This window comes from Pleurodeles waltl, chromosome 3_1 (assembly GCF_031143425.1).
Source record: "Pleurodeles waltl isolate 20211129_DDA chromosome 3_1, aPleWal1.hap1.20221129, whole genome shotgun sequence".
NCBI classification, from domain to species: domain Eukaryota; kingdom Metazoa; phylum Chordata; class Amphibia; order Caudata; family Salamandridae; genus Pleurodeles; species Pleurodeles waltl.
Window position 1 is genome coordinate 1766909306 of NC_090440.1, and position 144179 is coordinate 1767053484.

Consider the following 144179-nt stretch of genomic DNA (forward strand, 5'->3'; position numbering starts at 1 on the left):
ATTCAGCAGACGTACACCTCCTACAACCACTACCTCTTCCTCCACTCCCAAACCCCATCCATCTACCTGTCCCAGTGTGTCTAAAAAACCTTTCCTGGCTAACATTGACCTCTTCCCTACACCTCCTCCCTGTCCTTCCCCTAGGGCCAGGCTTTCCAGGTCCCAGCCCAGCACCTCAGCCACCACATCCCCAGGCACAGTGGTGCCAGCAACTGCGGGGTCATGGAGTGCACCAACCATCAGGGCTGCCAGTGTGCCACGTAGCGAGGGCAAGGACAATCTGCCACCTGCCAAGGTGAAAAAGGTGCCCACATCCCAGAGGTAGAAACCGAAACCATCAGCCACCAAGGGGTCAGCGAAAACAAAAAGGGATAGTGGCAAGACAACTGCGGCACCATCAACGGTGGGGAAGGGCCAAAAACAGAAGGGCAGGTCAGGAGAGGGCATGGTGGCACAGACTGAGAGACCAGTGTCACACCTTCTGTTCACGTCCACAGCAACCTGTGCGGCGGTGAACACCGCCACCTGCACCTCCTCCAGCATGTCTACAGCTGCTGCGACAGTCCCCAGCCTCTTCCCCTGTGGGCAGCCTTCCGAGGCTGCAGGAGACATCCTGCTTTCTCCCTCAGCAGGTGCTGACACATGCCCCGCCGCCAGCCCCGCCGCCACAGACCCCGCCGCCGCACGACCACCACAGACCCCGCAGCCAGCACTGCCATGACAGACATCGCCGCCAGCACCGCCACGACAGACACCGCCACCAGCGGCCCCACGACGTCCTCGGACAGTGGCACCACCATTGACATGCCTACCATCCCCAGTGGTCAGTCGTCCGAGGCTGGTGGTGAGTTCCAGGACCCTGGGCAGCTTTCATGAAGCATTACTGTCATCACTGTTGGTACCTGCAGTTGGAATGCGATGCTGCAGCAGTGTGGGGTATGTCGCTGCCTCCATGGCGTATCATGCTACCTGTACCTCGCCAATGTCGTGCCACGCACTCCCAGGTGAGTGAATTGTACAGGCCACACTGCACGTGGAGCACTCTGGGCACCAGGCCCCCTCCAGAACCAGTGGAGAATCACATCCACTACTTCAGTCCTTGGCAGGATGAAGCACTCTGGGCACCAGGCCCCTCCAGAACCAGTGGAGAGATACATTCACTACCTCAGTCGTTGGCAGGATGAAGCACTCTGGGCACCAGCCCACATCCAGAACCAGTGGAGAATCACATCCACTACCTCAGTCCTTGGCAGGATGAAGCACTCTGTGCACCAGGCCCCCTCCAGAACCAGTGGAGAGATACATCCACTATCTCAGTCCTTGGAAGGATGAAGCACTCTGGGCACCAGGCCCCCTCCAGAACCAGTGGAGAATGACATCCACTTGAGAGACTGTGGCTTTGCACTCCCCAGGATAAAGCAGTGGGCAAACCACCCACTAGAGAGACTTGAGAGACTGCGGCTTTGCACTCCCCAGGATAAAGCAGTGGGCAAACCACCCACTGGAGAGACTTGTGAGACTGTAGCTTTGCACTCCCCAGGATAAAGCAGTGGGCATGGAGCCCCCTCGTGCAGCAGTGGCATTGTGCGTTCATCTGGCTGAGGTGCCCCCCTCCCCTTCCCCCTGAGGTGCCTGTTTCATTTCGATCTGGTGCCCCTCCAGTGCTCTCTCTGTTTCCAGTCAGGTATCTAGTGTGGGCTTCGCCCATGCATTTTAGGCCCAGTGGCCCACGGGCAATGATTGGTACACTATCCGGACTTGTGTAGTTGGTGTACATAATTGTATTTACTGGATTTTGAACTTTGATAATGAGATTTCGCATGATTACATTAGTTCAAATCATTTCCTTTTGTCCTTGCGTTCGTCCAGGGGGTGTGTGGGGGGGTGTATGTGTACTGTTGCTGCATGTATGTGTGTGTATGGTGTTGTGGGTGAGGGTGGGGGTGGGGGTGTTGAGTGTTGCGTGTGTGTGTCACTCTCTTTTCCCTCCCCCCTCCCCTATGTGGTAGGTGCAGTACTCACCGTGGTCATCGCCGCCGTCTTTGGTGCTCCTGATAGAAAAAAAGGAAGACCAGCATCGGCAGTATCTGCAATTCGGGCTCCATGGCATCCTGGTTCCTCATGGGGTGTGGAGAGGTGAGTGTTTTCCCTTCTAGGTACTGTTTCCGTCGTGTTTTTGTTCCCATTGGTTCCGCCCCGGAAAAGGTGGCGGATAGGCCTTATGTGATATGGTTGATGGTACATTGTCTTCCGCCTGTCTGTTGGCTGTTACCGCCGTGGTGTTTGTTTCTACCGCCGTGGCGGTCGGAGTGTTAAAGTGGCTGTCTATGTTTGCGGTTTCCGCCATGGTCATGATTCCATTTTTTTTCCCGCCGGCCTGTTTGCGGTATTACTGCCACTTTAACACCGACCGCCAGGGTTGTAATGAGGGCCTCTGTGTTTGAGGTGATTCAAATGAACAAGAGCACGCCGACTACGAAATGAGTTCCGAGCTATGAGTTGATTCTTTCCAGTGTGTCGCTGAAGGTATACAGTGCCATCTAGTGAACCCAGCTACCTTCCTAGCCCACGAGGTTCAGGAGGGGGAGGAGATCCATGATTGTGCGACATACACCCTCAAGGGGATCAGCCAGGCAGGGAAGAACCCAATCCCAGACAATCAGGCAGTATTCATCGACGGCTCCTCCACGATTGATCAAAAGACAGTGGTGAGGCACACGTGGGCAGCAGTAGTCATAGCCCATAGGCACCTTCTGAAAAGCTGCAGGTCATCAAGCAGCTAACTTTCCTCCCCCACCTCTCAGCGCAGGTGGAAGAACTGACAACACTAATTTAGGCCCTCAGCCAAAGCACAGGTAAGACGGTAACAATATATTTCTACTCGGCCTATTCCACCACCAGGGTGCACACAAGCATAGGAAGGTGAAGGAGAGGGTTCATGAAGTCAAACACACACCCGTCACACACTGAGACCTCCTATAGTTACTGATCAATGCACTAACCATGCCCAAAAGCGGGACCATGGTGAAATGCACTGCTCATACTGTGGCCGAGGATTTTGTATCCCGGGGAAATGTGCTGGCTGACCAAACTCAAAGACAGCATATTGTGCCATTGAGGAGGCTCGGTATTCCGTGTACAACAGATTTTGGAGTTAGAATCCTCCTCTGATAAGCCTTACATGGAAACTGCAAGCTTGTACATGAGAGAGATGGAGGAGACTGTGTTGCATAAAAAAAGAGAACGATGAGCAGCCAGGGTGTGCACCAAAACAGCACACAACCTCATATACAGACACACACCAACTGGGAAGCCTGTTAAGCCACAGAACCTGGTCAACATAGCTCTGCACTAATTATACTTACCTACACACAGCCAAAAACAACATGATGGCAGAACTTCAAAGCAAATGGTTCATTCCTCACCTCTCCAAAACAATAACAATGTATTTGAGCAAATGCACCCTCTGCCAACTGTATTCCCCTAAAACTACTCTCAAGATCATATTGCAGTCATCCCACGGCCCCTTGGGCCTTTCAGGGCATTCTAAATCAACGTTATTGATATGATTGATTGATGTGCTACCAGTACCTGATCGTAGTGGTCTGCCCCTATTCCAGGTGGATCGAAGCCGGTCCCTGCATACGCTGCTATGCCTAGGCAACAGAAATGTTCCTGGTCAGAGAGGTAATACCAAGGTGGGGGTGCCAGATGTCATCCGGTTGAACAATGGAAGGCACTTTGTTAACTCCATGTTTGACCATGTCTGTACCCTATCAGGGATCACACATAAACTAGCCTCCATTTACCACCCCCAGAGCAACAGTATCGTTGAAAGGCTCAATGGTCTGTCGAAAAGCAAAATGAGTAAAATTAGCACCAGCCTCAACAAGAAATTGCTCCACTGCTTGCCCCTAGTCCCTAGTCTTAGTCACACTAAGAAACACACCCAACAATGATTATCACCTCTCACCAAACAGCAACTTGTAGACTGTTGAGGACACCTATCCAAAAAACGCAGTCCAAATTAAGTTCTGAGGATAGCTTTTAAGCCCTAGAGGACAAGATGCATCTGTAGCTCTCAGAACTAAAAAAACACAGCCATGTTCTTGTCCAAACAGGTCACTCATTGGAACGCCAGGTACACCACCATCAAGCTGCCGTACCAAATACCTCAACCTGGTCATGAAGTTTACATTCCAAACTTTGTCAGAAAGTGGAAGCAAGCCCAATTCAAAGGGCCCTACCTGGTAATATCTGGCATGCCTGCCACCCTCAAGGAGGAAGGGAGAGATGCATGGGTCCACCTTTCCAATTTGCAGCTGAAGTCTGCCATTACACAACCACCATAAGCTACACCACCCAAGTACAGACAGTAGTCAAGAGGTCTGGAAACACGCCCAAGAGCCTTACGAAGAAGTCCAAAACTAGCCTGAAGGAAACATTAAGAAAAGGGCGTACTCAAGAAACCTGGCACCACTTGGGAGGGTCATGTAGAGTGCTGCATGTGGGGACCAGAGAAGTGTGCACATGACCTCAGGGCCCATTGCAACTGCTGGTCTAAGCTCTGTACGTCACACCTCCCCTTTCACTTTCCTCTCACATGTGCAGGCCAGAGAGCCCTGCCCCAGTCTGATAACACCCCCATGCATCCACTAAGGTACAGAAGGGCTGGCAGCACCAGCAGAACCCCAATTAAGGTTAGAAACTACCCGATCACACATACCCCATTAAACCTGCACTTGGTTAGGCATGGAGAAAAGGGAAAGGAAACCTGACGATGTGAAGAGAAACAAAAAAAAAGAAAGATGTATAAAATAAAATGTACATAAAACACTATTTTCCTCCATAACAAAGTATCTCAAATGTGGCCATCCCCTCGAGCCTCACCAGGAACATGGGAAACATAGACATGCTCACAAATTAATTTGGCAATGCACAAAATGCAATGTTCTTTTCTCTAGTGACATCTTGCCAAACAGGTTTGCAGTTGAGCAGCTAAAAGTGCACTACTGCTACAGTGGACCAACATCTTCTAAGCAGTCGCACCACCAACAGGATAGAGCACAAAAGACTGGACACAAAACAAAATACTTTTTTGCAAGAAAACTCTCACATTAAGAGCTACAATACACTACAAGGACTTTCTGCATCCACATTACCAACGGGATCGCATACAACACCTTGCCCCAAAGACTTATTCAAACATTCCCCAAACTCTTTCACAAAGAAGACCAGCTGTCTCATCGCGAAGAAGAGGTTGCCTCTTCATTTGAAGCACTTGGAAAACCAAAGATGTTTCCTAAGTTATGTTCAATTCTGCATTTTTACCTTCTCACCATCTTTGAGGTGGTCCCGACCTGTAACCACCCAGAACCCGCAAGCAAGGCTTTTGTACCTCTGCCACCATACATAGGTGTTGTCTCTGATGCCTGCTATCCCAGCTGTTTTTGCCCTAGGTTACAGCAACTAACTGCTGGTTGTGGGACCCAGAGGGCTCCTTCCTGGGCAGCAAGCCGCAAGATCCAGGGCTGGGGAGTCACCAGACTGGCAGGCCCAGATGATTCCAGCCCCATCTCAGGTCGGTGCTAGGGTTCCCCAAGTTCGGCCACCCATCTGTCCCATTCAGATATTCAAACCCAGCAGCGCAGCGATCATATACTCCAACTTGTCCAATAGAGCGATAGCGTGCTCTTTGGTGACTGGGAGGTTCATAGTGGTCCTGGACAGGGACACCACCAGTAGGGGGAAGGAAAGAGTTTCTAGCCTTCCAGGTCCAATGTACAGGGCGGAGTCATGGTGTACACTCCCCCAAGGTATGCCCAGGCAACAGAAGAGATGAAAGAAAGCTCCCCAAGGAGAGTCACATACAGCACTGAGTGAAGGAGGCAGCCCAGGTGGGAGGTAAAAGAAAGGCGTAGGTTGAGGAGAGAGAGAGACAGAGAGAGAGAAAGAGAGAGAGAGAGAGAGTGAGAGAGTGAGAGATAGAGACAGACAGAGATAGAGAGAGCACTCGCCTGGGAAGCACAAAAGGAGAATAGACTAGCACACCCTCCCCCAAAGGAGAGAAAAGCTAGGCCCCGGGTTCCACGTGAAGAGGAATCAGAAGTAGATCCCAAAGGGAGGCCCCAAATCCCACCAGATAGTCAGCATAGGCAAGGGGAGAAACAAGAAATAAGAGATCAAAGTAGCCTAGTCAAAACCCAATTAAGACATAGAAAGATGCATAATGGCACTTTTAAGCATGCCCGAGGAGAGCTGAGGTGAAGACATCTGCAGATCACCCCAAACATACCGGTCAGACAAACTGACCTCTTGAAAGTGTCTAGAGAAGAAGGTGAGGCCCTTGTGTGACAATTTGCCACCTGCTGGCCCACTGGACCAAAAGGAAGGGTCAGGATGATAGACCCTGGCTGGAGGAAGTATCTTTCGAACCAGAGAACATGGCCATTGCAGAAGACTGCATCTGGCATGGAGGGGGAGATCCCAAATGGAACTTCCACTACATGCAGAAATGCCTGAGAAGAATGGGAGTGCTATGTTGAGGAAAAATCAGCAGAGCTGCTCCAAGCCAAAATATGCCAGTTATTACAGAAGGGCAATTTAGAGACCATTTATGTGCCATGGGCGCATATGGACAAAGAAGGGTTCAGGACCAAACTGCCTGCATTGATGGACGGGCAGAAAAATGGATCTCATGTTTTGGGAAAAACACTGTAGGAATAAATCTAGCAATAGGTGATGTCAAGAGTCTGCTCAGCAGCCTCGTTGGAGAGCAGACTAACACAGTGTTTTCCCAAGCCTGCATCCCAGCAGTCACGCTGACTAACATCAAGCATGAAGGGGCCACATTCAGTTCATTCAGACACCAGATGTGGACAGCCCTGAAGGAATGTTCCCTGACTGTCCAGATGTATGAGGATTGAAGGTGGAGAGAATGAAGCTTGGGGAAACCATGACTGACTTTCTAGACAGAATGAGGGAACAATGGGGACAAGAGACAGGGCAGCCATCAGCCGACACAGGCCTTTATAACATCCTCAAAAAAGGGGTGTCCACCGAACTACAGAGTGGACTGGACAGCATAGTAGGATTAGACTCCAAACTTTGGCAGGAAATACGGGCCTACATACTACACAACTACAGAAAGAAGCAGGAAAAGGACAGCAAAAAGCAGGAGAAAGCCCAGAGAGAAACCGCTACGATGGTCCAACATAAATCAAAAAAGACCACTCTCAAAGGAGCTGCATTGGCTACAAGCGTTCAAATGGGACCAGTCTTGAAGGGAGCTCCGCCTCAGAACCCCAGAGGGTTTCCACCCAGTCCTAACGGCAGAGGTCAAGAAGGCTGGCAGCAGCCAGACCTCAGAGAGTGCTACTATTGCCGCAGAATGGGCCATATGGACGACCGATGCTGCCTAGCGGCATATCATTAGCAAAGAGCGATAAGCCTATGCCATTCCCTGAAAAATCCCTGATCCACAAAACCAAGCCCAGTTAAACTGAAATGCATCCTATATTTAGCCACAGAGAAATAAGGCAGACAACCTACCACTACAGCATGGACCAGGTGGTTGGCCAAACACATGGCAAAAGCAGACTGGGAACCCAGTTCGGCAAGGACTGGGCCACAAACACGGCAGGGAGGGCAATGCCTTTACAGAATCACAAAATCCAAACATGCAGGTAGCCCGAAAAGAGTAGTGACAACATTAAGAGAAAACACATGCCTTTACTTGCATTCAAGAAGAACTCGGGCTGCTCTATGTTTTTTTCTGATCTGGAATCTGCACTAGAGTCCGCTACTTGGCTGTCTACAGGGGCCTAGGGCCACTCTGCTCTGGTCCCCCAGGGTGGGGTAGGCTGCCCATGTCCCGGTGGAAAAGGCAGTCTGATGTGGGGGCTGGGTGCCCCCCCTAACCAGCACATAAAAGCAAACATCCAAGTCCCTTTGTCCAAGTCCAATTGGGATGGTTCCAATAAACAGATCAAACCGTCCCCATTCAAGGACATGTAGCCAGGGACCAAAGTTCCCACATGGTGCGTGGTCCCAATTGCAGTACCTCCAAAACCAGTAGCCTGCAGCTAATGGAGATCCCCTTTTCAATTCCAAAATGAAGCAACGTTCATGTGTCAGGAGCCAGGTTTCCCACGCACTTGGGATAATGGTGTCCCCATAAAGCTCGGACGTCCACCCACAAATCCCATAGATCACAAAACAACAACATGGCACCAAATCAGCAGGAAAATTTACCAGTGCAATCAGCCGTCCCAGTTCATTACCCGTATCAGGCAAATTTAGAAGAGACCTGGCCACACACCTGACTCCCATCGTAAGAAATTGATCTGCCTCCACCTTTCCCCAAAAGTCTTCCAAATGTCCAAAGACTGCTTGTCAAATCATGTCCCTCCAAAACAACAAAAGTAGGGTATCACTGGGTAGATGTCCCTGGTCCCCGTTGGGTGGCAGACTCAAAAAATCCTGGATCCGAGAGAGAGGGGGGTAGCAGGAGGGGAAAGGATTCTGTAAATGACCATCACAGCACCATGCAAGGTGCATGAGTACGCTCACCGCCAAATCCGGCCTGTCAATCAGATCACACAAGTCCTCGCACATATCGTCCAAGGATGCAATAGGCCCAATTCCAGACATTGCTGCATAAAAATCACACAGGGGTCACAGAGCACCTTTCCGACCCCCTCCAGCACACTGCAATAAAAACAACATCACATGAAGATCCATGGAGGCGCTCAACAACACGCAAACTGTAGCCCAAGATGAAGTTTCCAGAAAAAGGGCATAGTCAAGATGCCGGATTCTACTAGGGGGACCCTCATTGCACGTCACGTGAAGGGACTAACGGAGCATACATCGGAGCACTTTCTGATCACCAGCAACCCCCGAATCGAGACAAGCCCCATTCTTTTCACATTGTTCCACGCACATGTAGGTCAAAAGGTTCCATCTGGTTGGGGAAAATAGTTGGGAAAAGGAATAATCTAAGGAAGATCACCCATAGAAACACTCTCCTCTGTCATGGTGAGAGGAGAGGACCAAAAGGCCCACAAAATAGAACTCATGTGATCCATAGCTAAAACACACACCGCTACCTAAAACAGTTGCCCCAACTGGAGTCACCTTCAAATTAAATGTACAGAACATACACAAAGAAGAAAGGCATAGGAATCTCCTGAGACTGAATACTAATGTATGTTTTTCTAAATCTAACCTACAACTCACAGCTGTTATCCAACAGGTCTGCAATCGAACCACAAGTGCACCACCTTTACAGCATCCTGCCATCTCTTTGGCAGCAACTTCCAGAGCCCCAAAAAACGCAAGTGTACAAGACAAAGACCACAGACTTTTTTGGACTATTTTTCATGGACATTCTTCTACAAACTTTTTTTCCAGAAGCAAAAGACACCTCCGATACTGCAGCACTTTACCATAGCCGAAAAATCCCAATCACCAGAAGGCTTCAGACGTTTCCCCAGGAAGCCATCCTGAGACCTGCAAAATTGCAAACGTTATGTATTTTTGCACCATTGTATGCCCCCTGTTTGCTGTGGGTGTGGCTGTATCTACCCATAGCCAGAAATCGACCTACTCACATGGAGCCTACCTTGACATTTCAACAGTGCTCGCATGGGGTCCTTTCCCACACCACTTGCAGTTACACTGAACCTAACGTTAGTATTCCACATGAACTACGCAGCACACTCTTACACAGCACATATTGTCAGCATTTAGCCGCCATGAGCACCCACATATCAGCCAGACTGTGCTACACCTGTTCACTGATATCACACGCCATATGCACAGGTAGGCTTTATTTATCCCAAGAGATAGCCCCCAAGAAAGCAAAATGTCTCATCCATGGAGCTATGGTGGAGAATTGTGGACAGGGTTAACGCCGTGGGACAGCACCCAAGAACAAGGGACAAAATCAGGAAGAGGTGGAACGACTTTGTGGGAAGGTACGTTCCACAGCAGCAAGACACCAATTAGCTGTACCGAGGGCTGGCGGTGGACCCCCCACCTCCTCCCCCCCAACTAACAACATGGGAGGAGCAAGTCTTGTCAATCATGCATCCTGAGGGCCTGGCAGGAGTAGGAGGAGGACTGGACTCTGGCAAGTCAAATCTCTATTACTATCACCGCCCCCCCACCTGCATGCCATCACAAATCCCCACCCTTTTCCTCACTCCATCACTTCACCACCTCCCACATACCCCACCATCACAACCCACTCATCCCAATACCAAGCCCTGCATGTAAACCAATGCATGGACACCCCTCACAGACCTGCTTGGACACCTATCACTACTGCATGCACACTGGAGAGAATCACCTAGATTTATCAGGGCAGACAACACTCTGGTCAGCACTATTGAGAACATTGGCTGAGACATTCCTGCTGCCAAGCCCACTGTCACTTGGAAGGAACCAGTTGCCAGGAAATGGAGCACTGATAGCACTTGCACATGCGGGGGGATCTCGGTGGGGTGACGGATTAGGTCAGGCTCCAAATTGGGCACACAGCTCTGTGATTGTGGCCCTGTCCAGTCTATATGTGAGGATAATGTGCCTGTCCTCCGATGTTGCCAAGTCCACCAGGGGTCTGTACATGGGGGATGTCTCCATCACCTATTCATCCGCAGCGGTTGCAATCTATGGGGCAAAATGGTGAGCAGCTGGTCAGTATCTCTTATTTCCAACCACTGCACTTCAATGTATGTTGTGATTGTAACAGTATTTTGTTGGAAAGGTCCAAATGGTGCATATGTGTACTGTGACGCAGTTAGAAGCCACGGCCTACACCCCCCCCGAAATGGCGTCCGTTTGTCCTGTTTGGAGGGACAGGTGGAAATGAGGAAATGGCGCTGACGTTGTGTGCTGTTGCGGGAGGCGGTCGAAAACCGCCGTGCAATTCTTAATTGGTTAACATTGGGCACTATGGGGTACAGTGGCCAATGGTGATGGCTAAGGACTTGCGGACCCTGAGGGTCTACGGCAGGCAGAGCACCCACTGTCGGAAACGGTGGGAGGACCTGAGACGCTGAGCATGGAAGGTGGCGGAGGCCCAGCTGGGGATGGCCTCCCAACGAAGAAGGGGTGCCTGTCGAACCCTGACCCCGCTGATGGCCCGCATACTTGTGGTGGCCTATCCAGTGCTGGATGGGCACTTGGGGGCATCACAGGAGCCACAAGGGGGTGAGTACTGTGCCCCAATATAGAACTTGCACCTGGTGGGGTGGTATCTGGGTGGGGGACGTGGGCCTGTGGGTGCCCCTAGGCCAGGCCTGACATTGCAGAGTAGGTCCCATGTTCAGCAGGGTTCTGATGTAAAATACCTCCAACCAAGCTAGTAGGCATCCACTACTGGGCAGGGGCCTGTGGGTCTCAAGTATGCTGCAAATGGCATTAGGTGTCCCTATCCATGGCCTGGTGACTAGCATTGTGAATGGTAATGCATTGCCTAGTGCGTAGGGCTGTTCCCTGTGTGTGCGTGTTGTGTACGCCAACGGTGGTGTTGTTGCCGCCATTGACCAAGTGTATCCTTTGTCTCTCCCCCCTTTTTGTTTTGTCACCCTGTCCTTATGTCCATTAGCATCATCTGGTGGAGGAGCAGAGGCACTGGCGACGGAGGGAGCTGCATTCTACAGGACCCAGGAAGCCGAATCCACTTCCTGAGGGTATCAGTGGGACAGAGGGCGTGGGGAGCACCATGGCGGACACTGGAGGTGACAGTTCAGACACGTATTCCTCCTCCGATGGAAGCTCTCTGGTGGTGGTGGACACCTCTGTGCCCAACCCAGCTACAGGTACAGTCGCTACCCCCGTTCCAGCACCGCCCTCCCAGCAGCCCCTCAGTGAGTTTCCTGACCTCCTCTCTGATGGCAGCCATTGTCCCTGTTTCTAGCCTCCCCATCCAACTTCCTCTACCCAATCCCATTCCCCTCAACCCCAACCTATCCCAAGTACACAGTCAGACAAGCATGCACCCAGGACAACACACAAGAGTGGACATGGCAAACACAAGCACCACACTTCATCACACAGGCACTCACACAAACACCATCCAGATGCAGACATACCAACATCCACTGCCTCCACTGTGGCCCCCTCCTCCTCATCCTCCGCCTCCCTCCGCCTCCCTCCCCATTGCATCTCCACTCACACCTGCATGCACTACATCCTCATCCACTACCCCCATCACCAACACACCTAACAGCACACGCCCCTCACTGGCAGTCACCACCCCCACTTCCATGCACTTGTCTCCTGTGTCCTCTCCCACTGTGTCTGTGTCCCCTCCTCCCAAAGTACACAAACACAAGCACTCACACACCAAACAGCCATCCACCTCAGAACAGCATCAAGCCCATGCACCTGCACCCAAACACAGCAGACTGACACCTCCTACAACCACTCCCTCTTCCTCCACTCCCAAACCATCTCCCTCTTCACGCCCCAATGCCCCTAAGAAGCTTTTCTTTGCCAACATTGACCTCTTCCCTAGCCCCGCCACCCCTCACATCAGGCCCGGGTGGTCAAAACTCATGCAAGCATCCTCAGCCACCCAGTCTAGGGGCACAGTAGTGTCCACAGCTACACCAGGTGGGAGAGGATCCCGAGCACTAGGCAACCACACTGATAGGGTGCCTCCACCAAGTGCTGCAAGGAAGGGCAAGAGAGCAAGGAGGCATCCCCAGCTGCAAAAAGGAAGGGCAAGGAGGCACACCCAGCTGGTAAAAGGAAGGGCAAGGAGTAATCCCAGGCTGCTGAGAGGGAGGGCAAGGAGCCAGCTGCATGCAGGAAGGGCAAGGGGCCTGCACCAGCAGGAAAAAAGGACAAGAGTTCTGGTGCTGGAACTCAGTTGGAGCCGCCATCACCAACCATGGTGGTGCAGCCGTCGGAGGCTGCAAGGGAAGGGCTGGAGCCTCCCCCCACCACTCAGCACTGCCACCAGCACCACTGCCAGCAGCAGCAGCCCCAGTGGGCAGCCGTCAGAGGCTGAAGGGAAAAGGCTGGAGCCTCCCCCCACCCCTGCCAGCACCGCCACCAGCACCACCACTGCCACCACTGAGCAGCCACCACCAACGGCGGACAGTGTGTAGTCCTGCGTCCATGGACTGTAGTGCAGCCTGACCCCAGCAAATCCTGTGGGTCTGACACCCAGGTAAGAGACTGTGACTATGCACTCCCCAAGATCTGCATCACAGGGCATGTTGCCCCCTCCAGAACCAGTGGAGATGCCATCCACCCACCCCATCCTTCTCAGGATGAAGCTCACTGGGCACAATGCCCCCTCCAGAACCAGTGGAGAAGCCATCCACTCATCCCATCCTTACCAGGATGAAGCTCACTGGGCTCAATGCCCCCTCCAGAACCAGTGGGCAAATCACCAACTTAAGAGGCTGTGGCCTTGCACTCCCCACGACCAAGCACAGGGCATGTTGGCCCCTCCAGGACCACTGGTGTTGTACCATCTTCTGGCTGAGGTGCCCCCCCCATTCCCCATTCCCTGAGGTGCCTGTCTATTTTTGACCTGATGCCCCTGCAGTGTTCTCTCCGTGTTGTTGAAGGAGTGAGGTTGGGCCTTGGATTTTGTAATGTGGCCCTGTGGGCCACAGACATTGAGGACTGGGCAGTGTCCCTTGCATTGTAAATATGCATATACTTTTTGATATGGATGCACGTATTTCACCTATTTTTATCTTATTACGCCCTTTTTACACTATAGTAGTTGACCTTGCATTATTCCTGAGGGGTACAGGATGTATATGTTATGTTACTGCATCTGGTTGTGTGTGGTGTTGGGGGTGTGGGTGTTGCATGTTGCGCGTGTGTGTCACTTTTTCCTCCCCCTCTGCCCTGTGTGCTAGGTGGCAGAACTCACTGTGGTTGTCTTCGCTGGCATTGGTGCTCGTAATGGAGCAGAAGGTAGAAGAGCATGGGAAGATGTGCAGCTCGGGCTCCATGGCGGCGTGGTTGTTCCCCGAGTCTCCAGAGGTGAGTTGTTTCCCTTCTGTGCAGTGTTTCCGCCAGGCTTTTGATGTTGTTGGTACCGCCCCGGAAAAGGTGGCAGATAGGTGTGCCATATTACTGTGGGTGGTACATTTTTTTCCTCCTGGCAGTTACTGCCGTGGTGCCTGTTGATTTCGCCCTGGCGGTCAGTGTGTTAACGTGTCTGTCTGTCTGAGCGGTTTCCGCCGTGGTCATAATTTAATATTGATTAGTGCCGGCTGCCAGGGTTGTAATGAGGGCCTTAAAGTTATAAGTATTTGTTTTAACACTTTTACAAGCTAGACTCATAATTAGCTCTGTATTGTGTGCATCCTACACTAGATGTGACTGTGAAGATTATTATAGTCCAGTGGGTATCTCTGGGCTTAGATATCATGTTGTTTATTGAGAAGTGGAACAACACAAAAGGATGATGGATGGAGTGCTTAACAATGCAAACACTCACCCCCAGTCACAGATCTGGGTTTAATCCATCGTTCTTTTGCTCACCATGCCACCCCAGTTTGAACCCAGCCATGTGAAAATCAGTCTTGACTCTGTTCCTCATGAGAACAGTCCACCCCGAACTGCCAAGCCAGGTCCTCTCTGGGCATGAAAGAAGCATCCTCGGACCAGTTTTAGGGTATCGCCCTTCATCAGCAAGGCTAGCTCGAATCCAGTGGCACAGTGAGCATGGGACCCACGTCTGTGCATACCCTTCCCACTTAGGGCAGCTTTAGCAACACAAAAGAATGATGGATGGAGTGCTGAACAATGCAAACACTCACCCCCAGTCACTGATCTGGGTTTAATCCATAATTCTTTTGCTCATCATGCCACTCCAGAACAATGGATTAAACCCAGATCTGTGACCGGGGGTGAGTGTTTGAAAAGTTTCAACACTCCATCCATCATTTTATTTTGTGATATTGCCTTTTGCGCCCTCTGTGGCTAGGGTATGCCCAGACGTGGGTCCCTTGCTTGCTGCGCCACTGGATTCAAGTTAACCTGGCTGATGAAGAGTGATACCCTGAAACCGGCCCTTGAATCCAGGAGGTCCTGGCTTGGCGGTTTGGGCTGGACTGCTCCCATAGGGAGCAGGGTCAAGACTGATTTGCATATAGCTGGGTCAAACTGGGGTAACATAGCAAGCAAAATAACAATGGATTAAACTCAGATCTGTGACTGAGGTGAGTGTTTGAAAAGTTTTAACACTCTGTCCATCATTTTAATTTGTGAAATTGCCTAGGTCATTGAGAAGTGATCAGGAAACATCACTCGTTGGTATTGAAATACAGTTAAAATATCATTTATATACAGTCTATTTCTTGCATGTGTATTTTATCTGAATCATGGATAAGGACATCTCTCTAGGGAATAGTGTCTAGACTTGCTTTTGGGTCCCTATTTCAATAATTGTCATAAGGTGCAGGGGCTTAGTTCCTGAACTTCTCACTTTCTATACATCTCTTAGTTTGATAGTTGAAAATGAACAGAATGCTTAATTTAGTCCACAACACTGTGCACAACTATTACGTATTGGATGGGCCAATTTTGATCAGTTAATATTAGATCAGTCAATTTTGTATTATTATATATATTATCATTTTTAAAAATGTGATAGAAAATTCCATCTATTTTAATTTCAGGTTTTTAGTTTGGGGGCATTTATGTATTTATCAGGAGTCTCAGGCAGAAAATACTCAATCGTCAGATTCATTTTCTTTAGGGTCTGAAGACTCTTGTGGGTCACAGTAGTGTTTTTTTATGCTATCAAGCAGTGTCATTCATTTAATTTATGTTAGTAGACCTCCCTAATTCTGACACATTGTCTTTTTAACTACCACTCCGGTTACTTTTTTTCTTTTTTAAAGTGTTTTGTTTTGTTTGAACCCTTCTCTCCCCATTTACCAGAACATTCCAGGTCCCCCTGTTGAGTTTGTCCTTTGTCCTACGTTTTTTCTCAGTAAAAAAGATCATCCCTGTGGAAGCCTGCTTAACTCCAAATTTTTCTAAGCATTTGTTATGTGCTTCTTCCTGTGAATAAGGGGAATAGTGACTTTCGTTATGGTTATAGCTTTCTAGTGGTTTTACTGTTTTGTCAACACCTAATCTATAACCCCTGCAGCGCTCTTACTCACATTGGCATTAGTATCTCCTACTGTAAGGAGCACCACTGTAACCTCCTGATTCTTTTAAGATTGTGTCTGCTTCAATGGAAGTAGGCACTTATCATAGAATTGTAAGCAACTTAATCCCCCTTTGTGCTTAAGGCACATCTGAGTCTCTTTACCTAGTGGCTCAGTTAATCTATTCTTTTTACAGATTACCCAATATTATTTCAGAAACTTGCTGCGGTTCATGATGAATTGACTCCCTAGATGACGGTTGACTGCTCTTGCTTGTCTTGAATTTTAGGCTTTTGTATTAGAGCATACCAACGAGCACATGTGGCAGTGTAATTTTTAACCAACAGACTAACACAGGTACAGCCAGTCAAAACTATTCCTATGGTAAGGAAAATGGTCAGAATTCTGTTTTCACAGGAGCTACTGTAGGATATACAGCATGTAACTGGTGAGCTCTCTGGGGGCCCAGAAGGGACTCCTACAATATACTTTGGCATTTTCCTATAATAGCTTTTATTGGTTTTAGGTTAATGGCCTATGTGAGTGCTCCCTGAGGAGCAAGCCTAAGATATTGTCTAGACTTTCTCTTGACAAAAGTTAATTTCTTTGAAATAACTTGAGTCACCTGGACGTATTATGTGTAAGAACTTAAACCTACTAAGACAACCCAAGATTTTCGTGGGAACATGAGCAAACCCATTATAAATGGGTCATTAGCATGTGGTAACTCTTTTCAAAACCACTGTAAATGTTCCTGATATGTTTTTGCTTAATTGAGGTGCTCCTTAAGAAGATAGATAGCACTTTGACGGATTTGCTGTATCAGGTATCCGACCCTCTAATAGTGCCAGCTGCAGCAAATTTTACCCATACATAAAAGGTTTCCGTCATATGTTGGGAAAGGAGTCTCACCTCAATCAAGACATACCTTTAGTGGGTTGCACATCTCAACCATTGGGTGGGCAATGAGTTCTTGACACATATATATGGATATGTGTGGAGGTGCAGCCCTGGTTTAGACTCAAGTGCTAGCTTATTAATACAACTTATTTTCTGTCTGTTAATATTAAGAAACATTTGGAACAAGTGTGGCAGATTTGCTATTCACAGAAGTGATTGTTTTAGTACCAAATTAACATTCCCACTTTTAATATGGGTTTGGACTGTTCTTAGACTTTGCCCCTTGGGACCACAAGCAGGGGCCTTACTTAGGACATTGTCTTTTTAGTGGTCACTGACCCAGACACAACTTGTGTGCCAGTGGAGCTTGGGAAACAGACAGGGGACATCCTATGGGCTATTTTACTGAAAAGGACTAGTCTGGAAATCTTCATCAGACCTTCCAAAGAGCCTCGATGTGTCCCTGTAAGTAGTTTTGAGCCTCACAAATGTGTATTTACAAATCTTTACTTTATGCTAAGCCTCTGAATAAAAAAGAGCAAGCTATTATTGTAGCCATTATTAGAGCATTTGCCAAGGCAAATAAAAGAAAACTGAATATAAAACAGATGATAAATATTATAGAAGCAACCCTCACAAACGGTCTGTCATCCAGAATTCCCATATACCTTAACTATGTGGCTGTGATACCTCAAAATCTCTAGCTATGGTCCACTACAAAAACATTAACTTGCTCCTGATAATGCATTGCTCAAGACCTAAAAACATGACATTGTTGCTGACACCTCAAGATGTAAGTTAAGAGAAGGTGAACAATCTAACGGCTGAAATTTCCCCCACTATACTATCCTTATGCTGAATAAAAGAAGTGAGTTGGTGTCCATTGCTTTGTATTGTAAGTTTCACCCACACACTGGAGAATTTTCAGATGTCTCCAAAGCCGAAAACAGGTGACTGACAAATACAGACTATGGACTATACTGAGGAGTATATTATTTCTTCCTTGACCCATATCATTAGTTCTAACTACATGATTAGCTTAAGCAATACCTTTAAGAGATTCAAAGATTCTTCGCAGCAAGTTGTCATAACCTTAAGCCACACAGGGTACTCAAGGTTATGAGTTTAGTGTGCTGGGGCGAACAGTTATGGTTTTTGTAGTGGACTGTTGAACTTGAGAGGTTTGTAGGTTTTGCTTTGGAACCATAGTATCATGCTACCAGTATTTTTCCATTAAATTTAGTTTACTACAGGAATGTGAATGTCATTGTTCTATATGAGCCAGAACTGGTATTTTTTAGTGCATTTCCGATATATATTTAAGAGAGTCAACACCTGTGTGTCCACCTCCCACTGTAGTAGAACTCTGCCATGCTGTGCACAGGGGATTGGAAATAGGGACTAACCTGCAGTGTATCCATTCATCCATAGTACAGCTCCAGCTGTCGAAAGCTTGGAAATTGGCATTGCTATTTTTGGACACAATTTTTTACTTGTGGCCCAACCCTGTGCCTAATAACAAGTGTCTCCTACTAAAAGATACGCCCAGCAAAGGCCCGATTACTTGACCTTTTTTTCTCATTTTGTTTGCATGAATTTCATAGCCTCACTCGAACTTGTGATCTCAGAAAAAATGGTGCTCTTTCTGAATACAAAGTGGTGGTCATGTGCTCTCAATTTGTATGGAATCCACAATTGTACAAACCTCTAAATTTGTTTTTCCACGTTTTTCATTGGTCTATTTATTTGCTATGGTATGAAACTCATAGGTTTGGTTGAATTTACATAGTATAAAACGGTTGGGTAAAAATATTTACGCCCTTCATTAGACAACACATTTTTACACTCTTATTAACCAATTACATTTCATGAACAAGTCAAACGTGACAAAACTCATAAATGTCACCCTTGTGAATTTACTATAAAGCACATAATTCAAGCATAAATATCTCAAAAATTGTTGCAAGGATTTAAAACAAGCCATAAAAAGAACCCTTTCTCAGTGAAGCTTACTTTCATGCCAAGTTTGGTGTTAATCAGTTCAGCTGTTTTTGCTGTAGTAGAGAGCAAAAATTCATATGGGACCTAAAATGAGAAATGCATTAGTTTTTGATTGCCATCCCTAACGTTAGTTCCCTTAGCAGATCCGCATGAAACTTGGCAAGCTAAAACTTTACTGGTTATGAGAGGCATGAGCCAAATTATGTGCGTGAAAGTAAAAAGCAAATAAAGTGCATTTCCAATCAAAAGACATAATGACTGGTGACGTTACATATCACATGAACATGGATATTATTTATGACATCACTGTGGATACAGTAACATTTTTTTATTTGCTGTTTTTTAATGATGCATTTTTAAATCCTGTTACTTGTTTGTATATATATATATATATATATATATATATATATATATGGAGAGGTCATGGGCATTGCATTTGGGATGTAGGTAACTGTTAGGATAGCAGGACATGCGTTATCATTTCTTCAGTTATCCATAACTGTCTAATTTCCTTTTCTTTCATTTTTGTTTAGTAATCATTACTTTGACTGCTTTTAGGGACATATCTACATTTTTAAAAGCATTCTTTATTCTCATTGGTGAAATTGAATATGTCATGAGAGATGTCATAAGTAAGGTCCCAAGCAGCGCATGATCGGGGCACGAGGAATGACTAGTTTACCCAGAGGCCCCCCCGCCCTCTGCTTTCCCGCCACCACCACCCGTTCGGCCTCAGCCCCCCCTGCTCCCATTCGTCGCCCCCCTCCCGCCCCCAGCTGACCCCTCCTTCCCACCTCCTCCCTCTTATGGCGGCCGCTGCGCGGCAGAGTCAGCGAACCTTGACCCTAAGGTAGGTCGCTTCCCCCGCCCCTGCAGCTCCACCAGCCCAGGCTCCTGCCACCTCCCAGCAAAACTGTAAGTACTCCCTGCACTCCCCCCGTCCAGCCCCTCGTTACTCACCTCTGTCTCTCTGTCTCCTGAACTCTCTCTCCTCCTACTTTCCTTCGTACCTCTGCTGTCCTCTCTCTGTCCATTTCCCTTTGCTTTCTGCTCTTCCCTCTGGAAGCCATTTTCCTCCGTTTTCTGCTCCTCATCTGTAGCCCACTTGCTGCATGTTCTGCTCTTCTCCTGTGTCCTTCTCTTCTTCCTCACCGCATTTTCTTCGTGCTCTGCTTCCTCTGTGTTCTTCTCTTCTTTCCTCCTCTTCCTCACCACATTTTCTTCGTGCTCTGCTCTTCCTCTGTGGTCTTCTCTTCTTTTCTCTTCTTCCTCACCGCATTTTCTTCGTGCTCAGCTCTTCCTCGGTGTTCTTCTCCTCCTCTGCACCCCATCCTTCGTGTTCTTTTCTTCTTCTGTGTTCTTCTCTTCTTCAATACTCTTCTCTTCTTCTGTAGTCCATTTCTTCCGTGTTCCTCTCCTCTTCTGTGTTCTTCTCTTCTTCTGTACTCTTCTCTTCCCTTCTTCTGTGTTCTTCTCTTCTTCTGTGTTCTTCTCTTCTTCTGTACTCTTCTCTTCCCTTCTTCTGTGGTCTTCTCTTCTTCTGTACTCGTCTCTTCCCTTCTTCTGTGGTCTTCTCTTCTTCTGTACTCTTCTCTTCTTCTGTGTTCTTCTCTTTTCTTCTATTCCTCTCTTCTTTTCTTCCGACTCCTCTCTTCTCTTCTTCCGACTCCTCTCTTCTTCTGTAATCCATCTCTTCCCTATCTTCTATCCCTTACCCTCTATCTGACCCCCCCGCCCTCTGCTTTCCCGCCACCACCACCAGTTCAGCCCCGCCCCCCCTGCTCCCATTCGTCGCCCCCCTCCTGCCTCCCGCCCCCAGCTGACCCCTCCTCCCCTCCTCCTCCCTCTTATGGCGGCCGCTGCACGGCAGAGTCAGCAACCCTTGACCCTAGGGTAGGTCGCTTCGCCCGCCACTGCAGCTCCACCAGCCCAGGCTCCTGCCACCTCCCAGCAAAACCGTAAGTACTCCCTGCGCTCCCTCCGTCCAGCCCCTCGTTACTCACCTCTGTCTCTCTGTCTCCTGAACTCTCTCTCCTCCAACTTTCCTTCGTACCTCTGCTGTCCTCTCTCTGTCCATTTCCCTTCGCTTTCTGCTCTTCCCTCTGGTAGCCATTTTCCTCCGTTTTCTGCTCCTCTTCTGTAGCCCACTTGCTGAGTGTTCTGCTCTTCTCCTGTGTCCTTCTCTTCTTCCTCACCGCATTTTCTTCGTGCTCTGCTTTCTCTGTGTTCTTCTCTTCTTTTCTCTTCTTCCTCACCACAGTTTCTTCGTGCTCGGCTCTTCCTCTGTGTTCTTCTCCTCCTCTGCACCCCATCCTTCGTGTTCTTTTCTTCTTCCGTGTTCTTCTGTGTTCTTCTCCTCCTCTGCACCCCATCCTTTGTGTTCTTTTCTTCTTCGGTGTTCTTCTGTGTTCTTCTCCTCCTCTGCACCCCATCCTTCATGTTCTTTTCTTCTTTTGTGTTCTTCTCTTCTTCTGCACTCTTCTCTTCCCTTCTTTTGTGGTCTTTTCTTCTGTAGTCTTCTCTTTTCTTCTGTGTTCTTCTCTTCTCTTCTTCTATTCCTCTCTTCTTTTCTTCCGACTCCTCTCTTCTGTTCTTCTGACTCCTCTCTTCTTCGGACTCCTCTCTTCTCTTCTTCTGACTCCTCTCTTCTCTTCTTCTGACATCCATCTCTTCCCCATCTTCTTTCCCTTCCCCTCTATCTGACCCCCCCACCCCGCCCTCTGCTTTCCCGCCACCACCACCCTTTCGGCCCTGCCCCCACACTCCCATTCGTCGCCCCCCTCCCGCCTCCCACCCCCAGCTGACCCCTCCTCACCCCCTCCCCCCTCTTATGGCGGCCGCGGCGTGGTGCGCAGCGGATGCGCCGATGGCGCGCCAAAGGCAAGCCCGTCTGCGCCTGGACCGCGCCCAGTGCCACGACCCCTGGCCCCCAGCACTCCCAAACCCCACAGCACCGCTACGACCCCCCCCTCCCTCCACGCACTCAACCCCGGATGCTCTAGAACCTGCTTCCAAGCCAACCCGAAACGCACTCATGGACCCTTCGCATGCCTTACCTGCAAGCACACCTTCCACCGCGCCTGCACCCCTCCCGCCAGCCCACGCGCCAATAACCATCTCAAATGCATCCTCATCAACGCACGCTCCGTCCACAAGCAGGCCATTGAACTATGGGACCTCCTGGACTCCGCCGCACCGGACGTCGCCTTCATCACTGAGACCTGGATGAACGCCTCCTCGGCCCCCGACATCGCCATCGCCATCGCCATAGCCATCCCCGACGGCTACAAGATATCCAGGAGAGACCGCACCAACCAAGTCAGAGGAGGAATCGCCATCATATTCAAGGACTCCATCAACGTCACCACTTCCACCGTAGACACCCCCCTCGCCGCCGAACACATGCACTTCCAAATCCACACCGACCCCAGGACCACCCTCAGAGGAACTCTCATCTACAGACCCCCTGGACCACGCGCCCTCTTCAGCGAATCCATTGCTGACTTCATCTCCCTGCATGCCCTAGCCTCGCCGGACTACATCCTCCTCGGAGACCTCAACTTCCACCTGGAGCAGAACAACGACCCCAACACCACCACCCTGCTCAACAACCTCGCCATCCTCGGTCTCAAGCAACTGGTGAACACCCCCACCCACATCGCCGGTCATACGCTCGACCCTATCTTCTCCGCCAGCAACCACGTATCCTTCAGCCACTCCTCCGTAGTACACTGGACCGACCACAGATGTGTCCACTTCACCTTCAGACGCAAGACTCTCCATCTCTGCACACAACCCATCCCACGCAGACATTGGAACAAAATCCCCACGGAACAGCTACTCTCCACTCTCAACCACAACCAACCCACCATCTCCACCGACCCCAACAACGCAGCCCTCAGCCTCACACATTGGATCACCAACTGAGCGGACAACCTCGCACCCCTCAGACGCCTCCCAAGACAGACCAACACCAGGAAACCTCAATGGTTCACAGACACCCTCAAGGAATCAAAAAAAACCTGCTGCACCCTCGAGAAAGCCTGGCGCAAAGACCACACCGTAGAAAACATGTCTGCCCTCAAAAATGCCACCCGCGAACACCATCAGCTGATCCGCACCACCAAAAGAACTTCCTTCAAAGACAGACTGGACAAGAAAACCCACAACAGCAAAGAACTCTTCAACATCGTCAGAGAGCTCTCCAATCCGAACGCCAACTCCAACTCCATCACGCCCTCACAAGATCTCTGCAACTCCCTCGCTACCTTCTTCCAGCGAAAGATCACCGACCTACACGACAGCTTCGGTCATCAGACCCAGCCTACCAACACAGAACCCACAACCCCAGCCATCACCCTCAACGCCTGGACTCACATCAGCGCGGAAGAGACCAAAGCTACCATGAACACCATCCACTCCGGTGCCCCCTCGGACCCCTGCCCCCACTTCATCTTCAACAAAGCCGACGACATCATCGCCCCCCATCTCCAGACCATCATCAACAGCTCATTTGCTTCTGCCATCTTCCCCGAGAGCTGGAAACATGCAGAAGTCAATGCTCTCCTGAAGAAACCTACGGCGGACCCCAGCGACCTGAAGAACTTCCGCCCCATCTCGCTCCTCCCCTTCCCTGCCAAAGTCATTGAGAAGACCGTCAACAAGCAACTGACCAAATTCCTTGAAGACAACAACCTACTCGACCCCTCCCAGTCCGGATTCCGAGCCAACCACAGCACAGAAACCGCCCTCATAGCAGTCACAGATGACATCAGAACTCTGATGGACAACGGAGAAACAGCCGCCCTCATCCTCCTCGACCTCTCGGCCGCCTTCGACACCGTCTGCCACCGAACCCTAATATCCCGCCTCCACTCCACTGGTATCCAAGGACAGGCCCTGGACTGGATCACCTCTTTCCTCTCTAACCGCTCCCAAAGAGTCTACCTCCTGCCGTTCCGCTCGGACCCCACCGAGATCATCTGCGGCACCCCACAGGGCTCCTCACTCAGCCCGACTCTCTTCAATGTCTACATGACCCCCCTCACCGACATCGTACGCAAACACAACATCAACATCAACATCATCTCCTACGCCGACGACACCCAGCTGATACTTTCCCTCACCAAGGACCCCACCAGCGCCAAGACCATCCTGCAGAATGGAATGAAAGACATCGCAGAATGGATGAAACTCAGCCGTCTGAAACTGAACTCAGACAAAACGGAAGTCCTCATCCTCGGAAACACCCCGTCCGCCTGGGACAACTCTTGGTGGCCCACGGCCCTAGGCACCGCACAAACCCCATCAAACCACGCACGCAACCTCGGATTCATCCTGGACCCGCTTCTCACCATGACCAAACAAGTCAACGCAGTATCGTCTTCCTGCTTCCTCACTCTCCGCATGCTCTGAAAGATCTTCCACTGGATCCCCGCCAACACCAGAAAAACGGTGACCCACGCCCTCGTCACAAGCCTCCTGTACTATGGAAACACCCTTTATGCAGGAACCACCACAAAACTCCAAAAACGTCTTCAGCGAATACAAAACGCCTCCACCCGCCTCATCCTCGACATTCCCCGCAACAGCCACATCTCTGCCCACCTGAGACACCGGCACTGGCTACCCATCAACAAAAGGATCACCTTCAGGCTCCTCACCCACGCACACAAAGCCCTCCACAATAAGGGACCTGAATACCTCAACCGTCGCCTCATTTTCTACACGCCCACTCGTCAACTTCGCTCCGCCATCCTCGCACTCGCCACCGTCCCTCGCATCCGCCGCACTACGGCAGGTGGGAAATCCTCCTACCTGGCGGCCAAGACATCAAACTCCCTCCCCGCCAACCTCAGGACCACCCAGGACCACCTCGCATTCCGGAAGCAGCTCAAAACCTGGCTCTTCGAGCAGCAGTAACCCCCCCCCCGCCTTGAGACCCTAACGGGTGAGTAGCGCGCTTTATAAATGTTATTGATTGAAATTCATTAGTCAATGCTCAATCAATCAATCATTTTTAGGTTTAGATTTGTTACAACAGCGGTGTTTTTAGTGTGCCTTTGTCAGTGAAGTTATGAGGGGTTTTAATTCCAAACTTAGGTTAAGTTCTTATAACTAAAGCTAACCATAACATCTCTTTAAACTTTGTTTTTTCAATACATTTCTGAGTCTTTTCTATCATATGTCACTTGCAACTGCATATTTCGCCTAACCTCACATTCACAGCCAACAACCATGTAGCATCAGATTCAATAGTTTAAGTGAAGTCCCTATGCTCACCTCTGCATCTAACCTGCCCCAGGACATCAACCCCTGCTCCTCCTGGGGCATTCAGTAGTGTGCAGAGAGGGTTGGGTGCAGAGCTTAGCCTGCAGTCAGATCCCCGAGTCCAACACTCCACAGCTGGCTAAGTCTCACCTTGCTTGACCATTGTCCAGTGACATGACCCTCGATTGCGTGCAGAGAGAGATGGCCTGGACTATGGTACAACCCTGTGGCCAAAACGCCATAGGCGGCAAGCTCCCACTGCACACAGGCTTTCTGTTGCAGGTTGGCCATACAACATGGCCTTCAGCCCGACCCTGTGCCCGACCTGCACCAGAAAGCCAATCTCTGAATGGGAGGTCAACTCCCCCTCCGCATGACCTTAAGCCAGGAGTTGACCTTTGGCCAGGTCATGTGTCGAATCCACTGCAGTCTTTGGGTTTGCCTCAGGTTCTGGTCTACAGCCAGGCCAGGCTCCTGAGCTGCCGCATGTGGCAGACAGTGCATGTGGCATTTCGCCAAGTGTGGTTGTAGTGCTGTGAATTCTTGTTTTTTTCTTTTATTTTTTATTTCAGGACTTGCAAAACCTTGGGTCAGATTTGTAACTTCGAAGGTCAAGGACGGTATGTAAGACTGAGGGTAGGCCAAGGACTCGCAAACTCAGTACAGGAATCATGAATACTGCAACACAACATATTTTTAGATATTTACTTTAGTGCTGGGGGGTGGTTACCTTGCGGCCTTCCGACATGGGATGGGGTCAGGGTACGTGGCTTCTTATGCCCTTTTTGTTTTTGTTTTTCCCAGCATGGTGCTTGGTGAACCATGTTGGGTAATGGCAGCCACAAACGAATTTGTTCTGTGATGGCCAGCCAATTAGTGTGGTGGATAATTTCCTGGATTTGAGAATCCACAGTATATAGCAGGATAAAATGCTCAATTATCCAATGTATCAGAGTGTTTCCAATGGGAATTATTATGGAAAAATCATATTTTTTCTTGGCTCCTGTTTGATGGTTCAGGTCAAAACATTCCAGGAAGGAACTAAGGATGATATAAAATTATCTTAACAAAGACTCAAATCACATTCTGCTATAACCCCAATAGGCAAGAGGCAAGGGAGAGGACCACTCTGGTGATGGATTAATGGAATGCAGAAATAGGCAATTTTCATTCACTTGGACTCCAGGTAATGCTGCTCTAATAGGAGATCTACACGCTCCCTGAGGCACATAGGGAAGTAAAGCATGGGTCAGCACAGCTAAGAAGTAGTACAAAAGGACACCTTATTAGTACATCTTCTAAATACAACTGATAGTCCCTCACAATTTCACACTTCATACAGAAAATAGAATTGCATTGCTCTCTCATTAAACTTCCGACACTGAGACAAGAGCAGCACATTGGGTTCTGTTTATCATTCTAGAGACTGAGCTAAGTTCGTCGATGCTATTGGGTGACTCTGTATCTACATAGTTTGAAACCTAGAATAAAATGCCCATGAAGCATATCCAGTTTTTACCTGTCCGCCAGTAATTTGTTATCAATAAATTGATCCATTTAGTCTGTTTACATTTATTTTTTAAATTAGTGAAGAGGGAAGCGTTCTCCTAATTGAAACTGCACGATATGACACTACAGGTTCGATTCACAACAATATACTTACACATGAGTAAATCTACTTATTTAAGTTTACTCTCACAGTGTAAAGATACTCAAAAGTGTAAAGTTACATGCCCCCATCTCTGAAATTCCGGGGGTGGAGCCTATTTGACAAGTTACTACTTGTAGTTTTTCACATGTAGGTAGAGCTATTCACCAGAGAGGCGGAGAAGTCCCATTGAAAAAGTATAGAGAAAAGATTGACAATTTATTAAACTGAAAAATAAATTAATTAAATTATTTTAATTTTAAATATTGTTGTAAATGAACTTCGAATATGTATTTTTAATGTGGAACAAAGCAACTGCTACAACATTATTAACTTCATTTGTAATTAAATATTCAATTATTTTAGTATGTTCAATTAAGTTAAAATTATTCTCCTTAAGATTTAAATTAAACAAATCCCACCTAAAGTATAAAACATATATTTATTTTGTGATGTAGTAAAAAAAAGTTTTAAATGTGCCTATAATTTAATTATTTAAAAAAGTTCCATTAATGGTTACGTTTAGAATATTTTATTCACCTATTTTATAACTAATAAATGAATATTTTAGATGCATTTATATTTTTTATGAATACATTAACTTCATTTATATATTTTTTTAGAAGCTAACACAAGTTAAATTAATTTAACAATATTTTCTATGGGCTTTTTTCATTAATTCCCTGCCTCCATTAGGTTCTTTGGAAGGGTGTTGCAGTACCAGTGGTTGGCTACATATGCTCCTGGACTTACTCTAGGTCTGGGCTTGAGTACATTTAGGACTGTTTTGATTCATTTTTTCGATGGACTAACTATAAAAGTGCAGCTTGTGTTGAGGAATAGCCTTACTGTTTTGTGAATAGGTTTATGTTCATCCCTTAAGGCCCGCTACACTCCATTAACCCCTCCCTAACCCTGACCAAACTCCTTCTATGTATTCATAAAATTCTGCATTTTTTCAGCCACTCCCCCGTCCCTCCCACATTTAATACTCAAACTTCTACCAGGAAATGTGAAGGCATAGATCTATATATGTATGTTCGTGGAACTACTTTAGTACAACTAAATGTACTTCAAAATGGAGTTTGTGAGAACACCCATACCTCTCCAAACCTCTTATAAAAACAGTCCTTCGGAACTGGCGTTCTGTTGCTGTCTAATGTATAGAGTAAATCTCTACCTTAGGAATAATCATGCTTCAATGGACCCTATTCCAAGTGTCCATTTGATTTAGATAGATGTTTGCAGCAATTATCTTGTTCTCGCAGAACAACGTTTACAGGATGGCTGGGACATGCCAGGAGATGAGTCATATTCCCAGGTGTGTGAGCGACATCTCTTGAATGAGATTTAGGGTATCTTTTCATATGTGTGTATGCATGTATGGGTGTGTGCATGTAGGTATGTGTTTGATAGAATCATGAGCTGTGAAAATAGGTGCCAAGAGACCATACTAATAGTCAGCACTGCAACACATTTTTTGAGTCTTTATGAATTAATTGCAAGAAAAAAAAACACTGTTTTTTTTACCAAGTGCTGCTACAACATCAAGGAAGGGAATTATTTGCTTAAACATATGTATGTTTATGTTTTTATACTAGCAACCTCTGGCAACCAAGTTGGCGCATCTTGTTAAGGAAAGACAGAAGTTAAAATAAAAAGCGTGGACACTAATTTTATTCGTAGGGAGAAATTATAAGTTAAGTATTCATGTTCAGATTTATTGTAGCTAATGTAGACCTAATTTTTTAAATGGCTAATGTTGGTTGCCATCTTTGCGACACACTACCATTTTAATGCTGCCAAGCACTGTGTTTTCCCTTTTTCCCCATGTGGAAACATGTTTTTTTTGTAATAATCACGGGATGCTTTAATGACTAACATATTTAAGAGAAACCTGTAGTGTGCAGACTATTTCAAGTACATTATCATGTTAAAAATGGTGTAAGCTTGAAGGACACGGAGAAAAGCGTGTATTGTGAGAAACATTGATAACCTGAATAGTATGGAGTTGCCTCAATTTGCTTTAACTTGTTTGGACAGTTTTTTTAAGAACTTCATATAATTGTGTAACATTGCAGAGTCCTGTGTGTCTCTTGGGCAGATTGAACAGACATTATAGCATTCTCTCTCATGGAGAGGAATGACTTTCCTTTATTATTTACGTTTGAGGCTGCCCCATAGTGGATCATCCTCTGATTTATAGGACTTTGACCTAATTTGAATTGCATATTATTTGAACTTACACATTCTGGTTATTATTTACAACTAATATGATTTCTGCCTTCTCTAAATGATTAATTTAATGATTTGATAATAAAATGTTTTCTGCCCTTTTTGTGGATCTTACTGCACTACACATAATATTGAATGCATTGATTTGTTGATGAGACTCAGTTGTAGAGCCTGGTCCGTCCAATAGTGCTTTAGGTTCCCAAAATTAGTACAGAGAAAAAAGTGCTAACAAACATGTAGCAGAGAACGGACCCCAATTGGGCCTTGATGATTTCAAATTTACTCTTAAACTTAAAATCCTGGCCGGATTTAATATATGTTCCCTGTCTCACATGGTCCCATTTCAATTTTTGACAGTTTTGTGAGGTTCTTGAAGCAGTTGCAGTGTCCTATGTCTGTGAATATAAGTAGGGCAGTGTGCCTTTGGTTATGAGGTTTTGATTGTGGGCTATTGAGAGCTGTGGAGTTTGTGATTTTGATCAATTGTGTCCTTTGAGAGTTGCACTGTCAAACTGTGACCAAGAGGACATCATGTCGAGTTTGAAAAATCTGTGTTCTTTTCATGTCTAGAGCGTGTATCTTTTGGGGCTAATGCACTTCTTGTTCAGAACTGAGGTTTAGATTATCTGATTTGTTGAAACAAAGATCCTGAGCTAGACATATCTAACTAGTATTTGCTTTCACTGTTAAGTTTAAGGTGTTGTACTGTGAGGGGTCATAGTTGCTCATGATAGGGACGTATTCAACTTATTTTCTGAGATTGTACTTAAATGTGATTGGTGTTTGGCTGATTCATTATGCACAGGAGTAGAACACACTATTCTGGTCGGGTTCCTGCTGATCCAAAATTTGCTTTGTATGTTTGGCAGTAGCACAGATCTAGAACTTGCTTTGTGTTTGGTAGCACCATGATTGCACCAGTCTCTATTTCCCTTAGATCAATTGCTGATTCTATTTTCCTTTACGTTAGCAGACAAGGACTGTTGTGATCTTTGGCACTGTCTATGCTAAGCAGATTGGAGTGAAGTGAAAACTACTGTGTGTTTTGAGCTACGTCATTAGGTACAGCGTGGATATTGGATGTTCAGCTTTGTGTGGCATACTAGGATTGGTTGTTTCATCATTTGGTTGTTACATTATTTGGTGTTGCACTGCAATTGGTTGGATTGACAGAGTTGTGCTGGGATTGGGTGTTTGTATCATTCAGTGCTGCATTATTATTTGCCCAGGAGTGCTGTTTATTTCATTGGGATTGACAAATTCTGTTTTTACATTTTGTGAGTTACGAAGCTGAAGTTCTGTAAACAAATAAGAGTTATGTTAACCAATCATCATTTACCTATTTGTTAAAGTAATAAGGTACCTCAAAAAGGCACCCCTCACACAACATTGCCATAAATGTGTTTGGGTTAAACTGTGGAATGAGATCACACCAAAGATGAGTGATTGCAATTTCCTCCACATGGTATGGTCAATTTGAGAACAATTGACAATTTGAAAAACAGCAGAGTGTTGAATGCATGGGAGCATGCCACAGACAAAAAAAGCAGAAATATGAAACTCAAACAAGAAATAAATGTTGAGTCAAAATGGAAAAATAGACTACAGGGGTGGCAAGAGAGTATATACTTGAATATGTGGTTCTTTTTCCTGCAATTTTAAAAGGTGACAGAAGTGGAAAAAGTCATAAGCAAGAGGTGGGGATAACAAGAGAGAGTTTGAGATGGACAGTGATACGGATGACAAGTTTGTTGATGGTTTGCTGGAATCCAGACCATCTCCATGCAATGTTGTCTCTCAGTCTGTAGTGCACAATCCACCACCAATGGGAACTGAGGAACAGGGGCAGACTTCATTTAAAGTGTATGTGTGCTTCCTTCTCAAAGCCCCCCAGAGAGAAGTTTACAACTTGTAACTTCTGGTCAAACTTTAGATGTCCCAAGTTCATCTGTCTTCACCACAATCTCAATCGGAAGAGGCTCCCTCCAAAGAGATTAATTTAGTAAAATTAAGAGCAGAATTCAAGGAGCTTGTAAAGGGGAACTCTTCATCTGGACTTCATAAACACGTTCAATGAGGCTGAGCATGTGTTTATTTTAGTAGAGAGGATGCAAGATAAGTCTGTGTGGTGTGTGCTAGATTAGAAGAGTTGGCTAAGGATTTTGGGTTGATCATAAAGAAAATAGAAACTTGCTAAAAAAAAATCAGGATGGTGATGAAGGATGATGAGTTGAATAAAATGAGGTTATCAAGTACGAAAGTGCATGTGAAAGGGTTGGTGGGCTGCAACATAGAGCAATAGAAGGTACAAAAGTATAAAGACTGAAGGCGAAATGTGAAGGAAATATGGGGAAAAAGAAAATGGGTGCAAAGGAATGAAAGGGAGAGCTAGTGTGAGGGACTCAGTGGCTGTAGAGTACCTGATGACAGAAGTGCATGAAGGTGGGCACTCTCATGTGCCTTGGGGTCACTCAGATCTATTTTCATTTACCAATCAGCTTCTGAGGCTAAGAGAGAATCCTGACAGATGGAATACTGAGGTGGAAAGGGTTGTGAACATTTTGAAAGTACTTTGAGTAAACTTGAATGCTATTTTGGAAGTTGTGGTACCCATGGATGTGTGGGCAGAATGCAAAGAGGTCATTGGTCAGCCCCTTGATGAACCACAGAGAGGCTAAGATGAATCTGCCCTCTCCTATTGTCATAGGTAAATATACCCAGGTGATTGCCCATTTTGAAACGAAGATCTAACAGAAGAAGGTGGATTGGCTTAAAATTACAAGGACAACACAGGAGTCCAAAGGTTCAGTGTATGCTTATTATGAGAGGTTGATGCAGATTTTCAGACAGCATATTATGAAGGAAACTCCCACCAAGGAGAATCTTAGTGGGTTCCTTTCTCAGTTCAAACCCATAAATTAGTTCTCAGATAGAGCACAGTGTGATTTGTTGGCAGTCAAAGTTATTAGACATGATTCGGAGGTATGCAGAATAGGCAGTGATCATTTGGAAGAAAAGCAGAAGATGTTCAAGAGAAATTTATATTTGTGTCTACTAGGTTGGCATGGAGAGGATATAAGAATGGTCATATTGAGGCAGATTCAGGGTTTAATTCTGTTCTCAGTGCTGATAAAGGAATTCAGTGAGTGGGTTTCAAAGGTGGTGCTCAACAAACGCAAGCAGGGAATTTTGGTCTGACAAGCAGAGGTCAAAGGAGGGCTGCTGACTCTAATGTAGGAATGGACATACGTGTGTTGAAGAAGACCACTGTTTGTTATAGGTGCACAATGTGGGAAACAAAAATGCAGATAGAATCCCAATAGAGTGCAAACGATGTTCAGATGTAAAATGTAAATGAGATGCCAAAGCAGAAAATGCAAAGATCAAATATTGCTTATGTGCTCCAAGACCCAATAATTCAACAAAACATTGTAAACAGTACAGTTGTTGACAGTTCCATTGGACTGGACCCTCATCAATCATAATGTCTGAGGGCGGAGGAGTACTGCATTACCTGCTTGGCATACTTCTAGAGGTAGACCGGCGTGGGCCATGTATGGAGGGAGAAGTGAATGGCTACTCAGTATCATTTCTAATCAATTCTGGAGATATCTACTCTATTATGAGAACAGCAGAGATCTCTATCCTACCCCTCTTGGGAAAACAAGTCCAAGTTGTAGGCATTTCCAACAAACAGAGTACAAGCCCAGTTTTGGCTGATGTCCCGCAAAAAACAGAGCCCACTGAAAATGACCATCAGTCTGTAAATATGTGACTCAAGTCCTGTCAATCTTTCGGGCAGGCATTTATTCCACAACATGAAGCCTGTGGTGCATTGTACATTGGATGGTGTGGAATGTCTGACATGATGAGGAGGTAGAATTTAAGTTGAAGTTACAAGAAGCAGCAGTTGAGCAGTTCTCAGTTCTAACGCAGGAATACTTATCTCCAGTCTTAAGATGTACAGTAAATGAGAAAGTCTAAGACTTTACTGGCAATTTATTGATAAAAAGTATTGAGCCAGTGAGAGTCATAGTGGACCTAATGCAGAGTATCCTGAAATTTGTATTGAGGGTATTGATCCCTTGATCTCTCAATTCAGCCTACCAGTTTCTCTAGAGTCAGATTGAGGCACTCGTTTTAATAATGAGATCATAGACTTGCTGTGTGTAGCTTTGGAAATCGACCAGAGATTCATTGAAGTCCCAGGCCACAAGCTTCAGGCACAATGCAACACATTTATGGCATTCTGAAATCCAAGATGGCAAAGGCATGTGCCTCCTCCTTCTCTTTGAAGTGGCCACATGCTCTTCTCTTGTTTTGATGATCCTTCAAAGTACTCCCAGTCGAAGGACTGGACTCATCTCCCATGAAGTGCTAATGGGGAGAGCCATGGAAATCCCATCTGTATCTGGGGTTGTGCTCATGAATATAACAGTTGAAATGGTACTTGCCTACTTTAAAGGACTGGCTGATGGGGTGTATTCTGTTTCACATCAGGTTAACTTGGCGACTACCTTAAATCAAATCAAATCAAATCATTAACATTTATAAAGCGCGCTACTCACCCGTGTGGGTCTCAAGGCGCTAGGGGAAAAGGGGGGGGTTATCGCTGCTCGAACAGCCAGGTCTTTAGGAGTCTCCGGAAAGCAGAGTGGTCCTGGGTGTTCCTGAGGCTGGTGGGGAGGGAGTTCCAGGTCTTGGCCGCCAGGAAGGAGAAAGATCTCCCACCCGCCGTGGAGCGGCGGATGCGAGGGACGGCAGCGAGTGCGAGGCCAGAGGAGCAGAGGAGGCGGGTGGGGACGTAGAAGCTGAGGCGTCTGTTGAGGTATTCCGGTCCCTTGTTGTGGAGGGCTTTGTGTGCGTGGGTGAGAAGTCGGAAGGTGATCCTTTTGCTGACTTGGAGCCAATGCAGGTGTCTCAGGTGTGCGGAGATATGGCTGTTGCGGGGTACGTCGAGGATGAGGGGGGCCGAGGCGTTTTGAATGCGTTGCAGGTGATTTTGGAGTTTGGCTGTGGTCCCGGCGTAGAGGGTTTTGCCGTAGTCCAGGCGGCTCGTGACGAGGGCGTGGGTCACGTTTTTTCTGGTGTCGGCGGGGATCCAGCGGAAGATCTTGCGGAGCATGCGGAGGGTGAGGAAGCAGGCGGAGGACACGGCGTTGACTTGCTTGGTCATGGTGAGAAGAGGGTCCAAGATGAAGCCGAGGTTGCGGGCGTGGTCTGTGGGGGTCGGTGCGGTGCAGAGGGCCGTGGGCCACCAGGAGTCGTCCCAGGCGGACGGGGTGTTGCCGAGGATGAGGACTTCCGTTTTTTCAGAGTTCAGCTTTAGGCGGCTGAGCCTCATCCAATCTGCGACGTCCTTCATACCCTCTTGTAGGTTGGTCTTGGCGCTGGCGGGGTCCTTGGTGAGGGAGAGTATAAGTTGGGTGTCGTCGGCGTAGGAGGTGATGATGATGTCGTGCTTGCGTACGATGTTGGCGAGGGGGCTCATGTAGACATTGAAGAGTGTCGGGCTGAGTGATGAGCCTTGAGGTACGCCGCAGATGATCTCGGTGGGTTCCGAGTGAAACGGAGGGAGGTAAACTCTTTGGGAACGGTTTGCAAGGAAGGAGGCGATCCAGTCCAGGGCCTAGCCTTGGATCCCGGTGGAGCGGAGGCGGGTGATTAGGGTGCGGTGACAGACGGTGTCAAAGGCAGCCGAGAGGTCGAGGAGAATGAGGGCGACTGTTTCACCGTTGTCCATCAGGGTTCTGATGTCGTCTGTGACTGAGATGAGGGCGGTTTCTGTGCTGTGGTTGGTTCGGAATCTGGTTTGTGAAGGGTCGAGCAGGTTGTTGTCTTCCAGGAAGGTGGTCAGCTGTTTGTTGACGGTCTTTTCTATTACCTTGGCTGGGAAAGGCAGAAGAGAGATGGGGCGGAAGTTTTTCAGGTCGCTCGGGTCAGCCGTAGGTTTCTTTAGTAGGGCCTTGACTTCAGCGTGTTTCCAGCATTCGGGGAAGGTAGCAGAAGAAAAAGAAGAGTTGATGACGGTCTGGAGGTGTGGGGCGATGATGTTGTCGGCTTTGTTAAAGATGAAGTGCGGGCAGGGGTCCAAAGGGGCGCCGGAGTGGATAGAGTTCATGATGGATTTGGTTTCTTCCGTGTTGATGTGGGTCCAGTTGTTGAGGGTGATGGCCGGGGATGCGGGTTCGGTGGTGTTTGGTTGGGTCTGGTGTCCGAAGCGGTCGTGGAGGTTGCTGATCTTGCGATGGAAGAAAGTGGCGAGGGATTCGCACAAATCCTGTGAGGGGTGACGGCGTTGGCGTTGGCGCTGGGGTTGGAGAACTCCTTGACGATGCTGAAGACAAAAGCTGTTCCATAATATTAATCTAGGCAACTGGTTTTTGGTGAAGAAACATGTCTGGAACACATGTCTTGAACTATGCTGGAAGGGACCTTTTTAAATAATCCTTGTGATAAAGGTTGCTTTTAAGTTTGGAGGATTGCCCCACTTGATAAATGCCAAACATATCAAGACGGTGGATCAGCCGGTGAAAAAGAACCACCACTGATTCACAGAATTAAATTCAAGATCATTGTGAACATTCAGAGGAAGAAGATGACAATATACAAAGGTCTCAAAGTAGAAATGTGACAATAACACAGAGTCTGCAGGGAATGAGCAGAGAATAACAATCAGTCAAGCAGCTGAGAATGAAAATGTGCACAATGAACTGAAGGGGAGTGCAAGTATTTAGGATGGAAAAGTGCAGCGGGGATTGCAGAGGGGAGAGATTTGTGCGACAGACTGAAAACCACTGTGACAGAAGAACAAATCATAGAACCTATTAGGGAAGAACAACAGCAACAGAACAGACTGCTAATGACAGTGAACAACCAGAGGTCAGAAGAACTAAGAGACAAAGAGTGCCAACGCACAGATCTTCAGCTCTGGAGTGGATCCAGATCTGAGAACCTATGAAACTGAAACGTTTTTGAGAAACCACCATGAACGATGTTACTACAGTTAAAATTAATAAAATTTCAAGTGACATACGTCCATACATTAGACAATTCACATTGTGGACCTCACTGACAAGGTAAAGTAAACTGACAAGGATATTAGGTTCCCATAGGTATCCAGCTGAAGAGTTAGTTTCCCTTAAGGTATCTAGTACAAATTGTAGGTTCCTCAATTGTAGAGTCTAATATTGACTAAACTAGTGAAAAGAACGGAAAGTTTTGCTGATTTGCACAGTAGCGTCAAACAGTAGATGTGTTTTTTTTTCCTTTTTTTTTATCTGGCTTGAGATAAATCATAGTGTCAACCACAGAAAAAGGCCTCAATTTTATATTTGTAGCTTGACATTAGCTGTAGCTATATTATTAGCGAATCTATTAGTGTTATGCTATGTTATGATGATTTTTATTGTGCACTTATCACCCAAGAGGGTATCCTGGAACTTGGGCAGGTGTGTGGTCCCAAAGATGCTTATATGAAGAACCATGTCTTCAGCTTCTTGTGAAACTCAAGAAGTGAGGAGACACGGATGTGTTGAGGAAGGACGTTTATGTCTTCGGTGCAATGTAAGATTGACTGACCTCCAGCATTGCTTTTGCAGGTACAGTGAATGTTCACAAGTGAGAGTGCAGCAGAGCATAGGTGTCTGGTAGGTTGGGGAAAGTGTATGCAGCTGTTCAGGTTTTTAGGTTCTTTGTTGTGTAGGGCTTTGTATGTGTGCATGAGGTGTATGAATTGCCTGTGCTTGTGAATGAGGACACAGTGAAGGTTACTGAAGTAGCGTGTGATGTGGTTGTGGCATGAGAGGTTGAGTATAAGTCTTGTGGTGGTGTTCTGGATAGCCTAAAGTCTATGTAGGAGTTGTTTGGAGATTCTGGAATGCAGAGTGTTGCCACAGACCTGCTTAGTGCGTCTTAACTCTCCTATCAAGCACTTTTCACCCTATGTTAGAGTTAAATATAGTTTATTGGATGAGAACTGCGCCTTTAGTATGACAATATTACACAAAGACGGGTCTGAAAGGAAGTTTTCAAACAACATTTATTTTAAATAGTTAAATGAGTTTTCCAAGTTAATGGAGATCACAATTGTTAATTGCTATCTTCCTGTTTCAACTGCAGCAGGTGTTACCATCATTTGACACTTTCTTATTCTCTTTCTTGTAGTGTGATAGTGAAAATCTTTTCGCATCAAGATAATTTTGAGTGATCCTTTGGATGATGTGCTTATGTTTAAAGTCTTTAAATCTGCAAGCATGGGGATAGCTCTAGATCACGTGTATTATTATATGAAGCATATCAAACAAATTAATTTGACTGATCATGCTATTGTTAAGGCTTCATGTGGGTTGAATTAGGCTGAGAATGATTTTATAGAGGAATCGAATGAACACAAAATCATAGGCTGACGAATGAGTAAAGAAAGGAAACTGAATAGTTGGGAAATGGAAGAAGATGAAGTGAGGGAGTTAGGAATAAATCTGAAAGAGCCTGGATTCACAAACAAGGAGAAATGAATTTGTGGTAAGAGAAAAAAAGAACAGGCTCAAAGGACCAAGGTGGAGTTTAGGGCTATTTGTGCTGTTTTATCAAGGGAAGAAGCTATTGGTAGAGGAGTTTTTATGTGTGTGTGAATAATGCCTTGTTTCAGCTTCTACCAAATTGGGTAGGAAGTTGCTATTTTGCTTTAGTAGTTTCTAAGGTATATAATTTTGAAGACATAGATGATAGGAGTGTAAACTCTCCTATGCGTAGTGCTCCATAAATGGTAGAGCTATGATACCTTCTCTAGGTGTAGATTTAAATGATTTGAAGATCAGAACGCAGTCCACTTTGATAGATTGTTTGGCTATTACTACGGCTGGGATTTTTACCACAGTGAATACAGAGTTTATTGTAATAATGGTTATGATACTGCAAACAGGATTTCCTTGGATACCAGATATCTCTTTTGAGGTTAAATATTTAGAGGAAACGTGCTTGTGAATCATAGGGAAAGGATTTAAAAAATTGGCGAGCTTGGTAATATTCAAAACTATAATAACCCCAATAACAGATCTTTAGATTTTTTTTTGTTGTAATAAGAATGATCAAAATTATTTTGAATAATGGTAGGTCATGTTGTAGAAGAGAAAAGACGCTGGCAGATATGAGAGGAAAAAAAGAGAAAGATATGAAACTGATATGGACGACATCCAAGACAAGATGTACTGTGAACCCTGGGGAAGTCGAGGCGCAGGCTGCAAGAATGTACGACTTCTGTGTAATGGGAGAAATAAATTGGAGAAAATGTGATTTTTGGTGATTCCAAGAATCATGGGAGGAAGTAATTTGAAACCTTTTTATATGAAATGTTTTGTATTATCACTACATTAATGCATAGCTGATGTTATTTATAGAGAGAAATTATGTTAATTCACATTTCAATTCATTATAGCTAATGTAGGTCTGATTTTTAAAATAACTAACATTGGTTGCCAACCTTGCTTTGTGGCATCTGAACATTTTATTCCTAGCAATTCTTTTGCTGCCGAAAGCAATGTTCTTTTCCTTCCTTCCCATGTGAGGAGATGTTTTCTTTTCTTTGTAATCTTGTTTTAATGACTAGTGATTTCAAGAGTCGCATGCAATGTGCAGAATATTCTATGTATCTTATCTCGTTACAAATAGTGTGCTTTTAAAGGACGCAGAGAGAAGCATGCATAGTGAGAAACCTTGAGAATCTAACTAGTATATAAATGCATCAACTTGCTTTAACCTAATTGGACAGTCTTTCTGAGAACTTCACATAGTTAAACATTAAGAGCTCTGTATGTCCTGAGAGAAGATTGACAAGACTTTAGAATGTGCTTTCTCAGAGACAGGACTGACCTTCTTTTGTTCTTTCCTTTTGAGGTGACCTCAACCTGGATTGTTCTCTGATTTATATGACTTAGATTACATTTGAATTCTAAATCCATTCTGATTATTAATTGCAACTAATCTGATCTTTGCCTTCTGAAACCATTAACTTTTGACAAACCTTCATGGTTTGATATTAAAATATTTTCTGTCCTTTTTGTGGAGCCTAATGTGCTGTACATAATAATGAATGTATTGATTTGTTGATCAGTCTCAGGTGTAGAGCTCAACCCATCTGATAGCACTCCAAAGTCACTAATATGAGCACATAGAAAGTTCTCACACCACATAGTGATCTGCTCTTAAGTGGGAAGTAAAATGACTAACAGATGTAGAGCTCAACCCATCTGATAGCACTCCAAAGTCACCAATATGAGCACATAGAAAGTTCTGACACCACATAGTGATCTATTCTTAAGTGGGAAGTAAAATGACTAACCCTGCACACACTGAAAATCAGTTTGCTTGGAGGAAGTGAGATCCAGTGATCAATTGTGCAGTGGCAGCAGGTGGTGACCACTGATGCGAGCAAGAGTGGTGAGATATGTTAGACAGGTCCTTGGGATAAGAGATGGGCATCTTTTAGAGTTGGATGCAAAGAGATATCTTAAATATAATCCAAATCTGCAAGGTATTCAAATTCCTACAGAGAAGACTAATACTAAAGACTTTTTTGTTCAGAATATATTCAAGCATAGCAGAGCACATTCACAGGTTCCTTCATACAGCTGAAACTGTCCCCAAACTGAACACTCCATTACACATAAATGAGATTCAGGTAAAACTCAATTTTTTCAGGAATGCATACCCAGAAAACAATGCCCAGCACTCTCCCCCACCCTACATGTTACAAAACACAAGTTAAATTTAACTTTTACCCTTTCAAATACATTGGTTTAGTTATTACTCTCTCAGAATGTTGCTGACAATTATTCCTCAATCGCACCAGCTCTTCAACATAAAACAAAGAGCATGTTTAAAAAACTGCACTTTGTAGTGCGTTTGGAACACTATTCACAAACTATGTGCAGAGTTTACACCTCTGCAATTAACTATACTTATGTGTATGGTGTCTGTACCCTGACTAAGAAGGCTCTGGAAACGTAAGTATACATTTTAGTAGCAAATACGGGTGGGACAAGGTGAAGTGGTTTTTCAAAAGGACAGACTTACTACAAAATGGGTGTGGAATCGGGGAGAAGTAAGAGGGGTTGGGGGAATCAAGGAGGGATATCACCCACCCACATAAAAGTAAGCCTATTACTATACTTCTGGGGTGAAGATAAAAGAGTAAGTTACCTTCGTGAATAAGGCCCTATGTCTCATCAGCCCAATTATTCATGCAACTCGCTTATTCTCCACAAAGAATAAAAACAATCAATCATTGCTCCACAATTTCACATCTTCCAACATTACTACTGCCTTTCTGACCATACCACTCTCTTGGGCTTGCAAACCTTAGACATACATTTGGGAATACACCCTCCCAGTTTCACTCTCACCAGGGCACCAACATTTACCTATAATATCCAGACATGCTGCATGGGTGGGAAGGATTTAAAACTATCTCCAAGTTATTCTACAAACCCCATCCTATCAGGTCAGAACTATACCTGTCAACATAAACTACACTCAGATGGAAATTCATTTGAAATGAAGATTAAGCACTATCACTACGCCATTGTATGGAGCACCAACTTGCATATCTAGAAAGTGATGGCTACTTTTGTTGCAGCGACTCAATGACTGCTAATTCAGTACTTATGTTTGTCCTTGTTTTAGATTTTGAACTAAAGTATTGAAGTACCTCCTCCGAAGGAACCACTGTTTTCTTGACTCTAATTGTTTACCCAGGTTCTCAGGTACAATGGGTTGTCCCTTATTATTTTCCCTTCGTAAGGAAAACTCTTGTATAAAAAGGTAAAATGCTCTTGCTTAGGACGATTAACATTCTAGTCCCAAAATGGACATCCTGATCCAAAAATGTGAATGACAATGCTGATAAAGCAATGGCTGAAGGGGAATGACCCATTGCCCAACAGCATGTTTGCTATCCTGTGGATCGATTACAATTTGGAATGCCCCTCCAACAAAGCAATAGCTGATAGTGTTGACCCAAAGACCCTCTATGTATCAATGTATCATTATGTTATCACCTTCCAGAAAACAAATACTGTCTGTGGGCAAGACACAAAAAAACACTATCAGTGGGTAAGCAGTGCACACCTAGTAAAGAGCAAGTCTATCTCTCTGCATCATAATATACGTTTATTCTAAGTAGTAGTCTAACTGTCCCATTTTTGTGTTTACAACCTACTCACAGTGTAGGGTGGAAACAGGTTGGAAACCATGGGTGAACTTAGAAAGCCAGAAATTTCCGAAAACTAGACAAAATATTAAATTGAGAAAAGGGTCATTTATGTAAATCATGCAAGGTTTATCTAAAGAAATAAAGAAAATCGTTAAATTCAAAATGAATGTAAACAAAATGGTTAAAAAAAACTGAAATAGCTAACAAAGATTTCCCTTGTAATTGTTTTGCCGCAATGGCCTATCTAGAAAAGTAATATACTGTTGTTTCCATCAGGCTCTTATGGTGCAAGTATATAGGACCTCATTATGACGTTGGCGGTAATAACCAGTTTTACAGTCTTGTTTTAATTTCTTCTACCGCACTGTTTAGCTTAGTTCAGCACTGTGTTCTCAAATAATGCATTCTTGATCGCCCTGTGCTTCAGTCAAAGTTACAGTCTGGTACATTGCTGGTAAACGTGGTAGAAGTTTAGTCTCCAGTATTCATAGAAAATGCACATCCTTATATAGGGACATTTTCTTAGAACATCTGCGTGTTAGTATAAAAACACTTCCTAGTCCTAGTACTCGTCAAGAGGGAGATTCTGGCCAGGAACCTACGACTAGATGCTGAATGCCCAGTTTCAGATGCTGATGCAGATTACAGGCCTTTGTTCAGGTATGAGGGTTGATGTCCTCCCGGGGGAACCTGAAAGGCAGGCTTAGAGCTTCACATGCTGTGCTCGAAATATAAGTTAGAGAGAAAATAATCGAGCGGCACTAGGATAGCCTTATTCTTGTGCTTCACTTTCATCGTTACTATTTACTGTGTTGTGTAGTTCTGGTTATTGCAGCTCATGCTTTGCTATCTAAAATGCAGTCGTTTTATTAAACCAATCTTTAAAACATAAACTGCCTTTGTCTTTTATATATGCGACCGTACTGTGTATGAGAGAACTGCGACTTCCGTGGGTAGTGCTAAGATGTCATGCGCTCGGCTGCCCAATTGTCTCTCCCATTTGGGAGAGATGAGATACTGCTAGTTGGCCGGAGCAAAACCCGGATTTAGAGTGACAAGGGTCCTTAACCGTGGGTCAGACTTAGTCCCCCACACTGTGAACGATCTTGCCGCTCAAAATCCAGTAGTCTCATTAGGATAATGAGAGCTTACGCGACACATGTGGGTGTCTGTGTTCGTGTATGTGGGGAGGGGAGTGTGGGGTGCTGTGACTAGTGGGGGAGGGGGGTGATGTGTGTTGCTGTGGAGTGTGGGGTCAGTTGTGTGGTGTGTGCATGTCTGCGGCTGTGTGTGTATGGGGGTTAGGGGTGTGTGTTTATGTATCTGGGTGGGGGTGAGTTTGTGTATCGGAGGGAGTGGGGGTTAAGGGAGTGGATCAGAGGGGGGGTTAGTTTGTGTATCGGTGGTTAGTGTGTGTAGGGGTGGGGGTTAGAGTTTGGATGGTGGAGGTGTGGGTGTGTTAGATGAGTGTTGGGGAGTCACCTACCAGCGACAGGGAAGGAATTCCCTGTCACCGGTAGGGCCTACCACCAGGGGTTTCCTGGCATTGCAAATTCCACAGAAACCATGGTGGTAGGCCAGCTCATAATGCCATGGGCGATACTATGTCAGCTGCCGTGCTGGAGATAGACATCTTCGGCCCAGCGGCTCATACCACCATAGCGGTATGAGTGGAGAAGTGGCGGGTTGGCTGCAGCCAACCCGCCAATCTCATAATATGGCGGAATGTACCACCAGCCTGTTGGCGGTATTACCTCCATATTAACTCAGACTACCAGGGTCATAATGATGGCCACAGTGTTTGTTGGCTGTCCAAAAATGTTTAGTACCACTAGACAAACGATTTGCAACTTATAATTACTTTTTATTGTATACCAAGTATGCTTCTAATAATGTAGTAACATCAAATGACAATAAAATGGACATTAAGGAAACCTATGCATTTATTTTAAATGTGCCAAAGATACTCGTTTAGGAACAGTGGTGATCTTAACAACTCTGAACTTGGGGTTACCCAATTTGTTATTCATAGGCAAAATGTGTTCTTTTTTGTATCTGCCTTGTAGATTGAATCCAAAATGGAGAGAGATTTGATTGCTAATAAAAAATCCTCTACTATTCTGTGTTTCCAGTATTTTTCAAAGAAAAACTGTATCCCACTTTTTTGGGTGGGCTTGGCACTCAAAACAGGAGAGGTCCCAAAATGTAACAAGGAAACCTCAAATATTCAACATTAAAATTCACCCATTTCAGGATTGGCTCAGTTGCTACCTAGGAAAACCCACTAAAATAAGACAATTCTAAAAATTAGACACAGAGGAGAGCCCAGGGTAATGTGATTTGTGAAGATCCCACTATAATTTCTTAGCAGGAATGCCTTGCAATTCCCACACTGTGGCTAAAATCACAAATGCACTTTCATTTGTGTGTTAATGGTCCCAAATTCAATAAGAATGGTGCCACACTTGTGCGGGTATGTCTAGCATCCATGACAGGAATAGATTAAACCACGGACAATGAGAACACCACATTGACTTCTATGGTCACAGTTTGCATCCGTGACATTGCCAGCTATGGAGAGAATAAGTAAAATCTGAAGTGTGGACTACCTGTAATAGGGATAGTACCAATGTATTCCATCACTAGTTCATCTTCAGATCCAGCAACATGATAGATTCCAATTTGCTGTGACCTGTGGATTCAGCAATATGTTATCATATGCACGGGCCTGCAGTGGTTAAGAAACAAAAAAAAAAATCTCTGCACTAAATAACTCTAGTGGCTTGGCCACAGCTTCCTATTTCCTTGCAGGGTGAATTATATTTTGTTCCAAAGCTAATTAACTGGGCTTTTGTAGAGTAAAAGGGGTATATTGCTGAAAAAGTGATTGACATAATTTTTATGAGGAGAAATGTTAAAATGCTATACCTCTAGAAGCCTAAGACGGAAACCCAGGGTGCAATAAATAAGCATGGGAAGAGTGGACTGTAGCATTTGGTACATGTCTGTCTCTGAATGTGATTGTGCATGTTTACACACGTTAGTGTGCATGAGTAAGAAAGTGTGTATACGTTATTTCTCTCCCCTGACCACTATAACTATGGATGGTCACTGAGGTGTACAATGCTTTTGTTTGTATGTCCTGCAAATCACCGTTGTGAGAAAAATATTTTGAATGCAGAGTGCCATGGTAAGATATTTGGTGTTTGCATCTGGTGCTCCTGCTGGGGTGTCTGCTTTTCATGATTTTGAAATATACTAGGTTAGTGAAGTTTGTAGTCTTGGTGTGGTGCTGTCAGTATCAGGAAGGATGGAATAGCAATATATCCATTAAATACACAGTAGATTAGTGGTCATTTCACCACTGTCAACATGATGCAACAAGTGGCAAGTTACACATCATAGACATTCCAATGCACATGTCAGGTAGACAGAACTACTGCACACACTTCCATTTTGATTAAGCAATAGATATTACTGAAAGGATAAAGCAGACAAACAAGTACATATGGAAATTGACATGAAAAGAGTAATGAAGAAAGGCCCTAAGTCCAAGCGTCATAGAGAAGGCTGACGTAACTTAGGAGAAATACAAAGGGTGCAAAGTTGAAATTCTCATCCCCTAATCCTCAATAAACTTTGACGGAGCTCTTTTCCTCTTCTGAGCCAGGAACAGGATTTTTCACAGGTAAATGGAAGCTACACATGTTAAGACCTGCACCCAGTTGCACCTAGCCCCTTCAGTCCTTGAAGCCCATACCAATGATGACCATCAAGTGAAGTGAAGCTAGCTAAAGAACAGCACACAGACCAGTCCCTGAAGCCCACCATGGTAGTGTCCCACCAAGTAGAGTAAACCTACACGCAGCTCCACGTGGAGCCCAATGTATCTGGGCCTTTTGTAAGTGCAACACACCCTTGTGGTAGCCCCCTAGGTGGAGGGAAGAATGATGTGCTACCACCCCCAGCCTGGCACAGCAGTGGCCCTCAGCTGACAAGGTTTTCCCTAGTAGTGGCCTCTAGATGAAGGGAAGCTATATGTGGTACTGCTCATGACCAGCTGCAGGAGGCCATTCAGTCTTTGACGCCTGTCCTGGTGGTGGCCCACCAGGTGGAGGGAAGCTGGACCCAGTTCCATCCGCGGCCTGAGACAAAGGGCCTTTCAGTCCATGAGGCTGGTTCTGATGGTGGTGCACCAATTGGAGGGAAGTTTGGCATAGTAGTGTCCATGGGTTGCCACAGCAGGGCCCTTCAGTTTGTGAGGCCCGCCCTGGGGATGGGCCACTGTGAGGCTGGAAGCTTGATGGGTATTACCTGTAGCCCGGTGCAGCTGGCCCTTCAGTTCATGAAGCTTGCCCTGGTACTGGACGTCTGAATTTTACAGCAGCCAAAATTCAGGATGCCCAGTACCATGGACCTTGCTGGGAGTTCTGTAAATCCCACACAAAAAAATGAGGGGATTCCCTTAAAACCCTCTTTCCAATTGGGCCTGGGGGTAAGGGTGTGCTCAATCGGCCTTCTTATGATATCTATTTATTTGATTTGTTAGGACATAGGGACTGAGTCCCGTGCCCTTTTCCCTAATGTTGCCACCAGCCAGTTGGATCATTCCAGTACTATTGTTGAATCATTGGGTTAGTGGTACAAAGTTGGTCTGCAGGATATTTTTTTTTTTTTAATTGCTGTATTTGAGGGCATCCAAGGAAGTCCTCCTGGTGGCCGACTAATCTGGGACCCATGCCTACTCCCGCTAACCATTCTAAAAACCTCTGCATCATCTTGGGAAACAGGATCACGCTGGTCAAACAAGTGAATGCAGTCACCTAATCTTGTTTCTTCAGCCTATGTATGCGCCCCAAGATAATCAAATGGCTCCTCACTGACACCAGATGCAAGGTCAGACCAAACTACAGCAAACATGCTCTACACTGGTATCATGAATCAACTCATACATAGATGCAACATCACCCAGAAGACTGTTGCCAGACACATCCTCCACAACCTCCACAGCTCATACATCATGCCTCACCTCAGAGAGCTACTCTGGCTACCTATTTAGAAGTACTGCCATTTCAAATTGCTCACCCACGCATACAAATCCCTCCACAGTGCAGGACCTGCCTACCTTAACAACTGGCTTAACTTTGACCACCCCACTAGGCAGCTGAGCTCAGCCACACTATCTCGCAGAGACAACCTGCATCCACAGAAGCAATTCAGGAGGATGCACTTTCTCCTAAATTGCCACCAAATCCTGGAATGACCTTTCATGTCACCTCAGGATCTCCCCATGTCTACTCGAGTTTTGCAAGAAATTAAAGATCTGACTGTTCAACTAGGAGCCCAATCGGCATACTCATCTACTCCTGGTAAGTGCTATTTACAAATCTGCCTAACATAACATTTATGGATCATTAATGGCCTCAATATACATATGTATAACTTTCTAAAATGTAAGCTCTTTATTCCCAACCTGAGAACTTTTTTAATACTGATTTCTCGAAAACTACTCAAAGGGTATAGACCAAACACACTAAGGCACTTCCCTGAATAAAGTTCTTCCTTCATGTCAAATTTATTTTAATTCTATCATGGCAGTTTTTTTGTGAAGAACTTTGATTGGTATTGCTAGTTATCTTGAACTTAGATCTAACTTCAATGGAAAGCCACAAGAATGGTAGAGGAACAGAAGCTATGTAGTTAGATTTCTCCAGTCAGAGACAAAATGGACTAGCATTTCTCTGAGAGAGGAAAGATGAGTTTAAAGTCATCATATGTGGAGTGAGTTATAATAATCAAGCCTAGAAAGAATGAGGATCTGAACTCGGAACCTCTGCTTGTGCTCAGGGATAAACTGGCTCATGTGCCAAAGTACTCTGATTTTAAATCAAACAGTCCTGGTCACAGCATTGATCTGATACTGCAGGTACATTGTGTGGTCGAGAATAACCCCTAAAGATTTGGATTTGTCATCAATAATGGGGAAGTGGGCAATCCAGAATATGCAGACATTTAATTGAATACAGAACACACAGCTTGTACTTCTTAAGTGAAATTAGCAGGGATTTGTGTTTCTAGGGGATGATTACCAGATGGAAGTGGACACCCATCATTGAATGGCCTTCAGTGCTTTGAAGATGAGAGAGAAATATCCCTCGGAGAGGAAACCATACTCACAGACAGTTCTCAAAGTTCTTTCCTCACCCATGTGACATATTTGTAAAATTAGCAGCATTAATGAAAGCAATTTGAATTTTAATGTACACAAAGAACAAACTTTCATGTACATATGTAATTTTCTTCAAGGAGCTAGCAGCAATATTCTAAGGCGATTACAGCTACAAAGTTTGCTCAGCAGCTAAAAACTCTCAAATTTGTTGGTATACACAAAATACGTGGAAATGATTAACCACCATAGATAGTCCTTCTCTATAGATTCGTTCCTTTTTGAGGCAGGAATAAATTTATTTTGAGAGAAGGAAAGAAATTACAGTAGAATAGGCAGCGGCGCATGACAGAACTAAGGGGGTTATTACAACTTTGGAGGAGGTGTTAATCCGTCCCAAATGTGACGGATATACCACCAGCCGTATTACGAGTTCCATAGGATATAATGGACTTGTAATACGGCTGGTGGTATATCCGTCACTTTACCTTCACTTTTGGGACGGATTAACACCTCCTCCAAAGTTGTAAAAAAACCCTAAATCTCCAAGTGAAAACATGGTTTACCCTTCGAGGAGAAAAAGGGAAAGTCTGTGAGTGAAAATTAACTTATGAATTGCATTTTCTTATTCAGAAATGTACATTTATTGTGTTTTATAAGTGAATTTCTATGCATGCGATTAAAGAGGGTAGCGGTGAGTACCCTTGGAATGCCTTTTTGGCTATTCTTTTTTTGTTTTGTAATTTTCTTTTTCCAAAAACTTTGTTTGGGAAGCTGGCAGGCCCCTATTAAATCTAAAAAACAACTTAGGCTAAACACAAAAGTGTTTTTCTACTATTCAAAAAGTACACATTACCATGGTACATTGATGGGAACTACCTTGTGCATGGATATACTCCTTGTGAAAGGGCTGCAAATTCAAAAACAACCAGGTGATGGATAGAACACTTGAATTAATCTCAGCCACTGGCAATTGCTCAGGCCGCATCCCAATCCATCATTTTTTGCCACTTTGCCACCTCAGTTTGGATCCTGCCATATGCAAATCAGCCTCGATCCTGCTCCTCGTGAGAATAGTCAAGCCTGAACTGCCAGGCCTGGTCCTCCGGTAACACAAGCAACCTAGGGAAAAAAAAGGCAAGAAGGAAGAAAGTAAAGAAGGCAAACAAGAAAGAAGAAAAGAAAAAAGAAAGAGGGCAAACAAGAGAGGAAGAAGGAAATTTAAAATTAAAGAAGACAAGGAAGAAAGAAGGCAAGGAGTAAGAAAGAAGGCAAAAAAGAAGGAAGGAAAAAAGCCACAGCAAAAAATAAAAAATAAAAAATGTAAAAGAAAGGAAAGAAAAGAAGGCAATTAGAAAAAAGAAAGAACAAAGGAGAGAAGGCTAAAAGAAAGAATGAAGAAAATAAGGCAAATAGGGAAAGCAAGAAGGAAACAGATTTAAAAAGCTAGAATTAAATACAAGAACGTAAAAAGAACGAAAGGCAAAAAAGAAAGAAGGATAGAAAATGTATTGTAGAAAAAAAAGCAAGAAATAAAGATGCAAAAAAGGAAAGAAAATAAAATGAATGAAGGGGAAAAGAAAAAGGAAAGAAGGCAAGAAAAGAAAAAGCAAGAAAGAAAGAAAGGAGAATGAAAGCAAAAACAAGCTGGAAAATTCACGGTTTGAATTAAAGAAGGCAAAAGGGAAAGAAAGAAGGAAGGGAGGAAGGAAGGAAAGAAAGAGAAAGAAAGAAAAAAGGAGAGCAGGAGAGAAATAGGAAAAAGACAACATGAAAGAAGAGGAAAGTAAGAGACAGAAGGTAACAATGAAAGAAAAGAAGAAAGAAAGAAGGAAAAAGGCAAGAAGGCAAAAAAGAAGAAAGGAAGAAGGGAAAAGTAGGCAAAAATGAAAGTAGGAAAGTAATAAGGAAAAATAAAAACAGAAAAGAAAAAAGAAAAAACAGAAGGAAAGTAAAGGAAAGAAGGATGGAAAAGAAAGAAGGAAAGAAAAAGGAAGAAAATAAAGGAGATGGAATAAAGCAAAGAAATAGTGTTCACAATATAAAATACTGGGTAGTCAAACCCAAATTACACCCCATGATATATATATATATATTTTTTTCCCTTTGGCAACGTTTCTGAAAGATTCACTGGTGAAACTGAGTTCAGGAACACAATATGGTATGCAGTGAAATAGCAGCTGTCTACTTCCAACGGAATTTCCAACAGTATTGGAAGGGGAAAGGAAATGACAAAGATGGAATGTGCCCTGTGCTAATTTCAAAAGCATCCCACCATCTCATCAGGCAACGCTGGCACTAAAGAGAACTCCTTGTGTGGAGACGTCCACCTTCTATAAAAGCAAAATTCCGTTGCTCATAGTGGAATTAACTATAAGCTGTAGTGGAAGAAAGTAAAATGGGAATGGCACAACAGACCATTAGATGAAGAGAGGTGGCTGAAAGCCCCTACGAGTATATTAGTAATGCCAGACCTAAAAAGACAGAGGTTGCAACAGGAGCCCCCAGGAGCAAATTTCTGATGTTCTCAGTGAATCAGACCAGTAGTCTGTAAATAATATCAGCTATTTTAAAAGCTATAAAGTTACTGGATTTACCAGACAGAGCACACACCACCTCTCAATGTTCATTCAATAACACAGCTTTGCATGAAAATGACATACCATAAAATTTTACATAACACTCTAACTGGCTTGTCATGCAACCCATGCACCTATATTGTATTTCTAGTCACTTATTTCAGCTTACACATGTACTCTTTTACATCCTATTATACATTTGACCCTCAATTCTCCATACACAAGTAGTAAACTCTCCAACAGATGTTTATTTATATACATGGTCCAGCAATATCTAAAAAGGTCTGCAATATGTTCCACTCACCACAGAGCTATGTAAGGAAGTTGTCATGAAAAATATGCAGAAAAATGTTCTTCAATGGGAGAAATCATTCGTATCCATTTTAACACTACGGACATAACCAAAACAGTCAATTACTTTCCACTAATATTTAATAATGGGTGAAAAAGATAAAGGAGAAAAGCCAATAATGAATAGCTAACACATAACAACCGGAATCATCTTAAGCAGCAAACATATCAGTCCAAATTCAATATAGTGTACCAAGATATGGCACAAACTTCATGGTTTCTGAAAAAGCCAATACATATATGATATAATCAAATTTCAATGAAAGGTGCATATGTTAGCCACTGGATTAGCCAATATGTACGAATTACCTCCTTACCCCTATTAAATCCTTTGGGATGTTTCGAGTCCAGCTGTAGAAGCCAACAGGATTCGAACCTCCGTAAGCCTCTTTCCTGGGCTCATCCTCATTTCTTTGGAAAAACCCAGTCAATGCCAAAACATTTAAGACATTTAATCCCACTTTTGTGTTATTCTGTAAAATGTCTTGCCACTGGATAGGAGAAATCATGGTTCTTAATGGTAGATATGTGCTACAGTATTCTCTTCCTTATAACACCTTTGGTACCCACTACATGATTCAATTGGCTGGGTCAGGGCAAGGCATAAACACAAAAATCTGGCCTGCATGTAAAAACTTGTTAATGCATTAAGCAGACCTGCGTGAATTGTAACAGAAGTGAAATTTTTGCTGATTTTCCAGAATATGCAATTATTCCACAAATCCTTTGGCTTCTCCTTAAAAGGGTGACTAATGTTAGAATGACTGGTCTTGCGGCCCCCTCCTCAAGTCATTAACAGGCCTCATGGGCCTCATCCCAAGGTGCTATGATACATTTTTAGGGGGGGGGGGGGGCCTGGGACGCCATTACGGTGTCCCAGGGATACCACTCACAGGACCACAAAACATTTACAAATTTCATTTATATATTATAAGAGTTTTGTGGGGTCTACCCAGGGTACCCACACCAGTTGCTAGCCATGGGATTGTGGTTGGAGCCCAAGGGCCCCTGTGGCCCCTGCCTACACCCATCATTTGGTAGGAGCCAGCAACATTGGTTAGCTTTTGCCAGTGGAAGCAGCTTTTTTCTGGTCCCATCAGCTGGACCAAACCTATATTTCCTGCCTACAAGAGCATGGTCAAGGAGTTGAAGTTTTCTATACCAGCACTCTTGAAGGCAGGTGTAGCAAGATGGTAGCATCATGTGGTATAACTGGGGAGTCTTACCATGTAATAATAGCACATTATCCAGTAGTGGAACTCGTGTTCACCCTTATAAACCTTAGCTCAGTCCTGGTAGTGTGGCAAACAGCAGTCAGCCTACTTAGAGGAACATGTGTAAAGCATTTCACAATACCAACATGGACAATAAGTATATGACACAACTCAAATTAAATTTGACACCAATTAAAAAAAATAAAGCTTATTTTTATATAAATGTAGACAACAAAATTAACTTTTTATCTTACTTGTAACCGGAGTTATGAAATTTGGCAGCTTTGGAAAATCACTATAAATGTTGCCATCAAATAATTACCATTGAAGTTAATGGGGAAAATCAAAGTGTGCACTTGGGCACTTGCAGGGTGAGTTTCTTGGAACCCATCTGGACTTAAGGATCTGCGGGGACCTAGACCAAGAGTCAACAGTCAGTTTCTTATTACTTTGCCCAGGGAGTCCAGGTGCAGAGGTCCTTTGGCTGTCCTTGGTGCAGATGTGATCCTTAGCTGTTGGCAAGATGCACCACTTGACCAATGGGTACTTGAAAGTGGAGACACACTCTACCCTTTGAATGTAGAGGTCTTTAGGGGACCAGAACCAGGAATCAACAGTTGGAACTTCACCACCACATCTGGTGCCTCCAGGTGCAGAGGTGGCTTCTAGCTGTCAATCGTTGGAGTTGGTCACACCAAAGGTGCTTTGCTGCTGCTCTCAAGGTCACTCTCATCCAGGATGCTGAACCACAGGAGAGGGGGCATTACTGACATTGGTATCTATGCTGGGGATCTGATCTGGAGTTGTGGATTTCCAAGTGGCCATTGATTTCCGGATTGGCGACAGACAAGCCTAACAGCTGCAAAGGTGGTCTGCTGGTACACCGATGACTGGAGGTCATCCGGAAGGGAGTAGAGGCTTGAAACTTTGCAGAGCCCTCTGTCCCACTCTTTGGATGCCAGATACTGAGTTTCTTTAGGCTCATACACATGGACACTGTTGGGTCACATTTCTTGGACTTGAGCCCAGGTCCTATTGTCGGTGACAATGTCTTCTTTGTGCCTCTTCTTCTTTTTAAGTAAGAACTGAGGGTCTAGTGTCAGGGGAGCCCCTTAAACCCTAGTTTAGGGGGTGCTAAGGGTGTGGGGGATCATGACCTATGGGCTACTGGTCCTCTCGGCTAGTCTACCCCTGCAGTGACAACTTCCTGTGGGGTGATGTCACTTTCTAACCAGAACCCACTATTCCTAAGGGCTGTCAAAATGGCAGAACCCTTCCTCAGCTGTACAGACCTCCTAGCCCACCCTAAATGTGGCTAGCCTTTTGAAGGTGTATATCTCTTGCATTGCTAATATTCCCACCTGTCGAGCTGGAAAGGGTGGGAAGGGCTTTGTCCTCCACTGGGGGACAAGACATTACTTATCAAGAGTGGTGGAAGCCTTAAAGGCTCACGCCTTGATTACCTAGACACACTAGACAGACTTGGAGGGAACATGTGTGACGTCCCGCCTGCCCAAGCTCTTTGTCTCTGTCCTGTGTAAGTGATAGTACAACCAGTAGGAGAGCAGTTTCTTGCCTGTGGTGGCAGAGTCTTGCAAGAGCCTGCCAAAACAGCAGAGAGCTTGGTAACTTGGTGGGCACACTATAAGTGTGCCACAAGGGAACATGCTAGTTAATCCTGGCCATGGGCATCATGCTCAGGGTCAAAAAGCAAGGTGTTTGATACCAAACAAGGGTGAGGGTAATCAGTCAGAAAATCACAGGCTGGACACCTGGGAACTGCCCAAGTGCCAGTCCACGTTATCATTTGGACCTCTGGTTACTCGTGGTAGCATTACATTTTAAATGCTATCACGGGGTCATATATCCTCATGCATATATGTCCACACTCATAGAACAGTGCATTCTGTCTTGTGGGCTATAGGAGGCCTGCCTTAGGGGTGACTGTCCTGTCTATGGACAGTAAAGGGACTCTGCCTACACTTGGTGTGGGCAGAATCGCACTCATACAGCAGGCTGCTCATGCAGGCTGACATGGAAGCTCTGCAGTCTTACTTTTACTTGGGTCACCCAGGGTGGCACAATCAGGGCTGCATTCCTGGTGATCCTTTTACCACCCTTGCCCTGGGTACCACTAGTACCAATTACTAGGGACTTACAGGGGTGGTAAAGTTCTTGCCATTTGGCCTATGCAATACGACATACAGTTTAAGAGAAGGAACATTGGTGCGGAGGTCTGGTTAGCAGGACTCAGCACATTGACAGGTCAAGAACAACAGCATCAAGCAGCACAAAGTGGGGTGGCTATCCAAAAAGGGCACTTTACAACAGCAAGGAACTGCTGTGTCCTGGGGGATGGGGTCCCTGGTAGAGTACTGCCATGGTCCTTTGGTGGATGGGGTCCCCATGACCAAAGGATGGCTGAGGCTCCCACCCCAAAAAACACAAATATAGCCTAAGGATGGGAGTCGACAGGGCCCTTAACCAATCGGGATGGGGCTCAATGCCCCCTTCCTTCCCAAAAACCTAAACCAGCCTTTGTGAAAAGGGTACCCTGGAGCCCTAAGTGGCTCTGGGAGTGGGGGGGTTAAACACTCCTCCCCTTTAAAAAAAAAAGCGTTCTGGGGATGGGGTCACCAAGGCCATTAAGTGGTTCAGTGAGACAGGCCTCAGGGCCCTTCCCCTTAAAAAAGTAATTGGCCTTAGGGGATGGGGTCTCCAAAGCCTATAGAAAGATCGGGAAGTGTGGCAGTATGCAACTCTCCCATAAAAATAAGGGATTGTCCCCAGAGGATGGGTCTCAGGGGGCCCTGGCTTTGCTTGTGGAGGGGGGACTACACACCCACCTCCCCATACTAAAAAATAAAATAAAAAGAAATGAATGTGAAATGAGAGGTGTAGTCACTCATTTCACATTCATTGCTCCAGCTGGTGGACACCCTATAATGACTTGCAAGGGATTTAAAAAATTAAAAAAAAAAAAAAAAAATCTGCTTCTTGGTGGGGCCCCTTGAAGATGCAGGAGCACCAACAAGCATTTTTTTAAAGTTGTGGTGGGTTGCAAGCAGTTCAGCAGCCACCAAGCAACATAGAAAAAAACAATACATCTCCTGGGTCATTGAATCCATGACTTCAGTAGACCTTACTATATTTGTTTAAAGCACTGCAACTTGAAACTATGTGCTTTTTAGCTGAAGTTTAGCTGCTTATTGTGTTTGCGTCTCGAGCTGCATTCCATGGCCCTAAATATTTTGAAAAGACTTCTGTACATGTTAATATTTTTTAAGAAAGGCATTATTATTTTTTATGACAAACAGTTTTAATAAACATTGCTATGTGTGAATTTATAAAATATACATTTAACTATGGTTGTTGGTGACTTTTTGAGAAAGACAGGATGCCTGCTTTATATGTTCTTGTGCTGACCCTTTGATAAAGCCAATGCGCCTGCTTGTTATATTCTGGTGTTCTAACCATTTGAAAAGGTCAAAGGGTCAGAACACCAGACCTAAATGACACCATTTATATTGTTACATCTGTGTGCACCTGCTGATGTTTGGTGAGACCCAGCTCTATCCTGCTTACCGCCAAAATCCACATGCAACAGGGGATTGGCCGCCTGTGGGAGGTTTGGGCAAAGTTGTGCACAAGGCCTGGTTGCACAGCAGGGTAGGGTGCCCATAGGGCATGGGCACAAGGACAGCCCTTAGGACATACATAAATGCCAACCAACTACTGGTCATGGGCTCTCATCCTCGTCCCATTAAACCAGGATGAGTTCGACCATATTTCAGGGAACACTTCAAATATTATCGGACAGGGATCATGAAAATAAAAATACCCTACTGTCCTTCTAATATTAGGTGTCCTAGTTGCAGTTAAAGGTTTTAGTGTGTGTTAATGGGAACTATCACCCTTACACCCTGATTAGTGTTGACATGTCTCAGCCTCTTAAAATGGCCTCTCTCAGGTTCAATGTATAACGTGGTTGTTGAATAATATACTCTTGACTACCAATGTGCTAATTTCTGCCAGATACCAATATGTGAATTGTATCCAAGGCAAATTAAGTCTGCATGTTTATTTGTTATGGCTTGTCTTTTTATATTTTGTGACTGATAGGGACAGGACACAGCAATATCTCACACTGGGGTGATTTAACAGTCTTGATGAAAGCCTGAGATCTAGTCCCACTTTGTGAGGATTTTGGCAGATATACTGTTCAGCACAGGCCAGCTGGAGGATATATACTTCCATAAAAATAGACTAAATCCTAAGGTAAAGCTTTTAACCAGGTCAGCGCTCTAAGCTTAGCCAGCCTCGAGCACTTTGTGGTCAGTCTGAACTTGGCCTAGGACCTGGTCTACCCCAGCAACAGATGCTATGCTGTTTCTTTGTGCTTTCTAACCTCAAAACCTAAAAAGTTCATATTACTGGTCTCCACATTGAATTTTAATAATGCTGTGACATTTTCCTTATTACTTTCTTCTTGATTTTAAAAAAATGGTTGTTGGGTTTTTATTCTGTTGATGGATTTTTTTTTTTTTACCTACAAATTGTTTTGCCACTGCTTTTCTGACAGCACTATTTTCTGCTATGTTTAAAATCATAAAAGATTCCTGATGATCAGTGGCTGCCGGCAGCTTTAGGAGGGAGGGTGCGGGTGACACACACACACATTCTTTCACACACAGACACACACGCACGCACATCCATTAACAATACTCATAACATTCAAACATGCACGCACCCACCAAACATTCAATTTAAAACATCACACACATACACACACACACACACTTACTTTCTGCCTCCAGGTCCCAGGAGGGTTGGGACTGCTGCGCCAATGAGGGAGGTCAGCAGTCCCAGCCTCGTCACAGAGTGGGATGGGGTGAGTAAGACTGCTGACCCCACCCCACTCTGTGACGAAGTGTCACTGATTGATACTCGCCCTGGGCACTTCAGGGCTTAAACTGAAGCGCCAAGGGAGAGTGTCAATTGGTGACGCTTTCCTCGTCACTCAGGGGAGGGCCTTGAGGCACCTTTCCTGAGCTGAGGAGGTCACGCCCATAGGAGATGTGACCTCCTCAGCCCAACAAAGTTCAGCTCAGGCAGCCAGGAGTCTGCACAAATCGCACGTTTGCTCCTGGCTGTCTGAGCTGAACATAGAGAGTGTCTGTCAGGCTGACCTTTGTTCAGCCTGACAGACAATCTTCATGAGGGGCAAAAGGTGGGGGGGCGTGGCCCCTCCGCCCTAAAGGAGGGGCCACCACTGCTGATGATCCTGATAACACATAGGAACTGTTGTACGAATTGGCATTGCCACAGCACTATACTCAATTTGTTTAGCATACATTTGAGAAAAGGGCTGTCCCTTGTAATGCTCCTTGTGTACTAACCTGCTGCCAAGCAATGGGGGTGTGTAGAATGAAGAGCATATGGTACATATCATCGAAAATCATGAGGAATGAATCATCTATGTGCCACACTGGTCGCAGTGACAAATACAGGAATGGAGGCCTGAAAGATAAAGCAGATGTTCTGCCGAGCATTCACATTTTCAATATTCTGCCACTGCAACTCTGTCCCTTAAAAGGCAATTAACATGTTAACTGCAGTGACGGTTTCCACGTTTTGCAAAGACAATCTCAAATTATATAAATGTTTCTTAGGTAAAAATGAAGGTTAAAGAACACAAACCAAATACACAATGTATATGGTAATACGGAGAAAGAGTACGGTAGTAAACCAAGGCATAGAAATAAATTCACCATATAACTTTCACATTCACTGAACGATTGCAAGCATTGCATTACAATTGAAAAAAAGGCAAATAAAACACATCATAGTCTCTGCTGAAAAGGTTATATGATTGAACACAATTGAGTTATATTGGCAAACAGATAGAGTTTGTGACACTGTTCAGCATCAAACAATATGCTGTAAAATGGTTGATCACAATTCTTCCGCTAAAACTTGTTACCTATAATCAAGTTTCATAAGCCTTTTACCTTTTGCAGTCCTCCAGATTGCAAACATCTGAAACTCACAAACGTAAAGAATACCGAGTTCGCTTCATAAAGGTAAATTTACCCTTTTGTGTAAGGTTACCCTTTTTAGGTGTTCGCAAACAAATGATTTCATAGTAAGTTTACAAATGCAGAGAGTCCACAGTTGGGGCAAAGAACTGTGCACGTAAAAAGAAAGGACTGGCCTAACTTTCTGGCCTAACTTTCCATGTGGGGACTTCTCCGCCCTGAAAGCGCAGCCTCTCCACAGTGATAAACTTACTATTAAATCATTTGTTTGTGAAGAGCAAAGAAGAGTAAACTTACATAACGGTGTAAGTTTATCTTTTTAAATCAGGATCACAGCCTCAAACTGCAGCTCCACAATAATGGAGAATTGACATCAAGGGGGAAAGGGATTTATGTCAAACCAAGGAGACAAACTGAGTGTCTGCTCAAGCAAGAGTGTAAACAATAGAGTCACTTACATTCTTATGATGGTCTTCTTAATCCAGTTAACCCACAGCCCAACCTGATACTGAAACAACGACATGAAAGTACAGGGTTAGGATAGACCATCACAATAAATGGATTTGCATGGAGGAAGTTTGCTCCTCTTGCAGAGACATCCCTCTGCTCATTTGCACTTGTAGATGGTGGTTTTTAATGCAGGACTCCTTTGGAGTCTGGCAAGGAAAAGAGAGGGGTTCTGGGTATTGTGTCTATGTCCCTGGCCTTCCTGGACTGACTGAGAGCTTTCATGAAGGAAGGTCAGCAGCAGTATAGGCAGCATAGATATAGCACAGGGATTAGGAAAAGTGGAGCTTTCAGTGCTATTTTATGGAAACTCCACATCATGGTCCACAAAGGTTTTGTTTTCAATGTTCTCTCTCAGGCTAGATTGGGGCTCCTGCTTAATTGTGCGTTCTTTAGCAGTTAGGTAACAGCTCGCAGGCTATCAGAGTCAGTACATCTCTTCAGACTGTAAATACAACCAATCAGATTGGGGCAAAGTCAATTTCCTCGGGAAAGAAGGGAAGCCTTGTGTCCCTTCTCTCAGGATGCACAGTGGGAGATAGTGCCAGTAGTTAAGTACCACAGGCCATATATAATATCTTATCTGACAGGAGGCTCTGTGAATTAGTCTGAAATAGTACAAGGAATTCAAGAAAGCAGAAGAGGGTGAAGAAGTGGGATTTTGGCAATCTGTGATATTTTTTTCTTTGGAAAGCAGCCATCTTCCTTCTTGCACCCACAGTTTCATACCAAATCATGTTCGTTCTCAATCCCAACAACTGGTGCACAGAAAATGATTGTCCTTGAACTCATGTTCTGATATTCACAATCATTTTGCTAGATCCACACACATAATACTTGCTAGCATTTCCATTCACTAAACAAATATGGGCCTTATTTGCTACACAAAACACAATATAGACATTCTTCTTAATCTTGGTAATACAGGAAAGTGCATTGTTTTGCATTGTTTCCTGTCTTTTGACAGTATGTAGTGCCAAACCTTTATTGTGGGAACTTTGACTGTGCTATACATTTTCCAGTGGTTGTGCTCCAACCCCCTTTCTTGATAAGTAATTGGTTAAACCTTTACGTGAAATGTGGCTGTCCGGTAAAGTCATAGTACAGCTTTTCAGAAACTTCACCAGTGGAGTAAAAGTTATGTCACATGTGGGCTGTAGTGTGCATCATCCGCCATGTGAGTGACTTTTGCAGCATGACCTTGATACTGGTAATTCAGCCCTGAACTGCTGTATCCAAAAGCAGCAGACAGATCATGTGACCTGCAGCCAGGAAATCTCTCTCGAGGCCTCAGAACAGGGACATCAACCAATATCTTCCATAAACAACTGTCAGGTGCCGATATAAAAGTATTGCTGAGATGCTTTAATGCTATTTGTGTTCAACCACCAGCGCCATCTTGACCACTGACTCCATTTTGTGTTTATCTTAGATTCATACACGGTCACTGTCAGGTATTTTTCCATGCACAACTTGTATAACATGTTTTCCCTTTCTTTCTCACCATGGCAGGGACATAACATGGAGTGAGGGAATGATAAGGATGTACCAGAAGAATGGTCATGGTATGGCAAGGAACAGTTTGGTCTTGGGAGTGCACCTTGGGATGTGGCCAATCTCTAACATGCTCTTTCAACACAGATTGGTACAGCCAGCTTTTGAACAACAACTCACAATATGGAAGGGGGAGTTTCTAGAATTCCCCTCTCTTGCTTGTTTAAGGTATTTAAGAGGGAAACTTGATGACTGGGGTTAGACAGAACTTATTCCAGGAAAGGGATGCCTTTGCCCAGTTCCCATTGAGGGTCGTTTTCTCTCTTTTGGCAGTCGTCTGGGTTCCTGACTTGATGCTGGCAAAGAGAAGAATTTTTGGCATTCCTTTTGTTTGGTTTTGTCTCAGTCTGAAGTAAAGCAAAGACAACACTTTGGCATAGTGGGAAAGAGTGGGAAAGGTTAAAAAGTGTAAAATGTAACCGTGAAATATGTTTGGCAAGAAGTCAAAGGCAGCATCGCAAACCATTTCTAAGAATACATGCGAGATTCCAGGGTCGACTAAAGAACCTTATAATGTCTTTGTGACTGAATTCTGAAGTCTTGTTGGGACTTTCTGAATCCTGGGACTAATGTCTTGGGGACACAGGGTCCCAAGATGCACTGCTGTGTTTTAAAAAAGTACTTTTTGAACATAGTAATGATTTATCTATTTTAGGGCGGTGAGGGTAGATACTGCTCTCTGCCTATAGAAAAATGCATTACAAATGCAAGCAGTTAGAACAGGAGAATCAGCAATTAGAAAGGCAGCTTATTGATACTAAAAATACTGTAACTATGTTGTCTTGTCAAAATAAGATGTTGCAAGATAAGGTCAATATTTATCAGTCCATGGCAGAGAAAGCCGCAGTTAAAGTTGCCCAGAACAAATTTTGGAAACGCAGAGGCAGAATAAGTCAAAAGAAAGTTCATTTAGCAATTGCCAATGCAGGATTAAACTGGGATCCATATTAATGGGACACAAATGTATGGGAGAGCACTCATTTTTCAAATTCCAGTGATGAAGAGGTTAGAAAAGGTGGGAGCTGGTGTGAGCCAAATGAGCAGAACGTGGTGGTTCGTGCACAGCCCACATTTAGAGGGGAAACACAGGGCACTCTACAGAATCCAGAAGTAATTGAAATGTATTCCTTAAGATTCTACTCAGCAATGATATTATGGACCAATATGCACTGCTTGCACAGATGGTGAAGTTATTTGACACCGGTGCTTCAGGGGTAACATTAGATTCGGGAGATTCAAGGAAGTTTTGTACTCTTAGCACGGACCCCTTGGTACAAGAGCAATTCAGGAGTTATCGGATTCAAGGAGCAACCAATTTATTAGAATTGGCAGTCATGGGATATAATAAAAAATACCATACTGAATCAGACTGGCCGCCAAATGATAAGCTCTGGTACACATTAAGAGATGCCATGCAAAGAATTAAAGAAGAAAGTATGAAAATGTATATTCTATTAGATGAAGCTCACAATTTGTTAGAGGCTCCACTGACCATTTCAGTACGAAACAGAATTATTCATCTCGCCCCTCCAGCTTACAAGCTGGTGATAATGACTCTCCTAATTAATCAGACAGGGCAGAGAATAAAAGAGGCGCTGGAGGCAGTTTGTGAGCTAGGAGATCTTGGTGATTGGAATAAACTAGAGAGAGCCTCCAGATCAGAGGGTAGCACAGTGAACAACAGAGTATCTAGGAGAGACAGGTTTATGGCATTACTGAAGAACGGTGTTAGCAAGAAGCAGATTGACGGGATAGATACTAAAAGCTTGTGGAAGATTTACCGTAAAAGAAGCATGGTCTGCAAAGAAGGCAGCAGGCGCGTTCACAAGCAAGATAATAAACGTACAACTCAGATTCAGTCACTGAAGCAGGAGGATGAAAATGAAAGGGAAAGAAATGTCTCTTCACAAAGGAAAGAGGAGGAAAATTGGGACAGCGAGGGTTAACTGTTGAAAGCAGAGAAGGAGTAGAGCTTGCTCGCAGATACGAAAGCATATATCCCAATCTGACTTGGGCAAAAGTTGACAGGTTTAAATCTGACTAGGAAATTGGCCAGCTCCAGTGCAGGGATGGGCTCGCAAAGATAACAGACCACATGTTGATTTAGAAATATACTGGAAACACAAAAATGTGCAAAGAGTCCGAGCACTAGTTGACACCGGAGCAGAGGCCTCTTTAATTTATGCCAATCCTAAGAAATTTACCGGTCAGCACCATACCATCACAGGGTTAGGTGGAAAACAAACTGCTGCCATGCAGACTACAGTTCAAATGAAAAGAGGAAGAACATCAAAAAGAGAATAAACTTTTTTGATAATTCCCAGTATATATTCTAGAAGGGAAACAGACATTTTAAAGGAGATGAACTTGTATTTGGATGATGGTTGTTATCAGGTTGGATAAAAGAGATACATTTCAGTGGCAGCCATGGGGGTGGGCCATTTGTAGATACCCCCAGTAAAGGGGCCCCCAGCAACCGGGACAATCTGCTTGAAGCAGTATTGCATCTCAGGAGGGCATGAGGAAATAAGTGAAACCATCCAAGAAATGATTGAGGCTGGTGTAATAGTTCCAACTGCGACTGAATGGAACAATCCCACGTGGCCTGTTCCTTGACATGATGGGCTCTAAAGAAAGACGATCCACTTTGACAGCCACGGTCCCAGACACCATCACTTTGATTGAAAGAATACAAAAGCAAGCAGGGACCTGGTTTCAACCACTGATATTGCCAATGCTTTCTTTTCTATACCATTGGCCCCTAGAATTCAGGAATAATTAAGCTCCTCATGGAATGGCAGACAATTCTGAATGCTACAGCTCACGCAAGGGTTTTTACATAGCCCCACCATCCGTTACAGGTTGGTGGCAGAGCACCTGGATGAAGTATCTACCATTCCAGGAGTTCAATTGACCCACTACATTGATGACGTGATGATTCAAGGAGAGACACAAGAACAGGTGCAGATTCAGTTGAAGTGGATTGTGGAACTCTTGCAGAGCAAAAGGTGGATGATTAATCATGATAAGACGCAGGGACCCTCTCAAAAAGTGAAGTTTCTACTGATTCAGTGGAATCAGGGACATACAGAGGTGTTGCCGCAGGCAAAACAAAAGATTTTAGAGTTTGCCACTCCTTGCACCAAGCAAAAGACACAGCGATTCATCTGAATGTTTGGTTTTTGGAGATAGCATATTCCTCATTTGAGGCAGATCCTAGCCCCTTTGTACAATGTTACATGAAAGAAGCATGAGCTTGAATGGGTTGAACAGCAACAGTGTGCATTTGATTTGGCAAAGGAGGCAATTCAACAGTCTTTAGATTTATGGGCAGTACAAGATGGAGACATTGAGTTGCATGTAACCGCTCAGGGGCAATATGCAAATTGGGGCATATGGCAAAAACAGGGAAGAACGAGAGTGCCTTGGATTTCTGGACTAAAAAGTTACCTGGGGCTGGGGAACCATACACGCCCTTTGTGAATCAATTACTTGCATGCTATTGGGCTCCAGTGTATACTGAGCAAATGACCCTAGGTCATAATGTGATTTTGAGACCTGAGATTCCAATAATGCAGTGGGTGATGGGTTCACCTAAAACGCACCGCATAGAACACGCACAAGAAGCTAGTATCATGTGTTGGAAATGGTACATACAGGACAGGGTTCGAGCAGGACCAGCAGGCTCAGCAGCTCTACATGAACAGGTGTCACAAGCCCCTGTGCAGGATGAGGAGAGGGTGCAGGAGGTACTACAGATAAAGGAGCCACCAGTGAGATGGGGTGAGCCATTTGAATCCTTGTCCCCTGAGTATAGGAAGCATGTAGGTTTTACTGATGAGTCAGCCAAATATGCGGGGTCTAAAAGACATTGAAAGGCAGTTTCATATAACCCAGTCACCAAAAGGCTGTTGACCACTACAGGAGAAGGGAAGAGTAGTCAATATGCAGAATTTTATTCTGTGTATCAAGCTTTGGAGCAGGAATTGGCCGGAATTTGTCACTGTTATATTGATTCTTGGTCTACCGCCAGTGAGTTAGCTACCTGGCTTCCCACATTGCATGCACATAACTGGAAAGTACATTCAAAGGAGGTGTGGGGCAAAGAATTGTGGCAGGAAATTTGGGAAATATTCAAGCAAAGTACCTTTACCATGTTTCATGTAGATGCCCACTGTCCTACCGGTTCACTAGAATGATGGTTCAATTCCCTTGCAGATGACAAAGCCAAGATTTCAGAGGCGGAGGTGGCGACACCAAATTCCGACTTGTTAGGAATGGCTAAATGGGTGCACCAAAAATGTAGACACCTTTGAGAGAAAGCCACTTACCTATGTGGGCATAGATTAGAGAGATGCACATTCCCCTAGATTTGATAAAAACTGTAATCATGCAATATTTGTCAGCACACCCAATAGAGATCTGTCCCGCAAAATGTCAAAGGTAAGTTGGGGAGAGGGAACTTACCAGGGAAGATATGGCAAATTTACTACATTGGGTCACTACCGACTAGTCACTGGTGTCAATACGCTTGCAAGGTAGTGGACACCTATTCTGGTTACCTGATTGCTGTCCCTTGTAAACATGCTGTGGAGCATAATACCATCAAGAATCTGTCCCTTCTAATGTTATATTATAGAGTACCACTCCAGGTCCAGAGTGACAATGGGTCACACTTCAAAGAAAAATTGGTACAAGATTACTGTTTACAACACAACTTTGAGTGGAGATATCACATTCATTACGATCCACAAGCTGAAGGACTGATTGAGAGAATGAACTGCTTGCTGAAAGCCCAATTACACAAATTGTCAGATGGAACTTTGAAAAACTGGAGAGAGCATTTAAATGAAGCCCTCCAAATTCTGAAAAACAGACCACTAACAAATGTTGAGACTCCCCTGATGAGAATGTTAACCTCCACATTGCATATACAACCCCACTTGGCCACCAACACCATCGTACTGGGAAATAAAACCCAGAGCCTTAGCTCTTTGCCAAGCCACACCAGAATCTGCAGGTCTTGACCTACATGCTTCAAAAGCTTACACATTGAAACAGAGAGACATGGCACTCTGTGAAACAGATGTTGGAATACAAATTCCCCTGGAACATGTCAAATTAATTTCTCCTAGATCTGGGTTGGTACTCAAAGGTATTCAGGCCTTAAGGGGTGTGATTGATCAGACTACCAAGGAGAAATAAAAAATAAAAAAAAGAATAGTGGAGACTGATTTGATGCTACATAACAGGAGACAGAATTGCACAAATGATAATTATCCCTGTGCAGGATGGTGAGAAAGGGAACTGTCCCAACCCTTCTTACAGTACATGGGAGAGATGTTTTAGTTCAACTGACAAAAACCCTTGTGCTAAGGTGTGGGTGGAATTCCCAAATCACCCTCCAAAACCAGCAGAAATCATAGCTAAGGGCCCAGATAATGTTCTCCTAATCATGAAACCAGGAAAAGGAATGTAATGTGGGAACATATCCCAGCTGACAAATGTTAATTATGAGAGTGATCATACTTCTCTCTTTTACAGATCATACTACAAGATGTCTATGCGCTGACTGTGCTGTGTGGTCTCTGATTGATTGACCATGTCGAGCAACATCTTTACTACACGTGACTGAGAATATTTGGACTCCCCTGGCACAAGTCATACTCAACAGGTCAGATTTCTGCATGGGATCGATGCAAAGTACAGTGGATGTTCTATAAACATGTTTGATTGCAATACCCACTCCTGCAAGTGTCCTACTGGATATTTTTAAGGCCACCAACCAAAATGGAGAAATTCAGGAACACAATGTGATATCCCATTTTAGCCCCTATGAATACTGTAGGGAAGGTCAAATGAGAAGTGGGAAAATCTCACTCAGATAACTGTCTACAATATCTCCACTGGTTACCGCATGTCCTGTAATCCTTATGATGAGGGAAAATTCACCCACCTGCGCCTAAAGGCAAAAACACGGTCTTCTCAAGAGATACTGTGGGAACACCAAACTTTATGTTCATATCGAACAGATAAACACTGCAAAAAGATGACCAACAACATGGCTTTCCTTCACATTGTGACCGCCTCTAGTCACATTAAGCATGTTAAATTACTGGTGGGCTGGCTCTTTTTCTGTGGAAATATCATTTTCATCTACATTCCTGCTAATATAACTCGTGGACCTTTACACCATCAGGACTGATGTAGTCTCCATTACATTCTGTTCATACTTGTTACTCAAGAGAAGCTATTCAATTAGATGAAGATTGTGATGCTGAAATTCAATAATTATCCCAATCAGAATATATAAGCTTGAGTCTTTCTATTGTAGGCGTGCCCGGCTTAGCCATTTATAATACTCAAATGAGTAATAAGTTAGCATGCTTAATAGTTAAGAAGATTAATTACACGTCTATTGCTTTATCTGAATTTTCACTAGATATACGTAGTACTAGAAAAGCTGCATTGCAAAACAGAGCTGCTATTGATAACTTATTGTTAAAGCATGGTTAAGGGTGCTCTGAATTTGAAGGCATGTGTTTCTTCAATCTGCCAGACCACTCTAAATCCATCCAGACCCATATTGATACTTTACATGAGTTGGTGAAAGGAGTAAAACAAGATGTGGATAAGGGGTGGCAGCATTGGTTATTCCAGTGGTTGCCCGATTTTGGACAATTACTTAATGTCTTAGGTGGGTACTTGTGGTGATTTCTATAGTAATAACGTTTTGTTGCTGTGTACAATGCATACCTAATTTGCTTGCAATGTTTAGACCAAAATAAGTTAATTTCACCCCTGTATGTTATGCAAGTCATCGGTCAAAGGGTGGAGTGATTTAATTACCAGCTCCATCTTGACCACTGACTCCATTTTGTGTTTAACTTAGCTTTATACACTGTCACCGTAAGGTATTTTTCCATGCACAGCTTGTGCAACATGTTTTCGCTCTCTTTCTCACCAAGGCAGGGACACAACATAGAGGTGTGAGGGAAAGAGAAGTATGTATCAGAAGAATTTTTATGGTATGTCAGGGAACAGTTCGGCCTTGGGAACGCACCTTGGGATGTGACCAATCTCTGATGTGCTCTTTCAAAATAGACTGGTACAGCAGTGTTTGAACACCAACTCACAGTATGGGAGGGGGGAGTTTCTGGAATCTCTTCTCTAGCTTGTTTAAGGTATTTAAGAGGAAAACTTGACGACTGAGGTTAGATAGAACTCATTCCGGGAAAGGGACGCCTTTGCCCGGTTCCAATTGAGGGTTGTTTTCTCTCTATCAGCAGTCGTCTGGGTTCCCGACTTGAAGTTGGCAAAGAGATGATGTCCCTACCTCGCCCCATGGTGATGCATTTTTAATTCTTATTTTTAGCTTTGCTTTGTGAATGAATATATAATCAATGTATATGTAGATGTATTATCCATGATTTAAGTAGTGTATTTTCATTGTTTGTTTCTATGATCATTATTATTCTACTGCTGTGATTATTTTCAGAGGTGTAGTCCTGGTGGTGCATTTGATCTGCACGCTTTCCCTATACAAACCTTGAAAAGTGCTTTAATGAATGTATTACTCAGACTAAGAGTGCTGAATTGCTGGCATTCCTTTCATTTGGTCTTGTCTCAGTCTGAAGTAAAGCAAAACAGACGCAGGCAAGCGTCTACTATTCTGAGTATTTCCAGAATTGTTTGTGGCCAGCAGCATTATTAGTCACATGCTGAAGACCCGATGTTTCATGTGGCTGGGGGCTGCTCACTGTGTTTGTTTTCTAGGCTGGGGTCCCATTCCAAAGGAGTAATGCTTTGGAGTTTGGGCGTGTACGGGGAGTGCTTGTTGGGTATATGCGTTCCTTTGGACAGTTTTAATATTTGCTTGGAGCGCAAGTAGGGTGTAGCATGCGTGCTATAAAGTTACCCAGTACTGGTGGTGAACTCTGCACATATCGGACTCTCCATGTAGACTGCCTTGTTTTTGCATTGGACACTTGAAAGTAAGAACTTACTTCGGAGCATTGTGAAACAAACTTCTGTTGTGAGCTTGTTATCTTTGAATGCAGCTCAGGTAGGAGGGCCAAAATTGAAGTCCGCTATGTATATTGTCTGGGATTTGAGCACCCACTTTAAAATTAATCTGTATATGTACAAAGCTGCATAAACAATTGTATACCGAAAGAAGTATGAGGGTGTAACTGCCATAAGGTTTAAGCATATGGTTTTTCCTTTAGAGCGTGGCTCCATAAAACGGTACAGAGTACAAAACTATTTCATGTGGATGGGCAAACATATGTTGGTTCTCAGGCACACTAATAATGTTATAATGTGGCAATGTATAAGGATGAGTACATGTCTATTCAATGATGTTCATAGAATGGGTATAGTCACATGCTGCTTCACAGGCATTTACAGTTCAAATATGTTTTAATAGTGCTGTCTTGTGTATTCCAAGCTTGCTCCCACACAAGCTCTGTGTACCTTCCCTAATACCCTTCTCCCCCCTACCCACTCTGATTCTTTGCTCTCGTTTGTCAGAGAGTCAGGGCTGCTGGAAGGTGGGCCACTGGTAGGGTACTGTTCCAGAGGATCGCAGAGCGCGCAACACTTTCAAATGTCCAATAGATATGTTAATGATGGTTTTCTTCCCCCTCATCTCGATATAGCTTGTTATTTTAGAATTTTCAACTGTAAGAAGACTTAATACCATTGAGTTACAAGTGCACTAAATAAATGTCTTAAGTAAAAAAAAAATAGGTAAATCAACTGGGGGTAATACCTTGGGACAAATTAGTCTTGGTGTATTGTGTGTAATAAGGAGGCATACAAATTATGAAATTATCACTCGTCTACAGTGACACGAATCAAAAGTGCTATTGTTTGGATACTCTTAAGATGTAAAGCTCATACTGGAATATTATTGTTTTGAGGAAGGTGCTAGAAGATCAGTTTTCACAGTGATGTCCTAATAAATAAAAAGCTATCACATTAGTAAGCATAGATTTTTGGGTAAATATGTCCCCTAGGTGATTTTTATTTTTTTTTTAAAGATGCTTATCTCTGCCTGAAGTTTTAACTATTCCCATGGTATTGCCATACTCCAACCTCTTCTAATATCTGTAATTAGATTTACCCATCCCTGATGGAAGGTATGAATGGCTCTGAGCAATTGAACTTAAGGGACAGTTGACATGAAGGCAGATATCTGTCTGGAAGAAAGGTGACTTATTTGAGGAAAATCCACTGATTAGGATCTTGCAATGTGAAGCCTAGGAGAAAGCACAGATGACTACAAAAAGCAAGCCAGAAATCAGATAGTCACATATTGTTTCTAAGCTAGGCTCTGAAGTGATCTTGCATTTGAAACTGGTCTTCTCAATAGCCAGACTCCAGTCAACCTTGGATGTGGTCTGTGATGAGAACCAGTCTGAGCGGGTTTGTTGCTGGTAGAGAAGGACAGGTTTTCATTTACATAAATCAGCTCTTGGGAGGTCTGATAGAGCTCCACATGTTGACCCTGTTATCCTAATATTCTGAAAACCCCCAGAGAAATGCATTATTGTATTGTTTTACAGTAAAAGTGCTCTAAAAAGAGGGATGAACTGAACTATGGAAAATGGTGCTTAGACCCCAACACCAATCACTAGCCTGTGACTACTATAAGAAAGGCTCTGACTCTAGAACCCTCAGTGCACAATTCAACAAGAGCAGGCGATAAATAACGTGCTGTCTCTGTCTGCTTGGAGAAAAGACTGAGGCTCAAAGCTTTTGATGCCAAAACCTAATTTTAGTAGGATCCCAAAAAAGTTGTATCTCTCCTTGTGGAGACCTTACTTTCAAAAAATCCAGCCCGGACCTATGCAAGGATTTTGAGCTCCAGTGAAAAACTAAGGGCATCCTTCGAGATTATCTTAAGGCCAGACAGCTTGCCAGGTTGATAGATGAACTGCTCTCTATTCCCGTGCAGATGACTGCCTGTCATACTTCGAGATGTTCAGCTGCCAGTCAGTAATCTTTATACCAACATTGCATCCACTGGTGCAGCAGATGCACTGAAGGCAGAGTAGAATGCCAAATGGGAGCCACATATTTTTGATAAACAACTTTATTAGTTTGGCATAACAACTTAAAAACCAAAAGGTCAGATCTGCTCCTCATAGGCACAACATTATACAAATCCCACATAGGTAACATGAGCACATAATCGATCCTAATCGTACTAACCAAAGTCACTGAGTCTACAGGCGTAGTAGCTGAGCGGATATCCCATGTCCCTGTCCACTCCCCCCACACTCTGTCATACTTAGCCAGGCACCCTCTTGCTTCATATACTGATTTTTCTTGTTGGGCACCAGTCCACCCCACACCGCCATTTTGCCAGAGCTGGTGCCGTCGCCACCTTCCAGCCAGCAGCAATATCTCTTTTGGCCACCAGACATGCCAATCCCAAAAAGGCCCGATCCACTCTGCTGGACATCACTCCCTCCAGGACACCCAACAAAAGAGGCAGCGGGCCGCCTCAACCTCCACCTGCAGGATTCTAGAGATTTTGGCAGTAACCGCTCGCCAGTAAGTTGCTATGTTTGGGCAGCCCCATGCCATATGAAAGAAGTCAGCATTGAGGCCCGCACAACGGGGGAAGTCTGCGTGGGGCAGGAGACCAGCTTTATGCATTTTGTCAGGTGTGAGATAGGTTGTGTACAGATAGTAAGTTTGCACCACAGGAAAGCGGGTAGTCATAGTTCTTGGGGCCATCAGAGCATCTCACCAGTCCTCATTCTCTATATGGCCCAGCCAGTTCTCCCACCGCTCCCACAGTCTACTGAACGTCTGTGCTGTATTGGTGACCAAGGTGCAGTATATTTGAGACACTCCCCCTTTGCCCAAGCCACCCATCAAGGATTTGGCCTCCGGCAGACTGAATTCGGGGAGGGTCGAGCCAGCTTGAACATGTACACTCAGCGCGTGTCTGAGTTGCAAGTATCTATGGAATTGGGTCCCGGAGAGCGAGTATTTCTGCTGAAGCTCTTGGAAGGACTGCATATGGGAGCCCGCCCAGACATCTCCCAAGAGCGAAATACCTATAAGGTCTCATTTCTGGAACCCCTCCAGTGCCTAGAGCTCCTCCACCCCTGGTGGGTTCCCTGTTGAATAGGGAAGGGGTCTGAAACAACTCTGCTCAGCTGCACCCGAGCCGTTGGGCTAGAGTAAAGGAGATTCACTAGTCCTCGGAAATTAGGACCAAACCTGGCGCACAAAAGGACCTGGTGAAGATAGGACCAGTCCACTGTATCAAACGCCTTCTCGAAGTCCAGGAGGAGGAGTGCCAGGGGAGGGGTCAGGGAGCCACAGTGGGCCAGTGCTGCATGCAACCGTTTAATGCAGTGCCTTGTGCTCCTGGTTGGCATAAAGCCACACTGATCCAGGTGTATCGGTGACTGTATCGCCCTCTTCACTCTAATGGCCAATAATGTGGACAGTATCTTAACTTCTGTGTTAAGAAGTGAAATGGGGCGGTAGGCAGAGCATTGTCGCGGGGGATGGATTTGGGGATCACTTCAGTGGTAGCTTGGTCGAGTCCCGAGGGAAACCCGCCCACCTGTTCAGCTTCCTCAAACATGCTCATCAAGTAGGGGGGGTGAGGATGTCACTGCATTTGTTATATAACTCAGCTGGAAACCCATCTGGGCCTGGGGTCTTGCCCACGGCCAAAGCAGAGATAGCGGTCTTGACCTCCCCTAGCGCTATGGGTTCATCAAGGTCTCGTCTCTCGACTACAGAGATTTTAGGAAAGGTCACGTCTCCCAGCAAGGGGGCTTCCTTCTCCGCTTGGGATCTGGGCCGTTTCTCATAAAGTGGGTGACACATATTTTTGACTCCACTAAGTATTCTTTTTACTTTTTCTGAAACAAAGTCGCAAAATAGAAGTTTGATACAGAAACAAACACACATTTAAACCAATGTCCCTAAAACAGTAGGGAGTTTCTCCCTGTGCATTGACAACATTATCTCTAAGCTTTGCCTGGGACAGACATGTGTCACAAGGCAAACCAAAGCAGACAAATCTGACGATGATAAAACTACCAAAAATAAAGTGGGAAAACCTCCACTGTGACCAGCGGTCCAATAGCAGACAGACCTCTAGGTCAGGAATTTCTGCCAGCTGAGCTAGCTGAGGCTGTACTGGAGCTCAAAGCAGTTTCCCCCCTTTTGATGGGGCAAAGCAACTACAGGTTTGGTTGATAGGGCAACTGTTTTCTCATGGATGCTCCACCTCCACGAACCTCTAAATAACTCCTTTTGTTAAAATATGCACAAAGCAAGGTAATTCTAGCTAAAAGAAATTTAACACCTAGTGCTCTCAGATAATACATTCTTTCACTGTATTCAGACCACCAGCAATAAAAATCCATAATAACTATGCTAATCAAATGTATCTTTACTTTTGTCATGTATTTTTCCATCTAATGTCAAAAAATGAAGTACTGGGGGGATAGGGAGATGGGTCTCCACAGTCTTAGTCTGCACACTAGAACAGACACCCCCCCCCAACTAATTGACCTGGGCATCTGGGATGAACAGTCCCTGGACCGATACGTCCTCCTCTTCTGTAACACCGCATTGATGGTGGGGAAATGTGACATGATTAGAATGTGGGAACATGGAAAGATTTTAAATCAAGGGGCCTGGTAGTTTAATATAGAGCGGAGGATGAAATATGAAAAAATAGTCCCTCGGGCAGTCGAATGCCCTTAGGAATTTAACAAAATATGGGGACCCTAGCAACACACAGAGGGAGGGGCTCGGATGAGAGACCCTGCTGGGTACAGGAACCGAGGGATCTTATTTAGGAGGTAGAATGTTATGGTGGGGGATCTATACATTATCCGCTCTTACATGTTGGCCCTGTAGGGAATTTGCCGGTGCATCAGTCAACATTCTCCAGCGCGCTGTATTCTATTTGCCTCTAGATTAATTATTTGCAGACAGTGGCTGCTTTCCACCCGGTTGTCCGAAAATCAATTAAGAGTTTAGAAAAACATCAAGAGTTAATTACCAGTGATCATTCAAACGAGATTCCTAAAGTTCATATACTTTCCATTCCAGTATTTTATAAAAGACAAACCTATCTCCATTATAGTGTTAAGTAAATACAGTCAATCCAAATTGCTTATAAGCAATGCTGAAGATTTAGGTCAAGGTCATGCAAAAGCTCAAAGTCCACCCTTAACTCTTTTTGAAGTTCCATTAGTGATCCAAAGTGCTCAGAAACAATATTCAGATTTTGGGGCAATTTTGAATTTGGCGGATGGAAAACTCCATCCGCCAAACTCCCGGCAGGATGGCCGCCGCCTACGAGGCAACCTAGTTGCTGGAGTTATTATTGTTTTCCTGCTAGGTCATTGGGCAGAAACCTGAGTTTCCACCTGCTGGCCTAGCCAAAAACATGCTACAGCATTGTCTGGTGGTCCCATGGTCGCCCAACCACCAGGGTTGTAATATGGCACTTGGACTGCCGCATTGGTGGTGGTCCAACTGCCATTCGCGAGTCTGGTGTTCTAGTCATCACCAGGTTCGTAATGAGGCCCTTTGTGTCAAAGTGCAACAACCTCAATGACAACATGTTTCTGCTGCCCCTGCTTGTAGCTTTTAGTGGGAAGTGGAGTCATTGTTTCTAGTCTGGACTACCTCTCAAGTACCACATTGTCCGGCCTTGCCCCCTTAGAGGGTTCTGACTTCTACTTGAAAACTAGGTGAAAGGTAAACTTTTGGCTGGGAAAATCTCATGGGTATTGCAGTTGATAGTTAAATGCACATATATGACCCGATCTCCAATCCCATTAACTAACATTTACACATTTGTGCTTCTTGGTGCGTTTAGGCTCTTCAGTGTTAGCAGTTACTACTGATCCCCATATCCATAGACAATTTTCACCAGTTTGATGTTCTAGCATGCATTATATTGTCCTAGTTTTAGTAAATTGGCTTCGGAATTGTATTGTTTGTGCCTTGCTTTTAACGTTGTTTTGTGCTGTTCTCAATACTTGAAATGCACTTTTCTCTCGGAAAGGCCTGTCCCCTGGTGCTAAAGCTACTAGGGGTAAGTAAGCTCAGTATTCCTAAGTAAAACTCGCTTTACTTAATAAGACCTTGTATTATTACTTTCATTGAAGTTCATTCTCTGCCCTCCCTTCTTATGGCAGTTCTGGAACTCACAGGGAACACCAGGGTGCAAAAGATGTCTCTACTGAGCACCATTCCTATAATTTGAGATGTCTATTGATATCAAGGGGCTCGCAAGTTGTGCCACAAAGGGAAGATGCGCAAGGGAGACTAAAGACAAAGGAAAATATTGGGAATAGAAACACAACACAGATGATCAGACATAAACTGATTACCACTGCCCAACTATTATTTATATACAAATTTGTACCTATGATCTAATATGAATTAGCGTGGAATGTCATTTATTTCAATGGTTGGAGAGAGCATAAGGAGAAGGATGCCTTTAAACATGATTTGAGAATGCACACTTATAAATGCATACCAGACAAAAGTGATATCCCTAACAATTAAGATATGTTTAACACACTCTGTATTCAGATAACAGTGTTCCACTGCACTCATACCATCAACGATAAATATCCATAAGGTCTGCATTATTCAAATGTATCTTTACTATTGCCATTTATTTCTCCATCAAATATCGAAAGTTCTTTACTGGTGAACAGTTTTAAACCACGACAATTGATGGCGACTGCTCATTCGTGACAGTTCCAGCAGAATTTTTAATGTTCCCAAATGCTTCCTGCCGGTGTTGGACCTGTTGAACTATTTATGTATAGGTAATTTGTGGTTTCCCCATTACCTCGGTTTTCGCCGGCACCGCATTCTAATCACTAAAAATATTTGAAAGTAGTGCACTTTTAAGGCTGCGCTGACGAATGCCAAATATGACAAATATGAGACTTTCCTCTCATGTGGAGAAGAGAATGTTGAATCTTTGGCAAAACCACTGAGCCAAACGTATGGGAAGCATACTCTCCTAAACCAGCAAAAGAAATGGTGGAACATATTCTGTCCTTGGCATGAAGAAAGATCCCACGGACAAGACACGTGTGGCCTGAGCAATAACTTTGCCGTTGTTACACCTGCAAGATTGAGGTGACTTGAATGATATCTCTGCTGTCTTTTAACGGTACCTGCAAGATTGGCGTGACCTGAATGCTTATTCGGCTTTCTTTACACCCTACCTTGAAGACCTGGGTGAACTTAGAGACAGCTCTGGTGTCTTTACTGTCTATCTGCAGGACTGGGGTGAGCTAAGTAATAGAGCTGCAGTCTCTGCAAGACCTATCTATACTGAGTGCTAACTCTGCTGTATTTACGCCCTACATAGGAATGCAACAAATAAACATCCTGACAACCACACACTTCTCCATGGCAATGAATGCTGTCCTCTTGAGTATGTGCTTCGACAACGGGGTTTGAAGTGCTTTGTAAATACTACAATTCAATGCGCCACTGCAAGTAATGAAAGTGCTCCTCCCCCATAGGGCAGGCGTGAGCTGCTGAGTCAGGCAAACTCAGTCAATGCATTGTTGGCTGGATCCAGCATTCAAAGGACTTTAATTATGAGTTTTCCAGATTAAGAACTGACACATGCTGGCAAATATTGTTTTTGATTAAGCACTTCTTGCTAAGGATCAAAGAAGATTTAATGGAGATGGGGAGAATAGGAAGGGATGTAGCAAATGATGTCAGAATGAAAGTTATTTTATAGAGACATAAAATATGCTCTTCACAGGGAACACGGTTCAGAATGGAGCTGGGCTAAGATTGAACAAAATGAGGACTATCAAACATGTGCCATGCTGCTATCATGACTGAAACAATGGAGGCAGGCTAAGTCTTCCTTCATCACAATCTATTTTTCACCCTGAAATGTGATTCACTAGTAACAATGAAAGTATAATTTTTCTGGAAGGAATTTGTAGGCCAGGAAGATGCATCCTCACATAAACAAGTAAGAGCAAGAGTCTGTGTAGTGGGATGGGGCAGAAAAGAGAATTAGGGGCAGGCCGATTTGCTCTTGTGCTGTCAGGGACACAACCACCCAAGCGTTTTATCTCCCACTCATTTCTATGCAAGTTGCCAGCGTAGCTAGGGTCTGTGCCACAACCCATCCATCAAGGACTCACCCAACTGGTGCTGCTCCACCTTTGGGAGCCTTTGAGCATAAGGATGGCATGGGGCATAAACCTCAGCTCAAAATTCAGGCTTCCTGTGCCCTAGATGGAGTAAGTGGAAACTAGATTGTGTAGTTTTTCACCGGTTGGCAATCATGATCGCTCTTGATTGCTCTTCCACTACATTCCTCTTTCAAGCAATATGCAGTATCCCTATCTTTACAAAAGTTGAATGCCTACTGCCCATCTGACCAACTCCAGTTATTGCTCATTTTATTCAAATGACAGTATCTCTGCCTCGTGCATGTTACCATACAGATTGCTGGGCCATCTCCGAGTACACCTCCTTTTCCCTCTCTACATGTTTTAGTTCGAACTATAATTATAATTTGTGCGTCTTTCTCGCAAACCGCTCCAAGCTAAGAGCACCTCTCTGGCGACTCATGGATGACACCAACCTGAATTGCAATTGAGGGGCAGTGGCAAGCTACATTGCAGAACCCTACCTGCTGCAGTCTGGGAAAGTAGGAACAAGCATTCTCATCACACTTGCCCTCACCTTCAACACCCCCACCAGCAGTCCTGCTGACATTTTTCACCTTTTCGGAGTGGGTGGAAAATTGTTTGTTTTTTTCCGCATCGAAGTGATGTAAAATTGCAAAGAAATGCACCTGGTAACTGGGTGGGAGCAGTTACTCCCCATTTTTGATATAACATTTACAAAGGTCAGACTTTGCAGCAGAGGTACTAACAGATAAACTTAATTTCTGCCTTTCGTTATTTTGGCCGCAAAGTTTGGCCACCTCATAATGACGCCCAAAACGTCTTCCCCACATGGTTCACAAAAAATACAAATTTGCCAGCCACTCACTCCCCCAAGTGAAGCTTAAAAAATGTCCTTTGACGCCCCACGTAGGGGTATGAAGCGCCATATAAATACCAGTGTTTCACAGGAGGAGAGCCATAAATATTTCATAGAAAGCATGGGCATACCCCTGCAGCAAACAAAACTCTTTTGAAAAGACTCTGTTGCCAGACAAGAGGCAAGAGTTTTCAGGCCCTTGCTTCTTGCAACCTGAAACTGTCAGGAGAAGCACCCTGACTGTGACAAGCAAGTAGAGGGAGGTGGGGTGATGTTATGGGGTAATTCTGGTGTTTAATCGGTAAAATAATGAGTGTCGGTGCCCACAGCTCTGCTATTATATGTCAGTGTACTGAATACCACGGCTGCTTCGTATTCATCGCACTGATATGCTCTTGCTTAGCTGAAATGTCTGATGAGGAAAAATAATTTCCAGTCCCCAAAAATGAATGCAGGTGGACACCACTGGCAACCAGAAGCTCAAATTAAGCACTGTGTAAACCACACCATGAAGGAGTGTCATGAATCGTGACTAGTCTTTTCGAATACCACTTTCTCACCTAAATCAAATGTCCGATTCTTAAGTCTTCCACGAAGTACCATGAACAATTTACAGTGCAAAATATAGAACTTCTTTTTCTTCATATAACTCCCCAGTAGGCCCCAGAATCCTGGGTCTGGCGCCTTACACATGCAGCAAATACACTCCATTCCCACCCGCCCCCCAGCTCTTGTCCCTTCCTTTTCTCACTGTCCCTACATACGTCTCAAACTTTTTTCCACCAATTCATACTCATACCTTCATTTAATTTCCACATCTCTGACCCCCAACCCTCTTCTCACACTTCCTCGCATTCATGGCAAGCTATTTGTGTAAACAATACAATAAATTATTTCTATCATGTCGACTCTTCTTTATTTAGTATTTACCCCGCCTGTGAGGACTTTTGTTCCCAAACAGTGTTAGTATATGTGTGTGTGTGTGTTATTGCTGTGGTCAGGGTGGTTCTGCAATATAAACTGGGTCCAAAATGTGCACGGAGCTGTCCGGATTCTGAAAGGCCTTCAGTGAACTTGTATCAAGACTGCAATGCGCAATAAGGAGGTACACACAGCAAAACTTCGACCCAGAAACGAACCTGTCGACGCCTTTTAAAGTGACAAAAAGTATTATGCAGACTATGTATAGAAACTGGCTAAAAGGGAGCTAAAGTTGGTGATTAGAATGCCCACAATCACGTGTGGCTCGCAGTAAAAATAAAAAATAATAAAAAAAGAAGTGACTAAATATGTTCATTACCCTAAATTAATTCAGACGATATTCCGCTCTTTGGGCCATATGTATTATGCATTTTTGCATTTGCAAACGGCCCAATTGGGTGCAAAAATGTATTTTGGTATGCATGAATTCCAATTTGCGAATCGGTAATGTCACTGAATCGCAATTTGGAATTGTGAATACAGCTGCATTCCGTAGTATGAATTACTTAACCGCTATGGTATGTAGGAATGTTTTGTGACCAAAATGTGGTTGCAAAACATTCACATTTTACCACCTACATCAAGTAGGTGGTAAGCCATTTGCAAACAGGAAAAGGGTCCCTGAGGGACCTCTTCCCCTCTGCAAATGGTAGTGAAACATTTGCATTCCCTATTCTTTAAAAAAAAAAAAACACGAAAGGAAAACTTCTCATTTTTCTTTTCTAAATGCATCCTTTAATGAAAACGGATTGCATTTTTTTAAAAAATGCTCTACTTAAAAGCAATCACGGACGTGCTGCTCTGCTTACATTCGACTGATTATTTCACTGCGAATAGGAGATAATCACAATTAGGTAATCGGTATTTGAAGTGATGATACATCAGCAGCATATTTGGCATTTTTTTGTGCAGCATTTGAAATGCGCCAGCGCGAGCCTCTCAGGGCACAAGAAAGTGTAAAGCTCCTCGGTGAGGAGAGCCCACGATCCAAGAAAAAAAAAAAAAAAAAAAAATCAGTAAGAACAGCAGAAGTAAAAATGTGAATGTCAAATACTCTGGGGACAATCAATAAATGTACAGGGTTACCTGCAGGCCAAGGGCCTGAGTCGACAGTGAGCCTGTGCATCGATTGAGTGTTTCCTACACGTGGTTAATCCAAAGGATGAAAGGTAAAAGCAGCACGGGGACTGGGAGTAAAGTGTGCGGGGAGTGGGTTGACAGCGGCATGTTTGAGATACACCTGTAAGTCTGAGCAAGAACGTAGACAACGCCAGAAGGACGAAACTTGGAGCGATGATCTTGTTACAGTGTTTTTTCTTTTACACTGTAGACTGAAACAGAGGCATGTCGTGCACACTTCACTGGATATATCGTGCTTAGTGCAGGGAAACACATTGGCAGTACTTTGGTTACTGTTGTTTGTTTTATGCACTGCAAACAATGCAACAACTGTCGGTCGTGTTCTGCATGTCCAGACTGACTGTGGGGCCTACGCTATTTATATTATGTGCACAGTGCTGTCCGACTAATGGTCGATTAGCTACAATTTCTGTATCAGGTGCATTCAGGTAGACTGTATGCATTTCACAGATTATTTACATCATGTGATTGCTACACCTAGACATACAAACATTTAACATTAGACTATTTGACATTTGTCAATAAACTGTTTGTCATGAGCTAAATAGTCAAGGGGTGAGATGTCCTTCCATGCTCTACTCCATTGGGGCTTTGAGTCAACAGGTCTGCTCTTTTCTAAATAAACAAACACAAATGATGGATGGAATGCGGAACCAATCAAACATTCACCCCCAGTCACAGATCTGGGTTTAATCCATTAATTCATTTGCGCACCATGCCACCCCAGTTTGGACCCAGCCTTATGCAAATCAGTCTTGACCCTGTTCTCCATGGGAACAGTCCAGCCCGAACTGCCAGGCCAGGTCCGATGGATTAAACCCAGATCTGTGACTGGGGGTGAGTGTTTGAAAAGTTTCAACACTCCGTCCATCATTTTATTTTATTTTGTGATGTTGCTTTGTGCGCCCTAAGTGGCAGGGGTATGCCCAGACGTGGGTCCCTTGCTCACTGCGCCACTGGATTCAAGCTTGCCTGGCTGATGAAAGGTGATACCCTGAAACCGGTCCCAGGATGCTTGTTTCCTGTCCAGGGAGGACCTGGCCTAGCAGTTCGGACTGGACATGGGGAACAGGGTCAAGACTGATTTGCATATGGCTGGGTCCAAACTGGGGTGACGTTGCATGCCAAATAATCATGGATTAAACCCAGATCTGTGACAGGGGGCGAGTGTTTGAAAAGTTTCAAACACTCCGTCCATCATTTTATTTTGTTTTGTGATGTTGCTTCTCTAAATGAGGCAGTGGACCAAGAGTTTTGCGGACTGGACAATCCATGACATTTGTGAATGAATAACCTGTACACTAAACTCTAGTGTCTAAATCAGGCCATAAGTACTATGAGTTTTTGATATATTCAGTCAATTAATTATACTATCCTGTAGTCTATTGTATGTAAATTGTTGCACATCTTATTCCCCAAGGGTGGTGGCTCTTTTTCACTAACTCCAGTTATTGCCCTGTTATAAATAAGGAGTCTTGAATGCTGTACACTTCTCTTTATTAAGCAACCTCTCTGGAAACACCTCAACAGGAACAGTGCTCAATCACCTTCTGCCTCTCAACATTCTATGTGTCTTATAAATACTAAGAACACACTATCCTTCCAATTCTACATTCACAGGGACATAAACATATTCTACACACCCATCACTAAAGATGTATAAGCAAACTACCTGGAACGTAAAACAGTTATATGTTCTTTGCCAAAAGAATTCCTATTGACTAAACTTGTACTAGTGGGTATACATTTTGATGGGTTACACTGCCTGATTGATCAGGCTACCTAAAAATATTTTGGGGCTTTTTCATAAAAAACAATTCTATAGCCCCAAATGCCCTTTAGAGAATTAAATAAATGTAATCATGATAAAGGTGATGATGAATATGAATGACTCTACCGACCACCCCTGCTGCTGCCTACTTCAAAATTGTGAATCCTCCAGCAAGGCCAAGGAGTTTATAGAAATAGATTCTGAGCATTAAAAAGACCCCCCCAGCTACCCTTACCACCGACCAGAGGAGGACTGCCCAAGACCAATTTACAAATGCATATGAACTGATTAATGACTCTTCTTGGAGATCACACTATCTCCCTTTGTCAAGGTTTGCTTTATTTGGATACCTTTGTGGAACTCTACGTGTCCATTTCCAGTTAGCACTAAACTCCATCTGACAGCGTGCATGCAGGCCAAACACCATTCTAAGTGACCTGGATGTTCAAACAAGTGCCTGAGCCACCCTGACCTATGCATTCTGGCCTTGCCCTGGCCTGCAGAGGTCCAACACCGAGCTGGCTTGCATACCAGATGAAACCATATGCTAAGAGAGGTACTGCATGGGTACTATGTGTATTCATCTGTGGGCCCACACCCCAAATATTTCAACTATTCCTCTGTCTTGCTTGGATGTGAAACAGTTGACTGGGAGTCACTAGCAGTTTGAGACTGCAAGATCCTCAACTTTCAAAGTATTTACAACTGAGATAAATGTGCACAGGTGAAAAGGTGGATCCTAGATATACTTCTCCAGTCAAAGGATCTAGTTCAAGAATCTTAATTAAGAGGATCACCGTCATACAGTGGAGAATCTACAGGAGTTGACATGATATTCAGCATGTTTTGATGGTAAATTGCTTTGAAGGCTGGTAATAGATCAAACAGGAAGATGAAATCCATCATCAATGTTTGTAATGAGAAGGGCATTATCCACTTCTTTAGCTCCTTTCTTGGGGTGGCAGTGTAATCTGAAGACTGACCTACACTCATGGAGCATGGAGTTACTCTTCATGCAGAATAGTAATGGGATAGCAACTGCTTTCATGATATTTCAGAGGAAGGGAAGATGACATGACTGGTCAGTAGATATACAGCTATGGTAAGATTGTATTTTTTAGTGGATGGAGGCCTTTTCCTGACTGAAGTTTTTTGTGGATGCTATTTTACACATGGAGAAAATGATGTAAGATTGCTTTAAAGGTGACAATAATGTTTGCGAGATTCATATAAGAAAATTGAAGGCAGTTTATTTGGAATGTTGTGAGGTGAGACCACTAAAATATCTGTTGTTTAAATTGTATTGTGGGGGTGATAAAGTAATTTTCAATAGCCATGTATTCGGATATATTATTGGGTATTTAGATGGTCCAAGGTTGAGTTGGAAAAATTCCTGACAGGCTTGAAGCAGACTTTGCTTTCATTTTATACCTCTGTGAAGCTGGCCTGATGAGATCTAATGAGGTTTCTAGTGGTGTGTAGAAATGTCATGTTTGCAGTGTCATTTTTTGGTTTAGATCTTGCACATTTTATTCCCTGTTATTAAATGGCTAGTTTTCTTTAGATGAGTTATTTAAGTGTACCAAGGACAGGAGATTTCAGTGTTTAATGAAAATAGCTTCAGGGAGCCTGAGTACCCACAACAGTACGTAGAGTAGCCATCAATGTAGTGCTTTTAAGTCATCTGTCTATCCAACTGGTAATGCTAGAAAACAGAGTTAGTCAGGTTGGTTTAGCTGATTTGAGCTGTCCACGATGGATGGCAGTTGGGCTGTGGACGATGGTGGAAACTGCAGCATAGCTGGACCGGTCCAATTGTAGTAGATTCTGGAATTCAATTGTTATCAAGCTTGTGGAGGTGATTTAAGGATGCAGCCTTTCGAATCGGTGGACTTGATGAAAGATTGTGTGATACTTTCACTTTCTAGGAAGTCAGTGATCTATTTTATCATGTACCTGGTAGAAGCAATTCCTGGTAGTCTGAGGCCCCTGATGAATATATTGTTAGAGGTGTTAATTGATGACATTTTGATATGTTGTAGACTTATGCAATGAGGTGTGTCCTATTTCCTGGGGTTCTTTAGATGGAGTAGAATGTTATTGTCCCTGTTAGTGAATGGGGAAAATGGCAGGGAGTAAGGGTGGTAAGTTCTAGGAGCTTGGAGGGCGAAGAGAAGCTGTGGATTCAGTGAAGCCACCATCTATCCTGCATGCCATCGATGCAGTGTATGATGTAGAAAATGGGGACAAGAACATCTAGACTGTGTTAACATGGTCACATTTTGCTGATAAGGAAGGACTGTGCCCATTTGATGTTTGGTAAAAGTATCTGTGACATGACATATGCAGAGTGAACCACAATGAGGGTGAGAACACACTTAGTCCCCAGTTATAAGTGAGGGGAATAGATTTACAGTAAAGTATTCGACTCTGCTTGGCTTGAAGAGGGATGTTGTTCCCACACCCAATTTTCCCAGGTGTTCTTTTTTTTGCAGGAAGTTAGGCCCTCATTACAACTTTGGCGGTCTTACAAAAAGACCGCCGAAGCTGCGGTTGCCACTATACCGCCAGTGCTGGTGGTATTTGTGGCTCCCTATTATAACTTTTCAGCTGGGCCAGTGGATGGAAACAGCGTTTCTGTCCACTGGCCCAACGGAAAAGTCACATCAACATTGCAGCCAGCTCATAATAGAGCCGGTGGCAATGTTGATGTGCAGGGGGTGCAGCAGCACCCATCGCGCATTTCACTGCCCAAAATTCAGGCAGGGAAATGCACAATGGGGCTATGCCTGGGGGCCCCTGCACTGCCCATGCCAAGCACTTGGCATGGGCAGTGCAGGGGCCCCCAGGGCCACCCGAGTCCCCCTTACTGCCATCCTTTCCATGGCGTTGTTTACCGCCATGGACAGGCTCGTGGTTGGGGATCATGACTGCCTGGCGGAAGCCTGGCTGTCAGATGCAGGGGCCAGCGGTATGGCCGTGACTAATGTGCCACGGACATAATACACTGGCGGTACACCGCCAGCCTGTTGGCGGATTTACCACCAGTGTACCGCCGGCCGCCAGGCTCGTAACAAGGCCCTTAGTCTTATCTTTTCAACCCCATCGCACATAGAAGCTGGACCATAGATTTGTCTCCTGCTATGAGCAGGTGTTAAATGTATTCATTAAACTCAATAGAACTGGACATTCTCTGTGCTTTAAAAGCAGGTAAATCTGGGCCCACACAGTAATTCACTACACCTTGGGGTTTGCTCATAATTTGCACAGACCTAGTGTGGTGTTACCGCATGGTAACATCTTTACATGTGGATTTACCACCCTATTAGGTCATGCAACTCGTAATGAGCCCCTTAGTGACTGCTGTGTGACAGTGGCGGGAAGTGATATGTGCTTGAGTTTGTCACTGTTTTCTGTGCCTGCTTTATACTGCTATGTGGTTATTCTTGACTGTTCTAAACGATGGGGTAAATGGTAAAGGCAAGAAGATGGATGTAACCCACTTTGTAAGGCTTTAATGGAACCGTTAAGCAAACACTCATGTTTTGATGTTCTTCATGACACAAATTGGTAAGAGGACTCTTACTAGCTGGAGGAGGAGCACTGTGGATAGGACAGGCACAGGACCTGCCCTTGTTCTCTTCTCGAGAGCTTCTCAGATGGGTCCAGAGTTTTTTTTTTTTTTCACTTCATCTTCGTGACAAGGTAGTGGGGTTCCAACTGGCCAGCTGAGAGGCAGTGGTTCAAGCAGCCACGTGGCCAGGTCTCACTCTCTGCTCGAGTGCCACTGGTTTGGTAATCCTTACTGCTCTGTCTGCAATATTGTTAACTTTCAAATAATGGCTGCTAGAGTTGTCGAATCGTTCACTCAGAGTGGTCTGCTTTACCTAATATGCGGATTTCTCCACAACTACATGACTTGTGGCCAAGATCTGAGAAGTATTCCCTATTGAATTGATGCGGATGGACAAAAAGTACACTAAAATACGGATTAAGCTATCAATTTACTGAAAAAGGAAGGGATTTGACTATTCTGTAAGTGCCCATTTCGCATCACCGGAGCTTAGAGACTGCCTAGCAGCAGACCAGTTCGCAACATGATTAGAGTTCCCTGGGTCTTTTTTTTTTTTTTTTTTTTAAGAGTTTTGTCCCTTACAAAGAGGGTCTTTGTCCCACTTTAAATCAATGATAGGTTAAGACCTCTTGGCTCGGTTTTGCTCCTTTTATCACAAAGCCAAATATAGTTGCAGTCACCTTCTGTCTTTTGTGCTCCATGTACTGAACCTGTCTTCGCACTGCCACGCGCACCGCATCACTAGTTTCACCGAATAATAAAATACGCATTTGAATCTAGGAGGGTAGATTAATAACTTTTCTGTGTGGCTTGTTTCCAACAAAGATGCCAGTCTTTCTGTCCAATGTTAAAGTCAAAGGGCAGTGTCATTATTAGTGACCGTTCTCCTATTAATAATTGATGCTCAGATTACAAGGGTGAGAGATTCCATAGTTAATGCACCGTGCACTGTGGGAAAGGTAAATTTATGCCCCTTTCCTTCTGTTATTCTTTCTACCTCAGTAACTCACTGCAGACAAATTATTGCCACCTTGTCTTAATGCATAAACAATATAGGTAGCCGGGCTGCAGAGTGCGGAGAAGGAGGGGTCAGTGATGAACTTTGATAAATAGTGCCAAGCCTCCGCCACTAGAATCACAGGAAGGAATAAGAACCGATGCACTAAAGAGCCAGGGCCACAGTATATTCTTACAGTGTGCTGGCACTCCCTATCTCTTTGTATCTCGAGGGATGCTCAAAGCGCTTTCACCACAAAGAGGTTTACCCTACAATCTCAATCCGGCTGCCTCATAATTCTGAGTGAAGGAGGAATCAACCTGACTCTTTGCGAGAACTGGCAACTGCTGAGACAGAGGCATGCTTCTGGAACAGTAGACCTCCATCCTAATTTTCACATTCACAATATGGCTATTTTGCGAACAACGAACAAGGGTCGCAATGCCACAAACAGAGGCACACAGTGAAAACGGCAATTGGGAGTGCATGCACTGGTGGTACCACCATTATCCGTACCTGCTTACTTGCCCATTCATAATGTAAGTTCTCAGATATTTTAAGTCTGACATTTTGTGAACTGTTACCACCTGCCCTGCACTTGTAATACACTTTTTTTGCGGTCACAAAAATGGTCAACACATCCCCTTGTAAATTCTAAGGAAGTTTTACAATGCTTGCATTGTGATTCTTAATGCCCATTACAACTTGAATTCAGACGTTTGTGCTTAAAGGGGCCAGACTGGCTACTTGGGATGAATTTGAAAATTGTGTCTTATTAGCTACGTGGGATGAATGCATACAGGTGTTCCGAGAGGAATGGGGGCCCAAAGCTGAGTCAACTGTGCGCATATTGAGTTTAATAAAGTAAACCTGTAATCCTTGATACATTATAAACTCCTTGTTACACCATCGCCCTTCTTTCTTCTTTTCTCCGAGTCTCCTCTTCTCTTCACCTGTGCCTCTATTCCTCTTGGATTGCTTCTTATTCTCACCTTGCTGTGTCCCTCCTCTCTTCGCAATTTATTCATTTATCCTAATGGACTTTTCCTCCTCATCCAGTCCCATCTGCTCCCAATAGACAGTCTCTTGTGCTATTCCGGATACTCCATTCTTCATAGACTTGCTGGTGCTCCTCTTCAGTTGAACAACCCCTTGTTGATCGTTTGATAGCAGATAAAACGGATTAGCATGCAACTAGTCAGCAAAACTGATGAAATGCCTCATTGGGGTAGGAGTACTAAATAATTATATAATACATTCGATTCTGCAATCTCTGTGAAAAAACAGTCTCTAATTTCTTGTTGATTTGGTCTCAGATGCACTTATTGAATTTCATTTTTCTACTCTTGTCCCTTTTTTGTTCTTAGCACATTATCCTTACTTATGTTTTGCACTTAATTTTTTATGATGCTTAGAGTGCTCTCATGAAATGTTAAAGTGCTTTGGACTCCTGACCAAAGGCAGAGAGGTATAATCACAAATTGTATTTTGTTCTATGTTTAGTAGTAGAACTACAATATGCCACAAAGCATTACAAAATGCTATTCACAAACCTATGAATATAAAATATCCACATCCACCTCTCCAATCTTTTCCATGAAGAGATCTACACAAATTTGAGTTTACTACTCAGTTTTTAATCTGAGAAGGAATGGGGAAGTAGCTAAAAAATGGGGCATATTTACTAATAAATGGGAGGGTTTTAGGGAGCAGTAAGCAGGGGTTTGTGGAATGACCTGCACCCACCCACAAAAAGTAAATCCATTGCTACTTACAAACTGCACTTCTAAAGTTACTACAGTGAAAATGCAACCCAAAATAGTAGTAAATTACTTCAGCTTGGGGGCATGGCCTCGAGCGACAAGATGGTGGTCACACTCGGAGTACTCCAGAATCCTCATTCATCTGTTACCATCGGCCGTGCTGCTCGGCCACATCTGCACGGGCAGAAGATCGTAATGATGTTCGCACTGCCAATGTGCTGTTAAATGAGGCTGATCATGGCCTCGGCTGGATCCCAGATGAGGCCCAAGATGGTGGACCCAGCCCGTGATTAGCCCTCCAACTGGCATGGTCAATCACAACACCACGGAGAGGTGATAGCACAAAACTGCTGCCGGAAAACTGACAGAGTCTGCGGTGGTGGAGATGGGCAAGAGCCCCAACTGTCTAACCATGGCCTGGTCAAACCCCTAGGTAGAAGCTCTGGCCCCCTCCCAGCTTGGCGCAGTGTGGAGATGGATGCTGTGGAGATGGGTGTGGGATGCCACTCCCATAGTACCTCCACTGGGTGTGCAGTACACCTGCTGAGTGACTCTGGTGCCCCCTCTCCATTTTCTCCCCCACAACCCAGGGGCAGCTTATAGACACTTGGGGACCCAAGATCATGGCCTCATGCCAGCTTGGAGGGCCTTGCTGGCACAGCCATCGCAATTACTGGAGGTGAGGGCCTACATCTGACTTATGGTGGAACATGTTGCAGCCTGGCTGTGGTGCAGGTGATGCCCTGCAGGGGTATCCACCGCTCGACCCAGCCCCTCGGCAGGACTAAGTTCACCGGGGGCAGCCCCACTGGTCCTAGGTGAAAGGGGCTTATTATTGCACCTGGTGTGCCCTTGTAACAGGCTGTAAGCTGAGGGCGGGCAAATCTGGTGGAGGCATTCTGCCTCTTTCCTCGACCTCCTGTGGGGCACCCCTTCCTCTGGGACTTTGGGCTGGTGGTGGCTTAGGAGGATTTACTGGACACTGAACATCAACACTCACTGCACCCCTTGTCACTCAATGCCAGGAGCATGTCCCGGTACTTAGAACTGTTGGAATGAAGCATTTCCCTCTGAATGTACACGCTGTCTACCGGTACACCCTGTGCAGTAATTCTCACTGCCATCGCATTCATTGTGCCTCATGGGTGGGCGCCTGCACTAGCTTCTAAGTGCTTCAGGGCTAAGTGCTGCCTGCAGAGAGAATCCAACTGAGTGAAATAATTGGTAAATAAACATTTCCCTAGACTGGGGACATGGGGCAACCTTCTCCTCTCTGCAAAATATTAGAGCAAATCCTGAGCCAACTGGCCACCTCCTACCCATGCTGCTGAGGTTGGTAGCACTTTGTTGGTCACTGTTGACCCACTAATGGTCTCTGAACACCATCAGGGACCAGATTTCTAGCACTAAGGGCCCTAGCTGCCACTTCAGTGGACTGCTGCCCGTCTCAGGATGACTTGCAAGGTCATGGGCTACCTGGAATATTACTCACTATGCCTATTTGGGCCTTGTGTTCTCACCTAATTCTGCACTACTCCTATTTAGTGTTGGTGGTAAGACCTGTGCTCAGCTGATCGTGCTACTGCAATGCCGTGGTAAGAAGGCTGAGCTTCTATGTGCACAGACCATCTGATTGAGCAGAAACATGGGAAAGGATAGGGCCACAAATCCATTCCGTCCCTAACCAAGCATCAGCTAATTCACCACTCCAATGGGAGCCACGGGAGGGGAGACACTCAAAGGCACAACATCTGAAGGTGACATTGACAAAATCCTCCGTGCTATACGTTCCTCACAATCTGTAGTTGAGGAGAAAATAGCAGAGGTGCGTTAAGATGTGGCACTCTTCCTCCAGGACCTGTGCAATGCAGTTGGTCTTATTACAGAAGCAGGGTGCTATCTCTCTACAGTGGAAGATTAAGTTTTGGACCTCAAAACCAAAGTGGCTCACCTCCTCACCCTTACAAATGAACTCCACCACAGCACTGAGGATCTTGAATATCATTGCTCCCACTGCAACAATTTGCACTTTGTAGGCTTCCCGGAGGATGTGGAGTGACCCAAACCTGCTGAACTCCTTGAAGAATGGCTGAAATCCTAGATGCCTGCAGACAAACTCTCTCCCTGGTTTGCAGTACAAATGTAACACAGAGCGCTCACCTCTACACCTTCTCCAAGTGCCCAAAGAAGGCCCATGATAGCAAGGTTCCTCAAATTCAAGGATAGAGACTGCATATTGAGAGAAGCCAGATCACACTCAAATCACCGGTACCAAAGCTTAAAAATATTTATCTTCCCAGATAATATGTGCAAGGTTCAAGCTCAACGTAGGTCATATGAAGCTGCTAAACAGAAACACAGATATAGCAAACTCTCATACATGCTCCCATTTCCGCATGACTCAAAGTTATATTCAAAGACAAATTTTACTTTTTCAAAACCCCAGAGTCAGCCTGGGATTGGCTTACAGGGGAAAAATAGCTGGTGGGGGGGTGGGAAGATGGGCAGAGCAGTTAAGTAAACTTCAGCCAGGCGAATCACAGTCAATATGGCACAGGAAAACAACATGCACTCGCTCTCAACCTAAGCGGCGTATCACCAGAAATTTGTCCCCATCTTCCACCTCAAGATCCTAAACGACACCGCCACTCCACAGATTGGAGAAACCCTTGGATGCTGGAGGAGGCACTCTGGCTGCAAGCTACACAGATGATAAATTAAGTCACTCCTTCTCCTATCTGACTACGTTAACACTGGCCTGGGCTGGGGCCCAGAAGAAAAACTGATTCCGTAGGCCATGACTGAACACTTCAAACCTGCCCCTGCAGTTGCCGGCACTGCATTGTATCAGTCTTACTGTCTGGAGGAGTCCACAACTCCACACAGTGCCAAGACATGTTGGTTTTGAGTTGGGGTGCACGTTCAAGGGTGACAGATGCTTCTTTGGGATGAAGTATGGGTTAGGGGGGAGATGGCGGTATTGGGGTTTGTATGCAAACACTTTTTGTAGCCTTGTGTTAGACATGGGGTCTTTTGTTGGGAGTCAGGTTACCCCCTGTCCAAGAAAGGACCCTCCTTCTAGTTAGGATAAGTCACACACAATCCAAATTATCCTGTGCCCACCCTCTGGTAGCTTGGCACTGACCAGTCATGCTTAACTTAGAAGGCAATGTGTAAAGTATTTGTGCAATAAATCATGCAATAACATAGTAGAACACCACAAAAATACACTTCACAGTGTTTAGAAAAATATATAATATTTATCTGATTAAATGTAGGTCAAAATGATCCAGATTTAAATAGTACACATTGAAATATCACTTCAGAGAATGATAACAAGTCTTTAGTCTTTAAAAAGCAACAAGTGTCTCTTGCAAGCACAAAGTACCTCGTTTGCGTTCAAATTCTCTGCAAGGGACCGCAGAGGAGAAGATGCATGGAAAATGGGTAGGTGCGCGTCAGTTTCTCAGGGTGCACACATACGATGAGTCGATAATTTTCCATCCAGGGTAGGCTTTACGTGAATTTTTGGCACGCTGACTTGGACTCTCTTTGGGGTGAGGGGTATTCCGACGCCCGGGGACAATGGGGAGAAATCCTGGGTGTGCAGAACGAAGTCACAGGAGCTGTGTCGATCCGGTGGGCGATGCAGGGAAATTTCAGTTGCACGGCAGATTCTTCTTGCAGGAAGTTGGTCTCATTTTGGCTTGGCTATGCGTAGATCTAATGGGCCGTGCGTCGAAGTTCCAGTCGCAACACTGGTGCTGCGTCGATTCGGCATGCAGTGATTTTCTCACTGCGATGCAGGCTGTTTCTTGCAGGCGGTGCGTCTAATTTTCGCCACACAAGGAGTTCTTTGCAGGAGGAAGTCTTTTTGGCCCAGAGACTTCAAGTAACAGAAGGCAAGCTATATCCAAGCCCTTGGAGAGCACTTCTCAGCAGAGTCAGGGGGCAGCATGACAGCAAGGCAACAGCAGGGCAGTAGTCCTTTGCAGAAAAGCAGTCAGGCGGGTCCTTTAGGCAGCCAGGCAGTTCATCTTGGCAGGTTGCAGAGTCTGGTTCAAAGTTTCTTCACCAGTGGTATCTTGTCCAGAAGTTTCAGAGTTGGTAGGGTCAGAGGCCCTGTTTAAATACCCAAAGGTACCTTTTAAGTGGGGGAGACTTCAAAGAGTTGCTTAGAAGTGCACAAGGTTCCCTTTCAGTTCCATCCTGTCTGCCAGGGTCCCAGTAGGGGGTTTGGCAGTCCATTGTCTGAGGGCAGGCCACTGTCCTTCCAGATGTCAGTGTCAGGCCCTCCACCCTACCAGGAAGACCCATTCAGTATGCAGATGTGTGCAGGTGTGACTGAGTATCCTGTGTTTTGGGTTGTCTGAGTGGAATGCACAAGGGAGCTGTCAACTAACCCAGTCAGACGTGGATTGTAAGGCACAGAAGGATTTAAGTGCAGAGAAATGCTCACTTTCTAAAAGTGGCATTTCTTAAACAGTAATATTAAATCCAACTTCACCAGTCAGCAGGATTTTGTATTACCATTGTGGACATACTAAATATGACCTTGTTACTCCTTTCAGATTAGAATCTACCACTCAAACAGTATGAGAGGGTAGCCCTAATGTTAGCCTATGAAAGGAGCATGCCTCACAGCAGTGTAAAACGAATTTAGGAGTTTTACACTACCAGGACATATAAACTACACAGGTACATGTCGTGCCTTTCACCTACATAGCACCGTGCTCTATAGGTTACTTAGGGCCTACCTTAGGGGTGACATATGTAGAACAAAAACTTTCAATGCAACGGAACTCGCATTTGCTTGAGTTAGAGGTATTAGCGTTGTAAAGAAAAAAATACGCAACCTGATTGCACTATGTAAAATGCAGCGCGATTGCGCTGAGTGGAAAATAAACAGATAAAGTAGTCAGGACACCATGCTGAAAACATCGAGCCTCAGATGTTTTTAGTAGTTTACCGGCACTGTGTAGGTGGGCTAAACACCGGAAAAGGCATGACATATGCATGCCTTTCACAAATTAAAACAAAGGGATTTTAAAAGTCAAGCCCACGAACCAATGTAATGACTGACGTGACATGGGTGCGGTTGGAAGCCCAAAGAGAGATTACAGAACAGGACAGAGCACTTTGCACTCGCCCATAAAAATGGGAGTTTAAGGCTTGGTAAGTACTTTTAAATGCCAAGTTGAAGTGGCAGTGAAATTGCACACACAGGCCTTGCAATGGCAGGCCTGAGGCAAGGTTAAGGGGCTACTTATGTGGGTGGCACAATCAGTGCTGCAGGCCCACAAGTAGCATTTAATCTATAGGCCCTGGGCACACGTAGTGCACTTTACTGGGGACTTAGAAGTAGATTAAATAAGCCAATTGGGTATGCACCAATGTCACCATGTTTTAAGGAAGAGAGCATAGGCACTTTAGCACTGGTTAGCAGTGGTAAAGTGCAGAGTCGTAAAACCAGCAAAAACAGCTTCCAAGAAGTAGAGGGAGACAGGCAAAAAGTTAAGGGTGACCACCCTAAGGCTCTCAGGTCTAACACGTTGGTTTACTGTTGGTTCAGTTTCCCTTTTTCCTTAGGTTGTCATACTAACTGGACGTCGTCCCACTGGCTGTGGGTCCCATATATTCATCTGTCTCCACAGGGGGCTGGTATTTGTTTTTCCTTTTAAATCTAATTGAACCTTTACCCCCACCCATTTTGGCATTTCACACCCTGGCATGACTCCCTATGGTGCACTTTGTGGAATGTTAATGGTCTCTTAGAGAAGATCAAGCATTCCACGGTGATGTACCACACTCACAATCTCCTACCCTCCATCTTAATGTTACAAGAAAAACCATTTAATGGGTACTATATGTGCATTTCTACCTCATCACAGGTGTGATAGTGTTTATCATGCCAGGTTTGCCAGAGGGTCTCTGGGTGTGGTGATATGTTTACATAGGGAAGACCCAATGGTTGTGACTCTGTCCTGGTCTTATCCTCAGGTACATCGCCCTGATAGGCACAGTGGGTGGCCGTCCATTGAACCTCCTGTGCATTTACGTGCCTCCTGTTGCACCAGATTCCTTTCTGACCACACTCCTTGGAGTTGTAGCACAGCTGCCACCTGGCTCTACCCTTCTAGGGGGGTGACTTTAATGCAGTCATTAAGCCTGCCATAGACTTCACCGGCCCCCCATCAGACACTTGTCATAACAGAGCCTGGTCTCTCTACTAATGAGAAACCACTCTAGGCCTCTGAGATATATGGAGAATTTGGCACCCCAGACAGCAACAATGCAATCACACCTCAGCAGCACACCATATGCATGCACTGATATGTTCTTTCCAGCCCTAGATGTCCCCTCTGTGTCACATATGCAGATCCTCCAACACAGGATCTATGACCCTGCCCCGATACTATTCCGTTTTGGAGACTCTGGTACAGCTGGCCGCCCAATGTGGTGACTTAATGCCTGGAATCTTCAAGATGAGATTTATGTCCATGAAGTAAGGCAAGAAATCACGCAATACTTTCAGCTCCAAGCCACATCTGTGCAGTTGGCAGGGGTTCTTTGGGCAGCATGCAAGGCTACTGTCAGGGGGCACACTAGGAATCTTCTTAGGCACACAGAGGAAGCACAGCACTAATGTGTCACACAGCTTGGAGCTAGGGCTCTCTACCTTGAAACTCACCTTCCGAATGCTGGTCACAGCAACACAACCACACAGTTAGCACTGATTCAGGAAGAGATCTGGCACCTTTCTCGGAGACTGCAAAACAAATGTGGGGCATTTCCCCTACAAGGGTCTATAAATGAGGAGCTAAAAATGGGAAGCTGTTGCATTGGCTAGTGACCCGGCCTTTGGCTAGTAGGGTTATCCCTGAAATAATAGATGGTGGTGACCTTGCCCATCGTACATCACCAGCCATTACCCAGAATTTGTTGATTAATACTTGACGCTTTACACAGCTTCCCCACGACCCGCAGCGGAGTTAATTGCACTTCTTTTAGATGAACTACCACTGGTCCACCTATCTGACACTGAGCGCCAGGAGTTAGAGGAATCCCTCACCGTGGAGGAGATTGGTGAGGCAATCACAGTGATGGCACCTGGTAAAACACCCAGCCCAGATGGGTAACCAATGGAATTTTATGCCAAATATTGACAAATTCTTACTCCCCATTTGCTCTACAGATAAGCGGTAGAAGTTGGTTCCTTCCCAAGCGGCCTAGATCAAGCCATAATAGTAATTATACCCAAGACACTATGGCCCTCATTTCAACTTCAACCAATGCGGCCGCACTCCCGCGGGGTCTATTTGGAGATCCCCGCTGGGCCGGCGGGCGGAAACCTGGTTCCCGCCCACCGGCCCAGCGTGGATCTCGGCCGCAACGTGTTGCGGCGGTGCGACAGGTGCAGTTGCACCCGTCGCACTTTTCACTGTCGGCCAGTGTCAAAGGGGACCCTTTCTATGTTGCTAATATGTTATCATTCCATCTTGGGAGTTAGTAACTTTCAATGGTTTGCAACTCAATTGCGGTTGTAAACAATTGAGCCATCTCATACTGAATCGCTACTTGGAAGGGACGAGCAGAACATACCCCTTATAAGAAACGATTAGGGATCCAGTTGCAAATCCATTGTAGGAGTCAGTAAAACTTTCCTGACTCCTAAAATGGGTTGATACATGGGCACAAAAAATATTTGTGGTTGCTGTTGGACTTTTTTGCTTATGCAGAGTCATCCCCAATCTTTCTGCCTCCTGCCTCCTATTTTTCAGACCTGTTGCTGCTGTCTTTTGAACTCTGAGCACTTTACCACTGCTAACCAGTGCTAAAGTGCATATGCTCTCTGTGTAAATTGTATGTAATTGGTTTATCCATGATTGGCATATTTGATTTACTAGTAAAGTGCACTAGAGGAGCCAGGGCCTGTAAAACAAATGCTACTAGTGGGCCTTCATCACTGGTTGTGCCACCCACATGAGTAGCTCTGTAATCATGTCTCAGACCTGCCACTGTAGTGTCTGTGTGTGCAGTTTGAACTGTAGATTCAACTTGGCAAGTGTACCCACTTGCCAGACCTGAACTTTCCCTTTTCTTACATGTAAGGCACCCCTAAGGTAGGCCCTAGGTAGCCCCAAGGGCAGGGTGCAGTGTATGGTTAAGGTAGGACATATAGTAATGTGTTTTATATGTCCTGACATTGAAATATTGCTAAATTCGTTTTTCCACTGTTGCAAGGCCTGTCCTTCTCATAGGTTAACATGGGGGCGACCTTTAAATCTGATTAAAGTGTAGATTCCCTTTGGAAGCGAATGGACACGTGGAGTGTGGGGTCTCCGAGCTCACAATTTGAAAATACATCTTTTAGTAAAGTTGATTTTAAGATTGTGTGTTTGAAAATGCCACTTTTAGAAAGTTAGCATTTTCTTGCTTATACCATTTCTGTGACTCTGCCTGTTTGTGTATTTACTGTCTGGGTCAGTTTGACAGTTGGGCTGGTTGCACCTCCTACTAGACAGTGACACAAAGGGAGCCGGGGTGTAGCCTGCATATCCTAATGAGCCATCTGTGCTAGGAGGGAGGGGAGGAGTGGTGACTTACACCTAAAAGGGCTGTGCCTGTTCCCACACAATGCAGTCTCTGACCCCCTGGTGAGTGTCTGGGGCCTGGCCTGGGAAAGGCAGGATTTCACTTTCAAAAGAGACTTTACTTTGAAGTAGGCCTACTTCAAAGGAGAAATTGGGTATTAGAAGGGCTCCCAAAACCACAGACTTTAGATCATTTCTGGACATCAAGAGGAACCTCTGCCTGGAGAAGGGCTGAGGAGAAGAGCTGCCCTGCCTGTGACTGTGCTTTGTGGAGCTATCCTGCATTTGCTGCTTCTGCCAGAGTAAGAGGGCAAAGACTGTACTTTGTGTACCTTTCATCTTTTGAAGAAATCTCCAAGGGCTTGATTTAGAGCTTGCCTCCTGTTGCTTGAAGTCTCAGGGACAGCAAAGACTTCTCTCTGCCAGCCCCTGGATTCTCTGGAGAGACTCCTGCTCTGACAAGTGGTACCCTATCCACTTCCTTGAAAAGAAAACCGGTGAAAATCCAATGAAATCGACTTTGGACCGACGCTGCTGCTGAATTCGGTGACACCGCCTGCACCCTACTCTGTGATCTTCGCTGAAACGCGATAACCTTCACAGGCCTGACATCGCTGCAGCCCCCGCCGAAGTCCACGACTCCAACTTCGCGCAGATTCAATGTTTCGCACAAACGCATTGGCTCGTTTTCATTTCTTCACTAAGATACTGTACCTGGGGGTCTACGCGACTCCGTGTCCGGTGCCGCTGGTGTCAGATTCTTGGGAACGACTCCGTTACGACACCGTGTTAACACCTCATCGAAGCATTTTGTGTTTCCAAGTGCTATTTTTGAGTTTAATCTTTAAAAATTCATAACTTGACTTGTGTATGTCGGATTTTTGTCATTTTGTCTTGTTTTGTTTAGATAAATATTTCCTATTATTCTAAACTGGTGTTGTGCCATTTTGTAGTTTTTTCATTAAGTTACTGTGTGTGTTGGCACAAATACTTTACACCTAGCACTCTGAGGTTAAGCCTACTGCTCTGCCAAGCTACCAAGTGGGTAAGCGGGGGTTAGCCGAGGGTGATTCTCTTTTATCCTGACTAGAGTGAGGGCCCTTGCTTGAACAGGGGGTAACTTGACTGTCAACCAAAGACCCCATTTCTAACAGTTGCAAACAGCGAAATCTGACTCTTTGGAACATCAAAATGTTTAGTACATCTGGGCCAAGTTATTTCAAGAATTCCTGCATAAGTTTAAAACAAATCTCAATTCTTTTTTCCACTGTGCAGACTTTAGTAGATCTTTCATGCCCCTTGGAGAAGCAGTAATTAGATTTCTTTTATTCATAATCTTACATGGTTTGAAATTTGTATGGCTCGAAGTTATGAGCTGTGCCCCCTCCTAAACTTCTCCTAGTTTGTAGTTGGAGGATCACAATAGTCACAACATTTCAACAATCATTTCTTATGTTCATTGTTGCTTCATTGCCGAGCACGAAAATACCTTTTCTGTGGTCTGAGAAAACAGAAACTTATCTTTTCCAATTAAATGGGAAAGAGTTCTCGTCATCCTGGCTTTAATCTGCTCCAGTTTGTGTCATCTTTCCCATCGTCAGTTGCTGTAGTTTCTTTTAGTCTGCATTGACTGACATCTTATGATAACATGCACATCTTTGTGTTCAGCATGATTTATAGAATCTAAGGGCCAGATGTAGCAAGCATTTTGCATGGTGCAAACTGCAAAAATCTCAGTTTGCGACATGCAAAACGCTGATTGCGATGCTCATTCACCATTTGCGAGTCGGTACCGACTCGAAGATTGTGAATGCGACTCGCAAATAGGAAGGGGTGTCCCCTTCCTATTTGCGACTCGCATCGCTATGCTAAATTGCTTTGTGACCGCAAATGCGGTCGCAAAGCAATTCGCAGTTCCCACCAGTGTCACACTGGTGGTAACCCAGTTGCAAAAGGGAAGGGGTCCCAACGGGACCCCTTCTCCTTTGTGAATGTTGCCAAAAAGGGTTTTTCAGAGCAGGCAGTGGTCCAATGGACCACTGCCTACTCTGAAAAACCGAAAACAAATGTTTTTGTTATTTTTTTTATTTTGCAACTCATTTTCCTTTAAGAAAAACGGGCTGCAAAATTTAAAAAAAACTGCTTTATTTAAAAAGCAGTCACAGACATGGAGGTCTGCTGACTTCAGCAGGCCACCATCCCTGTGAGTGCAGGGACTTGCTATGGGGGTCGCAAAATGGGACCCACCTCATTAATATTAATGAAGTGGGTCTTTGCGACCCCATAGCGAGTCGCAGACGGTGTCTGAGACACCGTTCTGCATCCGATATTGCGACTCGGAAATTGCGAGAAGCACCGACTCGCAATTTCCGATTCGCAATATCAGAACTTCGTACATCTGGCCCTAAATCATATTTTAAATGTTTAAATTATATTTTTCAACATTTTCAATTACTGTTCAACCTCAGTCACAAACAGTAGAGTTCTGAAATATCATGCCCGTTGTAAATTATTGCTTTCTCTTGAAATAAATGCAGAGTTTCATTTATGCTACATCTACATTCCAGAAGCCATTCATTTTGCATTCTTATCCAGATTCCAACGCACCATATAAAAATCATCATGGAAAGATACACAGTTTAACAACAAAGATTTTCTTTAGTGCATAGAGCAATGATCTCCGAATTAGGGCTTGTCCTACGAACTGTATTTTTTATATCTGTTGTAAAGCACTAACATTTTTGTGATATAATAACTTTTCTGGTTGAGCACTACTCATAGGAATATGCACTAGCGCAAATACTGACATTGTTGGTTTGTTATATGCTTCTTGCATTGTTGGAGTGTGTCTTAAAATTAATATTAATATGAAAAGCTTGCAATATATTGTGTAATGAAACTGCATAGAAAATATGTTAACATAGAAAATAATGCGTGCGTTTGAAATGTGCCCACGGGGAGTGGCTACCAATGTATACGAAAACTAATGAAACTTATTGATGATGAATTAATTATGTACTAATGTTATGAATCTGTATTACCATATTATAATTAGAGTCATATATTAGGGGTTTGTTAACTAAATTACTAGACCTTAGTTAGCGAGGGTCTGGGCCTAGCTGCCTGGTCTCTTATTAAACTGTGTTTAGTTTAGCTGTAGTAAATTCTCTCTCATGGGACCCGACTTTCTCAAGGAGACATTCTTGCTGAATGCAATAGTGTAATTTGTAACAGGTGCAAGGCTGCCTGGAGTAGGAGAAAATGGGACTACTGACTGGAGCGTGAAGTGTAACTTTTCTTACCTGACATTCCAACCGATGAAGACGTCAATAACATGGGCCAATCGATGGCATGAGAACTGTGTTCTGTGGAAAACTCTAGTGAGGTGTGTGAAGAATTATTGGACAGAGATAATGATGCACCAAATATTATCCAATGGGGAATTAAGGGCTAGTTCAACAGTTTTGATATAACCGCACGACCCGAGGAGAAATCAGCCATTATTCAGACATTCTACCTTAAGCCATACTTTGCCATTTTGAGACTTTGCCGTTTATTCATCCTGATACTTTAGACATCCTCTACCTAAGCCCTTACTGATACTTACTTCTCCTCCATATGAGGGAAGAGCCCTATTCCTTAGCCATGCCATACTGAGACTTTGTCTTGTCCTATCTTTGCTGATGGTGAATCGACTGATGTCCTGAGGACGAAGTCTGACGCTGTTTGCTGATTCGTTGGAGGGGTAACTATCTGATGAAACTTGTAATTGTCTGTTTGCCTTTTCTTTCTAGGTACCAACTGCTCTTTTGATAGAGGCCATAGTTAGATGTTTTCCAAATTGTTGTTTGTTAAATTGTCTTTCATGAAGCCCAACATGCTAATGCTAATTCGAGGTTAGTTAAGGTGTTCACAAATACCAGACGCAAATAGACAAATGACTGAGTTCTTGCTTTGTTGAATCTTGCACTCTGAGACTTAGCTAAGCTGTTCTTATTAATGATGTGTTAATGCCTAATGAATATTCTCTATGCATTGATTAATTGTGTTTTAATGATAAATCTGAAGTGCTACTAATGAGATTGATTGCCAATGAGAATAACGGAGATGATATTAGATTGTAACCAATAGGGAATAAATATCCTAGCACTTAACTAGATTTGTGTGGTTATTCATGACCAAAGGTCATGGTGTGTTCATTTATTGATACTTATTAAATGTTATTGATTAACTTGTTGATTAAGGTACTAAGAATATTGATTGGGTTATTGATATTGTGATGCCAGAAGAATATCTTGTGCTGGGAAGTCCCCGAACGTGGTCAAAAGGTTCATCGGCCTAGGCGTGTCTCCTTGTAAATTTACTTATCAAAGTTCTGACACGCTATCAGTTTTTGGTAGCAGAGGATGGTTTGGCCTTTTGGGGCCCTAGGACAAGGGACTACTGTTTGATAAGATTGTTGACTCGAAAGGTCTGAAGGTCTGGTAGAAATTGATGAGCATAGTTTGGAAGCAAGCAAGGTGTATCGGAAAATTGGGTTTTGGGAAAAGTTGTTATTTTTCAATGATGCTAATTGGAGAGGTGATGTGCCCCTAAGTCCCAAATGACTTTCCCGGAATCTCGGAGCTTGCTGAAGGGAGTTTGAGTATGTTCTCGGCATTCTAGTGATAGTGTTAATGAAGTAGGGTTTGCACTTGCACAGCTTATGCATACCGCAGGTGAAGTGTGAAGTCTGTGAGGATTTTAGGCTAAATGATGATGTTTTAGTCGGAGTGTGCGTACTCCGCAGTATGAGAGTAGGGAAGTCGGTGAACTTCATGTGAGTGCGGCACTTTGTGCTCAAAAATTGTCCATGTGGTTGTTGGGGATGTAAGGACCCTGCGTGCTCTAAGACTCCGGAGTATATTGATAAGTGTATGAGACACTTGGTTTATGTTGTGATTTGCGCGGTTTAATAGGTCGATGGTGAATCGACGAGTCGAGTTTGAGTCAAAATGAGTGAATGAAACACATTGATGGAGATTTGGTGAGTTCTAAAGTGCACCAGAACAACCCACTGACAAGTCGAGAGTAAAATTTGCGGGTCAAATTATGCTTGCAAGTGCGGGATCTGAGAAGGAGAGCGTAGTGGCGAGGCTAAGCAAAATCTCTGTAAAGTTCTGAATTGATTGTGTTACCCTTTCCTGTAGTAAACCGGCAAATTTGAGTTTTTGTTGGTGCTCGCAATATATTACATTAGTTTTGTGTAAATCGAGAGTGAGGAAGACAAGCAGCAAGACTTAATCAGCCGCAGTGTGTGTGTGAGTGTGACGTCATTGGAGCCGCGCTGGGATAGGTCGGTTAGTGAGAAGAGTTGCGCACAGATTGGCAGCCGTCCGTGACAGGTAATTGGTTCAGAAGGTAGACGAAGAGAGTTCTGGGAATTAAAGTCACTTGCTGATTTGATTGTGAACAAAATAAAGACACAAAAATGAAATTTTTCAAGGCTTTAAAGAGTGCCTTGAGGGGAGATGTATATATCACTGCGAGTGTAGGGGAGCTTACACCGCCAGAAGATACACCGGCTTATGCCGTAATGGAGGAAAGGGGTGTTGCGCCATGTCTTTGGCTAAAGCAATGGTGCAAAGCGACAGAGAAAGAAGGGTGTTTGGTGTTTCCAGAACATTCAACATAAGGGTTTTGGAAAATGTTGGGAGGGTGCTAAATGAGCTAAAGCCACCTCCGAGGCCAGCACAGTTTGAGGCGTTAGCAATTTGGGAATTGATGGCAATACGACAACAGCAACAGAAATTTGAGAGGAGGATGAGGAAAGCAGAAAAGACACTAGTGGAGGCTAGGTGGGATAGTGCACAGAGAGTTTGGAGGAGAGAGACAATAGATGTAATTAGGATGTTTCCAGTAATAGCTCAAGAAGGTGAAGACAAAGGAGGGAAAGCAACTTGTAAGACTGATAAGTTTTTCTAAAGACAAAGAGGCTAAGAAGCCCTGGTCAGAGATGGATGACTCAGATGATGATGAGTTCCTTAATCAGTTACTGAACGACCGACCACCGCCATATGCAACAGATGAAAATAGACAGAGTACTAGTACATGTCCTGTAAGTTCGACTCAAAATAAGGGGACAATGAATACGGTACAGGTTAGTCCTGTCTCCACACCAGTTCCGGTACAGAGTAGCATTAGTGTGTCCACTGCTCCAGAAATGCAACCTCAGCTGCAGCCATCGCAGGTTCAGAGACTTTACCCTGAAGTCCCAATCTTAGAGACTACAATGAATTTGATGGTGCTGTCAGAGCCGGCATATATGAGACCAAAGCTGATTCAGACTGATCCAACTCCACCTTTACTGCCCCAGGTGCAGCAACAAATGATTCCGAATTTCACTTCAGTCACAGGCCCGCAATAAACTATGGCACCAGTAATGAACAAGAATATGGGAGTTAATGCTCCACAGGTTTTGGGAAAAAGGCAGACGCCAGACGCCATATCCTTGCCCATTACAGTTGGTCCACCAGTACCATTGTATGCGCAGGCGAAGCCTACTGTATGCAATCAAGGGATAATGACCCAAGAGATGACAAGAGGAGGGTTCGTAGGGAGTTCAAGGGATGACTCCAGTGGAGCCGACATTCGAAAGATCTAGGTCTTTGTTAGACTTCAGTCCGATTGGGACTCCTCCAGATGCCATGAGACAATCGGGTTTGGGATTACTGACACCGCAGATCTCGGGTACAAACATACCACAAACACCGATAGTGCAGGCTGGGAATATCTCATTACAAGGTTTAACAGTGCAACAGCTGAATGACTGGTTAGATAAGTTGAATTCGCCAGACTACTCCCGCAGCAGCAGGGAGGTCAGAAGGAGAAGAGTACCTGAATTTTGTGAGGTTCGGCATGGAGGCAAATAAACTTGTTGAAGGGAGCATGGGAGTGAACAGGTTAGCGTCATACACGGAAGCAGACTTGAGATACTTGTGTCCATAGATAACTAAAGAAGTGAGCAGAGTGCACCAGAGGTTGGCGAACTTGGCAGATAAATAGACTTAGAAGATACCATACATCTGAAGAGGAGTTACAGGTTAGACTTTGAGCCAAAGGATTTAGAACGCATGAGGTCTACTGGAATGAAGGCATACCTCATGGAAATATTACAGAGTGCACAAGTTTGGGGAGCCTTAGAGAAATGGGAAGGTAGATGGGCGAAGAAGAGAGACAAGAGGAAGAGCGACTGCTTAGAGCAGCCAGCAAAAACCATACAGGATGCTTGTGTGGTAAAGATGTTACCAATGCGAGAGACTGCTGGAGGGGTTCTTGTCCATGTGCCATGGACTAGAGGTGATATTCTGTCATTTACAAATGACTTTCCCAGGCTGAGGGAGAAGCCGATAGAGTGGTATCAGCAGATGGACAGGTTTGTGAAGCTTGCGAAATGTCTCTGGGAAGACCTGAATACTCTCTTTGAGATCATAGTTCCGGCTGATTTGTGGCTTGAGTGCAAGAGAAGTGTGGATTGGCCAACAGCGGAACCGGCAAGGGATGGAGTCACAGGAGCACCATCTCCTGAGGGGATGAAGTACTACTATAAGGTGATTGAATTCCTGAAACAGAGAGTTTCGCCGAAAAATATTGATTGGCAAAAGATTGATCAGATGGCTCAGGAAGCCAAAGAGTCGATACATGCCTATTATGAGAGGTTGTTGAAAGCGTTCAATCACTACAGTGGTAAAGAGGTTGTTGAAGCGAAGGACATGAATCACCTTGTGTTTAGGTTTGTTGAAGGGTTGAGACCCGAGATTAGTCAGATGATTAAGAATCACTTGATTTGCTGGCAAGCAAAGTTGATTGACGAGGTGTTGCAGTATGCGAAGTACTGTAGTGACAAGACTGAATTAAAGCAGAGAAAGCTGAAAGAGAAAGCAATGGTGATGCAAATTAAGGCAGCACAATCAGGAATGCAGGGAGGTTGTCTACAACAGATGGTGCAACAGCTGCAAGGAAACAGTATGTTTCAGGTGCAAGTGAGAGGCAGAGGCCGAGGAGGTTTTGTGAACAGAAGTCCAGACTTGAACACTATAGTAGTTCAAAACGATGTACAGGGGATGAAGAAGATGTTACCTTGTCATGCATGCGGGGGCGTTGGACATTGGAAGCAGGCGTGCCCGATGATGGTGCTGGAGGGTGTTGTTCAACAAAGCAATGATGTCAGTGCATTTCAGAATGTGAAAGGACCTAAGCTAAGAGGTCCTAATCCGAACTTTCAGAATAACATGAATCAGATGCAGAGTTTCCAACCCATGCAGCAGGTGCAAATGCCACGTATACAACTGATGCAGATGCAGCAAATGCAACAGCAGGTTCCTATGGTACCTAGACAGCAAATGCAAGTGCCTTTAGTGGCAATGGAACAGCAACAGGTGATGCTTCCTCAACAGGTCACAGGTCAAAGAATGAGTCAAAATAACACAGTGCAACAGTTCCCATTGTGTGGTGAGAATAGAATAAACGATGAATGGTCGACTGAGAGTTCAGATAGTGAGGAGTGTAGGCTTGCAGCGTCCCTAGAAGTAGATCAGAAAGGGCCCTATGTTCAGGGGAAAGTAATGGGTCACAAGGTTTCATTCTTGGTTGACACAGGAGCTACACGCTCTACAGTCAGAAGTGCAGAGGTTCCGAAACTGCCCCTTTCGGGACATACAGTCAAGGTAGTAGGAGTGGCAAATCAACTCCTGACTAACCCGATCACAGATCCGGTTCAGGTTGAGCTTTTCAGGGATTGCACAGGTTTGTGGTTTGTGATTCGAGTCCCGTGTCCTTACTGGGAAGAGACTTACTGTGCAAGACAAGGTGTTCTATCACATGTTCCAATGAGCGGATTCAGACAAACAGTGATGACGAAGATGAGGAGCAGATTTCAGAGCCTGAAACGGAGACGACAGATGAGGAGTATCTTCTGATTAACTTCTTCCCAATGTTCACAGTGGCTGATCTCCCGGCAGAATTGCAGGGAACAGTCCAAGAGAAAGTGTGGGATTTGACAGGAAAGGAAGTAGGACTGATTAAAGGAGTATAGCCAGTTAAATTCAGTGTGAAGCCAAATGCTGTGTTTCCCCAGGTACCGCAGTACCATATGGCGAAGGTGTCCTTATTAAGGTTGCACAATTGATTGCAGACTTTGTGAAACAGGGAGTCTTGAAGGAAGTGATGAGCAGTCCATGTAATTCACCAATAATGGGACTGAGAAAGCTTTGTGGGAAAGTTCGAATTGTCCAAGACTTGAGAAAGATCAATGACATAGTGGTGAAATGCTGCCCAGTGGTGCCAAATCCAGCTGTGATTATGTTCCAGGTTCCATGTGATGCAGAGTGGTTCACAGTAATTGATTTGGCCCAAGCATTCTTTTCTGTGCCTCTTCATGAGGACAGCCAATTTCTCTTCAGTTTCAAATTCGTGGATAAGGTTTACAATTGGTGTCGAATTCCTCAAGTGTTTTTGGAATCACCTTCCATCTTCAATCAGATACTGAAGAAGGATTTGGAGCCTTTGGAATTGCCTTGCCAATCGACTCTAGTGCAGTACATTGATGATCTGTTGATCGCTTCCAAAACGAGGGATGAGTGCAAGTATGATTTGATTGCCTTACTGAATCACTTGGGAAAGAATGGGCACAAGGTGTCCCCAAAGAAGCTGCAATATTGCCAGAAAGAGGTGAAGTATTTGGGTCATCAAATTGAGAATGGGTTGAGGAAGTTATCCAGGGAAAGAATAACTGCATTGTTACAGATGAATCCCCCCAACCACACGGAGAGATGTTAGGATGTTTCTGGGAATGGTAAGTTACTGTCGTCAGTGGATCCCAAATTTTTCAGTCATCTCCAAGCCATTGGTGAGACTGACAGTCAAGGAAGGGCCAGATGTCATAGTGCTGACAGAGAAAGCAATGAAGGCATTTACTGAGCTAAGGGAGAGCATGTGCAGGGCTCCAGCTTTAGGTATGCCTGATTACGCAAAGCCTTTTGTTCTGTTTTGTCACAAACGTGATGCACGTTCGTTGTCTGTCCCGACACAGGTCCACGGAGGTATAAACCGACCAGTAGCATATTTTTAAGCTACTTTGGACCCAGTTGCAGCAGCCTTACCAGGTTGTCTGCATGCAGTAGCAGCAGTTGGTCAAAGCCTCACACAGTATGAAGGCATAGTGATGTGACATCCTTTAACAGTCATGGTCCCTCACTCGGTTGAGATCCTGTTGACCCGTACCAAAACGCAACACATGACAAATGCAAGACTGACAAAATCAGAAACAATTATATTGGGTTCACCAAATGTAACGTTGAAAAGATGTACAGTGTTAAACCCGGCAACTTTGCTTCCAAACGAAAACACAGAAGTTGAAGATGTTTAAGATGTAAAACATGATTGTCTTGAGGTAACAGAAATGTACACCAAACCGAGGCCGGATATTAAAGATACCCAATTGGAAGAAAATTATCAAATCATCTTTGTAGATGGCTCCTGTTTAAGAGACTCAGTAGGAGTGTTGAGAGCCGGATACGCTGTATGTACGATCTCTGGTATCCTTGAAGCATCTTGGCTTGAAAGAGTATATTCTACTTAAGTGGCTGAATTAGTTGCTCTTACTAGAGCTTGCCATGCCGCTGCCCAGCTGAGAGTGACTATCTGTACTGAGCAGATATGGATTTGGAATTGTCCATGATTTTGGCCAACTATGGTCACAGAGGGGTTTCCTGACCTCTTCTGGTTCTCCAGTGAAAAACGGTGAAAGAATAAAGGAGTTGTTTTACGCGATTAAGTTACCTCATGAAATTGCCGTGGTGAAATGCAGTGCTCACCTGAAGTCACAAGACTTTGTTTCAATGGGAAATGGATATGCGGATCAAGTCGCAAGGTTTTGCGCATTGAACTGTATATCATTTAAGGATCAGTGGGAATGGTTACCTGAAACAGAAAATGAGACATGCACAGGTTACGCATTAAGGGTGATTGACACGTTAGAAGAACTGAGATTGTTGCAGGGACGAACCAGCAAAGATGAGAAACGTTCCTGGGTTAGGATGCAATGTGTACAAAGACCAGATGACTTGTGGGTCTCAGATGAAGGGAAAATGGTCTTGCCGAACAGTCTCCTGTCACAATTTGCGAGGTTTTACCATGGTCAAGCACATATTGGGAGACATGCCATGATCAGGTTGTTCACAATTGACTGGTTTAATCCGAAATCCAGACAAGCTGCAGAAGTGATCTGTCACAGGTGTATCATCTGTCAACAGATGAATGCAGGGAAAGGAACAGTGGTGAATTTGAGCCACATTGGGAGAGCAGGAGGTCCATTTAGCAGAATGCAATTGGATTTTATTGAGATGCCCCTGTGTGGAGGATTGAGATATGTGTTGGTGATTGTGCGTATCTTTAGTCACTGGATTGAAGCATACCCTACACGTAGGAATGACAGTCTCACAGTAGCGAAGCTGCTGCTTAGGGAATTGATACCACGTTTCGGGTTTCCGATCTCTTTAGAATCAGATCGGGGAAGTCACTTCAACAACGAGGTGGTTAAGCTATTGTGTGCAGCATTGAACATTGAGCAGAAGTTGCATTGTAGTTACCGCCCTGAAGCATCAGGACTAGTGGAACAGATGAATGGTACCCTGAAGTCGAGAATGGCAAAAATGTGTGCAGCCACAAATTTGAAATGGCCCGATGCGTTGTCTTTGGTGTTAATGTCAATGAGGAATACACCTAACAAGAAAACAGGACTGTCCCCTCATGAAATTCTCATGGGTCGAGCTATGAGACTGCCCGCAGTGCCTGCAAATGCTCTAGTGAATATCACAGATGACATGGTGTTGGAGTACTGCAAGGGTCTGGCTGACGTGGACCGCTCTTTTTCTCACCAGGTGGAAGCTACCACCCTGCCACCGATAAATGATTCAGGACACAATCTGAAAGCTAGTGACTGGGTTATCATCAAGAAACACGTAAGGAAGTCATGTTTGGAGCCACGTTGGAAGGGGCCATATCAAGTGATATTAACAACTACTACTGCTGTGAAGTGTGTGGGAGTTCCGAATTGGATCCATGCCAGTCACACAAAAAAGGTGACGTGTCCAACTGATGAGGAATTGAAAAGGTTAAAAGTACCAACAGAGAAGGAAGTCTCAGGGCCGGAGCGTGATCGAAGGGGAACTGAGACAGAAGGAGAGCCAGTTGAGGACGGCTTGGTCACTCCAGTAAGAGACGAAGGAGAAGAGACCCAGAGGGGTGACAGTGAGCCTATCTCAACTGATGAGCCAAATCAGAGGGAGGTTCTCCCAGAAGCAGACGAATACGGGAATGAGCTAGAGCCTCTGACAGACCCAGAAGGCGAAGGAGTTGAGGCGGAAGAGAGTCAGAGTGTCCAGACTCCTCCTGAGCGAATTGCAGGTCCATCAAGAGAAAACACGATAGAGTCAGAGGGGGACGAAGGGCTGCCACAGGAAAGATCAGAGGCCAGAGAGACCCTGAAAGGAGATAAGTGGCCAGAATTGCAAGTGAAAAAGGGAAAGGTGGTTGTCGAACATGCAATAGAAGAAGAAGAGGTCGATACAACAAGGAGAGAAGATCTAAGTGAAGGAGAGTTGCAGGGTGATCGCAAGTTGAAAAGAGAGTAGCAAACAGAAGGTATGCGGGTCCTGAATGGGCGTATGCAACGTCAGCTGATTAGCAACAAGAATTTTTGACATTTTGCATTGATAGAGAGATTCCAGGTCAGTACTTTGGTACCGGAGTCTGGCCAAAGAGACTGAATGGGCATAAGAACTGAATTAAAGGGAAGAGAAAGTTCAGAAAAGACACTGAGAATTTACCAGAGGAGACACTGATAACCTGAATTGACACTTGAAACTGGATTTGACAAGCTGCTAACCTAATTTGACAAGGATCCTGGGAGAGAAACTGAGAGCTGTAAATACTTGCTTGTTTTGACTTTGCTGTGAGAAAAAAAAAAAGAGAAAGAAGAAATATTCTAACTGTCCTCTGTTGTTGTTTGAATTAACCTTCCTTCACTTTCTGATTCTTTACAGATCATGGCTAACTCTAGAGAGGATAATAGAGGGAGTAGGCGTTGTAAATATTTGAGTGTTGGTTTGGGTGTCGTGTGTGTGATATTCATCATAGTTGTGATTCTGGGTATGCCACTAATGGATAAGAGAGGGACTAACAATGCTACAATTTCTGGGCCTACCACTGCACTAACAGCTTGGGAGAGGTTTAAGCAGGATACAAAATATTTGCATGAGGGAACTAATGCAAAAGGGGAACTATCCACTAATGTTTTCTATTGCTTGCTGAGTGAGTATGTTGACACAATGGATGCGAAGGATTGCTTTGTGTGCACACAGATTCCGGTTTCGGGACAAGAGGGGGTTACCTATCATAGTCTACCTTTAACATGTGGGATAAACTGTAGTCTGTTACTAACAAGATTCTATAACCAGGAAAAGATTCAATATTTGTATTCGAACCATGGCCTTATGCTTTCTTATGTACCTATTATAGAGGATTTGAGTAGTGTAGGTAAGTACTATAGTATAAAGTTACTAAAAGGGTTCTTTGAGGGGACATTAGCAATTAGTACATCTTATACACACTGCAATAATTTGACACCTTTGCTTACACCTGTAGAGAAAAGCTTTTTAGATCACACGGAAAATAGAAGAAGGGCATTGAAGGGTAAATTGGAGAAAGAATTGCAGCAGCAAGCTTTTGCTAGTAGTGAGGGTTATAGTGCAATTAAGGAACAGGGGAAGTTAGCTGTAGATGCACTACATGTAGGTAAGCTTTGCATATCTAGGACAAAATCATATTATGACAATGTGTTTGTGGGAATGAGTGAATGTAAGCATGTGTTTTTGTTTCAGAGTAAGTGGACGTTCATGTTAAATGGACAGGATCCAGCGATCCCAGGGATCTATTATATACGTGGACTAAATGCTTATTACAGTCTTCCAAAGGGATGGTATGGGACATGCTATTTGGGGATAGTTTTCCCAAAGATACATCAACTTGACGATTTGAAAAGGTTTCCGAAATTGCCTGAATTACATCGTACTAGACAGAAGAGAGAGACTGCTGCTGGTGTAGTAGGAGACATATTTGGGGCGATAATTCCTTCAGTGGGAGTTATCTTAAACTCCATAAAGATTTGAAAGTGGTCTACTATTGTGGATAACATGCTGACAAATTTTACAGGGGCTATACTCCTGATGGATACTGAACTTGCTGCAGAGAGGGCTATGACTCTTCAAAACAGGCTTGCTTTAGACATTCTCTTAGCGAAAAATGGGGGAGTCTGTAATATGCTTAATGAGCGTCACTGTTTTGGTTACATACCAGACAACAGTAATGAGATTAGAAGTATGCTTACTAACTTAACTAGGGATAGTACAGATTTGAAGGAACTGAAAGAAACAGGTGTTTGGGAAAAAGTTGGGAAAGGATTTGCTTCAGTGGGAAATCGGTTTAGTAATATTTGGCATGGGATATTGGCAAAAATAATACAGGGAATATTGATTGTTATAGCTTGCTTATTTGGATTATGGGTGGCATGTAAATTAAGTAAAAGAATAAAGTTGAAAATGGCGAAAAATAATAAGAGGAGGGAAGAGAAACAAAGGGAAAAATTGTTCAGGGCAAAATCATAGGGGGAAAGATTAAGAGCAGAGATTGAAATGAAGGAATTTTAGAATGTAAAATTTGAGGGGAAAGGTTTGTGTGATGACAAGAGTCATCAGAGGAGGGATTGTTGGAGTGGGTCTTTTAAAATTTCTATTAACATGAAAAGCTTGCAATATATTGTGTAATGAAGCTGCATAGAAAATGTGTTAACATAGAAAATAATGCATGCGTTTGAAATGTGCCTACGGGGAGTGGCTACCAATATATACGAAGACTAATGAAACTTATTGATTATGAATTAATTATGTACTAATGTTATGATTCTGTATTACCATATTATAATTAGAGTCACATATTAGGGGTTTGTTAACTAAATTACTAGGCCTTAGTTTGCGAGGGTCTGGGCCTAGCTGCCTGGTCTCTTACTAAACTGTGTTTTTCTAATGTGCAATGTGCTGTTTTCCTGAAGGACACGAAACTGTACTTTTCCAGAAGCTAGAGATGTGTATGTAGGCGTAGTAAATTATTTTTCATGGGACCCGACTTGCTCAAGGAGACATTCTTGCTGAATGGAACAGTGTAATTCGTAACAGGTGCAAGGCTGCCTGGAGTAGGAGAAAACAATGGGACTACTGACTGGAGCGTGAAGTGTAACTTTTCTTACCTGACATTCCAACCGATGAAGACGTCAATAAAATGGGCCAATCAACGGCATGAGAACTGTGTTCTGTGGAAAGTTCTAGTGAGGTGTGTGAAGAATTATTGGCCAGAGATAATGATGCACCAAATATTATCCAATGGGGAATTAAGGGCTAGTTCGACAGTTTTGATATAACCGCACGACCCGAGGAGAAATCAGCCATTATTCGGACATTCTACCTTAAGCCATACTTTGCCATTTTGAGACTGCCGTTTATTTTTCCTGATACTTTAGCCATCCTCTATCTAAGCCCTTACCGATACTTACTTCTCCTCCATATGAGGGAAGAGCCCTATTCCTTAGCCATGCCATACTGAGACTTTGTCCTGTCCTATCTTTGCTGATGGTGAATCGACTGATGTCCTGAGGACGAAGACTGATGCTGTTTGCTGATTCGTTGGAGGGGTAACTATCTGATGAAACTTGTAATTGTCCGTTTGCCTTTTCTTTCTAGGTACCGACTGCTCTTTTGATAGAGGCCATAGTTAGATGTTTTCCAAATTTTTGTTTGTTAAATTGTTTTGCATGAAGCCCAACATGCTGATGCTAATTCGAGGTTAGTTAAGGTGTTCACAAATACCGGACAAAAATGGACAAAAGACTGAGTTCTTGCTTTGTTGAATCTTGCACTCTGAGACTTTGCTAAGCTGTTCTTATGAATGATGTGTTAATGCTTAATGAATATTCTCTGTGCATTGATTAAATGTGTCTTAATGATAAATCTGAAGTGCTACTAATGAGATTGATTGCTAATGAGAATAAGGAAGATTATATTAGATTGCAACCGATAGGGAATAAATATCCCAGCACTTAACTAGATTTGTGTGGCTATTCATGACTGAAGGGTCATGGTGTGTTCATTGATTCTTATTAAAATGTTATTGATTAACTTGTTGATTAGGTACTAGGAATATTGATTGGGTTATTGATATATTGATTTTGTGATGCCAGAAGAATATCTTGTGCTGGGAAGTCCCCGAACGTGGTCAAAAGGTTAATCGGCCTAGGCGTGTCTCCTTGTAAGTTTACTTATCAAGGTTCTGACGCGCTATCAACATTTTGGGGTAGTGGCGCATCGTAACCACAGGAAAGTATAGCGAAAGAATGCTTTCACTAAAGTAGCTGGTAAAGCTTTCACTCATTCCTTCAGTTTCACTGCATACATAATTTCCTTGCCAAAAAAGGTGCTTTCATTGCCATGCATTTTCAGAGAAGCATCCATGTTCTGCAAAGAAAATGCATAATTACCATGTCTACATTGTGCATTAGTACCAAGAACATTTTCTAACAGCAATAGTATTTTCGGAAGTGCTGATGCGAATGGCCCACCTTAAAATTAGCATGGGTTTACCAGGTCAGGAATCCCATTTAGAAGACATTTGGTTCACAAACCTTTACACCAGGTCAGTTTCCTGGTGTCCATGGAGTCTTTCCATTCCCACTCCTATTGTAACATAAATGACCCCATGTATGACCCATTATGGGTTGGCCAGGCAACAGCTCAACATTCCCACCAAACCTACTGATGCCAAAAGCATCTATATGTCAGAAATATGAAAAACAGTTGGTCAGCAATATCAGACCCAAACTTCTTCCATACTGTTGTGTGCAGCAGGGCTTTCTTGTGATCACAGTGCATGAAAGACTGGCCTGGTAGTTTATAAGCAGGACTTAATCTAATATTAAGGAATGTATGTAACAGGTATGGGTCTACAAATGGGAGCTAATTGTCTGAAAGGTAATGCTAATAATAATACGTGCTCGACCATTGTATTTTCTGTTCAGTAACTCCATGTATCTGACACCGTTCAAACTAACAGGACAGGAAAGGTAACATTTCCACTTCTCTGGTGGGTATGTTGTAGCTGTGGCTAGGAGCAAGATGGCCTTGTGGAGATATGTCTTTAAAGGAAGTAGAAAGAAGGTGCATTTTCCATGGCTTCCGTATGACTGTAAAGGACACTGTTTGCACTTTTGTGTTGAAAATAGGAGCGAGCATGAGTGACTCCTCATTTCATAAGATTCCATTAGTAATAAAGTTATATGAAGTACTGTTAAAGGGACAGGGCTTGACAAGTTGACTGTTTGCTCAAGAGAGATGCTAAAGGGCTGAATTCAGACTGCTGACCTCATGTCGGCGTAAGGTATGAGGGGAAAATGGACATGGCTTGCCATTAATAAAGCTCTGTAAACTAATAAAGACATACATGTTAGATGGCTAACAACATTTAGAAAGGATAGGGATTTGTGATGAAAAACGATAGGTAAACCCCTACCATTCACCCGGATATATTTATTTACTATTAAGGTGTAACAAGTGCAATTATAATGATAAATATTATAATTGTAAAATAAAAAATTTTGAGTATGCATACTGCTTTGTGGTACAAAGGCAGGGCTCCCCTTTAGCCCCTTTATTCTCTCCTGCAGATGAGAAATCCCCTGACAGATATGTCCGATTCTTAGCACTCACTGACTAACAAAGCATCACTAGAGAGGAAGTGCGAGACACCCACCAGCTCCTCTTTTATCTTAATGGGGCACATTTCCTTCGGAGGCATAAAGAGATCTACAGGGTGTAACCCTTTTAGTACTGCGGAAACACGACACTTCCATAACTTAGACATGTGAATACAAACCCAATCCCAAGTACGGGAAGAGAGAAGGCAAGGATAAAAACAGTGAAATCTGGACTAGATTCCACAGGTGACAGAATCTACCATTCACAGCTGAACATGTATTGTGGGTATTCGGCAGGTGTAAACTAAGGAAGAACTGTATGACAATTTCAGGTCTTGAAACTGCGCAACATATCAGACCATAGGACTGTACATAGTTAACAGTGTTTCTGACTCAAAAGGCACAGCAAAATTTCGCTAACAAGCTCAAGCGAGACCAGGCTAAAGGCCTCATCCAAGGGAGAAGCAGAACTTGACCCTGCTATACAAAATGGACAAGGGCGGTAACAAAGCACGTTTCACACTACACGAAGTCCAGACTGTGTGGAAACCAAGGGGCATATTTATACTCTCTTTGCATCAAATTTGTGTCAACATTTTTGACACAAATTCGGGGCAAACCTAACACTATATTTATACTTTGATGCCCCTCCCGCGAACATCAAAATTCAGCAGTGTGCGTCATTTTCTGGATGCGGGAAACCGCCTTGCGTTAATGACATCCAAGGTAGGTGTCCCCGTCCAAAAAAAAGACTTCAAGGCATGTGCGCCTTATTTATACTCCCACGTCATTTTGACGCGCAGGAGGGAGTGGGCCTTAAGAATGGCGCACAGCCTGATTTGTGCCGTTTAACGCCTGGGTGAGGGCAGGCGTTAAGGGACCTTTGGGCTCATTTCCATGGTCTCTGACACCTAGGGACACCCCCTGCTACCCTCGCCCACCCTTGGAGGACACCCATGGATGGGGGGACCCATCCCAGGTAAGTACAGTTAAATTGAGGTAAGTCATTTTATTAAAACTTTTAAGTGGCATAGGGGGGCCTAACTTGGGCTCCCCTGTCCCCTGGGCATGGCCAATAGGCAGGGGGGCATGACTTCTGTCTTTCCTAAGACAGGAGTCATTTCAATGGGGGTTGTGTGTCAAAAAATGGCGCAAGTCCAGTTAGAGCCATGATTTTGGACTCTAACCTGATTTGCACCATTTTTTGAGGCACAACCCCATTCTTCCCTACGCCTGCGCTGCCCGGTTAAAGTCATTTTTTTTTTACTCTAACCAGCCCGCAGCGCCGGCTAATGTCAATCCATAAATAAGGCACCCGCCTGGCACGTTGGAATGGCATTAGCCGGCGGTAAAAAAAATTACGCAAACCAGCGCCGGTTTGCGTCAAAAAGTATAAATATGGGCCCAAGTGGCTTAACAAAACCAATGTGCATTGCAGAGAAAGCCAGATGTGAACTGTTATGAACGATAAGGAGCCATACAAAACATGAGAAGTTTCTAGGCAAGCTGTCTATGCTGATTCTACTTAGATAGTAACGGAAATGTTCCCGCTCTAACTCACTGGTGACCTTTGTGTTTCCTGTCTTCAACCCCCTATTCTATGTACCTGTCTCCCCAGGCCGGCCTTCCACCAATTCCATAGACCTATTAATGTTCTGTTCTACTTGATATGTTTTATTCATAAATTGTCTATCTGCATTTCATATGAAGCCTGCTGATGGTAACATGGTGGAGGGTGAATCTTTACAGTGTAGCTCCAGGTATTTCACTTGAACATTTCCCCTGCTTTTAGAAGCGAATGTGTCCAAAGAAACACTAAATCCTTGGCATTCCTTTAAGACCAGCAATCCCGATTGAGCTAGAAACACCTCTTACCAGTCCCATCTGTATTACTGGGCCAGTCGGAGTGGGGACCTGAGCCTACAGCTCACTATTCTCCCGTTTGAATGAACTCCTTCCTTGTCACATTGTTAGGCCCATCAGAACACAGACGGAATACTTTTAGCTCTGAGGAAAAAAAAAAGAAAAATCACCTTTCCATTATTAATTATAATTCCTCAGTAGGAACAGTCTGCCTGTGGTTGTAAATCTCACAACTGAATCTTTGTTCTTGAATGATCTTGTCATTGTCCGGGCATGCAGGTACAACAACCCAGAGCAGGTGGAGAAGTGAGATCAGAGGTAATGAATGTTCAAGTGGAATTTTACTATGGAATTTCACTGTGCCCAAAACAAGTGGGCTGGTGTTCTGCATCCTTTTTCCCGGGTTTGGACACTAGATCTGATTTTCTCAGACAGTAACTTCACCTGGAAAAATCAGGTTAAGTTTTGGCGGTAGGAGAAGCCAAGCCTCATTGTGTTTTTTTTTGGCAAGGGAAGCAGACAATGCTTCTCCTGCCAGTACTTACCTTTCCTTCCCCCCTCATTTCCCTCACCCTCTCACCTTAGCCTGTGTCCCACCCAGAGGTGTCCGTATACATTAGGACTGGAAAAACCAGTACCACACAGCAAGTTTAAATTGTAATTGGATGATGCAGGGTAGATTTACTGCACAGCAAAAGTAAATTTGCTTGCAAAGTTACCATTACCCCAGAACTGTCCAACTTGGAATGAGTGTATGAGTCTACATTATGTTTTTAGAATCACCACCATTTACAGTAACAAAATTAACGTCACGTACAGAAAACTCAGCCCACAGTCGGATCTAACAGACCTTGCTAAACGCCTCCCGACAGGTATGTGCAAGGTATTTACTACCACCAAAATAGTAAATAAAAGGCACAACACAATAAAAATCCAAAACCAATTTAAAAAAATAATGAATATTTTAGCTTTAAAAACGTACCAAACAAAAATCAAAAGTAGGTAACCAGAGATATTAATTTTTAAAGATTAAAATAAATAATCTAGAACCCAAAAAAATAAAGTACCATTGTTAGACCTGACAGCATAAGGGTGGTCTTCCCCCCTACTTTTTGCCCACCTCCCCTACTTGTCTGACCTTGATTTTGCTGGCACGTATATTAAATCCATCTTGGCAAGTTGTTGGATTTATTGTAACCACTAATTTGATACTTTGACATTGCTAGCTAGCTCCAATCAAAAGTTAGACTTTATTAAGTTTAATAAAGACTTTCCCTGTTAGCCTATGGGGCTATAAGTGCTATAATAGGGAAAAATGACTGACTGTTTCTCCTTACCACACATATTTTATATTGTCCTTGTTTTCATAGCAAGGCACCCTACCCTTGGGGCACCTAGGGAGGAATTTAGGGGTGACTTATTAGTTATAAAAAGATATTTTTGGACTTTAAAAGAACTTTTATTTCCAAAGTCGAATTCGGACATAGTTATATTTTAAGACCAGCCTGCAAGGCAGGCCCGGCTTTAAAATGACATCAGATACCACAGCAGTGCACACTTAAGTGCATAAAGTCCACTTGGGTCTCTAAACCAACATGTCCTACCATATCCTATGGACTTACAGGTAGGTTATTGTGGCCAATTAGAATCATACCAATTACCAAATACCTTTAGAGGACAGAGCACTGGCCCCAGCCCTGGTCAACAGATCCCAGGGCACTTTCAGAGTCAGTAACCACCTGCATTAGTCAATAAAACGGGGGTGATCAGGGCAAACATGAGGGCTTTTCTACACCAATGCTAACCATATGGCTGTAGTCAACCCAGAAGAAACTGCCCTCATCAGTAAGTCTCCACTCATGGAGCCAATTGGACCACTGCCCCACTAGGTCTACTGCAGAGGATAGCAAACCATCAGTGCCATGCTCACACCCATTCTAAATTCTTGCACCTCTTCTATGACCTTTCTAGATACTTGGAAATACGCAATTGTCACCCCATTGCTAAAGAAGCCCTCTGCGGATCCTTGAACACTCAACACCTACAGACTGATCTACCTGCCAGCATTCCCTGTCAAGATCCTAGAGAAAGTCATCAACAGACACAGAAAACATTAATGATCAGTAACTCCTCAACACCAGCCAGTCTGGTTTCAGACCAAACAATACGATGGAAATTGCCCTCATCGCTGTCACGGATGACATCTGCATGACTCTGAACACAGAAGACACAGTGGCCTGGACCTCTCCACAGCATTCAACACAGTCTTCCACCCTATCCTCATCCATACCCTACATGACCTCAGAATCCTGAGACACGCACTTTGATGGATCTGCTCCTTCTTGACTGGGAGGACCAAGTCAGTCAGCCTGACACCATACACCTGGGATGCCTGCCACCCTTCCCTGCGGAGTTCTGCGAGTATCCTCCCAGAGCCGACCCTCTTCAATGCATGCATGATCCCCCTAGCCAACATTCTTCCCTACGTTGACGACATGCAACTCAATCTCTTCTTCATTGGACAAGGCACCCTGCACCCTGATAAAGTTCAATGCCTGTATGACTGAAATCGCCCACTGTATGAAGACCAGCTATCTAAAGCTGAACACCGACAAGACTGAAATTGTGATCTTCAGGAAAAGCACATCATGGTGGGGCTCCACCTGAGGGCCAACAGAATTAAGACGACACCCACCCCCCATCCACGCCAAGAACCTTGGGATCATCATTGATCAGCAAACTCGACCTGACCACCCAAGTCAATGCCTTCACGTATGTCCTAGTCACAAGCAGTCTGGACTACAGGAACACCCTTCATGCTGGCATCAACAACAAATTAACCAGAAGGCTGCAGAACATTCAAAAGTCAGCAGCCAGAATCACTCTCAACCTTCCATGGCACACTCACATTACACCACACCTGAAGGAGCTCCACTGGCTTCCCATTCATAAGAGCAGAATTCAAACTCCTCAACCACACTTTCGAGGCACTACATTATACTGGCCCAGCATACTTCAACAACTGCATCTGCTTTCACAGACCTCCCAGAAATGTCTGCTTGTTCGGACTCCTACCTACACAAATCCCACACAGACAGAAAACCAGATCTGGTGCTCGAGCCTTCTCCTACATCGCTCGCTCCGAAGGCACGGAACAATCTGCTGCTACAGAAAAGATCCTCCTAATAGTCTTCTTGAATTCCACAAGAAACTGAAATCCTAGATTTCAAGTAGTCCCACTCGGCCCAAAGGGTGCCTAAACTCACACCTGCTCTTTGCCAGGATTCCCTCCCGGGTGGTAATGTGCTATACAGATCTGCATAATAGAACATAACATAACATAAAACGCTGTTGCTTTAGTAGGAAAAATGCTTTGAGAATACATTTTGAGATGGAGACATTCAGTCTCACTTCTTGGCGGATTCAAATAACTACATTTTATGCCATTTTGAAATGACAGCCAAGCAAAATGTTGAAAGGAAAAGATGGTTATATACTGGGTTTAAAGTGTGCGAGTTCTTAATAGGCTTTTTAGTTGGTCAGAGTTTATAACAACATTCTTCCTCAGACTCTTTCTATGTAAATCTTTGCAAATTTTTTGAGGAATTATATTTTTTATGTAAAATGCATTTTGTTAGTATTTTAAGTATCACAAATAACTATTCTCCATGATAATTCACCTCCCACAAAACTGAAACAAGACAACTGAAGGAAATTGATTTAAGGAGAAAATGTCTTGTTCAACCAGAAAATATTTCTTGATGAGACCTTTTGTACTCAAATTAGTCCCCTGCATGCAAAAGTCAACAAAGATCTTTTGTCATGCAAAATATTGTGAACATACTGCAAGACTGAATATCAGGAATTACTGAAAATTACACCTGTGTAACAAAAACTTCTCCTAACTGTATTAGTTAAATCACATTGCGAGCTAAGCCTCCTGGTTTTATTATTCTGGAATTTAGGGAAACAAGCAGAATGACCTATGACAATTTCATTATGAGTATGATGCTGTGGTATGCCCCCCCTTTGCACTTTTTCTTGATTATTCCAGATTATTGTAAATGGTGTTCTTAGGAGCAACTGACAATGAACATCATAGTTAAAACTGAAGGATTCATGATCGTCATTTCTAATTAATTCATCAGTGCTGGGTGTTGAGTCTCTTTATGGAGTAGTTTACACCTCTGAATAATATTAGCCCTTGAGGTCTCTTTGAGGGCATGGATATTGAACGATTCAGCAACAGGTTGTGGTGTTCATGTCCCAGAGCATTAAACATTGAAAGTAAAATACTACGCAACAATGTAGTGAATCCATCAAAGATGAACAAGGTTTGTCCTCCTATCGAGGCAAAGTAACATACTTGTAGTACCTCCAGAGAAGATTTTACTATGCTAAATTGATCGTGAGGTGCAAACGAGGGAGTACATCTTTTGTTTCAAATAGAGACCTATACAAGACAGAGAAGGCATGATGTTGAGCAGTGTTGGGATGCAGAGAGTGGAATGGACTATGGAATGACAATTTTAGCTATCTGAGCATCAGGTACCATTTGTCAACTACATGAAGAATGGACATTTACTATCTGTGACTTTCATGGCATAACTATTTTGGCTTCTTCAGCAGTTAACATATTCTTGTAATTAGAACAGGGATAAGAATTACATAGCACATCTTATTGGTTTTTTGGTGATGCCATTATTTAACCCTCTTCAAAATGTAGTAAACCTTGAAACGCTATGCTAAATATTGGCTTAAACGTAAAAATACCCAGGTAAGTAGAAAGGTGAACTGGTGCAAAAATTTAAATTCCTTTTATGTGAAAATCCATGTGCATAGTCCTAGATCAAAAGTGCACTTTTAGGTCTGGATCTACACAGCAACTGTTTGCACAACTTACTGTTAGCAAGTCTTTAAAATATACATAGATTAAGCTTTGGCTGTACCCAGGGGAGTATCTCTCACATTGCACTATTGGGTCTTTGATATATCATTCTACTTCCATTGGAGCACAAGGGACTTTTTTAATCTCAAAAGTACACTCTGCTCCACCATGTCTCCCACATCTTTCTGCCCCTTGCATGAGGAGAGGAAACGTGACACTCTTGATACGCAGACAGAACGCAAAGTGTACAGAGACAGAGAGCTTGGAGCAAGGAGCGGGCTACCCGCCAAGCAAAAGTGGAAAGGAGCGGCAGAGGACAGAGACAGAGGCCAAGGAGCAGCAGGCAGGAGGCAGGCAAGAGACTGAGAGAACTGAAGAACTGAGCTGTGCCACCTGAGGCTGCTGTGGTGCTACCCACCACCTCCTGAGGTTGAGAAAGCTGCCATCGCGCCGCCCTCCACATGGCCACTCGCCACTTATTCCATTAAGCAGAGCAGGCACTGGAGTGGGTCTGAGTGGGAGAAGAACCCAGGTGCCTAGGAATCTGGAAGCCCAGGAGACCAAAAGGTCTGCCCAAGGGGTATGCAATCCCCCCCTTGACCTGTGGCGCCTGTGGCTCCTCATGGAACCACTGCTTGGGGGTCTGGAGAGCACAGCCCAGTGTTGTGGGCCGGCCAGTGGAAGTGTCAGTGATGTGGAGCCACGGCCCATACCAGCTAAGCAACAAACCCAACTAACCCAGCTAAGCTAACCCGAGAACCAAACCCAAACCAGCCCAACCCAGCCCAGCCCATCTTGACCAGTGCCCCCAGCATCAGCTTCATAACAGACAGTTTTTCATCAGATTATCAACTGGAGGCGGAAGCAGTGAGACTACAGGTTATACATAGGGGGAGCAGGGGTGGTTGGGGAGTGCCGTGTGAGGAGAACGTGGAGAAGTGGAGAGTGACTGCAAAGTTAAAGCAAAAGATCAAACGTTTTTCTTTCATCATCCTGTTAGAAGGCTTATAAGCTAAACATGACTCCTAAGTTTCTGAAGGTGTGTTGGAAAGGTTTTAAACAATGCGTGCAATGACAGCAAATTGATTTTAACGAGTATTTCAAGCATATGAAGTACACAGTTTGGCTTGCCACCGCAGAGAGTGAGCCCTGCAACACAGCGGTACCAGCCCGGCTAATGCCGGGTGCGGCTTGCAGGAGTTCTAGCAGTGTGCACTGCTTGGGTCTTATACAGTGATAGTGTGGCCATGACCATGACTAGAATAAAATAGCCTACATCGCTTTAACTGCTGGTTGTGAAAATATCGCCAAAACGGCAGAACTGTTTGATAATATATGTGCATTTTGTAATTGCTCAACATCTACGTTGATAAATATCTCAATACAAGTTGATTGAAAGAGCAGCACAGCCCTAAAATAAGGTTGGGAACGTGAAAGACAAATACATACAAGAACAAATAAGAGGAGAGCACTGCAGATGGGGCAAACAGTAAAAAAAAGCGACGGTAAACTCTGCAAGGGAAAATGTATCTCTAATATCACCTGTGACACAAATGTTTGAGAAACTATTGAAAGTGCCAGAATAATATGACTTTTTAAAAGATCCAGGGGAAGTAATCTTCTCTACTCCTGAGGAGATAAACTTACTCGCAGCACCAATTACACCAGTAAAATCTAGTCCAGCACATAATAATGAACAAAGGGGTAGTGTGAGAGAGAACTTGCCGGGAAGCAGTTTAAAAAACTGTTTTAAAAACCAAGAAGATAATATTAAGGAGAAAAATGAAGATAGTGGGAAGTTGGGGTGGGGCTCTGTTAGCAACATAGATCTTTTATCAGTAAAATAATAGGAGTGAGGATATAATTCCCCTATGGAAGAATGGATAACCAATGCCAGTTGAAGTTATTGTGGAGACCGATGGGAATAAGGCAGGGGAAGCAAAGATACCTTTGTTCAAACTGAATAAAATTGATACATTTGATATAGTTGAAAGAGAAATGGAGGGCAACAATCTAGTAAGATAAATTATTGAAGCACCCCAAAATATCTCACTAGTAAAACAAACTTGACAGGATAAGCAGGCCACACACGCAATATCCAGAAAAAGTCTATAGACCAACAAAATGAGAGTGGGCCTTCAGCTGACCTAGTAAACATGTGGGACGTTATGTTTAAAACATCGCAACTGACTCCTGAGGCATTGACATATCAATCAAACAAAATGGATGTCCACATAGATTTATCGCATATAATGGCAACTTTGATATCAGGTATTGATCAGAGACTTGCGGACCTAAATAATCAGATTACACGTTCACAAACACTTGCAGCAACAGCAAATATTGAATGTGCATGTTCCCCAGTACTTGACAAATTGAAGAAAATTCCCGAGGTGCTAAGTACCATAATAGAGAATCTAAAAATGAACAATCCTGTGGTAAATTAAAAAAAACAGGAGGAAGGGAATAAGTGCTGTGGTCCCAAGAGGGAGGACAAAAAAGTCTTTGAAGGTAATGAATTAACAAACGAAGACAAAGAAGAGGATTCCAAAAGCCTTGATAAAGAAACTAAGTGTAGCAATATGAAAAGTAGGGAGAACAATATGAGTGATGGTAAAGTGGATGTTCTGGAAAAACCCAATGTACCTGGTGTGCAAGTAATAAATTGTTAATTAGAACAGAGAATGAAAAAAAAAAAAAAAGTTGTGTAAAGCCAGAAACAAGCAATGAATAAGCTCAGAGCTCAGCAAGGTTGGTGGTCCTAAATGTGTGGCAAAATAAGGAAAAAAATTGGTGAGATGACACCGGAAAAGGTGTCACTGTAGATAGAACATCTAAAACTCTTTCCAATTTTTCAAAAGCAGGAGGAGGATGATGATGTTGGAAAGACTGCAAATGTAAATTTAACTAAGGGTTTGAATCTAGCAAGTACAATGAAAGCAGATACTTCTCCAACAGCATTGTCTCCAAATGATGGGAGAAAAATAGGCCCTCATTACAACCCTGGTGGTCGGTGATAAAGCAACGGTAATACCACCAACAGGCTGGCGGTAACTACTGCCAAATTATAACCATGGCAGGAACAGCTCAGACAGACAGCCACTTTAACACACCGACTGCCAGGGCAGAATCGATAGGCACCACAGCGGTATCCACCTACAGCCAAGCAAAAGTCAATGTTCCACCCACTGTATCATGAGACAGGAAACCGCCACCTTTTCCAAGGCGGTACTAACGACATCAAAAGCCTGGTGGAAACACTGCACAGAAGGGAAACAACTCACCTGTGGAGACTCTGGGAAGAACCACGCCGCCATGGAGCCCGAACTGCATATCTTCCGCATGCTCTTCTACATCTTGCTCCATCACGAAAATCAACGCAGGCAAAGACGATAACGGTGAGTACTGCCGCCTAGCACACAGGGGAGGGAGGGAGGAAAAAGAGAGTGACACACACACTCAACACACACCCCCATCTCCAAAACCATATATACAAGCAGATGCAGTAACATAACATATTTACCCCATACTCCTCAGGAATAATGCAAGGACAACCGCAATAGATCAAAGTGGGTGTAATAAGATAAAATATAGTAGAAATAAGTGCATCCAAATCCAAAACTATATACATATTTACAAATGAAGGGACACTGCCCAGTCCTCAATGTTCATGGGCCACAGAGCCACATTACAAAGTCCAAGGCCCCACTTGTCTACTGCAACAACACAGAGAACACTGCAGGGGCATCAGTTAAAAAATAGGCAGGCACCTCAAGGGGACAGGGAACGAGGGGGCACCTCAGCCGGAAGATGGAACAAATCCACTGGTCCTGGAGGGGGCAACGTGCCCTGTGCTTGGTCCTGGGGAGTGCAAGGCCACAGTCTCTCAAGTGGGTGACTTGCCAACATGCTCTGGAGGAGGCATCATTCCCTGTGATCTTCATCCTTCGGAGGATGGGGTGAGTGGATGGCTTTTCCACTGGTTCTGGAGGAGGTTTAGTGCCCTGTGATCTTCATCCTGGGGAGGATGGGGTGAATGGATGGCATCTCCACTGGTTCTGGAGGGGGCATCATGCCCTGTGATGCAGGTCTTGGGGAGTGCAAGGTCACAGCATCTCAGCTGGGTGTCATACCCACAGGATTTGCAGGGGCAGCCCGCACAACAGCCCATGGATACAGGACTACACACTTCCGCCAGCGGTGACAGCTACTCAGTGATGGCAGTGGTGGTGCTGCTGCTGCTGGTAGTGGTGGGGGGCTCCAGCCCATCCCCTGCCACCTTGGACAGCTGCCCACTGGTGCTGCTGGTGGTGGTGGTGCTGGGAAGGACACATACCGCCAACGGCAGCACACCTGGGACCCACATAGCCCTGCTCAGTAGTGGATGCCTAGCTAGGATGGAGGAAATTCACATCAGAACCCTGCCCAACATGGAACCTACTCTGCAATGTCAGGCCTGGCCTAGGGGCACCCATCCCCCACCCGGATACCACCCCACCAGGCGTAAGCAGTGATGATTTGGCACTGTACTCACCCCCTTGTGGCTGTTGTGATGCCCCAAGTGCCCATCCAGCTCCAGATAGGCCACCTCCAGTATGCGGGCCATCAGGGGGGTCAGGGTTTGATGGACACCCCTTCCTTGTTCGGAGGGCATCCCCAGCTGGGCCTCCACCATCTTCCGTGCCCAGCATCTCAGGTCCTCCCACTGTTTCCGACAGTGGGGGCTCCACCTGCCGTAGACCCCTGGGGTCCGCACGCCTTTGGCGACGGCCCTCCATATACCATTCTTTTGATGGGTGTTGACCTGCAGAGGAAATATACACAGGGAACGGTATTAGTTAGACCGTCCTGCCCGTTACTCTCATGGCCCACCACATCCCTTTCCATTCCCTTACACACAGACATGGCCCAGCATAAATGCTGCACGCTGCCCAGGGCCTATCCACCAACCCCTCCAACACGAGGTCTTCACACACAGCACTCCAGCCATTCATGCCCCATGCATCATGCTCACAGTGTACTCACTTGTTGGTCTGGAGGACCATACAGCAGTCGGTATTGGGGTAGGACCCCATCCAGACCCTCCAACTCCTCCGAGGTGAAGGCAGGGGCCCTTTCCCCTGTTACATGAGCCATGGTAGGTTCCAGATACAGTTCACAGCAGCACATGCAGTGTAGGTCCTCTCCTGTTGATGGTCAGGTAGCAAGTGAGTGTACAGATAGAAAATGGCGGTGACGTCAGCGGCGGTGCATGCAGTCACCGCCGGCGTACATCACCATTGGCCACTCTACCTCATAGGGCCCAATGATAACCAATGAGGAGTTGCACTGAGGTTCCCAACCGCCTCCCGCAACGGCACACAAAGTCAGCAAAATTACCTCTCTTCCAGCTGCCCCTCCATACAGGACAGGCGGACGCCATTTCAGGGGGGGAGGGCAGGCCATGGATCCTAAATGCGGCACAGTTCACAATTGTACATTCAGGACATATGCCACTAATAAATTATAAAAATCACATCATGCATTGAACTGTAGTGGTTACAATGTACAGATAATTACCAGCTCCTCACTCTTTTGCCCCATAGATTGCAACCGCTGTGGATGAATGGGAGATGGAGACCCCCCCCTGTGTACAGATCCCTGGTGGACTTGGCAACAATGAAGGACAGCCACATCATCCTCACCTACAGGCTTGACAGGGCAACAATCACAGAGCTGTGTGCCCAATTGGAGCTTGACCTGATATCTGCTATCCGTCACCCCACTGGGATCCCCCTTCTTGTGCAAGTGCTATCTGTCCTCCATTTCTTGGCAACTGGTTCTTTCCACGTGACAGTGGGCTTGGCAGCAGGAATGTTACAGCCAACGTTTTCAATCGTGCTGACAAGAGTGTTGTCTGCCCTGATTAAACACATGTGCAGCTACATTGTTTTCCCCCAGGAGGGGGATTTTGCCACAGTGAAGGCTGACTTCTACGCAATGGGACATATCCCCAACATTATTGGGGCTATTGATGGTACACAGATAGCATTTGTTTCCCCCCCCCCGGCAAAATGAACAGGTCTTCAGAAATCGAAAAGGTCTTCACTCAATGAATGTGCAGATGGTGTATTTGGCGGACCAGTATATCTCCATGTAAATGCTAAGTATCCAGGATCGGTGCATGATGCTTTTATCCTGAGGAAAAGCAGTATCCCAAATGTGATGGCCCAACTCCAGAGGCACAGGGTGTGACTAATAGGTGAGCCCTGGTTCCCACCCAGTGGATGTTGGTGTATGGGTATGGTGTGGGCCATAAGGGTTAGTGTGTGGCTAACAGATGTCCCTCGATATTTTCAGGTGACTCTGGGTACCCCAAACTCTCATGGCTACTGACCCCTGTGAGGAATGCCAGTACAAGGGCAGAGGAACGTTACAATGAGGCACATGGTCCAACAAGAAGGATAATTGAACGTACATTTGGCCTCCTGAAGGTGAGGATTCGGTGCCTCCATCTAAACAGGTGGATCCCTGTGCTACTCACCCAAGAAGGTCTGCCAGATCATCGTGGCATGCTGTATGTTGCAAACCTTGCCTTGAGATGCCATGTGCCTTTTCTGGAGGAAGATGAGGAGCCTGGAGATGGCCGTGTGGCAGCAATGGACCCTGTGGACACTGAAGATGAGGAGACAGAGGATGAGGATTAGGACAACAGAACTGCAGTGATATGTCAATACTTCCAATGACACACAGGTAAGACAGTGTATCTTCACATTTCATTGACAGTTTAATGTGACATTGTCACTGTCAGGCTGTGACTTCCTACTTCTATTGCCACTCACTGTTCCCTTTGGCATCTCTATTTGCAGATATTGGTGCACCACTATCGCTCCTGGTGTGTTCATTGCAGCCAACTACAGGTCTTTACTATGTATACATTACTGTACAGTTGAATTGCAATATTTAAACCTTGTTAAACGAATGCATGCTTAAATCATTTGACATATTCCATCCTTGTATTTTTTCAAAGTGTGTTTATTGCAGTGCTCTGAAGAAAAGTGGGAAGTGCAATGGGCTGGGTTGATGTTGGAGGAAAGTCCAGGGTAGAGTCCAGTCTATTTGTAGCACAGGTGCATTGTCCAAGGGAGCATAGGAAGGGGAGCAATGGCAGTTCAAGGTGGACAGAGTGGGACACAAGGGTGATAATTAGTAGAGTCTTATTTCCTGGCAGGGGTCTTGGCAATAGTCTCTGACTTCTGCCTGGATCACAGGGAACATTTGCGGGGTGGTTCTCCTTCTGCAGGGGGAGGGGTGCTGGTGGCCTGTTGCTCCTGCAGGCCTCCTGTCCACTAGCAGCAGCGGAGGTCGAGGGATATTCAGTGGTCTGGCTAGTGGCAGGGGCCCGCTGGTGTGACACTCTCTCATAATTTTGGCCATGTCTGCCAGCACCCCTGTAATGGAGACCAGGGTTGTGTTAATGGACTTCAAGCCCTCCATGATCCCCAGGTACTGTCCCTCCTGCAGCTGCATGTTCTCCTGCAACGTGTCCATGATCTGGCCCAGCGTATCCTGGGAATGTTGGTATGCCCCAGGATCATGGTGAGTGCCTCCCAGAGAGTCGGCTCCCTAGTCCTGTCCTTCCCTTGGCGCACAGCACTCCTCCCAGTTTCCCGGTTGTCCTTTGCCTCTGTCCCCTGAACCGTGTGATCACTGCCACTGACCCCAGGTCCCCAATTGTCCTAGGTTTGTGGGGTGCCATGGGGTCCCTGTAGAGGTGGACAGACTGCTGATTGATGTCTCCTGTGGACAGAGGTATGGGCCCGCTTGGTGGGTGCTGTGGTGGTGTTTCCTGAGGGGGGAGGCTCTGTGGTGGTGTGTGACTGTGCCTGGGAAACCAACTGTCCGGAAGTACCTGATGGGCCAGGTTGGTCATCCAGATCCAAGAGAGCAGAGCTGGTGTCATCACTGTGGGCCTCTTCTGTGGTGGCTGAATGTTGCTGGCACCTCTTCTCTGGTGACATTGGCTGGTATACCTGTGGGGATGTAAATGCAATGTTATTATTTCTGTGTGTGACATATTGTGCATGGGTAGGTTGCTCTCTATGGTTGTTATTGCCCTGGCAGCATTGCCTTGTGTGAGTTGTTATTTGGTGGGCTAGCTGTTTCCCTATGGTGTGCATGCTTTAGTAATAGGCATCCAGGCAGGTTTGTGGTGTCCATGCATTGGTGGTGCATGCAGGGCTTAGGATTGGGATAGGTGAGATGTGATGGTGCGGTGTGTGGGAGGTGGTGGAGTGATGGGAGTGAGGGTGGGGCATGTGATGGCATGCAGGTGGGGGGTGATAGTAATAGAGAGTTGACTTACCAGAGTCCAGTCCTCCAGCTACTCCTGCCAGGCCCTCAGGATGCATGATCTCCAAGACTTGCTCCTCCCATGTTGTTAGTTGTGGGGGAGAAAGTGGGGGGGTCCACCGCCAGTGCTCTGTACAGCTAGTTGGTGTCTTGCTGCCACAGAACGCACCTTCCCCTGTAGGTTGTTCCACCTCTTCCTGATGTCATCCCTTGTTCTGAGGTACTGTCCCACGGCATTGACCCTGTCCACGATTCTCCGCCATAGCTCCATCTTCCTAGCAATGGATATCTGCTGCACCTGGGATCCAAATAGCTGTGGTTCGACCCGGATGATTTCCTCCACCATGACCCTGGGCTTCTCCTCAAAGAATCTGGGGTGTCCTTGTGGTGCCATGGGTGTAGTTTTAGTGGTGTGTGTGAGGGTGTGTAGGGTGATGTGTTGGGGTGTGTGTTGTGAGGTGCATGGGTGGTGTATAGGTGATGGTGGTATGTGGCTCTGGGTGTGTGGGTGCTCTTGCTGTCTCTCTCTGTTGGCAATGGCTTGTATTTGTAAAGGGTAGTGGGTAATGTGGGTGTGTTTTTTATTGTTGTGTGAGTGTGGTGTGTGTATGGATGTCAGGTGTGTGTAATTTGAATTGTCAAATGTGGTGTTGTTTTGTTTGAGTGTGTGTATTTTGACCGTGGCGGTATATACCTCCAATGGTTTACCGCGGTTGAATGCCCGCCATGGTGATTCATGGGTCATAATGTGATGGGGGTTCTTCTGTTGGCGTAACAGTGTGGGTTTGGATACCACCAGTTTATCACTGACCTTTGGTGTGGCGGAGTTGTGTCTGTATAGTGACGGATTGGTATGCATGTGTCATTATATGGTAAGCGGATATCCACCACCGCGGCGGTATGTTGGTGACAGTCAGCATGGCGGTAAGTGGGATGTACCACCAATGTTATAATGAGGGCCAATCAATCAATCAGTGATTTGTTAAGTGCGCTACTCACCTGGCATGGTCTCAAGGCACTGGGGGTGCGGGGGCTACTGTTCGAAGAGCCAGGTCTTGAGGTACTTCCTGAAGGTCAGGAGGTCCTGGGTCAGACTTAGGTTGACTGGGACGGAGATCCAGGTTTTGGCAGCAAGGTGGGAGATGGATCTAGCAAGGTGGGAGAAGGATCTAGCAAGGCGGGAGAAGGATCTCAGCCATAGTGTCTAAACAGGGGACCTGGGACTAGCAAAGGCAGCAAGTAGAAGTACTTAATAGTGTGGGAGCCTCGGGAACTGTAGGTAACAATTATCAATACCAGCAGATAGTGAAATTGCAACTTGCAGATATAAATGACTATCTCAGGAGCACAGAGTGTAATGAAAAATGATATGATCTGTCAAGTATTGGACTATGATGATGAAGGAGATCGAAGGAAGATTAAAGGAACTGTGAGTAATGGACAAGTTAGAAAATCAGCAGAAAAGGAGGGCTGGAAGTTTGCTACCGAATGTTTGAACTTATCAAGTAAAATAATCTTCACCCACATAGTCTAGAGGCTCACATGACATCTTGAACCGGGGAAACATATCGAACTTACTGCATGCAATTCCATCACTGGTAAAATGAACCTTGAGTGATATAGTGCCAACTGAGTTTTTGAGGGGAGGGTGCAGGAACCATTTGTTCCTGTACCCACATTCTGGCGGTATGTACCTTTAGAAAATAACATTCTGGTGCTGAACCTGAATAACTGGATAAAAGATACAAACACTTTGTTATATATAATAAATGTGCATATTCCTCCAAATGCAAAAATAAAGTGTTTAATTGTATCTGAACTATGTGATGTGATAATGGCCTTGTTACAGGAGCCACATCTACCAGATATAGTAACAACGGAGGACTAATATGGAGTTGATGCACCTTTTTGAGTGTGAAGATCAGGTAATCCAGCAAGATTACATATGGTCAGATCCCCCACCCCAAATAAACAGGGACCCTATGAGAAGAACATGTGATAAAAGGGCAGGCAGCTTGGTAAAAGACTTGGAGTCTTAAGGTATGCAAGGGGTAAATGGGAGGTTGCAATCAGATAGCCCACCGGAGTAGACTACGGCATGCTCCATGATAGATTACACAATGGTCATGCTAACTCTCTGAAAGTAAGGTAAAAACTGTTAGCATTAAAAAACCTCTGAGTAGTGACCACGGACAGCAAAGAATCATGCTTTCAGCACAAGTACAGCATCACCAACAGGCACCCTTGTTGTTTGGGAAAGATACTATGATAAATTATCAAAGGCTGATATGGTCTAGTAATTTGGACGTCCAACGCAAGGAGCTAGCTGAAAGTTTAGGAAATGAAAGTTTAGTTGACAGATACGGTAATAAAGTTAAGCAGTCGGCGAATTATCTGAATAGAATAATGGAAAAAGAAGTAGCAAAGAGGTCCTGAAAGCTTCCTCGAGGAAGGTCATTGCAGAAAAACAGGGGTAGAATAAAAATGATCCATTTTGGATCATAGGCCAAGGAAAAAGTGGAAATTTCTGCTAAAGAATACTAGGAAAGATCCACAAAATAAAGATCTACATTGAGCCTTCATTGAATTGAATAGGAGCTTGAAATGTTTGGTCTGGGAAGAGAAAAGGAAAGTAAATGATAATGTTTGGGCCAAGATGCCATATTTATCAAAACAAAAGAACTCAAAGCAGTTTTCGAAAGTTGTGAATGGAATAAACCGCCTACAAAGCCCAGTAGTTAACTCCAATATAACAGAACTGACATGGGTAAAATTTATAAAAGAACTATTTAAATTATCATCAATTGGGATGCGAGAAGAAGAACTTGTATATGAAAATACCAGGAAGAGGGGATTAGAAACCGATGTTTCTGTTATAGATAGCTTTACGGAGAATCAGATAAAGAAAATATTGTTAAGTTCCAAGCAAGATGGCGCACCGGGACCAAATGGGTCACCCCAAGCCTTGTTCTCATCTAATATGGAACTATGGGTACCAGTACTAACTACAGTCTATAACTGTGTGTTACAGCAGCAGATAGTGCCAGATTCGTGTCGGGGTCCATAATAAACCCTATATACAAGAAAGGTAGCAGGGAGTTACTGGAAAATTATCAGCTGATTATGCTCCAAGATATAGAAGCAAAGTATTTGCTAGCTTACTACTTGGTGAATTGCATGTCTGGGCAATGGATAGAAAGATTGTTCCACTAAATCAAACAGAGTTTAAACAAGGAGCTGGAATAGGGATTAATATTTGAACCTTGTCCCTGCTAATGGATGAGCAAATTCTAAAGAAGCAACCAATGTATCTTTGTTTTGTTGATTTTAAATCGGCTTTTGATTCTGTAAATCAGAATTTATTGTGGAAAAAACTTACAGCATTGGGTATTCCTTCTAGTCTTCTTAAAGCTATTCAGCTCCTTTACACTGATACTTAGGTGAGGATACTAATTGAGGATGGATCTGTCTTGTTAAGGAAAATATATACCTTTCGGGGACTAAAACAAGGCTGTATCCTGGCACCCAATCTATTTAACTTGTTTTAGCAGATCTGTCAGGCAAACTCAAAGTAATAAACTCACACACACCTAGACTAGACCCAATGTCTATCTCTAATCTGCTTTATGCAGATGATGTTATTCTTATAAGCCAAACATGGATTGGGCTACAAAGATTATTGGGAAGGTTATCAGATTATTCACAGAAAACCTGGCCTATAATAAATTTAAAAAAGACGAAGGTAATGGAATGTAGCTAGAGGATAAATAAAAATAATAGATGGCTTCTGAATGGAGAACAGGTGGAGCATGTACAATCATATCGATATTTGGGTATTGTTTGATGAAAGTGGATGTTTTATCCAACATAAGAAAGAACTAAGAAGAAAAGTCTTAACACTGCGTTTAGCATTTTCAACCTTAAAAAGATACTTGAATGGCCCTTGCATTTTACCATTATTAAAAGTGATATCAGCCAAATTGGCACCTAGGTTAACTTAGGGTAGTGTAGCACTGTGTGGGTGTGATGCAGTATGTTTAAATACAATTATAATAAAATTATATAGGCAGCTTTTTTTCCTATCGCATCTCCGGCACAAATATGCTTGGAGTTCTGGTTACTAAACCAGATAATAGCCAGAAAAGGGGACTACATGAAAATCTGGTACAGAGTAAAAACGAATAAGAGGAGTGATCTGTGCCAGGTCTTATGGCAAGAACCTCAAAGAAATAGCGGGACTCATGCCTCTCTTTACTCGGATCTGGCAATAAATGATTTAGGGTTGCATGAAATTTGGGAAGGTGATTCATCGGTAACATGTTTTAAGAGAGTAGTAAATAGAAATGTAAAGAGACTATCCTTACTGAAAGATAAAGAAGCATTATCAAAAAGATCATATGCATGTGGGTGTTAAATGATTATAAGCTCCTTCGAAATAGCTGTCTTTTGAAGTAGGCTGGTCCCTTGTTTTAAAAATGGGATTCTTGCATTTTCGATTAGGGAAGCTGCCAGGTGATAACAGTGACTGCTTAAGAAGAAGGGTGAGCTTGAAAGAGAGTTGTAGGTTATGTGAATTATGGAAAGAGGAATTTGATCCATTTTTCTGTCTTTGCCAGCCTTAGTGTAAGAAAGAAGATGCTTGTTAAAATCTCTTTTTAATCAACGTGGTATACGAACAAGTAGGCCAGCAGAAATTGCATGTCTAAAACCAGAAGATCCAATTTTGAATCCCCGTATGGTGACATTTTTAAAGGAGGCAGAGACGAAAAAGTTAGTAAATGAGAGGATACAATCTCTGCTGTAGCAGGATGGTGGATAATAAGATTTTGTGAATTTGAAGTAATCACCGTATGAGTCTTGTTAAAGACTGAGTCCATGTTTTAGAAATTTGCCATTTTAAATTATACTTTCTTTTAAGACGTAATATTTATGTATCTCATATCATGGTATTGTGATTTTATTATGGTAACAAATAGTATATTTTTTTGAAAGGTTTATATTAACTGTATAATAAAGATTCATTCATAACATGTTATTTATTTATCTCATAAATATATTCTATGCAGAAAGCAATTTTATTACGGTGCAGCAGGCTTTTTAATGTTTGATCAGAGCCCAAAATGTGAGCCTACTGGGTTTTTCAATGTTTCTTTGTACTGCTACAATAACTTTACGAATACAAAATACTATGTTAGGGGCCAAACAAGATGTTTTACCATCGCTTAATGTTACAACGAAAGTACAAAAAGGCAGTCCCAGTAGTATTAATGATTTTAAGGTTGTATGCTGTCTCCATGGAATAAATTACAAAATATCTACAAATGCCTTGACTCCATGGTCATGGGGTTAGACCTTGCCTCCTAAGACATTGTTTGATAACAAACATATATCTCTTTTCCTGATTTTAATTATTCTTAACCTGTTTCACTTCTGAATTGTCCCCTGCTGATATACATTTAGGTTGCATTTTCACTTTTACAACTAATGCAAATAAAGTTACAAAAAACAAGGGCCTATTTCTCAGTTGAAGGTGAAAGAGTTGAGAGATATATACAATAGAATTTGCTAGCAATGTTCTTCACATTAAGATATGTAGACAGACTAATTGCTGTGCTCCAGTTTCCTTGATTTTCTCTGTAGAGTTCACTATGCATTTTTCGTTTACAGTTCTAAAGTGGTTGGTTTCTTAACCTTTGTTATCACAAAGCTCATCATGTATGTTGAATTAAATTTACAAAAGCTGTTCAGCAAATCGTAATTCAAGCAAGATAAAAACATTATATAAATGGCATTTACGGAGGGCTCAAGCTAATATAGCAAAAGTATATACTTTTCCACCCAATGTTACCTTTTATCAACTAAAGCAGTGTGCTTATAACTTGGAAGTTCAATGGTATAAAGCAGTGTTGTCCAACCTTTTTATCGCCGCGGACCGGTAAATGTTTGATAATTTTTCCGGGGCCCGCTTGTCCCATTGTGTGACAAGCGGGCCACGGAAAAATGATCAAACATTTACCGCCCGCCACAGTGGGGCGGCCCGGTGCCGATTGATCCACCGACCGGCACCGGTCCGCGGCCCGGGGGTTGGGGAACACTGGTATAAAGGAATACACCGGTCCTTACTCTTCATACATATGTCCTCTTAGTTCCTTATTTAAAACTATAGACTCTCTGTGGAGAAAATAGACCCTTTATTTAAATCTGCTGGTGATCCACTTTTGGTCCTTCCAATACCCTCCATCAAGGGGATGATAGAGAACACTACTTTCGCACCATTAAGAGGGTCGGCTTCTTTCATATAAAAAATACATAGGACATGTGGATTTTGTGCGAGGTCCAAGATGTCAAGCTTCCCCTATGGTTAGAGTACACTATTCAGGAATCTCGTGATATTTTGGTTCTTGTGATGGAAAACTAATGAAGAAATTAAATAATGGAGATCTGAATGATATTGGAGATAGCCATCTATTTGGAGAAAATGGGAATAATGACCCTCAGTGATCTGTAGTGCTGTAAACATCATTGAATAGTCCAAAAACACCAGGGGATGCTCCTCCATAAGCAGTAGCTGCAAAACTATAGTTTTAGGGGAAAAGGGACGGGTCACAGGGGTGACGAGCAATGAGGGGAAATGCTCAGCACTTCCCCTCACTGTGCACTATCCCCTCTGGCCGGCCAAACACACATGCGCAGAAGGGTCTCTCCAGATGGAGCCTGCACAGGCTCCCAGTCTGCCTGGGAGTGCCCAGGCTGGGCGCTCCCAGACAATCCTGATGCTGCTCTGAGCAGTGTCAGGATTGGCTGCAGTGCAGGCTGGAAGCCTGTGCCAAAGGAGATGGAAGAGCAGAGGAACGGAGCGTTGTGTCACGGGAGCAGGGTTAAGTGTTTTTAAAATATATTTTTTAAAATGTTATGTTTCGTAGTAGAGTCCTCTGCACCCCCGCGCCGCCCCGCCCCCTCAGCGACCTGCAACTGAGGAACACCCTACAGAATATAGAGCGGAGAATCCTGTCATCACTTTTTTGAGTAGCAATGAAGACGCAGAAGCCTTGTTACTAGAACTGGTAGAAAGTGCTAAGCTGCACGGAAATGAGAGTGTGAGGTGATAAAAGGAAAAGATCCAGACAGAATATTGGCAGTAGGGTGCTCCCATGTGCCATCTGTGCATAGGCCTTTGCTCAGAGAAGGATGGCCACAGGAATGTGCCCTGTTGCTGATGGAGGAAAACCCATGCACTCAAGTACCCAGCTTGCATGGTTTTCAATGTAGTGGGCTACAGAATCTAATTAGGTGTCTTGGGCTTTCAGATAATAGAAAAAAGTGATAGAAACTGAAGACAGACTAAGGCCACTGCAGAGGCAGGATAGATAAAATATTATATGATGTTGTAACAATGAAAGTGCTCGATCAGGTCCTCCTGAATGGCAAAAGAAATTCTACAATCCTGCCACTAAACTCATTCATGATGTATTGAAGACAGTTTATTTCTGTGCAATGACTGCCAAATCTTCCATCACCTCTAAGAACCATTCTCCTGGGTTAGACAGTATATCACACAATCACCCATTCAGAAGCACTGTGTATTGCACTCAAGTACCCAGCTTGCATGGTTTTCAATGTAGTGGGCTACAGAATCTAATTAGGTGTCTTGGGCTTTCAGATAATAGAAAAAAGTGATAGAAACTGAAGACAGACTAAGGCCACTGCAGAGGCAGGATAGATAAAATATTATATGATGTTGTAACAATGAAAGTGCTGGGTTAGACAGTATATCACACAATCACCCATTCAGAAGCACTGTGTATTGCACTCAAGTACCCAGCTTGCATGGTTTTCAATGAAGTGGGCTACAGAATCTAATTAGGTGTCTTGGGCTTTAAGAACCATTTAAGGTTTTAAGAACCATTCTCCTGGGTTAGACAGTATATCACACAATCACCCATTCAGAAGCACTGTGTATTGAACTCTCTGCCTTTGTTCACACAAACATAGAGATGATTCTGAGGAAATTAGACATGAGCCCACTGTTTATGCTGTAGAAGACAACCATCACCGTGATCATTCCCTACAGCTCTATTTTGAAGAGTTTTCACTATTCACTGAGATTGATGTGTCAAAGTAGGCAGCAAAGTCACCCATCTGGGTCTACACTAAACCCATGCCCAGGTATTAGTCTGAAGCAGTTATGTCCCCTATTAATTAAGGAACATCACAGCTTTGCTCAAACATTAACTGTCCACGGACATAATATCTTATTCTTCAAAACAGGGCTTAGGTCGATCCGTTCTGAAGAAACCCTCCCAAAAAGAATCGAGTAACTAAAGGCCAATCTCACTATTACCCTCCCTGGTCAAGCTTTGTGATGGAGCACACTGAGGATTTTGTTGAAAATAACCACCGCTTGGAGCACAATGCATGAGAAAAACCAGCTCTCTCTTGCCATGCAGAACACCCTTCCCTCCCTTCAGATTGATATTGCAAGATCGTACTGCCCATGATACATGGGAAATGGTATACCTGAATATGAAACATTTAATATTGTTTGACCAAAATATTGTTGTCAAAATAGTGTGGCTTTGAGAATATGGTGGGACATATAATAAATAGTAGGTATATATTTGTTCACTTTCCCCAGTGCTTGTTGGCAGAGAGAGAATTTACAGGCAGAGGATCAACATCTTTGGCATGTTTAAGGATTTGCTCATTGCTAAATTTCAGTGCCACATGAAGTGAGTCTTGACATGGTTGCAGACTGAGAGCAACAGCTCACTTCACCTACAGCCTATTCCAAGGCCACACTTGAACATGTCACAATAAAGGCTGCACTCTATTTCCTGGCCACTTGATCTTCCCAGGAGGTCACTGGATACAGGCAAGCCAGTCGTGCTGTTTCTGATAGGTTTACAGATATATCACAAGTAAAACACCAGGCCACAGTCACTGATGGGAAGGAAGTGGGTGGCTAGGGAATTCTATGCCATTGCCCTCATCATCTGGGGAGTAGGTGCCATCAATGGTATACATGTGGCACTGCAGACACCCTGACATGGGGACCACCATTTCCTCAACAGACATGGCTGGCAGTCCACAAACTTGCAAGCGGTCTACAAAGCCAATGGCTGCTTCACTGATGTGTATGCTGCCTTTCTAATTGCACACATGAACCTATATTTTATATTTTTCAAGCCACTTCCTGCATGTAGGTTGGATGCTGGGGATTCCAGTAACATGTGGCTAATAGGTTATTGTACTAATTCACATTGGGATGGTTTCACCAGTCTCTGCCCTTTAGATGATCCAACTCTTGGGGGTGACATCCTACCTCTGTTCCTCCTTCATAATCTCCAAGTTAAGAGATACAAGAAGAGGACTTTTATCTAGAAACAAATTTCTTTGGCCACTACCAAGTTTCATCTTCACCCAAGGATGCTGTGCCTTTTGCTTCTCTCTCTTCCATCATCTTCAAGCTGTAAAGATATAAAAAGAGGACTTTTCCTTTTCAATCCAATATATTAATGGAATTCTGCTATAAAGGTAGTAGCCCGCATTAACCAACAACCACCTTTTCTGAATGACTTTGGAGAACCATTCAATCCCTGGAAAAGGTAGGTGAAACTATTTGAATTTTACCTCTTTGCCATTTGCGGTGGGGGGTCTTCACTTAGGAAACAACATACCCTATTGCACAATTTAAAGGTAGAAGGAAGGAAAGGTTATGAGTACCTGCAAGTGACTGCTACAGAGGAATTTGGTGGTGGTGACTAACAACTTATTTCAATCCGTGTTTAACAAATTGGAAAAACATTTTGGTGATAAAAATTAAAGTAGCCCTAGAAAGGCACAAATGTTTGGTCATGCTCAAGGAAAGGGTGAAAAGGTTATGAGTTACGTAGCAGCCTTGATAGGATTATCTAACACCTGTAACGTTGGAGCTTCCTATGATTCACTGTTCAGAGACCAGTTTGGGAGATACTCCAAGAACCTGAAAATTCAGGAAAAGTTCCTGTAATGCAATCCTGACTTGCAATACAAATTGCCAAGATTATTGAACACACTGCAGAGTGTGTGAAAGAAAATAAAGGATCCACTGAATTTACTGTTTGTGAATTAAAAGAAAAGACCTGGACAAATGAGATTGATACGATATACAACACATGTATGGCTGAACCAAAGCCATGAAACTAATCTAACCGGCAGAAATATTATAGATGTGGCAACCCGAATCTTCTGTCCAACTCACCCACATGTCCTGCACGTAGAGGAATATGCCATAAATATGGGAAGAGGTGGCTCATCACTTCTGTAAAGATTGAGTTCCTTAGAGAGACATTCATAGAAGAAGGTGTTCCAGAAATTTTGATCACGAATATTGGAGTACAATTCACGCTGGAACAGATGAAGACCTTTTTGAAGAAGATTGCTATCCATCATTAAAAAAACTACTCTTTATTGCCCTGAGGCCAATAGGCTAGTTGGGAGAATTAACTTCATGATAAAACAATGTTAACAATTGCCATCTGTGAATTGACATACTTAACTCTTCACAATATGCTCTGGGTATATCGCACACTCCACACTCTGTGACCCAAATTTCTCCTTTCACATCCAGCCAGGGAGCAAATTAGTTCCACCATGGTTAAAATGAAAGAGTCAAGTAGAGATAGGTAGGAGGAATGTCAAAGGCAAAGTCCTCTCGCATCAAAAGAAATATGAAGAGCGCTATGATGCCATAAAGTGAAAGTAAGAAAAGGGAGATTAGGTCATGAGGTAGTGCAGGTAAAGAGAAACAAAGTTAACAGTATGATCTTTGAAAGTATTCTGTGCCTTCCCAATTTATATGGATTGAAAAGAATTTTGTAAAACTTGACAATGGATAATTTTGAAGTATGGATCACATACGTTTATCTCGTTCTCCAGTAACTTGTGATAACAAGAGAGTTAAGGAGCTCTATAAAGAGCCTGCTTTTGCAAAGCCACAAGAATAACATTTTTTCTGAAAAGACTCAATGACTCTATACACAACTATCCAAAGGCAGTGCCTTCCTATATGTGTCGTTTCCTTTGGTTTTATTTTCTCTGCATGAGTTTTATATGATTTAATTGCACAGATAAGTGTTTCATTTGTGTTACCCTATTCAGATCCACACTATGCCATTTGATATATTTTATACAAATGTATTTTAGTGATTTCTTGTTCTGCATCTTATCACATCATTATTGTGGTGTTCATCTCCTGTATCTCCCTTCCTCCCTTCTTTAGTTTTTTCCTTCTCTTTAACATACTGTTAATCTGTTCATTTTATGGGACGGGAGATGTGTTATATTCTCCTCTTAATCACCCTCTTTTCCACTTCCCCACACCTTGCAGTTTCCCTAATGACCATGTTCTCCTTGGTTTTGTCCACTGTTTAGAATGTTGATGCTCAGGCTATTTTTGATGCTTACTTGTGAATGTGAAGTGCTACGCTGTGCAAAGGGACTAATTTTGATGTTGAAAATAAATCCAGTTAAACTGGGAAGAAGTTTCCTGCTTTTATTTTGAAAAAATAATAAAAAGGAAGGTCAATTACCAGGCTGTATGGTGGGATTTCCTAACAGCCAGGCTACATAGCAGATTCGGGTGCATTATGGAAAGGATAAGCTCATCAAGGGAGATGAGACAGAGACAGGAGACTATGTTCAGGTAAATGCTTTATTCCTATACTTTCTATGCAGAGTTTCTATAATGGTCTTCTGCCTATAACTGTAGAACATAAATTCATTTCTAAAATTACTACTAGTACCTACCTGGTTACAACTTATAAGTTTAGTGGTAAGAGTTTCCTCCCACTCTCGTAAGTGGATGGACTCTAGGCCCTGGCATGACTATAATTCTGCTGGTGGCATTGGTGTAATGTGGGTAACTGCGTTATGTTTGTAAGGTGGAGTTCCTGCCTACTTCTGCCAAGTAGTACATGGCAGAACTAATCTGCTGTTTGTGCCTTGTGATCTTCATAGGAACAACACGATTCTCCACAGTGTGTGCTTGCAAGTGGGAATAAGATTTGGTGTCCCCTGACGTGATTTCCGGTTGCCACAGAGACTTCTGGCACCATTTTATTATGCTGGTTGATTAGAGTGGTCTCAGTCGAGAGGGCTGCAGTCGAGTAGATTTGATGTCGCTAGACTAGATTTTCTGCTGAAGTGGCAGCAAAATCAACTGGAATGGCTGCGCGCTCTTATGCAACGCATGATACTTTTTGTGCTGATTTTCAGCACTGCTTGCATCACCAGCACTAAATTGCAGCGGGACTGCATGTTTTCCAACCGATGGTGGAATACTGTAGAATCTTGCAGAGTTTTTCTGTGAAATTCCCCAGAGTGAACATCCACAAGTTCTGCCCACCCCTAGTGAAGTCTAGTAGGGCCTGAGAAAAAGCACTGACCGTCAATCACTTGCCTGCCAGTCAGAAATTGGAACTTCGCTCAATCAAGGTACCACTCGTTCACAGCCACTCACATTTGCTAAGGTGCACGAAATGCTCATAAACTTTTACACAGTCATGCACCACACCATAATCTCAGAACTTCACTGTATTTATTCCTTTATGTGACACTGTGTATTGTCTATGTTTGTCAGTATGTGTGTTATCTGTTTCAGCATATAAACATATCACACAGCATTCAGCTATTTCAAAAAGAATGAACACACCTAAAAGAATCCAGACCTATTGGATTTACTAATGTTTGCTACCAAACGGGGGGCTAACTGGATACTTTTGTGCCCACTAAACAGGGGTGGGATTTAAAAATACCTGCCAAATCAAGACTTTAAAAACGGGGTTCTCATGCAAGTACAGTAAAAATAAGTACAGTGGAACACTTGAAGGTGGGACAGAATTGGTGTGGTTAATCTATACGCCGATAGTTTTATTTCAGGTAAAGCATGGCACATTTTGCTGTTTTAATTATTTCTACAGAAACAAAAAAGTTAGTATGACATAGCACAGTAAGGCAGACAAAAGGCTTACACGAATTAGAGTTGCAGCCATAGACTTTGCCATCATGGTACCATATCTTTTGACAGGGCGATCATTTTCTAAAAACCGAGGGCCTGATTTACAAACTGCATTTTGTAGAATGTAAAGTAGTACCACAATAGTACTATTAACTTACTACAAAATGAAGTCCACATGTGGAAATCTTCACATCTCCTATATTTTATACAGAAAGTTGTAAGTTTACTAACTTGCCTAGGGCACATTTGTAAAACAAAAAACAAAAAAAATCACACTAGTCCAACAGTGAACCAACTTTAGACTGGAAGAATTGCCACATTGCACGCTTCAGTAAGTTGCAGAAAGGAGATGAACTTACTTACTAAAACCAAGGTAGAAGCTTGAATTCGAAGTGAGTTATATTTAGTGCACGGCCATCTAGCGGGTACAAGTTAATTCTATAAGGTAATGCAACCATGTTGCAGCTTTCGTATTGTGATTAACTCCGTCAGTCCTGGTTTTCCTCTTTTGATTCCGGTACTTGTATTTTGTAATATTCTAAATGCAAGCGTACCGGTACCAGAAACGAAAATCAAAATTTCAAAATACAGAACTCAGTGAGCTACTCACGCCTAACTTGAGGCACCTTGAGACCTCCGCTATATAGCATTCCTCTTGAAACAAACACGTGCAGGCAAATTCTACTTCTGTTTTCTCCTCTCCGTATTACCGCTACAGCCTTGGTTGCCGAGCCTCCCTTAGGCAGGTGTCAGGAATGAGCCACTAAAAATAGCCAGGGTTTAATTAGTAATTGAGAGACGCGGCCACAGTTTGTGGTCTTCACTCCAATGTTTGGAAAAGATGGCGACCAGTGTGAGCAGGTGCAGCTCTGCTGTGATAGCGGAAGAACTCCTGGAATGAATGAACTGCTTTCACGTGAGGTGAACAAAGCAACGGTCAGAGGGAAAGGTTTCTTCGTGATGACAGCTTCGTGCACATTTACTAGTAAGATTCTAAATGATCCTGTTTCCTCTTCGATACAATTTCCAGTTAGGGGCCTTCATGTAATAACCTATTGCATTCTGGGACTCGTATTCCTGGCGTATCAAACAAATTGGATTGAAACATCTGAAAGTATTGACCTGAAAAAGGAGCAACTTTATGCCAATCTTATTATCCGTTTTGGAGAGATGCGCAGTTAAGTTATCCCTCGGCATGTTTCAGACCTTTCAACAGCTGGTTATGCACAAATATTTTCAGCAAATACATGAGCCCAATGAGCTATATTACCGGTTTGTCGGTTTACTATTGCCTCATAAGTAGCCCAGACAGTTATTACTTCCTTTGTTGATTTGGTTTGGCTGCAGGAAGTTAGATAGGACTGATTAACGACTGATCGTTGGGACTGATTCACAAGAAGATTTTCAAAATGTTTGCACGCCTGGCTTTCTTTATCAGGGTTTCTATTTACTGTTAGTTAAGGAAAGTTTACTTTGATGTGTTTCTTTTTAAGGGAGATCTTATTTTGTTGTAGTCTATGTTGTTAAGGAAAGGTAGTGTTATGGATTTTCATTTTCAAATGAGTTATACATTACTTTGTTGAATTGTGTGTGTTTTTTCGTCATAGAAAACTTTGTGATTTTTGTATTCGTTTTTTAAAATTAAATTCCAGTTAATGCTGGACCTTTCCCTTTCAAGATTCTTTTTTGAGAGCGGGAGGACGATTTTAAAGCCTGATTACAATCTTGGCGGATGGAATTCTCCCTCACAAACGTGACAGATATTCCGTCTCCGATACTACGATCTCCATAGGACGAAATGGACGCGTAATACGGCGAACGGGATATCCACACGTTTATGATGGAGTAACCCCGTCCACCAAGATCATAATCAGGCCCTATGTATTTATCCAATGAGGTAAATACTGACATTGAGGGGTGAAGTGTATGCCAAGTGCAGTACATGCATCCTTTTCTGAGTATAGTCTGAGAAAATGGGCTATTACTGATGAGAATTGAAAATATCGGGAAAAACATGGCAGAACTAAACTAGGCATATATATAAAAGATTTCATGTCACATATATATATATATATATATACAAAGCATTTTTTCGTGTGCTAATAACTTTGCTGCCGTTTCATGTATCTACACTGAATTTTCAAAATTAGTTTGCCACTCACTTCAGCTGCTGTTTTTCAAAGTTTCTGGGTGATCCATCAAGTGGGGGCTGAGAAAAATTGAGGGGCCCAAAATGCATTTACTCTATGCAATTTCCCATAGGGATTCTGAACACACCTGCAGCCTGAATCGCTGAATAGAACACCAAATTTGGCAGAAAGCTGGATCTTGGTCCAGAAAGTTCTCCTTTTGTTATTTGGTGCAAATCTGTTCAGTAGTTTTTGAGTTATGAAAGAAAAAAGATTTAAAGATATCTAGGGACACAGATCCATGGTGAATCCACTGCTGTGTATCCACTGACCCACGCGTCAACAGCTATTTTGTAATTGACTGGCCACAACCTGAGGGAGAAACCAAGAGGAAAGTTACAGCCGCCATTTTATATAATGGAGCACATTCCAGGGGTGTAGAAAAACAAGTGA